The sequence below is a fragment of the Ciconia boyciana genome, chromosome 13, assembly GCF_034638445.1.
Source record: "Ciconia boyciana chromosome 13, ASM3463844v1, whole genome shotgun sequence".
In the NCBI taxonomy this organism is placed as follows: Eukaryota; Metazoa; Chordata; class Aves; order Ciconiiformes; family Ciconiidae; genus Ciconia; species Ciconia boyciana.
This window is the reverse complement of record NC_132946.1, coordinates 3,279,260-3,388,289: the sequence shown is the minus strand read 5'-3', so window position 1 is coordinate 3,388,289 and position 109,030 is coordinate 3,279,260. Positions and strand designations below refer to the sequence as shown.

At 55.2% G+C, this 109,030-nt stretch overlaps 9 protein-coding genes across 26 annotated transcripts; 6 read left to right on the top strand and 3 right to left on the bottom strand.

Moving 5' to 3' along the window:
• The first annotated feature begins 483 nt into the window (after positions 1-483).
• ALKBH5 (alkB homolog 5, RNA demethylase) lies at positions 484-19,426 on the top strand. Of its 2 annotated transcripts, none has more exons than XM_072877617.1 (5): positions 484-644; positions 902-1,724; positions 8,334-8,414; positions 12,823-12,978; positions 14,724-19,426. In XM_072877617.1, exons 2-5 carry the CDS (start codon positions 1,003-1,005, stop codon positions 14,905-14,907), a joined length of 1,143 nt encoding a protein of 380 aa, XP_072733718.1. In that variant the 5' UTR covers positions 484-644; positions 902-1,002; the 3' UTR covers positions 14,908-19,426. The 2 variants fall into 2 exon arrangements, with proteins under 2 accessions (XP_072733718.1, XP_072733719.1); XM_072877618.1 differs by having other exon boundaries at positions 486-644; positions 905-1,724.
• Positions 19,427-20,854: 1,428 nt separating this feature from the next.
• Positions 20,855-33,092, top strand: LLGL1 (LLGL scribble cell polarity complex component 1). Of its 2 annotated transcripts, none has more exons than XM_072878203.1 (23): positions 20,855-21,075; positions 23,898-23,995; positions 26,135-26,216; positions 26,298-26,413; positions 26,845-27,003; positions 27,084-27,246; positions 27,341-27,476; positions 27,557-27,611; positions 27,730-27,887; positions 27,964-28,181; positions 28,303-28,370; positions 28,695-28,848; positions 29,262-29,366; positions 29,580-29,872; positions 29,955-30,108; positions 30,188-30,341; positions 30,442-30,725; positions 31,021-31,285; positions 31,397-31,511; positions 31,618-31,712; positions 31,826-31,949; positions 32,055-32,134; positions 32,386-33,092. In XM_072878203.1, exons 1-22 carry the CDS (start codon positions 20,995-20,997, stop codon positions 32,131-32,133), a joined length of 3,156 nt encoding a protein of 1,051 aa, XP_072734304.1. In that variant the 5' UTR covers positions 20,855-20,994; the 3' UTR covers position 32,134; positions 32,386-33,092. The 2 variants fall into 2 exon arrangements, with proteins under 2 accessions (XP_072734304.1, XP_072734303.1); XM_072878202.1 differs by having other exon boundaries at positions 26,298-26,428.
• An 823-nt stretch (positions 33,093-33,915) lies between these two features.
• Positions 33,916-44,197, bottom strand: FLII (FLII actin remodeling protein). Its single transcript, XM_072878161.1, has 30 exons — positions 44,062-44,197; positions 43,165-43,275; positions 41,934-42,005; positions 41,681-41,761; positions 41,089-41,174; positions 40,786-40,947; positions 40,577-40,680; positions 40,295-40,470; positions 40,051-40,208; positions 39,828-39,912; positions 39,380-39,527; positions 39,116-39,249; positions 38,788-39,000; positions 38,527-38,706; positions 38,371-38,453; positions 38,217-38,291; positions 37,873-37,956; positions 37,635-37,806; positions 37,447-37,551; positions 37,036-37,227; positions 36,700-36,888; positions 36,459-36,598; positions 36,118-36,343; positions 35,774-35,928; positions 35,585-35,645; positions 35,367-35,495; positions 35,156-35,262; positions 34,749-34,854; positions 34,587-34,652; positions 33,916-34,405 (listed from the first exon to the last, which is right to left on the bottom strand). Exons 1-30 carry the CDS (start codon positions 44,122-44,124, stop codon positions 34,271-34,273), a joined length of 3,798 nt encoding a protein of 1,265 aa, XP_072734262.1. The 5' UTR covers positions 44,125-44,197; the 3' UTR covers positions 33,916-34,270.
• Positions 44,198-44,310: 113 nt separating this feature from the next.
• Positions 44,311-48,986, top strand: MIEF2 (mitochondrial elongation factor 2). 3 transcript variants are annotated; one of them, XM_072878405.1, is made up of 4 exons: positions 44,311-44,357; positions 44,826-44,979; positions 45,500-45,677; positions 46,532-48,986. In XM_072878405.1, the coding sequence occupies exons 2-4, from the start codon at positions 44,833-44,835 to the stop codon at positions 47,584-47,586; spliced, it is 1,380 nt and encodes a 459-aa protein (XP_072734506.1). In that variant the 5' UTR covers positions 44,311-44,357; positions 44,826-44,832; the 3' UTR covers positions 47,587-48,986. The 3 variants fall into 3 exon arrangements, with proteins under 3 accessions (XP_072734506.1, XP_072734508.1, XP_072734507.1); XM_072878407.1 differs by lacking the exon at positions 44,311-44,357 and adding an exon at positions 44,373-44,505; XM_072878406.1 differs by lacking the exon at positions 44,311-44,357 and adding an exon at positions 44,373-44,517.
• Positions 48,987-49,947: 961 nt separating this feature from the next.
• Positions 49,948-61,908, bottom strand: TOP3A (DNA topoisomerase III alpha). Of its 4 annotated transcripts, XM_072878685.1 has the most exons (20): positions 61,850-61,908; positions 61,203-61,456; positions 59,959-60,018; positions 59,468-59,541; positions 58,788-58,863; positions 58,140-58,248; positions 57,687-57,830; positions 56,966-57,136; positions 56,638-56,738; positions 56,426-56,500; positions 56,231-56,313; positions 55,904-56,111; positions 55,544-55,729; positions 54,980-55,109; positions 54,451-54,564; positions 54,205-54,370; positions 53,628-53,771; positions 53,214-53,336; positions 52,196-52,926; positions 49,948-51,171 (listed from the first exon to the last, which is right to left on the bottom strand). In XM_072878685.1, exons 2-20 carry the CDS (start codon positions 61,386-61,388, stop codon positions 50,993-50,995), a joined length of 3,060 nt encoding a protein of 1,019 aa, XP_072734786.1. In that variant the 5' UTR covers positions 61,389-61,456; positions 61,850-61,908; the 3' UTR covers positions 49,948-50,992. The 4 variants fall into 4 exon arrangements, 2 of the variants coding, with proteins under 2 accessions (XP_072734786.1, XP_072734787.1); XM_072878686.1 differs by lacking the exon at positions 61,850-61,908 and having other exon boundaries at positions 61,203-61,655; XR_012045060.1 differs by lacking the exons at positions 49,948-51,171; positions 52,196-52,926; positions 53,214-53,336; positions 54,980-55,109 and having other exon boundaries at positions 53,631-53,771.
• A 458-nt stretch (positions 61,909-62,366) lies between these two features.
• On the top strand, positions 62,367-71,385 carry SMCR8 (SMCR8-C9orf72 complex subunit). Its single transcript, XM_072878688.1, has 2 exons — positions 62,367-64,789; positions 67,030-71,385. The coding sequence occupies exons 1-2, from the start codon at positions 62,436-62,438 to the stop codon at positions 67,481-67,483; spliced, it is 2,808 nt and encodes a 935-aa protein (XP_072734789.1). The 5' UTR covers positions 62,367-62,435; the 3' UTR covers positions 67,484-71,385.
• Positions 71,386-71,992: 607 nt separating this feature from the next.
• Positions 71,993-78,674, bottom strand: SHMT1 (serine hydroxymethyltransferase 1). Its single transcript, XM_072878689.1, has 12 exons — positions 78,630-78,674; positions 77,070-77,194; positions 76,361-76,506; positions 75,942-76,057; positions 75,692-75,852; positions 75,447-75,528; positions 75,037-75,249; positions 74,655-74,771; positions 74,176-74,298; positions 73,782-73,898; positions 73,494-73,604; positions 71,993-72,952 (listed from the first exon to the last, which is right to left on the bottom strand). The coding sequence occupies exons 2-12, from the start codon at positions 77,169-77,171 to the stop codon at positions 72,783-72,785; spliced, it is 1,458 nt and encodes a 485-aa protein (XP_072734790.1). The 5' UTR covers positions 77,172-77,194; positions 78,630-78,674; the 3' UTR covers positions 71,993-72,782.
• Positions 78,675-80,729: 2,055 nt separating this feature from the next.
• On the top strand, positions 80,730-83,879 carry LOC140659261 (chemerin-like receptor 1). Of its 2 annotated transcripts, XM_072878691.1 has the most exons (2): positions 80,730-80,978; positions 81,576-83,879. In XM_072878691.1, the coding sequence occupies exon 2, from the start codon at positions 81,640-81,642 to the stop codon at positions 82,618-82,620; it is 981 nt and encodes a 326-aa protein (XP_072734792.1). In that variant the 5' UTR covers positions 80,730-80,978; positions 81,576-81,639; the 3' UTR covers positions 82,621-83,879. The 2 variants fall into 2 exon arrangements, with proteins under 2 accessions (XP_072734792.1, XP_072734791.1); XM_072878690.1 differs by lacking the exon at positions 80,730-80,978 and having other exon boundaries at positions 81,482-83,879.
• Positions 83,880-91,592: 7,713 nt separating this feature from the next.
• On the top strand, positions 91,593-107,667 carry PRPSAP2 (phosphoribosyl pyrophosphate synthetase associated protein 2). 10 transcript variants are annotated; one of them, XM_072878235.1, is made up of 13 exons: positions 91,601-91,727; positions 93,088-93,177; positions 94,194-94,256; positions 94,930-95,080; positions 96,233-96,285; positions 96,405-96,471; positions 97,507-97,679; positions 98,669-98,784; positions 102,317-102,372; positions 104,759-104,907; positions 105,643-105,713; positions 106,428-106,574; positions 106,986-107,667. In XM_072878235.1, the coding sequence occupies exons 4-13, from the start codon at positions 94,962-94,964 to the stop codon at positions 107,142-107,144; spliced, it is 1,110 nt and encodes a 369-aa protein (XP_072734336.1). In that variant the 5' UTR covers positions 91,601-91,727; positions 93,088-93,177; positions 94,194-94,256; positions 94,930-94,961; the 3' UTR covers positions 107,145-107,667. The 10 variants fall into 10 exon arrangements, with proteins under 10 accessions (XP_072734335.1, XP_072734328.1, XP_072734336.1 ...); XM_072878229.1 differs by having other exon boundaries at positions 94,194-94,313; XM_072878233.1 differs by lacking the exon at positions 93,088-93,177 and adding an exon at positions 92,852-92,933 and having other exon boundaries at positions 94,194-94,313.
• Positions 107,668-109,030: the final 1,363 nt, after the last annotated feature.

Here is a 109,030-nt window from a genome sequence, read left to right as displayed (position 1 = left end):
GGGGCGGTCGCGCCCCGCCGCCGCGCGCCCGCAGGCACCTCGGCGGACACCCCGACCCCTCGCCCCTCCCCCCCCGCCGCGCCCGCTAGGCCCCCGCGCCGCCCGCCAGCCGCCCAATCAGCCGCCGGCTCGGGCCGCTCGCGCCCGCCCCCCGGCCAATCAGCGCCGAGCCGGGAGGCGGGGCGGGGCGTCGCGGCGCTGCCGGTACCCGTTACGGCGCGAGGCGAGGGCGGAGGTGGCGGCGGCCGGGCGGGGCGGGGCCGCCGCGTCGCCGTACGTGCGTACGAGGGGGCGGGGCCGGGGGCCGGCGGCGGGGCGCGTGCGCGGCGGGGCGGGGCGGGCGCGGTGGGCGGCCCCGCGGCGATCCGGGATGTCGGGCTGGCTCCTGGTGACGTAGCGCGCCGCTCGCGCCGCGGGAAGGGCCGCGCGAGACCCCCGGCCGCCGCCGCCCCCCGGCCCGGCCCGGCCCGGCCCGGCTCCCCCCCCTCCGCGCCCCCCCCGCCATGGGCAGCAACGCGGCGGCGGGAGCGGGCAGGGCGCCGCGCCGCGCCGGGGCCGCCGCTGGGCATGTGCCAGGCCCGGCCGCCGCGTGAGCGCCGCCGCCGGCACCGGCAGCATTGTCCGCGCCCGCCCCGGGCGAAGCCGTGAGTGTGGCGTCCGCCGGGCCGCTCCCTTCCCCCCGGGAGGGGCGTCGCGGCGGGAAGGAGGGAGGGGGCGGCGGGAGCCGTGCTGCCCGCCGGGAGGGGGGGGTCCCATCTCCCCGGGGTGGGGGCGGGAGTGGGGGGCGGCGGGGAGGCGAGCCGGGCTCCCGCGGGCACGGGCCCGGCCGGTCGCGGTGCCGGGAGAGGGGTGTGTGGGGGGGTCCCGTCCTCACCTCCCCGTTCCTCCGGGGCTCTTCCAGCAGGGCGGCGGGTGCCATGAATAGCAGCTGCGCGTCCCCCGCCGCCGCCCGCCGCCGCCTGCAGCGCCGGGATCGATAGAGGCGGGGGCTGCGGACGCACTATGGCCGGCAGCGGCTACACGGACCTGCGGGAGAAGCTCAAGTCCATGATGCCCTACCGGGACGGCCACAAAGGCGGCGGCGGCGGCAGCCTCCCGCGGGAGCCCCCCGAACCCCCCTACGATCGCAAGCGCCGGCACCAGGAGGACTCCGGCTCCGAGCCCAGCGACTACGAGGAGCAGAAGGAGGAGGAAGAAGCTCGGAAAGTCAAAAGCGGCATCCGCCAGCTTCGCCTCTTCAGCGCCGAGGAGTGCGCCAAGATCGAAGCTCGGATCGAGGACGTCGTGTCCCGGGCGGAGAAGGGGCTCTACAAGGAGCACACGGTGGACCGGGCACCGCTGCGGAACAAGTATTTTTTCGGGGAGGGCTATACCTACGGGTCTCAGCTGCAGAGACGAGGCCCCGGCCAGGAGCGCCTGTACCCACGGGGGGAGGTGGACGCCATCCCCGAGTGGGTGCACGACCTGGTGATCAGGAAGCTGGTGGAGCACCGGGTGATTCCCGAGGGCTTTGTGAACAGTGCCGTCATCAACGACTACCAGCCGGGGGGCTGCATTGTCTCCCACGTGGACCCCATCCATATCTTTGAGAGGCCCATCGTCTCCGTCTCCTTCTTCAGCGACTCGGCGCTCTGCTTCGGGTGTAAATTCCAGTTCAAACCCATCAGGGTCTCGGAGCCCGTTCTCTTCCTGCCTGTGAAGAGGGGAAGCGTCACGGTGCTCAGGTAACTCGCCCGCATTGCCGAGGCCTCCGCTAACGTGCCGGGGCTCGGTTGTGTAACGCTAATCACGAGGCACGCGGATGCGCACCCCGACGGCGGCTCGGGCTTGATCTCGCCCGCCTGTAGGCGTGCAGGGTCTTGCTGCGGCAGAAGGGGTGAAGGAAGGATTTGGGGGGCGGGGGGGGGGGCATGCCGCCATGGTGGATGGGGGTTTGGGTGGGTGATTGATTTTGGGTGGGTGCCCTCTCCGCGGAGCTCGAGGCGAGTCCTGGTGGGAGCGCGGCCACTTGCGGAGCCAAGCTTCGCCGTAGTTCCCAGAAACGGTTAAAATAACACATCGAGACACAAAATGGATCCTCTGCCCAAGAGCAGTCGCAGCGGAGCAGCTGGTTGGGATGGGGCTCCTGGGTCTATTCTTAGCTCGGCCGGTGCCTCCCCGACCTGACCTTAAGCGTGGAGAGGAGGTGTGAACGGCCTCGTCTTCCCAGTCTGTTAACTGGGAATACTAAAACCCTCCCCTGCCCAACGCCGATGGGGAGACCGGAGTGCGGAGCCCCATGGGACTGTCACTCGGCGGCGCGGTGGGTCCGCGGGTGCAAGAAAGGACTTTACGTGTGTTTTTGCAAGCGGGGGAAGAGCTGTGGTGACGAAATGACCTGCCCAAGGTCACGCAGCCGGTCGGTAGTAAAGCTGGGATTGGCACTGGGAAACGCCTGCTTCCTAATCCCCGCTGCCTCCCGGTGCACGGTGGGTGGGCAGAATGGGCAGGTGAGGGGACAGGCAGGGTGCGTGCAGGCGGGTGCGTACGGACCCGCCGGCATCCAGGTCTTGGTGAGGGCGGCTCGAAGCCCGGCGCCGGGGCTGCCTGACTCGGTGAGCACCGGTCCCTCGTGTCCCTGAAGGTCAGAGTGCTCCCTGCCAGGAGCAGGGATTGCCCGGACTCTGCCAACACTGCTCCAAGCTACCAACTGTATCCTCGTTTGGGGTTTTATTTTTTGGACGGGTGAAGGTCTAGGCTGGTTTTCAGGGCTCCCGGGCCGTAACACAATCCCTTGCTTTGGCTTGTAAAGTGATCGCCGCAGGGTTCGGGAAGGAATTTTTCTCCCCGCATACACACAGCCTCGCACCGTTGACTAGTGCATCAATAATAAATGCTGAGATCTCGCGTAGCTTTTATCTCGGAAAAGCTGCACAAACATTAACTAATCCTTGCCGTACCCCCGGCGTTAGGTAACTTCTGTGGATTAGCGAGGGATGAGGGAGACTGCGGAGGGAAGCGGGAACGGCGCTGAGGAAATTTTCTTGTTCTCGGGTGGATTGGCCGGGGCGGGGAGGGTGCGGGGCAGGGGGCAGAGGTCAGGGTGATTTTTGTGAAACAGGACCAGGGGGGACCCATCCTGCTACATGTCCTCTTACCGCAGAGCAAGCTCTGTCTCCGGGGATGGAGACTGCCGGGTGCGAGGCAGCCGCTCCGCTCCCTGACTTCTCCTCTGAGACGTGAGGAGGGAAACTTTCTACCCTAATTTTCTTGCTGGTGGTGCAAACCCCTGTGCTGCCTTTCCCTGGGGAGCCTGGAGTAAATACTTGTCCTTCCTTTTGCAGCCAGAGGTCTTTTTTCTAAGGACAGTGAGAGTTTTTTCTTGCTTAGAAGCATGCCGGCAGAGCCGTTAATGCAGGGTCAGCCTGTAGTCTTGCAGTCAAAGCCACTAGGAAAAGTCTCGTGGCCTTATGGCCAAAGGAGGATCGGGACGTCGCAGTGGGGCATGGCGGGAGGAGGGAGAGGTGCTTTTCTCTGCTGCAGGACCAGAGAATGATGTTTTCTTGTCCCAGACTGTCACTCTTCTCCCAAAACTGCTGGGAAGAGGCAGCTGGCTCGGGGCTCCCAGAATTGGAGCGGGGTGTCTCCCTAGGCCTGTGCCTTTGGGCTGGTGGCCAGCGTCACCTGGGTGCCCTAATCAGTTTATTAACGTGGCTGAAGCAATCGTACAAATCAAATGAAGATGCCTTTTAACTCTGACTAGAAGGGTTGGTTTCCGACCGACCCGACCCACCGCTGGTGTTAGATGTTCTGCTTTCCAGCAAATAATAGGCTTTAAAAAGGGGGATTATTTCAATTTCGGTACAGCAGTTAGCAGATACTTAGCACTCACTTAAGAGAGATTCTGCCAAAGTGATTGTGCTGTGATGATATGATCCTGGCTGGATGCAAGTTCCTCGACTCCGGCAGATCTCCTTGCCTCCCCTCTAACCCCAGCAATTTGGGAGGAGTGGGGAGAGGTGCAGACCGTTGGTAGGCTCTCAGGGGTGTATCTCCAAAATCCAGCCCTTGGTCATGTTTAAGTCAACTCTCCAAACTTGGCTTTTTCTCCTCTCGGTAAACAGTTGCTGAAGGCAGTTGCCCTGGAGATAGGGAAACGGTGCAGATAGAAATGGCATGCTTGTAATGTCTGTGATTCAAATATTGCTGGGTCAGTGGCTGCTGCTGGCATGCCGCTTTTCCGGGGAAGCCGGGGTAGCCGCATGCGTTTGGTTACCGTGTGGAAATCGTGAGGATCTAAAGCAAGCTGTTGGATCTCTCTCTTTGCCCCCACATCGTTCTCAGGCTCTCCCCAGATCACGCCTGTCCTGTTCCTGCTCTCAGCAGCCTATTCCAAATTGTCCTCCCCATTTTGTAGCCGCCTACCCGTCGGGGATTTTGCAGAGGGGCCTTCCCCATATCCCTCCCTTGCCTTGATTTGCCTACCGTGAAGCAGGCTATGGTGCTTGCAAACACTGAGCCCACTTCAAACTCGCTGGAAAGTATTCAGATCTCAAACGACAGGTTAACATTTAAAAGGTGGAATGGAGATTCTCCTGGCTGGGCTGTGCACCTCTGCCAGCAGGAGAAAGGCTGAACCACCCCACGACCTGCTGACGAGTCCTTTGCTCTTCCAGCAAGGCACTTTTTCCTCTCCTTTTGCGGTAAAGATTTGCCCTTGTAGCCTTTGACATCTAGAAGACGACCTCCTCCAGTCCCCTCTTCTCCCGCAGCCCCAGGAAGCGGGTGCTCCTGCAGTTTGTCCTGCTGCCAGCCAGGCCGAGAGAAAGCGGCAGCGGCTGGATCTGCGCTTGCTCTTCTCGGGCAGTTGGAGTTAAGTTGGATTTCAGTCCTGTGGACCATCGGCTGTCTGTTGGGGGCTGCTGGCTAGACCGCATTTGTGGGTTTTCTTCTTTTTTTTTTTTTAAAAGAACTTGATCGAAGAAAAAGCATCAAACAATAGAAGCAGAGGGGAGGAGATGGAGGAATTTGCCCGTTCATCTGGGAACACGTGCTTTGACAAATGCTGAGCCTGGAAAAAAGGGAAGGGAGCTGGGGGGGGGGGTGCAGAGCCAGCCAGCGCGGATGGTTCCAGCCGGACCCCTGCGCTGCACCGTGCCCCGCAGCCGCTGTCGTAGGTAGCAAATCTCAGCACCGAGCCAGCTTTTGCTTAACTGACGGGTGTTGCGTCTCAGCACTGTGGTTGGAAATAGTGCAGTTGCAGTTAGCCAGAGGAACGAATGACCAAAGGTAGCATTTCCCAAGTTCTTGTACGCCGTACGGGCTTCCCTTCTGCAGCTGGTGAGCGCTCCAGGTTGTCTCCCCGCTGTTTGTAATAGCAGTGGAAACATCGTGATGTTTGTTTCTCCTGTCGTCTCAAGGCATGCCTGATGGTAGCGTAATTGGAGTTGGTTGGAGTCTCTGGAGGATGAACCTGCTTTCTTCCTAGCTGGAGGAATCTCTCCACAACTGCCTGGATTAGATGTTTTTCCAGAAAAGTCTGATCCCTCAGAACAGGCCGTTGCTGCAGAGGAAGTTCTGTGTGTGCCAGTGGTGATGAGGCAAATAGATTTGTTCAGGCTCTGCTTGAACTGGTCGGTGTCACATCCGTGGTTTGTGGCAGCAGCTTTCCTGAACCACAAGTAAAGCCTTGAGCTGCTCAAACCCTGCGATGGGCTAGCGTGTGAGGTCCTGCCTGAGAGCTGGCCTGGCTGTCGTCAACCCCTAGAAATATTTCTCGTTAGAGACTCTGCAGAACTTCATGATGTTTGTACATCATGATGATGATGTTTGTACAAAAAAATCTGCTTTCATCTCCGTGTGAATCAGTTATGTTGTGGCTTGGCAGCAGCTCTTCTGGACTGAAAAAGAGACTTGGGGAGGAGTTGGGGGTGTAAGATCTGACAGGTTAGTTAGGAGTTGGGGTGTTAGTTGGGGGAACGTGTGGATAGCATCCGCACCTCCCCGTGTTCTTCTGGAAGATGCTCTAGGCTGGAGACGTCATGCTTGGGTGTTCTCATGGGCAGCAGTTTAGGATTTTCCTTACCAAGTTATTTCTTACCTCGTGCTTTGGGTTTGTTCTCTGGGCAAGAAATCTCTGGGTAGACCTTCAGTATCATTACGGGTGTTTTGTTCCAGCGTCTGCCCCTTCAGCCATCGTCAGGATGTGGCAAGGCCGGGCGGTGGGTGAGAAGTTCATGCTGGCACGAAGCAGAACAGCTGTGACACAACCAAATAATCTTTTTCTTCCATTTCTCTGCCTGGTGCCTGTGCAAACCCCTTTGTTAGAGGGCCATACAGAGAGACACCATCACCGTGTCTGATACGGTGCAAGCTGAGTTTTCCCACACCAGCATGGCACTGGTGCAGACTGGTGGGTCCCTGTTAGGGCCTCAGACTGGAGTACCGGGGCTGTTGCTTTGGTGCTGCCCACGGGCATCTGGGACCACAAGCTCTGCCTGGTGCCGCTCTGAAAGTGAGCTGGAAAGCTGCTCGGGGAGTGAGAACGAGTGGCCAGGCTGACATCTCATGATGCAGAGCGCAGGTCTGGAAGCAGACCTTTTCCTGATGTTCACCGTGTCGCTGAGGATGTGCCGAGTTGAATGTTAACGTGGGTGATATTAATGAATTCGCTGGAGCTTGACGCAGAGATTCCTGGAACATAATAGAGCATCATTGTAAGCCCCTTCGCATAACGCTGTCTTGTTTTGCAATGCCCTGGAGGACGGGGGGGATGGACATCAGCCCCTGTTTTAACTGATGAGGCTTTAGGCTCTTAACTCTCTTCTCAAAGAGAGAGGTGTGCGTTTCTCGATGAGTGGGTGGGTTATCTAACCAGATAAAGGAAACCCAGTCCCATCCCCAGAGAAGACCTGCATGTGCGTGATCTGTTCTCTGCTCTGAGCATCCTGAATAACCCGCAAGCCGATGACCCAGGCCGTGTTCCTGGAGGGCCAGCTGACAGCTGGCGTGGCAGCAGCTTCATGATAAAGCCTCGTGGGGAGAGTGGGCTCGGTGATTTCTGCTTCAGGTTAAACTAGCACGGGGGTGTGCTAGCTTTGTGTGGCATGAGCAGCCTTCGCCCAAGTCCCTTCAAAGGTCTTCCTGTCCTTGCCAGCCGTTTCAGGAGGCTCTGAAGGCATTTACCTTGTCTTTTCCCCGTGTTAGACTCTAGAAGGCTCTTTTGTGAACAGACGCTCTCCAAACAGCAGGTGGAGGGCAGGCCCACCTCTTGGACCTGCTCGTTAGCACCCACGCGAGCGACGAGATGTACTCCTGGCAGGGTGGTTTGTGCGTCCGAGCAGATGCGATGGCCGCTTTCCGCAGACCCGCCGCGATCTCGCGTGCTGCGCTGGACCCCAGGAGTTGTGCTCAACAACAGAAGCAACCACAAGAAAAATGCTCCTGTGTGTTGTGGGTAGCTGGGGCCCTCGTCGGCCACGGCTTTTCTCCAGCCTGCTAGAAAGGTGGAGTAGGTGAAGTCATCTCAGACAGCGAAACACTCCTGCCGAGAACGGCTGCTGTGTGGCCGTGTAGCTGCTTGAGCCTGGTGTCATTTTCCTCGGCCCAGGTAGCTGTCTCGCCTTGCGAGTCCTGTGGCAGGGAGGTTTTAGGAGTGCAACTTGGTTTGCGGGTCTGAATTTGAAGGTTACCCCATGTGCGTTGTGTTGGGGCTGGGCTGGGCGGTGATGTTTGTACCGTGGCCGAAGATGTGCCACATGGGGGGTAGCGGGGAGGGTGAGGGTGCTGAGACAGCAGCGTCTGTGCCCAGGTGAGGGAGGTGAGACGCTTGACTCTTACCACCGCTGCACCCCCTCCTCAAATAATGAATCTTCTCCTCGACTCTGGTACGCGTTCACATCTGGGTATGCTGCACGTTTCGGGCGTGAGAGATGGCTTTTTCTCGGGGACATGTGTGAGAAGATGCTTTGGGAGCAATGTGCTGATTTTTTTTTTTCCATGTCGCTCTCTAATCTCTTGATAAATGAATTGGCTGAATTTACACTCCATAAACTTGTTTTCTACATGTCTTATTTCACAATGTTGTGGCAGGTGGTGGTTTCCTCTGGTGTATGATAAAAAATTGAATCAAAAAAAAAAAATTTGAGACAAAAAAACCAAAGCCCTGACTGCCCTCATTCTTTCCTGAAGTTTCTTCCTTCCTGTAAGTCTAGCTCCTGGGGAATGGTGTTTGGAGGAGGAATTCCTGGTGGAAGTTAGGAAATGGCTGGCCAAACTGAGTTGTTGAGGCTGGCAACCACTTTCTGCTTTTGCCTGTCATCTTTCTCACAGTGGCTTTTTGTTTTTGTTGTCAGTGGATATGCAGCTGATGAAATTACACACTGTATTCGACCACAGGACATCAAGGAGAGAAGAGCTGTCATCATCCTTCGAAAGTAAGTGTTGAAGCCCTCTGGACAGTAAGATAAACTTGGATGTGATGTTGTGATGTTTCCTAAGGTGCTTTGAAAGAAACACTTTAGAACTGCCTTGCTTGTTAATTTGCTGGCTTGATCTTACATCTTGAGTAGATGTCACTGATGCTCGCTTGTGTCTTGCTGTACCCATCGCTTGGCCGGTAGAAGTAGATGGAACTTGTTGCTGCAGAGTTAATCACTTCTTGGCTCTGTGCAGCAGTACTTCATTGTAACGTCTGGGTTTGCAAGTGCTGTTCATGTCCAAACACCTGGCTTTCATTGACTGCCTAACTCCAAACAGCTAGGATTTCAAACTCTTGTTTTGGGCTATGTATTCAGGTGTCTGATCATATGATACCCACATGCGTGAGTTACCTGGATGGTCCTTTGAAGCTGATGCTTACGATGAAGAATCTCCTATAAAGCAGATAAAGTTTTCTTGGTAGCGTGGCTTTCATTTCCTGGGGAGAGGGAGGAAGACCCTGGCTTCAAACTGAAACGGATGCGGTGAATTTAGTGATCACTTTACAGAGCTTGTCCTTCGAGTTGGTGTTGGCAAGCCAAGCTCTGTAAGCTGTATCGCACGCTTCCTGTTTTAGAAGATATGCTGTCCTGGTCAGCTGATGGCATTTCATCAGCCAGTATCTGTTCCTAAGCTCTTCAGAAAAGACAATGGAAAAAAAAAAAACAAACCAAATGAACCCCACCCCAAACTCCTCAGTATAACCTTTTTTTCTGCCCAGAAGTGTCCTCTCTCATCAGTTCCTTCTACTAAGACCAGAAGATGTGACTGCCATGTGTTCACCCATGTTGATTGTGCCTCAGAAGGTGTTAGCAGTAATTTCACTGTCAAGAAATCTTTTTGCAAGTGAAAACACACATGATTCGAGTACTGTAAACCCAGACGAAAGCGTGGGCATGAGGGCAAGGCTGCAGTTGTGGCCCAGGCTGGCATAAGGCTAGCAGGCAAGTGGTCTAGATTCAGACTTGTTGAGCCTTTGGACAGCTTGGTTGGTTTCAAAACAAGTCTGGCAACGTTGTGAAGGTATGGCACAAAGCCGGGGGAGTGGAGTTGGACATCTGGTTAGAGACCCCCATGAAATGAAGGCAGGAAAAACAGCAGCCCTGAGGTATTAGCAAGGCAAAATCAGCACAGACCCAAGGAGGCAGGATGAGATGTGGCAGGTGATAGAGTGGGATCAAAGAAGGAAAGATTAGAACCGAATCACCTGATAGTTGGTTATTGCCACGCGAGGTTTAAGGCGAGAGGGTTGCCATAAAAGGCTGTTACGTTCACGTTGTTGGTTACTGCAGGCAACGAAAAGCAGCGTGAGTGCTGACGAGCAGCAGTGGGAGGCATCTCCAAATCCTGTAGCTGCTTTAGTTGGGTTTTGGGATAGAGAAGCTGCCTGTCCTAGGCTGCGGAGCAGTTCCCTAGAAAAGAGAGACTTGGCTAAATAAGCTAAAGCTACCCAAGCTGGTGCAGATATCTAACATACATATTTAAACTGGCTCTACCTCTTGCTTTCGCCAGCCTCTGTAAGCTAAGGGTGTCGAGTTATTTCAGCCTAGCCTGACTGCCCTCAAAGTGCAACTGGGCAAGCAGCTATCTGGCTGCGATGTGCCCGGCTGACGTGGTGCCTCACTGCTGAACAGGCAAGGCCCATTAGCTCCTAGCAGAACCGTATTGGCTATATTTGCTTAGCCATCCTTCTGTAGCAGCGTGTCTTTCTGTCTTCCCCTGGTTTTAGGGGCCTGATTTGCTTAGCGTTAGAGCAGAAGTGTCTGCCTAGTCATATGCAGACAGCGATGGGCTGACTTGACTGGCAGGCTGAATGAAACCACAAAAGGATTTTTCTCTTGAGCAAAGTGGAAACCCCCTGGTAATTATTTTTGTGTAATCGCCGTAGAGCTTAGCAGCCCTGGTGAATACATGGCAATTGCCTGGTTGCCAAAGGGTGCACTCTGATTGCTGCCAAATAGAGCTTATTAATTGCTGCTTATCCCTTGTGATGGCGGCCGTCTCCTCGCTGAGTCCTGTGTGCACGCATGCATGCACAGCAGGGCTGCGGTGACCTTTGTCTGCGCTCGCATCCCCACGGCATGTATTGCTGCAGCGAATGCCATTCCCTAGTCCCGGATCATGCGACTTTGTGCAGTCTGAAATAGCGTGTTATGCAACCAGGAAAACAGCTACTTCCGCTGGTAGCCTGCTAGCACGAGAGGCTTGGGAGCAGCCAGCGGCCTCGTAAAACTCCTCTTCTTCATCTTGGTGGTAAGAATCAGCCCCGAGCTTTCCAGCAGGATCAGAACGGTTGGGCCGTAGAGCGGCATAAACTTTGCTGCAGCTTAGAGCTGGGATATTCGGCTCTGAATAGGCTGCCAGAGCCTGCTGGGTCCCAGACGTTTGAGTCTGGATCTGCTCTTGCCTCTACTTCGAGCGCGTGGTTCTAGGGAGGGTTTTTGCTGGCGGCGGCAGGAGAGCAAAGCTGCGCGAGCTGGAGAAGCAGCTGGGTTTTGCAGGATGCTTGAGAGCAGTGTGGTTACCAAGTAGGTCATAAACACTTCAGTGCTGTAGCGTGATGATATTTACAGTGTTTCCTGCGTATCGGAGTGCAGGACTGCGGGTAGCCGGCAAGGTTTGGAAGCGCTTTGAGGAAGAGGCTGGGGGGGAGGAACGGTGCTCTCAATTTCATGAGATGCGGAAGGAGGTAATGTGGGAGGTGGGGATAAAACGAGACCTATTCAAGCAGGTCTTGAAAGTCATTTTAGGGGGCTTATGCTGCCATTTGTAAGCACTTCTTTGTAAGCAGTTACATCAGGGAGTTACTCTCTTTAAATAGAACTTTGGTAGGTAATTTGTTCTCCATTTTAGTATAGCCTCTCCTCGTAGCTGCTCCTGCAGCTCATACCTGCATTGCTCTGTGGACAGAGAGCGTGGCTGGTATTCCCTTGCAGGATATTTGGTGGTTTGTTTGTTTTTTAATTGCAGGCCTGTAGTTGCTGTTGTATTTGAGAGGTATTTAAACCACCTAACTTGTCCGGGACAGGATCTGCAATGCCTTTGGTGTTCTAGCTGGACTGGGTCCAGTCCTGGAGCCGAGAACAGCTCAGGACGACAGCGCTGGGGACTAGCACAGGCTCCAGCCTGGCAGCTGCCTGTAGAAGTGTTCCTTGTTCCTGGCATGCTGGGCAGACTTGGGCTGCCGTGCCCAGCTTCACGTGTGCCAGCCTGGCATCGCCCTGGTTAACTGAAGAGGCTCTCGCCGATGGCGGAGAGGAAGCTTGGCAACTGGATGTGCTTCCTAACAGGAGCTGAGGTTGGGATTCTCCTGTGGAAACCTCCCTCGGGAGCTGAAGTTCAGCGCTAGAGAGCAAGTAGTGATTCTCCCCTTTCTTTCACCCAGACCCCTTCCGTCTTCACCCCTAATTCCAAGGAGGGAGACAGGCTGCAGCAACAATATCAGGGTGCCTTTCCTTCCGGGAAGTGGCTTGGATCCTCCTGAAATTGGCAGCTCTGGAGGACCAGTACCACCTTTTGGTGTGCTTTGCCCATTCTTAGACTTCAGTCTGTGTTTTGGAATAGACTTTAGCAGTGCTTATAAGTTGAAACTGGTAACTGCTGTGCTTGGAGACGGTGACAGCGCCATAATAAGATGCTGCGCCATCGAGTTTTCATTCCTGCTGCTCGGTCTGCTGCCTCCCTCCACGTGTGCATGGCTACAGTCGTGCCTGGGCCAGCGACAGTTCTGCTCTGGGACAAGCTGTGCTTGCTTTCCGGTGTAGCTTCAGCGTGTTTCTATCCCAGCACGAACAAGGCGGTGCTGCGCTGCTGGAAGGGATGTGGTGCAGCTTCTGTTTGCTAGACCTTCTCCTGACTCGTACTTCAACTCTTTAAACCTCTTAGTCAAGCTGAGAAACACCTGACCCCACGAGATCTTGAGACAGTGGGGAGTTTCCAGATAGAAGCAGTTATTACTGTTGTAGGTGATGATGAATTTTGCAGGGCATCTCCCAGGTGGCTTAACTGGAGCTGCAAGTTATTGACGAGTCACTGTGATTTCATAGGATTTTACAGGGGCTGTAACGCCTCTACTCTGTATCCTGTAACTGGGATCGCAGTGAGCCCAGCACCATTGGCGTTCACCGCGTGACTACATGTGTCCCTAAGCCTTCCTCTTCCCTCTAACCACGGTAGCAAAACTGCAAGTACCACAAAGCTGCAGCTTGTTTTGCTGTTGAGTGTAATAGTCCCGACCCTCTTCCTGACCTATGTGGCTGGGATTGAGGGTTCTGCGTCAGCGCATCTAGGGCAGGCGTCTGCTGCAGCGTGCTAGTGGTTCTGTAGAAACTCCTTGCAAATTCTCTTCTCTTTAAATATTTGCAGAACAAGACTAGATGCGCCTCGATTGGAAAAAAAATCGCTGAGTAGCTCTGTGTTGCCACCAGGTTATAACTCTGACCGTCTATCAGGAAGCAACCGGGACCAGATCCTGAAACCAAAGCGGTCCCATCGCAAAGCAGATCCTGATGCTGCTCACAGGTAGGATGATCTCTTCTAAGAGCAATGTTTTGGATGGTATCTCTAGGTGAGTGCATGTCTGAGGTTCCTGGCCTCAGACAAGAGAGGCTGCACAGCACTCTTAAAAACATCCTAGTTTGCACCTCCCAGGTGCTTTCTGTGGTGCACAGATCTGTTTTATCAGAATGAGGTTCTTTATATGTTCCTCCTAGGCTTGCGGAGGCTAAGCTCTGGCTGTAAGCAGCTTACATTGTTTATCCTCTGAGTGGCATAATGAAGAAGCAATAGATTTGGCTGGCTCTTGATAATGCAGTCATTCAGAACAATAGTTTCCCTGCAGCTAATTATTTTTGACCTCTATTGCCAAGCAACCTGTGCAGCTGCATTAAACAATATTATGAAAGCAGTCCTGGGAGAGAACGTGAGGTTTTGCTATCTGGGAAAGGTGAAGGCCTTCTTGGGAAGCTTCTTAGACCTGTTTTGGTTCCAGAGCTGCGTGTGTATATTTTTGTGTAGCCAAACTGTGTGAATGTGTAAGCCTGACCTTCAGAGGAGCTCCTTGCTGAGGTTTCAGGCAGCTTGAGCTCTGCAGCAAGGCTTCCCTCAAACACCACCTTGCTCTGCGTGAACGTACTGATAGCCATGAGTGATAGCCAGTCTGCCAGCTGTCGTGCAATATTTCTGCTATTCTCCAATCCCAAAGTTTCCCGAGGATCGAGACGGCATTCTCTGCAACGTGTAAAAAAAAAAAAAAAAAAAAAAAAAAAAAATTTGGCTTAGTCCCAGGGCTTGGCTGCTGTGGTCCCAGCCCGTGTTTCAACCTGTCCTGGAGGGAGGAGGGTGGGGATGGCTTCTTTATGAGCAGTGTTCATTCACCTGGACTCAGACTGACTGGGAAGATAGATCAAGAAGAGAAGCTAGCCTGCAAATGAAAGCTTACCTCTGAGCACGCAGTGGGCCAGTGTGTGATTAGAGAAGCGATGATGCAGAATAAATCTGCAGATCTGAGAGCTCTTTCTCAGCCTGATGTGACCTTATGGGGGTGGGAGGGCTTGCTTAGACTCTTGCAGCAGATGGGTATCAAAAACATATCTTTCTCTTCTTTTGGCCTCGAAGACTCCAGTGTAACATAGGTAAATAGCATGGATATCAGATAGTGGTATCTCTTAGAGGAACTCGGCAGTTGCCACCTAGGATATAAAATAAGTGGTCTGTGCAGCCCACCAGCCCAGTCCTACTATGAAATGATCACTGGTGAGAGGAGAGGCAGCTTTGCAGAAGTAACATTTGCACTGCGCTAGTGTTTGAGAGAAATAGCGAGAGGACGAAGGAGTTTGGAGCTGTGGTTTGATCCTGCACCACAAGCGCCCCAGCAGCTTAAAAAGGAGCTCAGCTCTGTGCTGCAAGTCCCGCTGTGGGAGAGGCCAGACCCCTCTACCGAAGGGATGTTTCTTGGGGCCACAAGCTGTGCTTAAAAAGAGGTGACTGGGCTGTTTGAAAGTGTTCCTGGTGGAGGTAAAGACCAAAACTTGCCCAGGGAAGGCGAAGGACTTGTACCATCAAAAGCAAAGTTCTCGGCCTCCCCATGGGAGATGCAACTTGGTGATCTGTTCCTGCTCTGCTGAGTGCCCAGTGCTGGGCAAGCAATGTGGAAAGAGTCGATCATATCACTCAAAGTATGCAAAACTGCAGATAGTGTCCGCACAACGGAATGCCTAAATCCTGTCGTGGATGTGCTCTCACTCCCTCTTTCTCTCTCTCTGTAGGCCACGGATTCTAGAAATGGATAAAGAGGAGAACAGGCGCTCAGTCCTCTTACCAAAACATAGGAGACGGAGCAACTTCAGCTCCGAGAACTATTGGCGAAGGTCTTACGAGTACACGGAGGACTGTGATGAGGAAGAGGAGGATGGCAGCCCAGCCAGGAAAGTTAAAATGCGGCGACACTGAGGATTGCACTTTGCAGGCTCGTGGAGCTGATGAGATTGGCCTCCAGTCTGTGAAAACTTTCTCCTCCCTCTGGCTATCTTCCATCTAGCTTCAGTTTTGGTTTTTCCTTTCAGGCTGAAGAGTAAACAGGAAGGATCTAGCGATTTGTTTTTATGAATGGAGGAATGCTGAGACATATGTAAGGATGGAACATGTCCAGTGCACATGGTGTCCTGAGTCATGGGTCAAACGGGCATCTCTCCCTTAGGAAGCAGATAAAGTTATGCCAGGCCGTCTGTTGGGATTTCTTTTGAAAACACCAAAAAGTTTAACTGTTTCATTGCGCAAGATTCAAGAATTGTATTTTTGTTTTTTGCTTTAACTTTCTTCCTTTCCAAATGTTCTAAATATGATGTTTGACCCCAGGAGCTGAAACTCTGTGTGGTGGCCTCATACTCCCTGCTTCACCAAAGGGCTCCTTGGTCTGCTCTTACCTAGTTGTTGTTGGGTTTGTTTTAAGGGTGCCCTGCAGTAACTGGAAGTTTGAAGCTTTGCAGACCCTTCTTACTGCAATTGATTTCAAAGGGTTTAGGACATTTTTGTTGCACTTTAGTACCAGTTTTAAATGCCGTAGGTTTCCTTTCCAGTCCCTTTTCCCAAGCCAGCGTGGGCTCACAGCCTTGTGTCCCTGTGCTGCCCTCTCCGAGAAGAATGTGCTTGAGCTCTGGTTTCTCAGTGCTGGTCGGACTAGGGGTATATTTTGGTTGAGGAGCAAGGAAAGGTGGCTGGCTTCGCTGAGGCTGGCCCAGCATTGACCCGAGGTCCATATTGGAGCCCCGGGGCTGCCGAGTGAGTGATCGCATTGCGTACATGCTGCTTCCCAGAGCTGGAGATAGCAAAGAGGAGTAGGAGAGACGTTGTGCTTGTGAGGATGCTTGCCTTGGGACTCCCTGAGAAGAGCTGTTCTCCACTGCCTGGGGGACTGGCTTTCAGCCCCCTGTCCCTTTTAGGTGGAGAGAGTTGAGATGGCACAGCATCCTATCTTGAGGGACCGGCTGCGCTCTGTCAGAGCAGGAACAGGCACTGCCGCAGCCTCGGGGGAGCCGGGCAGCTCGGCTGCGGTCCGTCCCCTCCGAGGCTGGCTCTGGGAGCGAGGATGCTGCAAGGGTCTAGTTTGTCCCCAGTTCAGTGCATTCAGCAGCTAGTGCTGCAGCAGTTGCCCGCCTCCTCCTTGTTCCTGCCTGTATTCCTGGGGTGTAGGGAGTTTTCTGGTTGCTACAGAAAATGCTAAGAAGAATTGGGCATTTGGCTCCATGGAGTTAGTGTTAGAAAGTCTGCCGCCTTCCTCCTCCCACCCAGTTTGCGTTAGCCTAGACCGAAGCCTCGGCATTTTCAAAGTTTGGGGCCCAACACCATATTTAGAACTGTACTTTTAAGAAATTTCCTCCGATTGATTCTTTGAACCCAAGTGTTGGCAGTTGTAAGGAGTAGTCTTATTTTTAAATTTTTACTGCTTTGCCCTCCCTCAAATTGTAGTTTTTCTTAGTGTTGTGTCCCCCACACACTTCATGGTCTGCACGCTTGGCAATAAAAAGATGTAATGTATTTTGAAACCGGTTTGCTGCTGTCTTGAGGGGCTCCCAGTCAAAAAAACAAACAACAAAACCCAGGCATTGTTCCCTGGAGCACCATTCCTTGGCGATCCAGCACGTTTGCTGACATCTGGGTCTCGGTGTCCTTTTCCTTCCCACTGACTTCTCCAGCTCCTGCCACTCACCCGTTGTTGGGATTACTGCTCAGACTGGATCTAGCGGTCACATTAGTGCAAAGGAAATTACCATCACCTTCAGCACCGCTGATCTGCGAGGGGTTCATAGGTGAGGTTCCCAGTGCCTGTCTCCGATTCTCTTTATCTGATGGTTTTCCTGGCGAGAGCCCCCGTTGGCTCGGTGCAGAGGTATGGGCACAGCCTCATGGCCAGCCTTCGAAGGAACCTGTCTTGTCTGCCCAGAGATCTGAAAGTTCATGCTTCTGCTGCTTCTGAAACCTTTAAAAAGCCTTTTTCAGTCCACACTTAGCATTTGAAGTGGTGTTCCTTGCCCTCCCAGCTTTCTGCAGAGAATCCCGGCCAGCTCTTGGCTACAAACCCCCTGTTTTGAAAAGCTTGGCATAACCCTGATAGCAAAACCGCATGCTGGGAGCAGCATCCCTTCTCCTCCTTATGGCTGGTGCAAACATCTCCAGCAAGCTAGAGACGTGCTAGCAGGATGCCTATAGCGATGGCCGTTTCTAATTGTCTTTCTGGATTCATCCTGGACGTGCCCTGTGGCCTCCTCGGTGTCAGGCTGTGCTCCGGGTGCTGCCGGAGGTCTCAGCTCCGCACAGCCTGCTCTCCTCCGCTGGCTCCCAATTTTACTCCTACCTCTGCCATACAGATACACAACCTTGGTGTCTCAACTCAAAATGAAGCTGGAGGCAACCTGCCTTTGCGAGGCTGCTTCCCAGAGCAGGACTTCCGTGGGATGAGGCATTGGCTCTATCTCTGCTGAAGACTGAATAAGACATCCTGAGGTCTTACCTCTAGCTCGGTACCAACCATCGCTTCATCCCAGTCCTTGTGCAGTCTGTACGTGTGCAAGTATCCTTCCTCTCCCGGTTTGTTTCGGTATTCCTGCATGCCATGGTAGGGAGCTCTCCCCTCCTTCCTTTCCCCCTGCCCCGCGTCTGTGCAGTGGGTCTGAGCTGGTAGCCGTGGCTGGAGGGACAGGAGGAGCTCCTCGCCGGAGCTGCTCTACAGCCGCCGTCTGTTCTTGTGTGCGCTTGGTTTTCAACCTGACTGGTTTGGGGCTTGACACCTTGGAGAGAGAGAGAGAGTGGGACACAACTGGTCTGACCCGTAGCATCTCTTGGGCGAGGAGTCCCCAGCGTATAGGCAGGCCATCTTCCCCACTTGTACAGACATTTTCTATAGACACGGATGTATATGTGTAGATAACATGGTTTTTTAACTCTTTTGCACTGAACATCATCAGAGTGAAACCTTGATTTGAAACCAGAAGACACATTTTTCACATGGATCCAGATGTCTAGATCCCTTACTGTAACCTGTCTGGTAAAACTGTCTCAAAAATACTGGTGATGCCCGTACCTCTTCTTTGTTGCCGGTTGTGTCGGGCTTCCTGTGGGCTTCGGGTCAGGCTGGTGGCATGAGCCTGCTGCGGAGGATGGAGGGTAGCGAGCTCCCGTTCGGAGGCAAAACTTCTCCCCGTCTGCTCCGCGGGACAGGCTCATGTACAGACCTGACCCCATCGGCTTTGTCGTGTCTGTCTTGGCCGGCTGTGCGGTCCGACCTCCTCTCCATCCACCCACAGCGGGTCGTTCATGAACCTGCTCAGCCCAAAATTGGGAATAAGGCTACATCCGGCGTGACGACCCCACGCACCCAGACCCACAGCCCAGACCATGAGCACTGCCTTTCCTGCGGAAGGGGGAGGAAGGTGGGGTTTGTCCCTGCTCCAGGGGGGGTTTGTCCCCGCTTTTCTGCAAAGGGCAGGAGGAATTGAGGTTTGTTACCCCTATCTCGAGAACACTCGTCGATCAAACTAAAGCTCTTGCAGCGGTCGCGCGGGCTCGATATGTCTGTAGGAAGAGAAGGAAGGGCTGTTTGCTGGTGATAAGAGGTGAGCTGGCCTAGGGAGGGGCTGTCGGGCTGCTGGCAGCAGCGGTGCCCGGGTTGCCACATGTGGCTCCACACCTGCTGAACTCTCATCCAGCCGTTAGTCAGGCGAGAGCGGTGACGCTCGGGAGCTGCGATCCCCATCCCAAGGCTTGGCTCATCCCGGAGGTCGGGGGGGTTGCTGGGGCGCGAGGTTGCCAACCCGCTCTCCAGGGTGGGCCGGCACCACCGTGAGCCGACGTCTGCCGGGACAAGAGCTCGGCACTCTGGGTTTCGGCAGCGCTTGCCGCTACGCGGTCTGAGCCCCGTGGGTCGAAATGGCTGCCATGCTTTGGGGGCTTGGGGAAGCGAAAGTCGGGGTCTGGACCCCCACCAGCAGCTAATACTCTTTTATCTGCCAAAAGTGTTCCCTTTCCCGGTCGGGAGAAGAAATGTTTGGCCGAGAAGCGTGTCTCTGCTCCTTCCCGCGCCCCTGCCCACACTTACAATTCTGGCTGACTTTAATTTTGTTTTTTAAAGTTTCTAATGTTTTTCTTTTGTTTTGTTACGAATAAAAATAAAAAAATAAAAAAGAAAGTGGCAATATTTTTTTCCGTAAGCTTTTCCAAGGAAAAAGCGTGGTTTGTAACAAAGTTGTACAGTTCTGAAGTTTGAGATACGAGAAGTACTGTGTGAAACGCTGTAAATGGGGCAGAGATTATTTTATGTACAGTCTGACGTGGGGGGAATCTTTTAATTCTGGTTGATTCTTAGGAAGAATTTGGTTCTTCACTGTCAGGGTTTGGAATTTCATGGTTTCATTATTATTATTTTTTTTTTCTTGTATAGATTGCTGCATTAATTGAATAAAAGCAGAAAGCATCACTCTGCCTGCCTGTGTGGTGGTGCCGGCGGCCGGGATGTGTGCCTCCCTTCCCCGCCAGCAGAAATGAGGTTGCGGGGAATGGGGAATCGCTTCTAAATAAAGGGAGTCTCCGGCTCCCTGGGGTTGGGGCGGCCAAACGCATCGTCTGTCCCTCCTGCGCTGCCCTAGAAAGCGAGGACGGGGCTTGCTGCCCTCCTCCTCCTCCCGCTCTCCATCCCTGGGGACCAGGGAGCAAACGTGGACGCTGTCCCCTTGCAGCTCCCACCCTGCCCCACTGCCCAGGCTTGCTGCAGCCGCTGCCTGCTCCTCAAATGGCCCCAGCACCCAGGGGGGGGGCTACACCCCGTGCTTCGGCCTCGCATGGAGCCCCTCGTCCTCCCTGCCCTGCGCCTTCCTCCTGCAAGAGGGAGATGGCGGTGGGCAGGTGGACGGGTGTGTGGTGCTGGAGGGGGGATGGCATGGCTGACTGGGGTCTGTTGGCCTCGCGTGGTGGCCTTCCTCCTCCTCTTCCTCTACCTAGCAGTGTCCTCTCCATCACCCACCCTCACGCCCCAGGGCTGCCCACGGGGTCAGACCCCTTCCCTCTGTCCATCCAGGAGCCCATTGCTGGGGCATCAGGGCCATGGTCCCCGCTCCCCCCCCCAGGGTGTTTTCCACCCCAAAGGCTGCATCACCTCCATGCGGCATCTCCCCGGGGCTGGCGTTAGTCAGCAGGGAGGGGAAGCCCTGCCCTGCCCGGGGTGACTCACCCCAGACCTGGGTGCAGGGCAGGGTGTCCCCCCCACCCTGGGCTGACGGCCGTGAGGGAGCGGGGCACGGCTGTGCCGGGTGCCATGGCGGGAACAATCGGTTGCTGGCCGGGGACGGGGCCCGAATACTAATGGCGGGAGCCGGCAGGGTGCTGAGCACGGCCCCGCTCGGCGCGGCTGCGCCGAGCGGGGCCGTGCTCAGCACCCTGCCGGCGCAAGGCCCAGTAGCTGGCGTGCCGCCATGTCATTGAAGCACCCCATGGCTGTGGGGCCCATGGGCCAGGATGAGGCCCTGAAGCCAGGACACCCCATGGTTGTGGGGGCCCTGTGGCCAGCATGAGCGGCCTGGAGGTGCCCTCGCTGTGTCGTCCCCTCCCGCCCCGGAGAGAAAAAGCGAAAGAAAGAGGTAAAACGCAATATAAATAAATAAAGTGCCTACAGAGGGCGCCTGCGCTGGGGAACTACAACTCCCGTCGTCCCCCGCGGCGGCGCCTGCGCAGCGCGGGTGGGAAGGGCTGCGCCGCGCGATGCGCGCGGTCGTGCGGTGATTGGCGGCGAGGGTTGTCCGTCAGGGCCGCGCCCCGCCCCGCCGCGGCGGTGCCTACCCGGGCTCGGCGCGCGGCGCTCGGCGCTCGGCGCGCGCACCGAGACCCGCAGCGGGACCGGGACCGGGACCCGCACCGGCACCGGCACCGCCCCCCGCCGGGACCGGCACCGCCCGCACCGGGAGCGGCACCGGCACCGCCCGCCCCGGTACCGGCCCCGGGATCGCCGGCCCCGCCCGCCCCGCCCGGTACCGCGCCGCCACCGGCCCCACCATGATGAAGTTTCGGTTCCGGCGGCAGGGTGCCGACCCGCACCGCGACCGCCTCCGGCACGACCTCTTCGCCTTCAGCAAGGTGCGTCCGGGGCCGGGGGCGCGGCGACGGACCCCGGGGGTGGGGGGGGACGCGACGACCACCGGGAGCCACCGGAGGTGTCGGGCAGGGCCCCGGGAGCGGGGTGCGGGGCGGCCCCCCGGTGGCGCAGGCTCCGGCACCCCCCGAGCGGGATGCCGTCCCCGGGGAGGGGAGCAGCGCACGGGGCACCGCCCCCCCGGGGACCGGGGTGCACCCCCGTGGGGGCGGCCGCGGTGGGGAGCCGCGCACCGGGACTCCCGGCTGCCCGGGGAGCGGGTCTGGGCCCGGGGAGGGGGCACGCCCGGAGGGGTAGAACCCCCGGCTGCGGGCGGACCCCGGGTGCAGGGAGGCGGGTGCCGTGGGGGGGGGTGCACCCCCCGCGGGTGGGTACCGGGCCCCCCAGGTGCAGGATGCGTCCCGGGGGGGCTGTCCCCCTCCCTGGGGTGCAGCGGACACCCCCGCCTCAGGGTGCACCCCCTCCCGCACCCGGGGGCACCCTGGGGCAGGATTTGACCCCCCACACCGGCGTGACATCCCCCTTCCCCAGCCCCACCGGGGCGGGGGCTCCCCCGAGCACCCCAGTTCCCGCGCTGCCTCTGCCCCTGGCTTCCCCCAGGCCTTGCTCACCGGCAACAGTGTTTTGGGGTGCCCCGCGGCCCCCCCACCCTGTCCGGCCTCGGAGCATCTCCAGCTGCAACCCCCATACCCCATGGAGGGGCTCAGCCCCCAGGGGTGGGATTTGGGGGGGGGCTGGACCCCCTATGTCAGCAGGAAGGGCCGTGGCGATGACCCCTGGGGCTGGGGGCTTGGGGTCCCCTTGCACCCCAAAGATGTGTCTCTGGGGGACCGGGAGTATCGGAGGCCCAGAGCTTGGCCCCCCCCTCGCCAGTACCGGGGAGATTTCCTGCTTGGTCCCCTCATGCGGAGTGGGGAGCCCCCCGGGCTCGTCAAACGACCAGGGGGGACCCTGCGAGCCCTCGGGTGCCGGACCCTTCCCTCGGCGCATCGGCAGGACGGGCTGTGCCGGTGGGTGCCCGCCTGGGGCTCGGTGCGCCCTGTCCCGGGAGCCCCGCGGTGTTGGGACCATCCTCCTGCCGTGGCCCTGGGGGCAGGAGAACGCCGGCAGCGTCTGTCCGTCCGTCCATCCTTCGGCAGCGTCCTGGCACCGGCGTCGGGCGCTTGCCCAAACTCACGGTGGGGACTGTGGCGTGTGCTGGGAGGACCCCCGGATCGCCCCACAGCGGGGCCAGGCTGGGAGGTGTTGGGGTGTGCCGGGGGCGGGGGGGGTCAGAGCCAGCACCCACCGCCCCGGCACATCCCTGTCCCCCCCAGACTCACCGCTGCGGGCGAGGGTCTGGCCGGGGCGCGAGGCTCAGCCCAGCCGGAGCCCCCCGGTTTTGGGGAGGGTGGTCCCGCAGCCGGATCCTGCCCCAGCAGCACCCTGGGGGGTCTGCGCCCGGCGGGGCATCCTGGGGGGCTGGGGAACAGCCCCGCTCCGGCCGGGCCCGGCGCTGGGGTTGCTGGCTGCCCACCTGCCTCCCATTAACGGTTGTTTTTCCTCCCGAGCTCCAGATCTGCCTGGGATTTGCTGTAATTTGGCCGGGAGCGCGCCTCGGCTGGGCCGGCACAGCCTGCCGGATGCGGCCCCGCTGCTGGGCGGGAGGAAGGGCTGTGCGTGGGGGGCTGCCGGCTGGGTCCCCCCCTTCGGGGCTGGGGGGGGGGGGGGGGGGCAGGGGAGCTGGGAGGGTGCTTTTGCGGGAGCACCGAGGGGGTCTTTGCCACCTTCGTCGTACCAGTCCCCAACCTAAAGCATCGCCGGGGCGTCCCCGCGGTGCTGCTGTCCCAGCTCCCGCTGCCATCCTCCAGTGCGGCGTGCATCCCGGGGGGATTCGGGGTGACCCTGTGTGGGGCTGCCACGGGGACCGGGACTCACAAGCATCCACTAACTCGTCCCCCAGCCAGGCTGAGACCCCCTGGCTGGCCTGGGGACATTGGCGTGCTCCTGGTGGCCCTTTGGAGTGGAGCGGGAGCCAGGAGGGTGACGGTGGCTGTGCCGGCGGGTGCAAAAAGCCACCCTGGTGCGCCTCTCGGCCGCCCCAGACAAAGGGAGCGGGTCAGGATCCGGCCAGTCTGGCTCCAGCGGCCTCCATATCATCTGATCGCGCCGCCGCTGCTCAGCTGAGCTGCCCCCGGGGCTGCTTCCCCGGGAGCCCTGTGGTCCCCTCGCTGTGGGCCGGGGTGGTGGGTGCCCCCCACGTCCCCCCGCTGCCAGGTGGGCAAGCCCCTCCCCAGCCGGCAAGCCCGGGCACGCCGTTGCCGGCCGGGACTTCCTTGGGAAGGTGCCCGCAGGCGGCACATGGCTCCAGCGGGGACGTCCCCGGTGCTGGTGGGTCCCGCTCGCCTGGTTCTGCTGCCCGGCACCGCGGACCCCCGGGGGCGTTGCGGTGGGGGTGAGCTGGACGCCGCTCGGCCCTCCCGGGGCATCCGCACCTCGGGCAGCGGGTTTAGGGTGGGGGGTCCCTTCCCCAAAGTGCCGGTGGGTGGTGGGGCGGCTTGTGCGAGCTCAGACCTACCCCGGCCCTTGGTGTGGCTGTGGGGTTTGGTCTGTTTCGGGGTGTCAGGTGGAAATTGGGTGAGGAGTGATGTCCCCCCCTCCCCAAGGACCCCCGTGGTGGCAGTGGGGGACAAAGCAGCATCCTCATGGTCTTCCATCGCAGGGGTGAAGCTCAGGCTGGTGCGGGATCGGAGCTGTGGCGGTGCGGGGGGTTCGGAGGGGTCAGGGGTGGGGGGTCCCGGCTCTGACCTGCCTGTCCCTGCGGCAGACGGTGGAGCACGGCTTCCCCAGCCAGCCCAGCGCCCTGGCCTACGACCCCACCCTGCGCGTGATGGCCATCGGCACCAAGGCGGGAGCCGTGAAGCTGTATCCTTTTCCCCCCCAGCCGAGGGCAGGAGGTAAGGGCCCCCCCCACCCCCCGGCTGTCCCCATCCCGGGGGATGCCGGGAGACGTGGCCGTGCCACTGCTGGCCCACCCGGCAGCGCCCCGTCCTCCCGCTCTGCAGGCGTCTGTCTGTCCAGCTGTGCTGCAGCTGGGCTGGCCGGGGAGGGGATGGCCGGAGGAAACCCCCGCCTTGCCCAAAGCGTCAGGGAGCAAAGGGGCTCGGCCATCCCCGGGGGCATCCCGGGCGGGGGGTGCTTCCCGGTGTCACCCCCTTATCCCCGCTGGCTCCCGTCCGTCCTGGCCTCGTCCACGCAGCCTTTCGGGGGGGGCAGCGGGGCCCCTGGCCGGCCCGGTGCTGGGCTGGGGGTGGGGGGGCGGTGGCTGTGGTGGGCGCTGAGCCCGGGTTGGGGGGCCGGGGAGACGAGGACGAGGACGACGCGGGGCCCGGCTGGGCTGTTGCCGGCGGCGTGCAGGGAGACTTCAGAGGGCTGCTGGCGGGCGGCCAGGGCTGGATGCGGCCCGCGCTCGGGGGGCCCCGTGCCGCAGGAATGCGGGGTGGGCGTGCGGGGGGGTGCGGGGGTGGCTGGGTCGGGGGGGGGGGGCCGCCATGCTCCCCCTCCCCCAGGCCAGCGGCTCGCTGCCTCCCGAGCACAAAGATGGCGTGGGTTTTTTTCTCTGCCAGGGCCGCCCGGCCGCGATGTCGCCGGCTGCTCCGCTCGGCCGCCTCGCCGCGGGGTGCTGGCTCCAGCCCCCCCCCCGGGTTAAACCTCCCCGAGCCGCGGTTGCGGGGGGCTGCGGTGTCCTGGGCGTCCTCTGAGGGGATGTTTTTGGGGTGGTACCCAGCTCGGGGCGGCTCGGTCCTGCCCGCGGCGCTGCAGCCGGTGCCCACCCGGTCCCACTCCAGCTGCCACCGAGAAGGTGCTTCTGGAGGTTCACGGTGTCAGGGAGGCCGGGGCCGGGTGAGGCGGCAGCCGGAGCTGGCCTGACTGGTGCTACTGGTTAGTGGGGGCACCCATGGGTGCTCCCCGACCAGGCTGGGTGGATCTGGCTGCAGACAGCCCGGCATCGAGGGGATGCCGCTGCCCTGGGGATCCCCCGGGGTGGCTGGGGGTCCCTGGGCTCGGACCCCCATCGCAGCGAGCCGGTGCCGCTGGTGTTCCCCGGCCACTTGCCACAAGGACCGCCTGTCTTTTGGCCAGCGGCACCATTTTGGGTGTGGAAAGACCCCAGGACGAGCGCGGATGGGTGGTGTCCCCTGTCCCCACAGCGCCCAGAGCCCCCTTGTGTGCTCCCCCCACTCCCCCTCGCACACCCCGTTGTCTGGTCTCCCCAAAGCCTCGGCAGCTCTGGCCTGGCTCTGCCGGCTCGGCTGTGCCTGGCGCTGCCAGACAGCTCCTGCCTGTCAGTCTGGGCAGAGCCGCTGGGCCGGTTCCCCACGCCGAGGGCACCCGGGGGGTGGCCGGGGGCGAGGACCACGGGGGCCGGAGGGTGGAAACCCCCGGCACGCAGCGTGCCGAGCCGTAGCTGCGCCGTGCACCGCTGACGCCGGGCTGGGGGAAGCAGCTCGCCGGGTCCCGGGGATGTCGGGGAGACGCCGGGTCGGGGTGCACCGCGCGGTGCTGGAGCTGCCACGCGGGTCCTGCCCCGGTTCCTGCTGAGCAGCGTCGCCGGCGGAGGAGCCGGGACCAGTCGGGTGAGTGAGGCCGTGCCGGCGCATGCCGAACCCCACCCTGTTGGCGGTACGTGCCGGGCTGGCCGGGGCTGCCGGGTGCCTCCGCTCGGCCATGGCCCTGCAGCTGAGGAAGAAGAGGGTGGCGGAGGGCAGGAGCTGGCCTGGCCCACGCACACCCAGCCCGGCCACATGCCGGCCGCATCCTGACCCCGGGGCATCCCGGTGGAGGTGCTCGGTGGATCCCAGCTGGCGCCAGGCATGGTGGTACCCTCCGGCTCCGGCATGGGGTGCTGCCAGGGATGCTCAGCCCTGGCTCTCCCCAGGGACACGGGGCTAAACTGGCTCCTGCTTGCAAAACTGTGACCTGGGGGGAATTTGAGGGGGGTCCAAGGGTTTGCCGGGGTGCTGGGGGCTCTACCCTCGTTGCTTCTTTGACGGCCCCCCCCAGATACGGCGCGCCGGGCGTGGAACTGACGGGCTTGCACAAGGAGACGGCCACCGTCACCCAGCTGCACTTTCTCCCTGGCCAGGTAGGTGGGTGTCCCCGGGGGGGCCTGGCAGCAGCCCCTCCAGCCCCCCACCCACCCCGCTGCTGTCTCCCCCCTCTCCAGGGCTGGCTCCTCTCCCTGCTGGATGACAACACGCTGCACCTCTGGGAGGTCTGCCAGAAGGAGGGCTGCTCCCACCTGGAGGAGACCCGCAGCTTTGGCCTCCCGGGACGCCCAGGGTCCGACAGCACTAAGTACTTGCCTTGGGGGGGGTGTGGGTCCCCAGCCGTCCCCCCGCTGTGGGGCTGCGGCCGGGAGCGATACCGCTGCCGGCTGGGAACGGCGCGTGGGAGCAGCCGTCCCCGCTCGGGCGGGATGGTGACCAAGGTCCCCTCGGTGGTGGTGGCTTCCCCTCCGGAATGCTCCTCCGATCCCGACTGGGATGCTGTGGCGGGGGGGGGAAGCGCAGCCCTGTGCTTTTTATAGGTGCTGGCAGGGCCCGGGGGGTGATTAATGGCTCTAATTGCTATTAGTGCTGACGCTGTCCCTGTCCCCGTCCTCCTGGGCCAGCGGGGATGGGGATGCAGCATCGGGGCGGGGGAGGTTTGGGGTTTCTCCGCCGCTCCCCCAGACCCAGCGCGGGGCTGACGCAGCCCCCCGCTCCCCCCAGCTGCTCCCCCGGCATCACGCGGGTGACGGTGGTCCTGCCGACATCCACCTGCGCGGTGGCCTGCCTGGGCACCGAGGGCGGTGCGGTGTACTTCCTCGCCCTGCCCGCCCTGGCACTGCTGGAGGACAAAACCCTCTTCCCGGATGAGATCCTGCAGAGGTGAGCCCTGCCGGCCCCGCGCCCCCTCCCCACCACCCCCAGTCTCCCCCTGATCCCCCCCGTGTGTCCCCCCCACGCAGCGTCCCCGATGACTACCGCTGCGGGAAGGCGCTGGGGCCGGTGGAATCCATCCAGGAGCACCCGCGCAACAGCAGCCAGCTCCTCATCGGGTACAGCCGGGGGCTGGTGGTCCTCTGGGAGCAGAGCACGCGCACCGTCCAGCACCTCTTCCTGGGGAACCAGGTACCGGGGATGGCGGGGGGCTGGCGGGGCCGCGGCCTCGTGTGCGTCCCCCCCACCCTGTCCCGGGTGTCGAGCTCCCCGTGTGCCCCCGCAGCAGCTGGAGAGCCTGGCGTGGGAGCAGAGCGGGAAGAGCATCATCAGCTCCCACAGCGACGGCGGGTACATGGTGTGGGCGGTGAGCGGTGCCAGCCAGAGGAGCCAGCAACCCGTCATGTCCACCATCCCCTACGGTAGGGGGTACGGGGTTGGGAGCTGATGGCCCCATCTCGGTGCCGGTGCCGCAACCGTGGGGTTGATATTTTTGTTTCAGGTCCGTTCCCTTGCAAAGCCATCAGCAAAATCCTCTGGCGGACCTGTGAGTCGGGGTACGTCCCTGCAGCACGGGGCCGGGCTGGTGATGGACACAGGGCGGGGGGGACCTGGGTTGCGGGGAAGATGCCCGGCGAGGTCTGGGGTCTGACGGAGGTTGTTTCATCCCCCCAGGAACCCCTTCATCATCTTCAACGGGGGAATGCCACGGGCCAGCTACGGCGACCGGCACTGTGTCAGCGTGCTGCAGGGCCAGACCCTGGCCACGCTCGACTTTACATCCCGCGTCATCGACTTCTTCACCGTGCACAGCACCGAGGCAGCCGAGGGAGGTACGAACCGCCCCGGGGAGGGAGGGGGTGGTGGTGGGGGTCTCTGCTAGCAGCAGCTGTGTCCCTGCCTCCCCAGGCTTTGAGAACCCCCGTGCCCTCGTGGTGCTGGTGGAGGAAGAGCTGGTGGCCATCGACCTCCAGACGCCGGGCTGGCCCACCATCCCTGCCCCCTACCTGGCACCGCTCCACTCCTCCGCCATCACTTGCTCCTGCCACGTCTCCAACGTGCCCCTCAAGCTCTGGGAGAGGATCATCAGTGCCGGCGAGCAGCAGAGCCCCCGGCTCTCCTCCGCGGTGAGCGATGGGGGTGGCGGGGAGGGGGGTGTCCCCGAGCCCCTCAGGACGAGCTGGCGGAGGGGTGACGCTTGCTCCCGCTCCTTTGCTCCTCCATCCCTCCCTCCATCCTTCCCTCAAGGCTTGGCCCATCGACGGGGGGAAGAACCTGGCCCAGGAGCCCACGCAGAGGGGGCTTCTCCTCACCGGGTGAGTGGCCTGGCAGCGGGGAGGGGGGCCTGGGAAACCCGAAACACGCCGGGGCGGGCTGGGGACGCGCATCCTCAGCCCCTTCCTGCCGTGGGGGATTGGGAATGGCTGGTGGTGGGGGGTCCAGCCGCTCTTGTTGGGTGGGCTTCCCCCCCTTCTCGTTCAGCTTGATGGCCGGGCAGGAGTGTGTCACCCGCTGCGTTGTCCCCCCTTGTGTCCCCCCCCTTCTGGCACGGTGGCCGCCAGCACACAGGCGGCTCTTGTTAGCCAGGCAGATGTCAGGGCCCTGCACTAACAGGGCCTCCCCGTCCCCCCCCCTCCCAGGCACGAGGATGGCACGGTGCGGTTCTGGGATGCCTCGGGGGTCTCCCTGAAGCCCCTCTACAAGCTGGGCACCGCCAGCATCTTCCAGACAGACTGCGAGCACAACGACAGCCTCAACCAGGCGGGCGAGGAGGAGTGGCCGCCTTTCCGCAAGGTGAGGTCCCCAGGGCAGGGGGGACGTCGCTGTGGACCCCAGCACCCCCCTGCCTCTGCCGGCACCGGGAGGGGGGCAAGCCCGGAGCTGGGCACGGAGGATGCACCCGCTGGAGCCGTCCCGGCTGTGCCCTGGGGACGTGTCCCCCGGCTCGGGGCACAGCTGCCGCGTGACGCCCCGTGGGGACAACAAGGGACGCTTGTTCTGCGTGCCCTGTCTCGCGTGTCTGCCCCAGCGCGGGGCGGGGGGGAGAGCCGGGGGACGCGTGGGGACAGACCTTTCCCGGGCGCGATGCCCGGAGCAGCCCGTGTGTGGCAGCCGGTACCTGCCAGCTGTTGTGGGGACGTGGGGGTGCACCGGGGGGCTGCCCCACAGCTGCATGAAGGCGGCCAGCCCCCCCCTCCCTCCTGCAGGTGGGCTGCTTTGATCCCTACAGTGACGACCCGCGCCTGGGCGTGCAGAAGATCGCTCTCTGCAAGTACACGGCCAAGATGGTGGTGGCCGGCACGGCGGGGCAGGTAGGGTGGTGGGGGGCAGAACGGGGGCTGCCGGGCACCTCTGGACTCCCCCCTCGAGGAGACACGGCACGGGGGCACTTCAGAGCCTGCAGACCCCCGTGCCTGCCCGTGAAGGGCTCCTACCCGCAAGGTTTAACCCCCAGCTTGCAGCAGGGCGGCTTTCCCAGGGGGGTCCAGCATGCGTCCCCCACCATCCGTGCTTGTCCCCTGCAGGTGCTGGTGATGGAGCTGAGTGACGAGAAGTCGGAGCACGTGGTCAGCGTGGCCACCGTGGACCTGCTGCAGGACCGTGAGGGCTTCACCTGGAAGGGCCACGACCGGCTGGCCCCCAGGAACGGGCCCCTGCCCTTCGCCCCCGGCTTCCAGCCCAGCGTGCTGGTGCAATGCGTGCCCCCCGCTGCCGTCACCGCCGTCACCCTCCACTCCGAGTGGAACCTCGTGGCCTTCGGCACCAGCCACGGCTTCGGACTCTTCGACTATTACCGGCGCAACCCCGTGCTGGCCAGGTACGGGGGGGATCTCGGTGCCGGGGACCCCCAAGAGCGACGTGGCGGGGGTCCGGGCGCTGAGCCACGTTGGTGCCCGCAGGTGTACGCTGCACCCCAACGACTCGCTGGCCATGGAGGGGCCCCTGTCCCGTGTGAAGTCCCTCAAGAAGTCCCTGCGGCAGTCCTTCCGCCGCATCCGCAAGAGCCGGGTGTCCGGCAAGAAGAGGCTCAATGCCAGCAGCCCCTCCAGCAAGGTGGGCAGGGAGCGGGGGCCACCACGGCTGCTTTTCGTCCCTGCCGGGCAGGGGCTGACCCCCGTGTCCCCCTCCCCAGGTGCAGGAGGCCAACGCGCAGCTGGCCGAGCAGGCGGGACCCCCCGAGGTGGAGATGACGCCCGTGCAGCGGCGGATCGAGCCCCGCTCGGCCGACGACTCGCTCTCAGGGGTGGTGCGGTGCCTCTACTTCGCTGACACCTTCCTCCGAGACGGTGAGACCCCCGCCCCCCTCCCTGGGAAAAGCCCCCGAGCTGGGTCTGGCTGGTGCTGTGCCATGGGGAGGGGGCTCTGACACTACTCCCACCCCCGCAGCCGCCCACCACGGCCCCACGATGTGGGCAGGGACCAACTCTGGCTCGGTGTTCGCCTACGCTCTGGAGGTGCCGTCACAGGAGAAGTTTTCGGAGCGGGCAGTGGAGGCGGTGCTGGGCAAGGAGATCCAGCTGATGCACCGGGCGCCGGTGGTGGCCATCGCGGTGCTGGACGGGCGGGGGAACCCCCTGCCCGAGCCCTACGAGGTCTCGCGGGACCTGGCCAAGGCCCCCGACATGCAGGGCAGCCACTCCATGCTCATCTCCTCCGAGGAGCAGTTCAAGGTGAGCGTGGCAGGGGCTCGGTGTCCACCTGCATCAGGGATGGGACCCGCCACCCACAACATGTCCCGTGTCCTCTCTGGGTGTCCCTGTTACCCCGGGTGCAGGGACGGGGCTGGCGGTGACCAGCCAGGTCCTGGGGCACTCCTGTGCCTGTCCCCAGGGTGGTGGCTCCGAGGGGAAGATGCCGCCCTTTGCGGCATCTCCCCGCGGTGGGAGGCTGCTCGGGTACCCCCCGAAACCCTGCAGGTTCCTGTTCCCCCGTGGCACCTGGCTCCTCTCACCCCCCCCACCCCAGGTCTTCACGCTGCCCAAAGTGAGTGCCAAGACCAAGTTCAAGCTGACGGCGCATGAGGGCTGCCGGGTGCGGAAGGTGGCCTTGGTGAGCCTGGCCAGCGCCAGCTCCGAGGAGCGGCTGGAGAATTGCCTGGCCTGTCTCACCAACCTGGGCGACATCCACATCTTCACCGTGCCCGGCCTGCGGCCTCAGGTCCACTACAGCTGCATCCGCAAGGAGGACATCAGCGGCATCGCCTCCTGCGTCTTCACCAAGCACGGCCAGGGTGAGGGCACGGGACCTGGACTGGGGGTGATGTCCCTTGTAGATGGGACATTGTCTCTGGCTGCAGCCCTGCTGGGGGTCCCTGAGGCTCTTTGTTGTCTCCCCACTCCAGGTTTCTACCTAATTTCACCGTCCGAATTCGAGCGCTTCTCGCTGAGCGCCAGGAACGTGACGGAGCCACTGTGCCGGCTGGAGGTCGCCCGGCTCCAGGACACCTCCTGCCTCAGGTGGGACGTGCCCCGGGGACGCGGGGGCTTTGCGACAGCAGCACCCCTGTACCCCCGCCCCACGGCACCGGCTCCGGCAGTAACTTCTTCCCGCGTTTCCTTCCAGCAACAGCTCGATGGCAACGCCGAAGCTGCCGCAGGCAAACGGCACCCACGTTCCGTGCAGCCCCGAGGGCCAACACTCCCCCACCGACAGTGACCGTGAGTGACCACCCTGTCCCCGCCATGCACGCCACGTCCCTGTGGGCCCTGCTCCGGGGCTGGCCCCGCGCCGTGGCTGCCCCCCCATCCCTCCCGTCCCCGTGGCTCCCCAGGGTCCCCCGAGGAGCATCCGGCCGCCTTCTCGCCCGGCCCCATCGACTCCCCCAACAGCAGCATGGAGAACCCGCTGGACACCACCGGGGACATCACCGTGGAGGAAGTGAAGGATTTCCTGGCGTGAGTGGCAGGGGGAACGGTGTAACCAGTGCCCACGGCCGCTGCCACCAGCACCGAGGGGCCGTGGCGGTGCCCCCAGCTGCCTCTCACCCCGCTCTGCCCCAGGTCCTCGGAGGAAGCGGAGAGGAACCTGAGGAACACCAGCGAGGACGAGGCCCGGCCCGCGGGGATCCTCATCAAGTGAGGTGCGGTGGTCCCCAGGGCGGGCATGGGGATGGGTGAGCCCCGCACTGCGGTGGGGACACAGCTCCGGCCGCAAACCCCGGGGTGCCGCGGGGTTCAGAGCTGGGACCCCAAAACCCCGGCATCCCCGTCCGTCTTGGGGAGGATGGGGCTGTGGTCCCTGGGGCTTGTGGAGGAGGGGGGAGCGGGGAGGCAGCGTGTCCTGGGCCTCCCCCCGCCCAGGTCCCCTGCTCAGGGGCTGCGTCACCCGCAGGCATCACCGGCCTCCCCGGCCCGTCTCAGTGCTCGGATTCCCGGGACGCACGACTCGACTGGACCCCCCCACGCCCCCTCCCCGTGTAACGTAGACTCGCCTCTTCTCTAACATCTGTGCCGGCGTGCCCCGGCTCCGGCACGCTCCCCCCACGCATCCCTGCCTGGCCGCCGGCCCCGGCCCCCCCTGCTGACCCCGAGCCGGGGGCTGTGGTGCACAAACTCTTCCCGGGGAAGATAATTTTCTTTTTTTATACACGGTCGAGTGTCACTGTCCCCTGCTCCAGAGCCCCCTTCCCAGGGGATGCTGCTGCTTCCCCGGCTCTACGGGGAGGGCTGGGGCTCGTGGACCCCCCTCGTCCCCCGGTTTTGGTCTCGGGGAGGCGGGGGGCCGGGAGCCCCCGGGCACGGCCCCTCCGTACCCTGGTCTGTGTTTACATGCCCGGCTCCCTGCAGTTTACAGCCCTGTCCCCTGCTCCGGCCGCCACACAGGGACTGTCCCCTTCCCGGGGGAGCCCAGCGTGGACCCCCTGGCTCCCAGGTGGGCACCGGCAGGCTTGAGCAGCCCGGGGAGGGCTACCGGAGGGGGGTCACAGGTGGCCTTTTTCTCTTAGTGACTTCTCCAAGGGCTATTCTCCAGGTTGGGCTCCGTGCCTGCTGCTCTTTTCTGACACTAATTCCTGCCACGGGTGGGTTTGGGATGGGATTGCGTGGGAAAGGCGGGGGGGGAACGGACACACTGGCTCCTGGCCCTGGTCCGTGCTGGTGCTGGCGGGGGGTGGGGGTGGAGGGGGCATGGGGCTGCCCCAGCCCCCTCTGCCCCATCCCGGGGGTCTCACTGTGCCAAATCCCTCCTGGGCTCCCCAGCCCAGCCTCATCCTCACAGGGGGCTGCGGTGGTGCTGGCTCTGTGTGTCCCCCCCCCCGTGGCTGTCCCTGCGTGGCTCCGGGGCTCAGCCTGGTACCTGCCCCTCTCCTTTTGGGGACTGGGGGCCGTTTTTGGACCCCCTGGGCTCTCTTGCGGTACGTGTGTGGCTGGGGGGGGGCCGGGCAAGGCAGCGCTGCCCTGGGCTCTGTCGCTGCCTGCCGGGGCTGGGGCTGTAGTGTCCCTGGTAGAAACCCCCCCACCTCATCCTTTTTTTTTTTTTTTTTGGTAAGATGAATTTAGCATTGTTTAGTTATTAAAAATACTGGTTTTTAATATTGAAAATAAAGCATTTAATATCAATTGCCTCAACTGCAGATGTTTAGGGAGCCTTGGGGCTGCGGGGTCCTGGCCTCCGCCACCCCTCCAGGAGAGCCGGGTGGGTGCCAGAGCCCCCCAAGCTGCGGTGGGGCAGGATGAGGGCTGGGGGGACCCCACTTGGGAGCAAGATGGGTGCAGTCAGAGCCTGGCACGGCCTTGGGGTGAGAAGTGCAGCCTTTATTGATATGATACCGATGGCCAGCCCCTGCTGGGGGTCTGTCCCCCCAGGACAGCGGGGCTGTCTGTAAGGCCCAGGGTTGAGAGCCCCTCACCCCACCCACCCCCCCCCGCAGTGCTCTTTAGCAAAGCATCCTCCCACCCAAACTGGGAAACACCCCCGGCCCCCAGTTGCAGGGGGAGCTCGGCACTGGTTTGGGGCAGCAGCATCCCCAAGCAGGGTGTAACAGGGGCCCACGCCGCCCCGTATGCCCCCCAGGAAGGAAAGGGGCTGAGCTGGGCCCCATGCCGGGAGAAGGGGGGACAGAGGACAGCCCCAGCGTTCCCCACTGGCCCCGGCTTGGGGAGAAGTGGCTCCAAGGGTCGAGCTTGGCTGGGAGCAGGCGTGTGCGGCAGCACAGGGTGCCAGGGGGTCTGGCCGTGCCACGGGGGTCTGTAACCAGAGTGCTGGGTGCCCCTGGCCCTTAGGCGGGCGGCTTGCGGAAGACGCTCCAGGCGTGGAAGCAGCGGGTGAAGGGCCAGGGCTCGTTGCCTTTCCGCACCAGCCGGAGCTTGCGGGGACGCGTGGGGTCCTTGGAGCGCATGTGCTGGATGTAGACCTGGGGCAGAGCGTAGTCGTGGGAGTCCCCGGCCCTTGCCCACCTCCAGGGCTGGCATGCCCCAGCCCGGGGGGGGCTGCTGCAAGCTCTGCACCACCATGCACGGGGCAGGATCAGGGCCCCAAGGGCAGATGAAGCCCAAATCCTCCCCCCTCAGCAGCAAGCAGGAGGGAGGCCCTACCTGGCACGCCTTGAGGCTCAGCTTGATCTCCACCTGGCTGGTCTGGGTGCCCACCCACATGTAGACCTGCGGGAAGGACGTGCAGCCGGGCTCAGCCCATAGAGCCACTGGCAGATCTGGCCCCTGCCCCGGACGCAGGACGGCCTCACGCCCCCGGCTCACCTCCCGCCCGTTGTCCAGCAGCATGATGTCATCATCAGCCAGGTCATCCTGGCAGAAATCAGAGCACTTCTCTGACACGGAGAAATAGCCCTTCTCATTGGAGCACCTGCGGGGACAGTACCAGGGACATGAGTTGGTTAGGACTCAGCTCACGCAGAAGGAAGGGATGGGATGGAGAAGCTCTGTTTCAGCCGGTTGATGCCCAGGGATGGACAGAGAGTTGGAGAGGAGCTTTTCCTGCTGTGGAAAAGGAACTTTTGGAAGAGGAACTTTTCCCTCTGTGTGCTTTTCCTCGCTAGCCTGGGAGGACTGAGCCCCTGGCAAAGGCTGGCGTGGCCTGGGGGCACTGTGGGAGGAGGAAGGGGATCAGCACAGACTTGAGCAGCCCCACCTGGGCCAGGACCCACCTGAAGAGCCGGGAGTGCTTCATGTAGTCGGCGTCTTCATCGTAGGGCTTCTGGCTCCCAATGCCCACCCAGAAGAAGTTTTCGGGCTCCTCTCCCTCATTGATCACCTGCGAGGGCAGGGACAGGGCTGAGCGTGGCCGTCCCCTGCCCTGGTGGTCACTGCCACCCAGGTAAGCTGCCACCAAGCCCCGCTGTGCCCCCACCCGCTCACCTGCTTGCTGTAGGAGTCATCAAACATGTGGTTCATGATGTCCTCGGCCAGCTTGGCCTCATCAGGGTCGGCTGCCCGGCCCACCCAGGTGTAGACGATGCCCTGGTTGTCCGTGCTCTCAAAAGGCACCTGGGGGAGCACAAAGAGTCAGGGCTACCCAAGCCGGGAGGGGGGCAAGTGGCCAAGCATCCCCGAGGGTGCTCAGCCATGAGCAGTACCTTGAGGATGAAGCAAAACTCTGAGTTGAGCAGACCAGCGTCCGTGTTGATCTGGATGCACCTAGAAAAGAAGCCCACGAGGTACAGTCAGCAAGAGATCAGGCAGCCATGCCCACTGGCACGTGCCCTGCCAGGAGGCTGGCACCCATGGGTGCTGCCCGGCCCGGAGCAACCTGCGGGAGGGCTGACCTGGTGCAGAGGGCCCCGCCGTTGGTGCGGATGTGGTAGAGGCTGGGCTGGGGCGGGCTGGCCCTGTCCTTCCGCTTGCCCCGGTGGATGACAAACCTCCTCTTGAAGTGCGAGAGGAACTTGGGATTCTCCTGCTGCTGGGTCATGCGCACGACCTGGCCAGGGGTGGGTGTCAGCAGGGCCAGGGGCACCCCCCAGACACAACCCCAAGCCCCAGCTGCACCCCCTGCCAGCCCCCATCTCCGCTGCCATCCCCTGCCTGGGGGTCAGAGAGGGGAGGGGGGAGAAGCGAGGCAAAGCTGGGGGACCCTGTGTCACCCCCCAGGAGTAGGCAGCGGGGTCACCTCCAGTTTGCCAGGGAAGAGACTCTCGAACTTCTTCTGGAGGCTGAAGGTGAAGGTGAGCCAGCCCATGTTGGAGGCCTCCCGGCCCTGCCAGAAGTAGACGATGCACTGGAAGTCTTCCTCGGCCTGCTTCTCCTCCTCCTCTTCCTCACCCTCCTCCTCTCCTTTGCCTTCACCCTTCTTCTTCTTCTCCTCCTCCTCCTCGTACTCCACCGGCACCCAGTACCTGAGGGGAGGAACAGGGGGTGATGTGGGAGATGGGGCAGGTTGAGGCTCTGGGCAGGGAGATGGGTGGTCAAGGGGGTCCAGCAGCCCCGCAGAGGGGACGAGCCGGGTGTCACCTGCAGAGGAAGACATAGCAGTCGTGGGTGTGGAAGTGGCCGAACTCCTCCTCAGGCAGGCGAGCGAATTTCTTGCCCTCCAGCACGAAGCCCTCCATGCCGTCCAGGTCCTCGTTCCACTCCTCCATCAGCTGCTCCGCCTGCAGCCCCACGCACTCCGTCAGCCAGCGGCCACCCAGCCCCTCCGTCAGCACCCGGCCCAACGCTGCAGGGGGACACACGGGTCGGTCCCCAGCCCTACCTCGCTCAGGGGCATGGGGGGCTGGCGGGGCAGGAAGAGCGCCGTAAGGTCGGCCTTCATCTGGTCCTTCTTCTCGGCATCCTTGCGGACCTTGCCGGCGAGGCCGCCCTCCTGCAGCACCGTCTCGGCGTTGCGGGTGTAATCCACGCGGAGGACGTCGTCCCAGTTCTTGAACTTGGACTTGAACACCTAAATCGGGGAGCAGGTAACGCACTCCGGACCACAGCACCCTCCCTAGCACCCAGCACCCCATCCAAGGGGTCTGTGCCCCCGTCTCCCTCCCCAGCACCGCTGCCCAGGGGTCTGTGCCCATTCGCGGCATGTGGGCTGCCCTACCTGGCACTCGGTGCCCTCCAGGTTCCTGGTGACCATGGCGTGCTTGGGCCGGTGCAGCATGCCGCACAGCTCCTGGCTCAGCTTCAGCGCCGCCGCCCGCACCAGCCGCGGCGACTTCCTCCCGATCCAGATGAAGACGTCGGACCAGCAGTCCAGGATGTACACGCTCTTGGTGTCCAGCAGGCTCTGCAGCTGCGGGCACCCCAGGGAAAAAAGGGGGTCAGGCACCCGTGGGCTCTCCTGGCTGGAAAACACCCTGCCCGCTCCCGAAAGATGGCCAGGAAGAGCTGGCTATCCCCCACCCGGGCCCCACTGGCCGAACCTGCCTCTCCCAGGGCACAGCTGCAGGCAGAGGGGGCATGAAACCAGTCTTACTGGTCAGGCTGGGAGAACCTCCCTGCTCCATCCTACCAGGCGCATCTCCGGCACCAGATCAGCCTTCAGCCTCTTCTTGTGCTCCACCGAGAGCTTGTAGTTGATCTGGGGCAGCTCCAGGTAGCCCAGGCCCAGGCCAACCTGCGGAGGGGACAGGGACACGGGTGAGGAGGGGCTGCAGGGCCCCGGCAGCGCCAACGGCCCCCCGCATGGCAGCTGCCCACCTTGTACAGCTTGGGCTTGTGGGGCTGGAAGTCATCGGGGACGCAGGGCCGGATCTCCTCGGGCTGTCCCCCCAGCACCTCCCAGAAGTCGGGGGTCTCCTGGCCCTGGGCGAGCAGCGTGATCTCCGCCTTGCCCTTCCGCTCGTTCTTGTTGATCTTCTCGGCGAAGAGCCTGCAGCGGGAGCGGGTGAGGTGGCAGGTGGGCTCCCTGCACCCCCAGCCCCCCGACCAGCCCTACCTGGCCTTGGTGGTGCCGCTCAGCGTGGCCTGGCTCCCGCGCCACACAAAAAGGTTGAGGCCGTGGTCCAGGAGGAAGACGAACCTGGTGGATACAGAGGTGAGAGGACAGTCAGGAGAGAGCGGGGTGTGCCAAGTGTCCTCCCCACCCTGGGGGTCCTTGTGGAGCAGGGCACTGCAGCCGCTGGGGCTGCTAAGCGGGGTTTGGACCCACATCCTTGTAGAAAGGTGCTGGCACAACTGATTTTCACCCCAGCGCTGCAGCTACGGCGTCTTGGGTGGACCCTGCCAGCACCCTGTCCCTCCGCAGGGACCTTGTGTCCCCTCACCGCTCCCCCTGCTCACCGGGGGTCCAGCGATGTCCCTTTCAGTGCCACCGGCTCCAGCTTGACGTTCTTCTTCCCATAGACACGGTACAACCTGGGGGAGAGACAGCCACGGTGGGACATGGGGCACCGCCTGCCCCACGCGTCCCCCCAGCCCCTGGCCCCAGCGGTACCTGGTGACGTATTGCGTGTCCTCGACGGTGAAGAAGCCGCTGGCCGTGCCACCCTCGATGTAGGAGATGTCGTTGTCAAAGACCTGGGGGCAGGGAGGGGGTGAGGGTGGGAGAGGCAGGGCTGGGGGCTATGGGGGGGCCGGGAGTCGGCCTCACCTGGAGGAACTCGTCGCTCTCATCCCCCATCTCCTCCCGGATGCTGCGGCACTCAGCCCCCAGGTAGTTGCGGAGGTTGACGGCATGGATGGCAGAGCAGGCTTTCTTGTCCAGTGTGGCCTCCTGCCCGATCCAGTAGTAGATCTCCCAGTTGAGGGAGCCGTTCTCATCCAGGAAGGTCTGGGGAGGGACGGGGTGTGAGATGGTACGGCCATAGCCCTGGGTTGGGGACATGGGGGACCCTCGGTCCTCCCCGGGTACCTTGAGCACGATGTAGCAGTCGGCCTCGTAGAACTTGCCGTGGAAAGCCTCATCCACCAGCGTGGGCACGAAGTTCTCGATCTGCCAGACACACAGGCCGGGCAGCTGCCCCACGTCCTCGCTGAAGAACTCCGAGTAGTCCAGCTGCGGCTTCTCCAGGCCCTGGTCCCAGCGGCGCGTCTTCAGGTCCGGCGCCTTCGCCTCCCCACTCTCCTGCGGGGACGGGGATGGGTCACCGAGCTGGCGGCAACTGGGCCCCAGCCAGCACCCGGGTGGGCCAGAGGCACCGTGCTGCTGCTCGGGGACCCTCTCCCACCCCAGACCCTACCTCTATCTTCTTGTTCTTCTCCTGGGCCACGTCCGACATCCCCTTCAGCACCTGCTTGGCCTGGTCGTCCTGGGCAGAGTCCTTGCGCCGCCGGAGCCGCATCTTGCGGGCCAGCGGGTCCTTGGTGCTGCTCCCTGGGGACACGGGGACGGGGTGAGAGGCAGCCAGGACACCCATGCCTCGTGTGGGGCACGGCTCGTTTCCCAGCCTCTCCCAGCGTGCTGCCCGAGGCAGGGGCTGTCCCTCAGGTCCCTGCAGGCTCACCTGCTGCGGCGGCCGCGACGGTGGCCGGGGAGGCTCCGGCCAGGCGGAGCTGGTTCTGCAGGGAGAAGTCGATGTTGTACCACTCCGACGTCCGATCCACTGGCTTTGGGGGCATCACCAGGTTGGGGTTCTCGCGCACGTCCAGGATCTGCCCAGGAGGGGACAGGAGACCTCACTGCTCTGAAGCACGGGCTCACGGGGACACTGAGGATGTGGGGTGGGACAGGAGACCTCCGGAGCACCCTGGGCTTTGGTGAGGTGAGGGGATGTGGAGGGAGCTCTGAGTCCACCGCCTGCCTGGGCGGAACTGTGTGCCAGGCTGCATGGATTGGCCCCAAGACCCCCTGTCCTCACCTCACCCCATCCCATCCTACAGCCCTGGGATCCCAGGGACACGCTGGGGCTGTGGTGGACCCAGCCCGAGGTGGAGGGGGTGTTGGGCTCTCACCTCCACATCCGTCAGGAAGTGGATGGCCTCCGGCAGCGTCACCAGGCGGTTCTTGTTCAGCACCAGCTTCCTCAGCTTGGAGCACCTGTGGGTCACAGAGATGCTGGTGGAGGGCCAGGCCAGGGGCACGTCCTTCGGGGACACTCGGAGACCTCGTATCACCACACAGCCTCCACGTCTCCTCTGGGGGACAGAGCAGATCCGGCTGCGGGCTGTCCCCTACCTGCACAGGCTCTCGGGGATGAGCTCCAGGTTGTTGTTGGCCGCCATGAACTCCTCGAGATTGGCGAGCTTGCCGATGCCTGAGGGGATCCCGTCAAAGTCGAGCTTGTTGGAGTTCAGGTACATCTTCTTCAGCTTGGTCAGCTTGCAGATGGCCGACTGGGGAAGGAGGAGATGGCGGGGTGAGGGAGAACCCAGCGGCATGGAGGCACGGGCAGGGATGCCACGCACGGGCAGGGACGTACAGGCAAGGAGGTGAGCTGGTTGCGGGACAGGTTGAGGGTCTCCAGCTGGGTCCACTGGTCAATGCAGAGGGACAGCTCCGCGATCTGGTTGCTGCTGAGGTTGAGGCGCCGCAGGCTGCCCAGGGTGTAGAGGCACTCGGGGACGCGGCTGAGGTCATTGCAGGACAGGTCCACATCTGGGGGAAGACAACGGGGTGAACGCCGCCAGCTGGACCCACGCCAGGGCCGAGAGAGCCCCTGGATGTGCCCCGTGCGCCGTGGGGCTGGGTGTCCCGGTCCTACCTGCCAGGTTCACCAGCCCCTCGAGGCTGGTGGGCAGGTTGCTCTGCGTGCGCTGGGTGTTCCTGAGGTGGAGGGTCTGCAGGGCTGTCATCGCCGGGAGCTGCCTGCGGGCCGTGGAGAACCACGGGGCAGGGAAGGCGTCAGGGCTGGGGCAGGCACCCGGCACAGCCCCGGCATTGTGGGATCCAGCCCGGAAAATGGGGTCTTACCGGAGCTGCGCGTGCAGGAGGGGGTTGTTGTTGAGGATGAGGGTCTGGAGGTGGACCAGGCGTCTCATCTGTGGTGGGAGGCTCTCCAGCTTGTTGTTGCTCAGGTCGAGGTAGAGCAGGTCCGTCAGGTTGATGAAGAGCTGGTTGGGGATGGTCTCGATACTGCGGGGATATGGGGATCTTCAGGGCTACGCAGAACCTCTCCCTCCCGGAGCGGGGCAGAGAGCGAGACCCAGAGTGAAGGAGGTGACGGATGGAGGTGGCCGTGGCCAGGGGGAGACGGCTGGCCTGGCCCAGACCCACCTGTTGTGGCCAAGGTTGAGGACCAGCATGTTCTTGGCGTTCTCCAGCTCCCGCGGACACTCCGTGAGCTGGTTGTAGCTCAGGTCCTGGGGCAAACGGGAGAGCAAAGCAGGCATCACCCTCTGGCCTGCATCCAGCAACCACCACCCAAACCGGAGGTCCGAGGGGCATCTTCGGGGGCACGGCCTGCCTACAGCCACACCAGATCTTGCCCCACGGATCGGCGCCCAGCAGCAGGAGCTGGACGAGCATGCGGGGAACCCAGCCATGGCACCAGCCTTTAAAGAAGGCATTGCCACAGGGTTATCCTGCCCGCAGCCAGCTTCCTCGGTGACCAGACACGGGGTCAGAAGGACCGTCACTGAAAGGCCATGGGAGTTCTTCTTGCAAGGAAGCCAGTTATGGCCTGGGCACCCGAAAGTCAAAGGGAGCTGGGCAGCGCTGAGTCCCGATTTCCTCCCTGCACCTTTCCCCTGGACGCTCCTCAGCCCCGCCATGCTCCCCAAGGGGCATGAGGGGCCACCGAGGCGTGGGAGCGGGACCCAGGAGTCTGAGCTGGCTCTCGCATTAGCCAAGGAGACTCTGCACCTACCAGCACTGAGAGGTCATCCAGCTGGAAGATATCGTCGGGGACTCCCGAGTTCTTCAGGCTGTTTGCACGAGCCACAATCGCCTTGAAAGGGGAGAGAGAGGCACGAGTGCAGCCACCTGCCGGCTCTACGCCTGCTGAGCCCCCCAGGGTGGCCAGCGACGATCCTTGTGTACCCCCAAAGCCAGGGGCCAGCCAAGAGGTGCCTGGAGACACCAGCCCTGATGCGGGTGGGACACGCGAGGGGGACACTTACCCGGAGGCAGGGCAGGCCGGAGAGCTCGCCGTGCAGCGTGGTGAGGCTGTTGTGACTCACGGAGAGGTGTTCCTGCAGGGAAGCCCCAGTGAGCAGAGAGAGGAGCCGGGGCTGCGTGGGGCAGCGGTCGGGCCCCTGCACCGACGTGGGCGCTCCTCGATCCCAGGAGAGTAGGGGGCTTGTGGATGTATGGGGTGAGCTCGGCCCTGACCCACACAAGGCTGCTGGGAGGCTCCCAGTCTCAAACTGGTTGGTTGGCCCCAGCGTGCCCACGCTGCTTCTGCACCCTTGGGGCGGACCTGGCTGAGACACCCCAGCCCTGCTGCAGGGTTCGGGGTGCTCTGGGCTGCTACCGAGTTGGCTCGCGGCAGTCCCACACAGTCCCCGAGCAAACAGACCCCAGTCCTTGGAAATGCTTCTCACTGGGTGATCTGGAAACGGGCAGACACGTGGGGACCGGCAAGGTTGGAGCAGGGCCCAGGGGAAATTTTGTATTTCCTCTGGGTATCACCAGCCCAGCTGTTACCTGCTCAGGAAAATGAGGAATTGGCAGACTGTGGGCGAGACGCCAGGTTTTAAATCTAGCCGTGGCCCCCCAGCATCTGGCGGGACTGGCGGGAACGGAGCTCCGAGCAGCACGGAGGGCTTCCCCGCTTGCTGTGCCTGAGCAGGGCACACCCGGCACGGTGACGAGGACTTTTGGCAGCGTGTTGTGTTTGGCTGACACCGATTTAACGATGTCCGTAATGTGCTGCAGGACACCGCCAAAGCAAAGCTTAGCCACGGACTCTGCCAAGGGCCTGGTCGCGCACAAAACTCGAGCCACCCAAAAAACAAAGCCAGGCAGCTGTCAGCTACTGCTCTTTATAGCTTTTAGCAAAGGAGGGGGGAAAAAAAAGCCCCAAAGCCTTAATCCTCCCCATACTAAACCTTCACCCTTCCCTTCTATTAAAGGGCAGAGGATATAAGCATGGTTTTTAGTCTGGTTTGCTAGGAAAACAAGGTGAAACTGAGTACAAGTCTGTCTCAACCCCACTCCTAACAGCTCCTGCATCCAATTTCAACCGCACGTTGTAGCTCAGCCCTATTATTAGACACCAGAGCATCCGCCGATGAGCCACGAGGCTGGCAGGCACCAGGCTCTCGGCACCGCTGCGCAGGGCCCTGTCTGACCCCACAGCCCCAGTGGGAGCCGTCGAGCCCCATTCCCTCCCCAAAACGTGCCGCTCACCAGCTTCTGGAGGGCGGCGAGCTCCTCGGGCAGGTAGCAGAGCCCCGTGCGGTTCAGCTTCAGCCAGCGCAGGCTGGTCATCGCCTTCACGTGCTCCGGGAAGTAGCCGCCCTGCGAGGAGGAGGAGGGTGAGAAAACCGCCTGCCCCACAGGGTGAGGATCTGGGGACCTCAGCCTGACCAGCCCGATGAGGTTGGGGGGAGGCCTGAGATCACCCAGTCCCATGGGATTGGGAGCTGGGGGGCTGGGATTGCCCAGTCCCATGGGATTGGGAGCTGGGGGGGGGCTGAGATCACCCAGTCCTATGGGATTGGGAGCTGGGGGTCCAGGATCGCCTAGTCCTATGGGACTGGGAGCTGGGGGCTGAGATCGCCCAGTCCTATGGGACTGGGAGCTGGGGGGAGCGGGATCACCCAGTTCTATGGGACTGGGAGCTGGGGGTCCAGGATCGCCTAGCCCTATGGGACTGGGAGCTGGGGGGGCTGAGATCACCCAGTCCTATGGGACTGGGAGCTGGGGGGGCTGAGACCGCCCAGTTCTATGGGATTGGGAGCTGGGGGGGCTGAAATCGCTCAGTCCTACGGGACTGGGAGCTGGGGGGCCACCATCACCTGGCTCTCTGGGGCCCCATGGGCCGGGGGCTCAGGGATCGCCAGGCCCTGTAGTGCCTATGGGGGCGGGCACCAAGGCTCCCCTAGACGAGCAGCCCCGGTCTGGGGCCACCAGCAGGGCCAGGGGGGCGAGATCGCCCAGCCCCGGGGTGGCCGAGCTGAGCCTGCGGGGCCGGGCCGGGCCTGACGGGGCCCTGCGGGGCCCGGGCCCGCGCTCGCCCGGCGCTCGGGGCCAGGGGCCGGGGCTGCCCTCCCGTACCCCGGTGCCCCCCGTTCCCCCCCGCACCTTGAAGTCGTTGCCGCTGAGGTCGACGCCGCGGACGAAGGGCAGGACCCCGGTGGCCGCCATGGCGGTGCTGGCGGCGGAAGGGCGGGGGGACCCGGCGGCCGCGCGCCCCGCCCTGCCCCGCCCCGCCGACCACGCCCCCTTCACCGCCCGGCCCCGCCCCGGCGGTGACGCTGCGTCGGGGGGAGGGTGGAGCCGGGTTCTGCTTCCGAGCCCGGGTGGGCGGGGCCGCGCTGCGCCGCGCCCCTATTGGCTGGGGCCGCGCCGGGGGCTGCGGGGCGCGCCGGCACGCGCGGGTGAGTGCGGGCGGGGGCGCGGCGCGTCCGGTGCGAGTCCGGTCCTGCCCTTGAGCGGGTCGGGGCTCGGAGGCGGCTCCGGGCGGTGCCCGCGGCCCGGCCGCCTCCCCTGGGCAGCGCGGGGGTCTCCGTCCCGGCCCCCCCGGAGGCACGGGCCGCGGTATCCTCCTCCCCCCCCCCTTCCTCCGCGCTGCCGGTTCCCCCCGAGGCGGTTGCGCCAGGGCCGGGCGAGGAGCGGGTGACCCTTCTCCGGGGTGACCCTTGCTCCTCCGCCGCACCCAGGAGTCCCGGCGGCGGCGGCGGCGGAAGCCTTTGCCCCGGAGGTGGAGGGGAGCGGCGGAGAGGGCTCGGCGAGGCCGGCAGAAACCCCTGTTCCCCAAAAACTCCCATCCTGCCGGCCCGGCGTCCCCCGGGGAGGCAGGTCCCCCACCCAGGGTGACACCCCGCTGCTCCTCTCCCCCTCCGCAGGGCGACCATGGCCGAGTTCACACGCCAGCGGGGCAAGCGGCAGGAGGACAGTGGGCTGGGCAGCGTCCTCGACCTCCTGTTGGCCAACGCCAGGCTGGTGCTGGGCGTCAGCGGTGCGGCCGTGCTCGCCATCGCCACGCTGGCCGTCAAGCGGGTAAGGCCGGCGCGGCCGCTGTCGGGGCTCGGAGGATGGGAGCGGCCGGCCGACCCGTGGAGGAGAGCCGCTTTGCTCCCCGGCTGTGGCGAGGGAACCTCGCTGGCTGCTCCCGAGCTGTGGAGCTGGTCCCTCGAGTCTGGCAGAAATGCCGCCGGTGCTGGCGGCAGCGCCGTGGGCATGGAGCTTCCCGCTCCTTCCTTCTGGGGGCACGTGCAGCCCCGCACCCCGTTTGCCCAGAACAGCACGCATTCGGGATACAGCATCCCATCCAGAAATTCACCTTGGGCTTAATTCACATTGGGACACCCGACTGTTTTCCACTTAAAATCTGCAGGAAGAAAGCGTGCACCTTTGTGGCCCCCTGAACTGCATATTTTTGCTAGTAGAAGCGCTGCGTGGGGCTGCATCTCCCTGTGTGTGTACCAGAGGGGCTGTTGTCCCCCTTAGTTCAGGATGTGACCACAGCGAAATGGTACCGAGATAATAACTTGTCCACGCTGGTTTTCCTTCCCTCCAGCTGATAGACCGAGCCACCAGCCCTCGTGATGAAGGCGATCCCAAAGCTGAGCAGAAGACCCTGGAGGAGAGCTGGCAGGACTTGGCCTTGATCAAGGCGACACCAAAGCCGCCCAAGAAGCAGAGAAGGGAAGACCTCAGCGAGCCTCTGCTCTCTCCGGCTCGGCCGCCGGCCCCAGGTGAGGCTCACAGTGTACGTGCCGGCTCCTGCCGTGGCCGGGAAGATCACCTTGGTGTGCTCCGGGCCGGCTGCACCGTTTTTCCCGGCAGTCTGGGAGCTCCGCGTTATTTTTAGCTCGGTGACCGGAAAGCCGACCCAATTGAGCCTGCCCTCCTGGGAGGCTCCCGAGCCACGGCCCCTTTTTAGGCAATGCCTGCTGTAACAGCACCTTCGATACAGGCCTGGATGCCTTGGCCACCGCGGCATGGTGGAGGCTGTCGGGGCTTTGTTTCCTCTGCAGAGGTGTCTGCTGTGCTCGTTTTCTGGGTCAGCTCTGTCTAGAGGAAGGTGCGCTCGGGAGCTGCCGCAGACAAAGGCTGCCTTGTCCAGCTGCCTACAAAGACAGCGTTTTTCGAAGCGGGAAAGCAGCCCAGCTCGGTGCAGGGCAGGTTCTGAGATACCGGACCCGGAGCAGGACTGTTTGCAGGACTCGAGTGATCGGGCAGGCTGGATCTGCCCGAGCAGTCTCAGTGGGGCTGAGACTTGTAGGGACCCTGGCAGTGAGTCCCTTGCCCGGCTGCCAGTGCTTAGCCTGCTTTACCCATCTCTAGCTGGGGGGTAAGGCCAGGCGCTGTTGGGTTTTGAGGTTAGTTTGAGCTCTGCCTTGGCTGAGAAGCACTGTGAACGTCACAGGAGTTGGTGGTGGCCCTCTTGGCAAGGTCAGCCTCGCGTCCAGAGAGGTGGGCTGAGAGCTGGGCACCCAGCTCGCGCCTCCCCCTCGGCTGCGGCAGGAGAAGCTGCCGCTGTAGATTGCGGATGATCTGCTCAGAGCTGTGACTTCTCCCTTCCCTCTGCCCCATCCCCTTCTCACAGAGCCCAGGGTCTGCTCTGCCCCTCCGGAGACTCCTCGGGTTGAATCCAGCCCTCCGCGCTGCCTCACACTGCAGGAGAAGCTCCTCTCGCACTACAGCAGCCAGCTGGCCGTGCCTGAGGCGCAAGCGTCCCTCGCCCCGCAGCTGGCCAGGAGCATCTGCGCCCAACTGCAGAACTTCCTGCGGAGCAAGTGCCCGGAACTGCCCTTCGGCAGCCTCTTCCTCAGCGGTCCCCTGCTTGACGGCCTCGGGGCTCTGGCAGCTGACCATGTCCACCTCATGCTGCCGGTGGTCCTTGATGCCACGCTCTGGAGCCTCATCCCGGGAGAGGACACCGTGGTGAGGAACCCCCGGTACTGGATGATCAAGAGGACTGATCTGGAGTATTTCCCTCGTGGGTGCAGCTCCTGGGACAGGTTCATCGTGGGCCGGTACCTCTCTTCCAATGCGCTCAATGAGACCCTCCACAAGATGCTGGTGGCCTCCATCAACTGGCCTGCCATAGGCAGCCTGCTGGGGAGCGTCATCCACCCGGTCGTGGCCTCCCAGGAGCTGAAGCTGGAAGTCAAACACAGTCAGGTCGAGCTGAGCATCACCCTCTTCCCGGTGGTGGAAATGGAGCACAAGGTTCTTCTGGCTGCTCCTCCTGAAGGACTGGTGGAAAACCTCTGGCTTGAGAGCTTTTACAGGGCAGAGGTCTCGAAGGTGAAGGAGCTGGATGCTGGCGACTCCGGGGCTCGGCAGCACTGCCTCCGCATCCTGAACGGCGTCTGCAAGAGCCATCCTGCCCTGCACAAACTGAGCGGCAGCCCCTTGACCCACGTTGTCCTTCACCTCAGTGCCACCAGTTCGGACTGGGCAGAAGAAAGCCTTGCTGACAGGTTCCAGCAGGTGCTTGAGGAGCTGGTAGGCTACCTGGAGAAAGGGGTCCTGCCTTCCTATTTCAACCACAAAATCAACCTCTTCTGCGAGCTGTTGGAAGAGGAAATCGATGAGATGGGCTTCATGCTCTACAGAGCCATATCTGAGCCGGAGCTCCTGCTGAAGGAGAAATGACCGGTGCATCAGGAGCTCCCAAATGTAGGGTGTTCCTCACCCATCTGCTGCTCCTCGCTGTGAGGGTTGCGATGCTTCTAGTTGACTAGTCAGTAAGAGGCAAAGTTCTTGCACTTTATGAGAAAAAAAAAAAATTTCCTATCTGAATAAAACGTGCCTGAGAAGAGGTGGGTGTTGGGGTGAGGAGCCTTTGTCTGGGAGGCTCTGCCGAACCTGGGGTGAGTGCAGCCCACACCTCCAGTACCTACAGGTGAGTCCCATCTGCTGGGCACTGGGAGCCGATGTGAAGCATGTTTGGTCTCTGGTTCCCAGTGTCCTCTGCCTGTCCCAGCCTGCTGTCACAGCTCTTGGGCTTCCCTTGTGCTCCGAGACCAGCTGGAGCTGGAGGGGAGCAGTTCCTTGCTGCTGCTGTGTCCTGCAGACCCCACGGGGTGCAGTGGACACTTGGACACTTGGTCTTACTGTGCCATGCCCTCAGCCAGCTTTTGGGACAGGGTAGGAGCCTCATCCGTCTGCAGGATGTTGCCCAAATGACGACCTGCGTGGTTGTCTGGGCACTTCAAGGTACAGCCATAGCAAACAGGGCTGTGGGTTTATTCTTTGGAAACCCTTTCAGCTGCCAAAAGGGGCGAGCTCAGCCTTACCTCTTCATTCTCCAGTATTGGCTCTGCCCGGAGGAAGTATCAGCGCCGGGGCTGCGTGGCCCTTGTCCCCCGCGGTGTTTTGCTGGAAGGTGTCCTGAAAAAGGCAGTGGCAGGAAGAGAGCTGCTGACTCCTGGGAGGCTCCTGCTATCGGTCCCTCGGTGGAGGCTGCAGCAGGGCTGTGCGTCCCCTCCCTGATGGGTGGGTCGCTGCCAGCATCCATCTGCGGGTACTCGCTGCTCTGCAGCGAACCACGGCGTCCCCTTCCAGTCTGTCCAGTGACCTTTTCACATGTGTTGCTGCTGTCTTGAGGTCCTGTTCCCCCCCTGAGCCCCATGGTACAGGGCAGGAAAGTAGGACAGTAATGATGCTCTGAGCAGAGTGCTTGCAAGAACTGAAGTGGTTTATGCTTTTTATTAAGAAGGTATGTTTTGTTTGGGTGTGTGTTTTTTTTTTTTCCTTTGAGTGGCTGCTAGTAGGCTTTGGTTCTGGCTGTAGTCCCAGGGCAAAGGAATATATTCTTATATTTAATGGAAAGAGCTGTTTTTGCACACTGGTGGAGATGGAGAAATCCTGTGGACTTCAATGTGAGCAGCTGTTGTGGTTTAGTTTTCTTTACAGCTCTCATCTTCTTTATGGGAGGGGAAAAAAAAAAAACCCCTGTGCTTTTCCTCCCAGTCTGAAGATTACTTAAGTTTGTTCCTCTAAACCACTTCCCAGGTGTCAGTGATGAGAATAAACCTTCCCTGTGTATACTGGTTCTCTTGTGTCAGCTCTGTTTTGTCTCCTTTCCTGTGATAAGGGCTGAAGCGACCCTGCAGCTGTGGTGGCATGCCCAAGGATCACCCAGTGCTGCCCAGGGCATCCCCCCCTGCGCGGAGAGCTTGGTGGTGGTCAGAGCCCATCCTGCAAGGCCTTTCTCCTCCTCTTCCAAACCCCTACGCCTGCAGAGTGCCTGGCCGCGGTACGTGAGCCGTCTGGACGCTGAGCTTGTGCTGTTTCCCCAGTGGCTCTTAACTGCTCAGCTGCCTGAACACTGACCAGGGTTAGACCAGTAAAGCTGGTAACGGCTGATGCCATCAGCAACGCTTAACCTACTGCCTGCGTGCTACACAAATGCTTTCCGCTGCTGTTGCCATTCAGAGGCTGCTGCTAGGGCTTCTGCTGTGCTTTTGCCAGCTCAGTGATTGCATTACAAAGCCTCGTAATCCTGTTATTTTAGCTGGCAGGTCTGTATTTTTAGGCCACAGCTGTTAATCGTGGGAGTGGGGGGTACAGGGAAATGCAACCTGAGTTCTCCTGACCTTACTCCATAGATTTAGGCCCGACAGCGACGGACTGCTGCAGAGTTAAAGGCTCTCTTCTCTCTCATGCAGACCTTAAAGCAACCCTGTGCTGCTGTGGTCTCCTCTGCTTCAAGCTATGCTCTATAGGAAGCGCTTCAGCCTCCTGCCCACCCTGGCTGCTCTGTCTGCTGCATGTCACCTCAGTACTGACCCTGGGGAACTGCTCCGTGTCCAGGAGCACGGTACGGAGCAGCGTCAGAGGCCCAGGGGGAAAAACTGAACACTGTCCTGTGGCAGAAGAGGACACAGGAATCTTCTGGATCTACTTTATTTGATGTACAGAGGAAGTCCCAACAGAGAGGGAAGAGGTAGCCTGGCTTCCCAGGGAGTTCAGTCTTAACTAAGTGCAGGAAAACAGACCCTCCCTTCAGTTCAGCCAGCTGTCTGTCTGTCCCTGGGCAGCAACACTACAGCAGATGCAGCTGATGAGATGATAAAACCACTTTCCCTACCCCTCTGCAGCTCACTTCTAAATAACTGTGGGGAGTTTCTGCCAAGAAAGCTTTTGTATTGTTCTGATGAGCAAGTGGAAAGAGCAAGATTTGGGTGGATGCTTTTACAGTAATAGCTTAACTATTTTAAGTCGGAAGAAATAATAAGGCAAAGTTAAGATGTCACTGTATCAAATTTAAAAATTAAATAATCTTTTAATAAGAAACTTATTAGTTTGACAAAAATAACTTCCGTTAGCTAGCAGCATCACAGAGGCATGTCTCAAGGTTTGAGGAAGAACTCAGTTTCAAATTCAGGAACTGTCTAAAATGAAGGCTTTTCCTCAGCACTGCAGCTGAGCTTCCCTTTCAGGGCAAGCACCAGATCCAGCTTCTCTGCACCTGGCCCTCCTTCATTGGCAGGGACAACCAAGGTAAGGGGTATGGCTCTGTGACAAAAAAGAAAAGGGAATGTTGCTCAGGTAACGGCAGCTTAGAAGGGAACCTAAAATAAAATTCCACACTGTGGAAAGCCAGGAAAGAAGAGGTAAGCAGCCCTGGTGTCTGTCCTAGTGGCTACGATCCAGCTCTTCCTCGTGTAGAAACGCTGCATACAGCCACCACCACAGCAGGAGCTGTAGGTGGACTAGATCCAGTACTGTTTTCTCTGCAGATTCAGTTTCTAAATGCTTCCTTGAAATGTTTAGACTATCCCAATCTGCCCAGCAGAAGAGCAGCTGAAAACAAAGGCTGACACCAGTAGCGGAGCCACCTTTCAAAGCTGGGTGAACCCTTGCTGCCCAGGCATGTAGCGCATGCGTGAGGATGGTATCTCTTGGCAGGAGCAGCCTGCAACCAGCCCTTCCAGAAAGCACTCAACAGACTCGTTTCTAGACTCCAGCTCCTTTCAGCAGCAGTTGCTCCTGTGCTCCCATAGCAGCTTGCAACCCTGGACCTTTCAGGCTCTCAAGAGATGTCCATCCAGGCTCAGTGGTTTTGAGGGCAGGTTTTCCTAGTGTGGCCAGGCTGTTGGCAAATGCTACAGGTCCGTGGTTTCTTGGCAGTGGCTCCTGAGGAGAGACTGCTTGGCCTCTTGGCTTTACTTCCCAACCCTCTTGAGCATCCACTGCTCCCAACGTGGTTCAAAGAGACATCTCCAGAAGGCCCTAGAGAGAAACAACTTGCATTTAAGTACCTTTGAAAATATACGTAGGTGAGAAACAGAAAAGTTCAAAATGGCAGATCAAGGATTTTACTATCCCAGACACTCAGATTATCGCTGAAACTGCACTTGCTTCAGATTTGTCTAAACAGTTAAATGTTACCCATTTGTCTTGCAGCATTAGAGAAATGTGGGAACAGAACAGGGGAAACTGATCTGCCTGGTTGCATGCTCTGGTCTACAGCTGAAGCAGAAACAACAAAACATGCCAGAGGAAAACCTGGTTTTTAAGTAGTTTTGAAAACTTGATTCTACCCCTTTAGGCCCAAATGCCTAAGGAGGAGGTGGCCAGTGTTGAAAATCTCTCTCAGACCACATCTCCACCTCTGTACTTTGCTTACTGTCCCTTTGTATCAGTACTCTTTCTTTTGCATCCTTATTTTGTGATTTTTTTTTTTAATGGGTACTTGTTTTCAGCATCTTTCCACAGCTGCCACACTCAGTTCCTCAGCTCTGATCAAAGCTTCAGACAGACTTGGCCTTTCACTGCACTCCTAAACTACAGCAGAGGGAGTAGCACAGTTTCCCTGGCATGACAGAATGGGGTTTAAGATCTCCAAAAGTGGTGTCACTGCTTCAACTCTGTACCGAGTCAGTAACAGCTCTCACAAAGCTGAGCACTGTAATTTGGGAGGACAAAGTCCCCACCAGACTGTTGGAAAGAGTGCTGGGCTTTATCCGACGAGTCACAGGCAGACAGATGCTCAAGCACACACAGATGTGTGCTACGAAGATATATCTTGCTAGCACTTGGAAAGGTAAGCCAGACTCAGTTGTTACAAGCAACATTTGAAGTGCTATAATGCTGCTGACAGATGTTCTAAAGACAAACCTGAAGTCTGTTAAATGTATGAGTTGCTACAAGAGCTGTCACGCTGTGGTAGCATTACAGGTGTGTGAGAAGTGTGTTCAGTTTAGCTTCAAGAACAGCCTCCAACCTTCACATCTCACTCCAAGCCCAGCCTTACCTGGTGCCACGTTTTCATCTACCCACTGGAAGAAGCCACACTGCTGCTCTCGGGGTTTAGAGCAGGTGTGGAACTGCCGCCCTTTGTTGGGCCCGTCCTTTTGGACGGTGCGCGTGACGGCTGGCTGGTTGCACTTGCAGACTGTGCCGCCTCCTGAATCGGAGATGTTGCTTCCAAAAAACTCTGGGCCTCTCCCTCTTCCTGGGCGCTGAAGTCCTGCTGGGCCCCTTCCTGCAAAGGGCTGGGGCAGCGCAGAGCCCCGCAGAGCCGTATTGCTTCTGTCCTCTGACTGCTGATCGGCCCAGAGAAAAAAGTTGCAGGTACTGGCACTGCATTTGTAAAACTGCCTGCCTTGATTGGGCCCTTCTTTGCGCACGGTTAACAGCAGGGCTTCGTTCCCGCAGTTGCACACCACTGCGTTGTTCCCGTCATCTGGAGCAGCCGAAGGAGCAGGCCTGGGTGTCCTCGTTGAGCTCAAGGAGGGTAGATGTCCTGGTGCCAGGTTTGTGGTCCCCCTCACGTGCCTGTTTTCACCACTAGCTCTGTTACAGGAGTTGTTGACCTGCAAGTGATTAGCTTGCTGGCTGGCTGACGATGCGGGTTGGGACGACCTGTGTAAATACTTCAGGTCCAAGAGCTCGTTTAGCATCTCATCACAGCCTCCGACGCAGCCAACAAACTCCAGGGGCACTATGGGTGGAACACTTCCTCTCTTGAATTTAAACTTCAGTCTAAAAGAAAAGGAAGAATGAAAGTTTCCCAGTTCATATAACTCCTCATCAACAGATCTCGATTTGGACTTGATTTTTTTTTTTTTTTGTAAATTCTGCTATGCTTACACTGGTTTCCCCAAACCCTCTTCTTTCTATCCCCAAGCCATGTGAGTGCTGCTCCAGCTTTCCAAGACTGGAATGGAAAATGGTTGCCCAGCCTAGCCCATGGAAGTCTCTGGCCCTGATGGCTAACACGTAATGTCTGAGGGGCTGCATTTTCCCAAGGGATAACTGGTATGACCTACCTGTGAACTGGATGCGGCTTACACACAGCACAGACGCTCTCGTCCCTGGCCACATCCAGCACGAAATCAGGAAACCAGACTGCGGTTTTACAAGCTGGATAGCCCATGCAGCTGAGATAGAACCTGTCGTGGGACAAAGGCACCAGATGAGGAAGAGACAAAGTCAAGACAGTCAGTGATCTGTTCTCCTGTCTTCTCAGCCGTCAGAAATTGAGAAAACAACAAACTTTAAAGGCAAATACGTACTTGAAAGAGAGGTTCAGCTGAGTCCACACAGCTTTACGTAGCTGGTGGAGTTAGCTAGCTGCAGCCCAAGTTTTCACGCTTGCTGCAGAGGTGAGGACAACAAACAATGCCTAGAAAAACACAAACCAACACAGAAGGCTACTTTCTACAACAGGGAAGATCACCAACCCGCCGTTCTTCCTGGTCTTCAGGACCATGTCGTTGTTGCACTGAGGACACTTCCGAACTGAAACAGGCATTGCTGGGTAGACCTCCTCTTGCTCTGCAATTTCTGTGGCTTCTCCAAAATACTGAGCCAGGGCCTGGTCCAACCTATAGGAAACAAGCAGAGCATCCCGTGTGTCTCCTCCGCAAAGAGCAATCGGGCACTGCAGTAAATCAGTGCCTGCTGCCCTCCACACAGCCCCTCTGAGCTTCTCCATGAGTATGTTGATTCAGCACCACGCCTCTGGAACAGGCTAGGTGTGGGTACAACATGAAAGAGGTCAGTGCATATTGCCATGTCCTTCAGCCAGCTCTGAATTTCATCTTGAGGGTTTAAACCAAGATGAGCAGTTAGTTGGCACCAACTCACGACAGCGTGCCAGGCTGCGAGTCATCCCTTCCCATGCAAATGCCTACGCGCACTGGGCAGAGCTCCAGGGAAACAGTGTGACAGGATCCTGCTCCAGGCTGAGCCCCACATGGGAAGGCAGCACCTCCCAGAACAGCAAAGCAAACAGAAGAGGGCAAAGACAGGACTCACTTGTTGGCTCTGGCCACAGCTTCGATGAAGACTTGCTTGTACTTTTGGACCTGCTGCTGCAACACTGCAGATTTGTCTTTCTTCCCCTCACAGATCAGTTTCAGATCAGCCTCCAGCTCAGCTCGAAGGTCAGGCTTGGACATCTCGTAGCCCATGGAATCATAGCCTGAGGAAGATACCGCATGGTAAGCGAAAGGAAGGAGCAAGTAAGGAACCCACCATCTTCCTAACGGGCACTGCCCTTACCTTCAACCAGCCCCATGCCCAGGTGGCCTGGGAGGAACCGCTGATCTGCTGTAAGGCCCACGTACATCCGCGTCTTAATCGTCTCGATGTGCTCGGCGTGAGTGGCGTCAGTCCCTGAAAGCAGACAGGTTGTTAGTCAAATTAGGTGCCAAGAAGTGATTTCCCCTGTGCCTAGTGCAGAGTGCAAGGTGCTAAAGGGACAAGGAGACAACTTATGGTCAGGAGCAGCACAGCCCTCATGTCTGACTGGCACTGAGGCCAACAAGGTGCTAGCAGGCACACCCTGGACCCTAAATTGCACATCTCCCTCGGTATTGGAGGCACTCTGCAGACTCTTTAGGATCTTTGGACTTTGCCCGCAGGTCTCTGCTATCCCTTTGTTCTGTAAATCTAAGTGATTTCTTATCTGAAGTGACATTTAGAGAATTCCCTATTCTGAGGGTGGGACAGAACTGGTGTTAGAGAAGTTGAGAAGAAGCTTATGAACAAAGCTCTCCCGAGAGCAAGAGGCCACGCTGCCAATACTGACCAATGCCATGTTTCTCCATAAGAGCAATGAGATCCGCTTCTGTGAGGAGCAATGGAGGGCTGGTTTCCCCATCCACCATCTCCACTGTAGTGGGCTGAAAGCGAGACCCTTTCTGATACAGTGGGATAACCTAAAGGGAAGGAGAATCTCTTTGAAACTGCCTTCTGGTCCATTCACTGAAGACAAAATGTCACACTAACAGCAGGCCAGTGCAGTAATAGAGCAGCGCCCTGTTCTGGAAGAGATCCAGTCTCAGGGTCCTCAGGATTAGCCAGTAATGAGCTGCCAGAGAGACCACGGAATAGCAATTGCAGCTCCTCTTGGTGAGTAAAGCCAACCCCACAGCCCTGTATGGTCTCTACTGTGGCGTCAGAAGGGGAAGAATCTATCCAAAGCACAATAAAGCTGCACAGGTTTTCAGCAGAGATGGCTCTGAGTGAAACAGCCAGTGGGCCAGAAATTGTCAAAGGACATTCTGTAGAGGGGTCTGAAGTTGGCAGTGAAGTGCTATTTTAAACTCCAGCTACTTTAGCCTCTCCCGTCTATGTTATTCAAGGGTATTACCTTATCACTCCACTTCTCGTAAGGATAGACTTCCAGATAATTTTGGGCCAGGATCATTAGTCCTTGAGCAATGAATCGCTCATTAGCAATGTCAATCTCCACAATTGTTTCCTGTCCCTTGGCATCTTGAGAGCAGCAAGCCAAAAAGTGGCGCACGATGAATTCATATAGTCTCTGCTCATTGCCCTAATATCAAACAGTAAAAAAGGGTCAGTGTCCTCCTGTGTTAATGGGATGTCAAGAAATATTAGTGAGATCTCAGGTGAGGACACTGTGCTAATGACCATATTATTAAGATTTCTATCTTTACTTATCAAGCAATACAAACCATCCAGTTACCTCTGCCTTTGTTAAACTCACCTGCAGGTTAGCAGTGTATTTTGTGGGGTGAATGGGAGGGTGAGCCTGATCTGATTTGGTTCCACTCCGAGGGGTTGGCCCACCCTGATCCAAAATCCTCTGTGCAAACGCTCCCCAGTTTGGGTCCTGTGTCTGCTGTTGTACTAAGGCAGAGAGGTTCAGCTCCTTGGGGAAAATGTTGGTCTCAGTTCGGGGGTAGCTAATGAACCTTAGGAAAAAGGACAGAAAAGCACTTTAAAAAGTGCTCCGAGATGCTTCCCATTTTGGACTAAAGGCCATTTATTTTGGAAAGAATTAGGTTTACCAAGCCAAGTCTTGCTTTCTTACCCTTGAGTATAGAGTTTTTCTGCTATTCTCATGGTTTCCTTTGCGTTTATTTTCAGTTTGCGGGAAGCCAACTTCTCAAGTTCCTGCGTTGGGAGGAGCCAGAAAAAAAAAAATTGTACATAATTCAGAGTGGTGAGTAAAATATCTGTGCAAAGCTTCTTTCAGATAAGTCCTTTCAGCATAGATCAAACATACCACAGTGTCCAGGGGCAGGGGCCTCCATTTGCTCTTTGGCTTGCTCCCAACCTCAACAACAGTTGCTACCGGATCCTAAACACAGAGTAAGCAAAATGCAAAATCTCCTTTAAGAGTTTACACAAACTGTTCTAAAGAACATCTTGAGTGAGACAGACGCAGGAAATGTTTGGCTGATACGGGATTATACAACTATTTACAAGCTTTCCTACCTCCATACACATCTGGTAAAGGACCAGGCATGCTGTGTGATTAAAGAGCCGGTTCCTCTTCCAGTTGAAGACCACGCTGCCATCCTCATGATCATGTGTCACTGTGTTGAACAACAGATCTGAGTGATATGGTAGTAATACCGTGGAAATACGGCGGAGGCAGTGGGGCCACGCTATTGGGAAACCTTTCAGTTCTGCTTAGTGGTCATGGCAAAGGAAGAGGAAACCACCTCTGCAGCATTGCTTGTTTGTTGCCCTGACGTTTTCCCTTTCTAAGCACGTCAAGCCCTTTAAGATGGAGCCCAGGACTTGCTTTCCCCAAGCATACCTTTTATTTTATAGAAGGCTTCAGGAACAAAGGCCTGGATGGCTTTAAAGCGTTCAACTACAAACCCCAGCGTTGGGAACTGGCAGCTACCATAGCTGATCAGCTGATCTGCTAAAATATCAGGGAAGATCTTCCGGAGCCTCAGTGTCTGGAATCTGGTGAAGGCAGCACCTGACAAAATAAAACGGACAGCAGAATTGGATGATACAACATTGGAGGATAATCACAACACTTCAGATGGTTCTTTTTAATACTCTGAGTATTAATTTTACTCTAATTTTAATACTAAAAGTTGCAGAAGCCTGTCACTGCTGCACAAGCTATAAACCTAACATTTGCTTCAAAGAGCATGTTTCCAGTAAAACGCAAGATTTGATTTAGTTGCATCTGATCTAGAAATCCAATTTACGACACTATAGAGGGCGTTTCTGTCTTGTGTTGAGGCTACAGTAACAGATCATTTCTAAACACCCCTTGCTGGGCTTTAACAATGTGCATTCAATGTGGTTAGACAAGAAGTCAGGAAGAGCCCGATGGACAGCTACCTCGTTTGTACAGCAGTCTAAGGGAATTTAAGTATTTATAGACAATAAGCTATACCCTGATAACAAAGCTGTCCCCTGCCTACCTACCACGCTCTTGCTCGCTTCCCTTTAGTAGAGGTGTAGGCAGCAGCTCAGGCCTAGCAGGCTGCTTTCACCTCCAGCACGTGTTTACATACCTATCCTGAGGTCCAGCTCCTGCCTGACGTCAACCGCATCACTCGTTTTTTGATCTGGTTGGGTGAGGTTCTCGCAGGCTGTTCTGACAGCATGAAGCGTAATCTCTGAAAAACGGGCTCGGAAAACCTGGAGGTTAGGCTTTACTGTCAGACACATACACAAAAAAAGAAAAAGAAATCAAAGAGTGACTCAAACACCAACGGAAAGGAGCAACTAATGAACAGCTATCTTCGAAAGAGTATGCTGTCAATCTATGCCATAGCTTTCCAATAGCTGAACATATTTCTGGTGTATCAGAGCCACATATTTATCAGAACTACGGTCAACATATTTAACCTGGACACAGTAAGACTGAGAATACGCCTCTGTTACAAGATCTCTGAGCAGCGATGATACCTGTTAAATCAGCACTTTATCGGAACTCAGATTGATGCAGAAGATGCTCTACGCACCAGCTTTGCAAACGTGAATTATCTCAAAGCCAATGTTCTCTCCTTCTCGATCGCAGTCAGTCCAGATCACGAGCGCTTGGCACTGCTGGACTTCTCGTTCAAGGGTTCTCTGAGATGAGAAAACAACACAGAGTGAGATGTACAAGGCCACTTGCTTTGTCATTTAACTTTAGAATGACTCACTAACTGAACACGAAATGCAAAGTGTATCCATAGAGATAGATTGTTGCAATAACATTTTGTAATTGTGTCTCTCATGAGATTAGGCAGCTTTCAAAAGAACTGAGTCATTTATTTACATCTAACTCTGTTAAAAAGCATGGCTTGGATCGGATTGTACCATAGTGTGTTTTCTGAAAATGTCATTTTTTGTAAAATTGGGACGCAATTATCAATTCCACCTTGTTGGAAAAAACATTTCTACTTTTAGCAAAGTAGCTGTTTCTTTACTGCACTAATTGTACATGAGCAGGAAACTTTCAATGTCACAAATGAACAGCATATATAGTCCTAGGAAATGCAGGAGGAATTTGCTAAACTCTAGAACTTGGACGTTAAGGACAAAGGTACAATCCTCCTTCTGAGACAATATTTGTAGAACTAACCTCTGAACGCAGAGTTTCAGGGAAACTCTTAAAAACAACTTACCTTGATAGCCATGTAATTTTCAGGGCAATACTTCTCGATTTCAGCATCAAAAAGAGCTAGAGGGTTGCAGCTATGCCTGGTAAACAGAGGATAAACAGTGTGCATAACAAAAACTAAAACATATGTTGTGAGACACTCACTGGTGCTGTCTTGTGAGGAAGTCCTGTTCGAGTACTGTAATTAATAATGTATTTTATTATGGGCCTCATCTTAGACAACTTAAGAGTTCACATAAAATGCTGCGTTAAGCTGAAAAGCAACAGAACCAGAAAGCAACCAGAGAAAACAGCCCTAAACAAGCAACTTCTCTTATTTCAAGCACAGAGAACAAAGGGAAAGGAAGACAGAGAAAGCACCTCACTTCCCAGAACAACTCCTAGTTGAACTAAGAACACGAAAATGTCAATCAAGTTTTGGAATTGCTTTAATTCCTTGGGTCTGCCTTAATGTATTTTAACCAGTATTATGACTTCAGGGTTTTTTAGCGCTCTGAAGACAGTAATTTGAAACAATATTTTAGCTATTCTACATAAAATTTGGTACTCGTCACCCTGCTCTGCACGCGGTGTCAGAGTCCCTCCCTGCTCCCTAATCTTCGAACTCGCTGCGCCCCGCTCAGCTCAGGGTTGAAAGCAGAAGATGACAGCCCCCCTTCCTGCGAGGGGGTACGAGGTACTAACCATTTGCGAAACGGCAGCTTAAAATCATGAGCCAGTAAGTGTCCCGACACGGATGTCATCACCATAGTAACATTCTGCAAGAGACAGAGCAAGGTAATTAGTGCCCATCGTTTGCTAAAAACTGCCCACAGCCCCCAGATCTCGATGCAGTTCTCAATTTACACAGTGACACCTCCCTCCTGCTGATACATAATAACAAGCTTTTCTCTCTACTGACAGCTAAATCTATGGCCTTATCCTCAATTTTTGTAGGAAGCTCCCAATTCTAGATAGCAACATATTTTTCACCGATATAAAACCAGAAAGTTGAAAGACTTAAAGCAACAAAACAAGTCAGTGGCCGAGCCAAGAAAAGAACATCTGACTTTTCCTCATTTTTGGACAAAATGTCCCCATCACTGATATGTGTTTCGTAACATCTGACAAATGGCTTTTAGTAATTAGTATTTCGTACTTCTCTAATCCAGCAGTAGAATGAAAGAAAACGCTACCTGGCCAAACATCTGGTAGTCGTATTCGTAGATCTTGTTGAACTTGGAAAACCCTTCTCGCTAGAAGGAAAAGAAAAGTTGCTGAGTTTCTGGCTCCTAACAGAAACCAAGCGCATTCCGCCTCGCTTTATACACGCTGTATGGCAAAGCACAGAGAAGCACGGGGCAAGTGAAAACCAGGTACTGTAGCCAAAACAGAAAGGCAAGGTAGGGTGAATGGAAATTGCCTGCATCATTTATGGAGACATTGAAATGGTGCTTTCCAACGTAAGAGTATTTTAAACCATGCCTGAAGGGGATGCCAGGGTTATCTCCTCACAGATAGCGAAAACAAACAGTGAAGAACAGGTTTGTTTAATGGGGCTGGCCAATTATATTCCTGCCAAACAACTGCCCTGCTCCAGATGGCAGAGTGTCAGCTCCGGGTCCCCAAAAGTACTCTCCACCTAACTGAGACTCGTGGAAGTTTCTAGATTGGGTATTTGCTGCTTTTTCTACAGAAGCAGGACGATATCTTCCTTGATTGGGGCTGTCAGCGCTCAGGTTCTCAATAACACCTTTCATTCAAATATAATTCTGGTCTAGAAGCACCTTCTAGTTCCTTAGCTTGGAAATAACAAGTAATTATGCAAACTGTTAAAGGTCACAAGACAAAGCAGCAGAGAGGAGAAGTCTTTGAACTCCTCTCCTCCAAACCACAGACCATCTTTGCTTTATTATGTGAACTTCAGTAAACCCCTGATCCTTGCTGATGCTGCAGAAGCGGCGCTTTTTGACAGGGAAATGCATGCCAACAGATGGCTTCAGTTCCTGAAGCCTTGCGCATACACTGCGAAGCTAGCAACAACACAGGGAGCCCTCACCGCGGAGCTCAGTGCCTGGAGAAGGCAGTCCGGACAGAGGGAGCTAAATTCCAACAGGACTTAAGTCACAGGGAAAAGGGATCCAAGCCTCCCAAATACATTTGGGCAAGTGGCGTTTGTCCTCAAAAGAAAGCCGTTCTTGTACTCTCGCGCGGTCAGAAGCGGCCAGAGACAAAAACAGTGCAAGGTGTTGCTCGTGGTGATGCGAACTGCCCGTGCCGAGCTCTGCAGAGCGGGCTGGGGCTACCACACAAGACACAGAGTACACCCGAGACCAGGACAGTGCTGCACAGCGGCCCTGGTGAGCTGACCCTCTCCAGCCAGCTAAGCCAGACCTGCACGCAAATCAGGAAGCGGTAAGGAGATGTGGTGTATTCCTACCCGTCGCATTCTGCTGTTGGAGAGCAGATCCGCAATCCCTCGGGCAGCATCGTTCTTCTCAGCCACGCACAGAACCTTCCGGATCCTCTGCAATGCCATATCCTCCGCAGCCCGGGAGAAGAGACGCCAGGGCTGCGGCAGCATCCCGACCCCGCAGCGAGCGAAGAGCCTCGCTTGGAAGTTCATTACAAGAGACGGCGGCAGCTCCCGCGGGGCCAAGGCATGCTGCTGTGTCCTTGCCCTGTGGCCGGAGCCTGCCGAGGACGGAGAGCGATCGCTGAATCTCCCCCGCACGGCCCCGGTCAGCCCTTAACCGGCGATCCCGGCAGGGCCCGGGGCATCCTCTGCCCGGCTGCCCCGGCGCCATTCGCGGCGCAGTCCCCTCAGAGCTGCACGCAGCTGGAGGAGGCTTCTCCCCCCCAACAGAAACGGCTGCCCGGCGGGTCCTGCCCGCCCCCCGCCCTCAGGCAGGGCCCCGGCCCCCGCCGCCCTGCCAAGGCCTTCCCTCAGGCCGGGGCTGGCCCCCTCCCACCGCAGCCGGGGCAGGCCCCGGCCCCGGCCCCGGCCCCGGCCGGGCTCTCCCTCACCCAGGACAACCCCCTCCCCTCCCCGAGTCCCCGGTTCCCCCCCGGCCGGGCTCTCCTCACCCCACCGCCCTCACTCCCGCGCTCGCTCTGTCGCAAAGAGCGGCGGGACGCGGCACGCTTTCCCTCACCGTTACGCCCTGCCGTAAAGCACCACCGTGGCGGGAGAGAACTACAGCTCCCAAGATGCCCCGCGGCGCCCCTCAGTCGTATCCCTGCGCCGTCCCGCCTCGGTTTGCTGCTTCCTCCCGTCGCCGGGCTCGTCCCGGGTTAAGGAAGGCCAGGGGACGGCGGAGGATTAAAAAAAAAAAAAAAAAGCAACAACCGCAAAAGGTGAGGGGGAGGTGGCGGCTTCGCTTCCGGGTGCCGGGGTGAGAGGTTGCGGCGTCATGTGACCCCAAGATGGCTGCGGGGCTGCGGTGTCCGTGAGGGGAGCGGCGGCTGAGCGGGGCCCGGCGGGGCAGCGGGGCCGGCGACTCCCGGCCATGGCGGAGGCGTGAGGCAGCGGCGGCGGGAGAAGGGGCTGCGGCGGGGGCCCGGCTGCGGGCGGGCCGGGGCCGGGGCTGCGGCGGGGCCTCCCGCAGGGCCCGGTGGCGGGAGGGAGAGGGGGGGCTTCGCTGCTCCATGTCGGTCCCCTCCTGCGGGAAATATGATCAGCGCCCCTGACGTGGTGGCCTTCACCAGAGAGGAGGAGCTGGAGGATGAGCTGTGCAGCGAGCCGCCCCTGCCCGAGGAGTACTCGGTGCCGCTCTTCCCCTTCGCCAGCCACGGTGCCAACCCCTGGGCCAAGGTCGCCAGCTCCAAGTTCACCCGGGACTTCATCCTCATCTCCGAGTTTTCGGAGCAAGTGGGGCCCCAGCCCCTCCTGACCATCCCCGATGACGCCAAGGTGTCGGGCACTTTCGATCTCAATTATTTTTCCCTTCGGATCATGTCTGTGGATTACCAGGCTTCCTTCGTGGGGCACCCTCCCGGCTCTGCCTACCCGAAGCTGAACTTCGTGGAGGACTCCAAAGTGGTGCTGGGGGACTCGAAGGAAGGGGCCTTCGCGTACGTCCACCACCTGACTCTCTATGACCTCGAAGCCAGGGGTTTCGTGAGGCCCTTCTGCATGGCCTACATTTCTGCTGACGAGCACAAAATCATGCAGCAGTTTCAGGAACTCTCCGCTGAGTTCTCCAAAGCCTCCGAATGCCTAAAGACGGGGAACCGGAAAGCTTTTGCTAATGAACTGGAAAAGAAACTGAAAGATCTTGACTACACCAGGACTGTCCTGCACAACGAAACCGAGATACAGAAGAAAGCCAACGACAAAGGGTATTACACAACCCAAGCCATCGAGAAGGCCAACGAGCTGGCCAGCGTGGAAAAGTCTATCATCGAGCACCAAGATCTGCTGAAACAAATCAGGTCGTATCGCTATAGGAAGTTGAAGGAGTCCGACTTCCACCCCTACGAGCCGGAGTGCGAGCTGGATCAGGCCAACGCGGGCTGCGATCGGGACCTGACTACCTCCGACTTTGCCAAGCCTGGTGAAACGCACCTTTACGCCCACGTGCCATCCTATACCCCCAAGCTCATCAAAGCGAAGTCTGCCAAATGCTTTGACAAGAAGCTGAAGACGCTGGAGGAACTCTGTGATATTTATTTTTTCACCCAAACCCTTGAGCAGTTGCATCAGATCGAGAGGACTTTCAGAGGTGACGTGTGCTACCTCCTGACAGACCAGATCAGTAGGGCGCTCTTAAAGCAGCAAAGCGTAACTAACTTCCTCTTTGAGGATGTATCTTTTCTGGATGAAAAACCACCTGAAAAACAGTACGGAGGCTGCCAGGGGCTCAGTCAAGATGCCATCGACAGAAAGTGTTTGGAAGAGTCCCCTGCTCCTAAAGTGGTCATCAGCCTGGGATCCTACAAGTCCAGCGTGGAGTGCGTGCCCATCAAGATGGAGCAAGAAATCGAGGACCCCCAAGAACCCAAAATGACTGAGTCCGTGACATTCGAACACCAGGAGAACCTGGACTATCTCGATGCAGATATTAAAGGCAGCATCAGTAGCGGTGAGAGCATCGAGGTTCTTGGAACGGAGAAATCTCCATCTGGTTTGACAAAATCGGAGAGCCAGGCCAGCCTACCCATCAGCCCCAGCCCTCAGGCGGGCAGGAGCAAGGTGGGCAGCCGGAGGACCGTCAGCGAGGACAGCATCGAGGTTCTCAGCACGTGTCCCTCTGAGTCGCTCATCCCGGAAGATTTCAAAGCGAGCTACCCAAGTGCCATTAATGAGGAACCTTACGTGGATGATGAAGAGGGAGGCCTTCGTTTCACCCCCAAACTAAACCCGGACAACGCCGATGAGCAGGAAGACGTTTCAAAACAGGAAAACTTAGTGCAGGTTGACTCTGCCTGTTGTATCGGGAAGGAGAGTCCCAACTTCCTCGAGCCTCTGCCTGACCTGGGACAGAAGCACTGCGACGAGGACGGGGTGGTCAGGATTCCCCCGCAGCCGTACCGGCAGGCCGAGCAGGGGCTGCGCGGGAGCTTTGGGGGCTTCCTCTCCCACGACGGCATCTCGGGGGGGCTCCTTCCCTACGAGCTTGACTCACGCTACCTGACGGGCAGCAGGGAGGTCAGTAAGAGCAGCCTGGATGAGTGCTCGGACTCCACGAGCTATATCAGCAGCGCCGCCTCCACATGCTCCGACAGGACCCCTTCTCCTGCTCACCCCGCCCGTCAGGCGAGTGAAAGGCACAAAAAAAAGGCTGGCCAGAACGCGCTGTGGTTCATCAGGCACTACCCCTTCGCTCACCCCGCCATCTACTCCCTGCTCAGCGGGAGGACCCTGATCGTGCTGGGGGAAGAGGAAGCGATAGTCAAGAAGCTGGTGACGGCGCTCTCCATCTTCGTGCCAAACTGCGGCGTTTACACCAAGCCCGTGAAGCACTGGGTCACTTCCCCTCTGCACGTTGTGGATTTCCAGAAGTGGAAGCTGATCGGACTCCAGAGGTAAATCGAGGATCTGTTTGCTTTATTGGTGCTGAGGTGTATGATAGAAACTTTATCTCCTAAGCGGGAATTTCAGAGGGGAATTGCTGCGCAGGGGAGGTCTCTGTCTGGTTACCTACACAGCTGCTTATGGGATATATTTTGAAGGGGGGTAGGTTTGTCTGTCTCTTTATATCCAGCCTCACTTGAGAGTTAATATTTAAAACATCTGCTGGCCGCTTGCTGCCTGGCTCATACGAGTTATTTGGCCAGGAGGTTTCCTTCCGGTTCAGGTCTTAGCCTGGCAAAGCAGAGGACAAACACACGAGTCCTTCTGGTTTCCTGGATGATCTGATAAGAGTGCTCCTGGAGTCCCTCGTGTGCTCTGCTTTCCCCCGTCTCCTGCCAAAACTCCTCTGACATTTTCAGCTAGAATTTTGTTTTTTAAATGGATGCTTTGATATGGGGAGGGTTTTTCCTTGTGGACCCTGATGAAGAGATGATGCCCTGTCCATGAGATCAGTAGGTCAGAAATCGGAGTACCAGCACCTTGGGCTGTGTTGGCGAAGGTGTTGCCGGCTGGGTGTTGTGGGCGAGGGTGGAGGCACGGAGCCTGCGGAGCTGCTGGGCTCCCTTCAAGGGGGTGCAGATGGACAGAGACTTATTTATAATGTGCCTTAGTGCAGGAAAAAAGGCTCACAGGGCTGTGTGGGCCGCAGCATTGGAATTGCAGTCCAGATGCAAAGGAAACTTGTGCTCAGGGTGAGAACCATCACAAAAGCAAGCACCCCTTCCCTGATGCCCAATCCTGAAATGGGGCTTTGTAGTTTATATTAGCAAATGAGCGATTGCTCAGCGCTCAAGATTTTGGCCTTGCCTTTGTTGCTGTTATGAAAAGGATTTTCTTTGTGTGTTACCAGGATATGTTCAGCGCTTCAGGTGCAGGTATGACAGGGAATGGCCATTGCTGTCACCAACATGGAAAACATAAGTCAGAGTGGCAGCCCATTGCTCAGAGCCAGGCTGGAATAGCTCCTGAAAGGGTGTTTCTGAGCAGCTTGAAAATCAAAATACAGAAATCTGCTTTCTGGGCTGCTGAGTATTGCGTTGCTGGGGGTTGTGGGTGATGAAATTATCCTAAGCTGCGAGTTTACCCTCATTTCTGTGCTCGTGAGGCAGGATGACAGCCCTGCCAACAGCTGCTCCCAAACTTCCCTGTCTGTCGGTGAGGTTTTTAAAAGCGCCGAGTGTTTACTCATTGCTCAATGTTTGTGGTTAGATGCAATTTTTATAAACAAAAGTCATCTTTTTTTTTTTCTTTTTTTAAGAACTGCTTGTAACATGTGTCAGTCATTTAAACTCTCCTCCGTGGAATGTTAATTAAGTGTTGAGTTTAACGTGGGTGCTCTCAGCAAACCATTTGTACAAGGGCTTTGGGAAGGTGCTTAGAGGCTAGATTTATTATTCTGGTAAGGGTGCTGTGCCTCGTAAGGCCAGACGCTGCCTGGGCACGGGGGCAGCCCTTACACCAGCAGCTGGGGCTCCTAGCTTGAGGCTGGGAGCTGTATCTCAACCGAGTGACTTGAACCATGCAGAATTGAGGAGCAGAAGGCAGAGTTTGTGTAGGCTTGTAATTTGCATTTAAATAACATTAATTTAGGCTTGGTGGATAATTGTGTGTTGTGAATGTGCTGGGGGTTGCACCTGACTGAAAAATGCCCAGGCTCAGCCAGGGAATATTCTGGTTTAAGGATGGTTCCTTTCTTAAAGGAAGGGCAGAAGGTTTTGTTCTGCTCAGGGCTTCAGCCACCTCAGAGCAGCTGCCTCCCAAAACAGCGATATGAGGGGAAAGCGGAGGTCTTGGCAAGGGGGGGCTGGTTTGTCTTTCTGAGTTCTTGTCACATCCAGAAGCTACCAGCTGCTGCAAGATTTGCTTCTGTTCACCAGGGACGTCCTCTCACTCCCTCTCCGTGTCACGGAGGGAGGAAGCTGCCCCGACGCGCAGTGGTTTATGAAGTAGCACGCACACGGTGCATATCAGTGCACGTGGGGATCCAGGGGATCAAGGCTTCTTTGGGATCTGGCAGGATGGAGAGACTATTTGGCCATTCTCTTCCGTGTTAGGCTTTATTTGCCCACAGAGGCTCTTGCACCAGCTCATGAGCTAGAGGGAAAGTATGTGTGGTATAGGGGCACAGACACAGTCTTCTGCTTAACTGTCTGGTCGCCTCCAGCCGTGACCTCTCTCCTTGCTGTTTCAGGGTGGTGTCGCCTGCCGGGGTGAACGTGCTGCACGCCCTGAGCCGATACAGCCGGTACGTCAGCATTCTGGACGCCGACAGTAAGACTCTCCGTTGCCCGCTTTACAAAGGCACCTTGGTGTCCCGGCTGGCAGACCACCGCACGCAGATCAAACGAGGAAGCACCTACTATATGCACGTCCAAAGTATCCTCACCCAGCTGTGTTCAAAAGCCTTCCTCTTCACCTTCTGCCATCATTTGCACCTTCCCATCAGTGAAAGAGAACCAGAGGAATCCGTTGTGAATCGCAGGATGAACTTTCTGAAGCTTCAACTGGGCCTTGCCAATGAAGATATCAAAATTGTACAGTATTTAGCTGAGCTGCTGAAGCTGCAGTACATTCAGGAACCCGGCCAGGGGGTGAACCCTCTCCTCAGATTTGACTATGTTCCCAGCTTTTTGTACAAAATCTAGCCTCGTGCAGGCTGTCTGCCTGCGTACTCGGGGTCTGACAAAGCTCATCCGTGCTTGACATTGACGCTGTCTGCAGTAGCTCTCATACGTCAGGAAGGGGCGAAGAAGCCGATGCGTTTGCAAGCATCTCTGCTCCACAGAAATCGGTGTCTGAGGGACCAGATTTCTGTGTGGTTCCCCATAGCCAAGAACGTAGATGTTCCATCGCGTAAAACAACAGGCACTCTGGTTTTTAAATGTTAGAAGGGGCACTATTACTTTTAAAGCATATCATGGCAGCATCCCGGGGGGATTATGGCATGGAGAGAGAGGTGGGCTGTCTTGGGGATCAATACTTACTAGTGTGCAGTCCCCAAAATAACGCAGTGCTCCACACGCTTCTGCCAGAGCCCTAAATGCTGTTGGTCCCTTCCTTGGAGCGAGGGCGGAGACCAGAGGGAAGATGTAAAGGCCACATGAAGTTTTTTAATTCACCATTGTCTCTCGTGAGTGTAGCTCGGAAGCTCCCTGGCAGGGTGGCAGCTTGCAGTTACCTGTCTGTGCGCAGCGGTAGCGGCTGGTGTCCCTTCCTGCATTTTTCTGAATTTCCTGGCGCTTCCCAGGACGGGTTGTCCCTGGGAGGATGGGAGAAGCACACATGCTTCTCTCCAGAAAGTGTTTGCCAGCTTCTCTCAGCTTTGTTAAAATCTGGAACGTGGAAGAACTCCTTAATGCTGGCGAGCACCGAGGTGCCCGCTGCTGTGAATGTAGAGCACTGTGCCTTGTTAATTTGTCATGTCCTATTTGCTGGGCGACCTCCGAGAAGGGTGGGAGGGAGACCGGGAAGCCTCAAAGCGTGTGAAGTCGAGGGTGGCCTTTTAAGGAGGGAGAGGAACTGACAGAGTGGGGTGGACCCTCATTTTTAGGTGCTTTTTGTGATGGGGAAACGAACAGTGCAATTCAGCTGAAGCTATGCCGTGAGACAGCAGGCTGTTAGAGCAGGCTGCCTGGCTGGTGAGACGCTAGCGCTCAGGAGAGATCGGGGATGAATGTACTGGATTCTACATTGTATCCGTAATAGTTTCTTTCTTTTTTTTTTTTTTTTTTTTGTTGGGGAGTTGACTTTTGTGCTTTGCGGTAAAGCAGGGTCAGCGTCGCTGCATGCTGCTTCTGGCCGAGCCTTTGTCGTGTTTCGACTACCTCTCCCGGGGCGGTCCTGGGTAGCTCTGGACGGGGCAGAACTGCTGCTCTCTGAGCCTGGATGCTGAGGACTTTCCTTTCAAAGCTTCTGCGCCACTGCCTGTACCATAAAGGTTGTGCCACCGGTGTGGTGACGCTCCCAGATTGTTCCTGTCAGTGCCGAAAACTTTGTGCCCAGGCATGGCGCTTCCTTGTGGAGTCTCATAGGAGATGCCGCTCCTTGGCCGCCGGTCCCGCTCTGTGCTCTGCTCTGTCCGGTGCCGTGTGGTGGTATCAGCAGCCGTGGTACTTCTAAGCAAGAAAAGCCTTGCTAGGAAAGATAGCCTTGGTTTTATTTCTTGTTATCGTTCTTCTGATCATGGGTGTGAGAACAGCTGAGATCGTACAGGATTAGCTGATCCGTTATTTGGTTAGGGTTTTTTTATAAACCTCTGTTTATTGTGCTGGTGTGATGCAGTGCTGCAGATGAATGTGATGTTCCTTCCATGCCCCGGGAAAGTTTCTGTGTAGGGACGGGGGTTCATCAGTGTGGCTTAGACCCCACTGAAACTTGCTGTGAGAACCGCACTGCTCCGAAACCTGTGTCCCGAAGGCAAGGAGGCTCCTTGGCGAGGCCGTTGTCTGGCACCAGCATCTGCGCTTCAGTACCGCTGCCGCCTCTTTCTCTCTCCTGGAAAGGTCTCTGGGGTAGCGCAGGAGGTATAAACCAACAGGGCAGAAAGACTCTTTTAAATGTTAGTGTTGTTTCTGGTGGCTTACACTGAGGCCAACTCAGGGGGGCAAGTTGAGCTGTGGTGCTCCGGAGGGATTTCCAAGGTCAGAGGTTGCTTGTGATGGTGTTCTTAGGTCGTGGTTGGGAAGCAGCGTGGCATTGCCTTCACTGAAGGTGAGCGGTGTGCCTGTGCGCAGGGCTGCATGCCTTTAAAGCATCTTTAAAGGCCTTTTCCTTTCCTAACTGGGCCCTCCTGTCGCATGTGAACTGGGTCTGCTGGTGAAAGACTTCTGTGTCCATCGAAAACGCCTGCTTTCTGAAGTGACTTGAGGTGTCCCCTTGTCGATTTGTCTGCACCCGAACTGCTTCTACACTAAAGCTGAGGCGAGATTCCCCTGGGGAAGAGGCATCTCAGTAAATGAGTAATGCAGGTGACACCGGGCAGCTGAAAGCTCCCTATGTCCTGCCTGACCCGCAGCTCTGGAGAAGCGCTCAGCACGGGAGCTTGTTTCCTGCTTGAAAATGACCTGATGCTATGTGGGTTTGAGGAGGGAGGGACGAACTTTTTTCCTGCTGACTCACTTATGTCTTCCTCCAGGCTGACAGCGCAGAGTGGTGGAGCAGGATCGATGATTAGTGTTGGCTGATCTCTTAGTCACGGTGGTCTCTACCTGTGGTGTTCAGCTGCACTCATAAATTGATAAATAACTCCTTGTTGCTCCCTCTATCAAACCTGTAGTGTCTGATATTCAAGGCTGTGTTGAGCAATACTTGCACTACCACCTGTCTGACCTGCTTCATCTCTCTGTCACAAAGCAGCTCTGACCTGGAGGATGCCCTGGGGGCTTTGCTGGGACGGTTCCCCAAAACGGGAGCTCTGCGCTATCTGCAACTTGGCTCTTAAGCGGGAGCTGCAGGGAAACACGCCTTGGAGTGCTTGTCCTCCTAAGGCTGGCTCACGGCAGGGCACCCTCTGAGCTGGGACTCCGGGAAAGGGGGAGTTACCTCGGGCTGTGGCACCTTGGTGCAGCTGGAGCCCAGCCTGCCCTCACTGCTTGTGGTGCCCAGAACAGTGGCAGAAATCGGGGGGAGTCCGAGTGCAGCTGGTGGTTCGGGAGCTGAATTCCTCTGCTCAGTAATTTCTCTGTCTGACCTTCTGCTCCTGTACAGTAAAGATCCCGATATCGGCACTTTAAGACTTTTTCCTCATCTTCACTGTGTTACCTCACTACTTTCAGATATTAGCAGACTTATAACAAGTTACGATCTTCGCACTAACAGCTCCCGCAATGAATCTTGGCATGTGTGTTCGTCAGCTTGCACCGCGCCGTCTGAGTGCCGCGCGCTGCCGTCCAGCCATCCTTCCACCACGAGCAGGGCAGGTTCCTCGCAGTCGCAGTGCAATACTCACCAGCCCTCCCGCACCGACCCTCCAGCCGCCAGAGCCAGCGGTGCCGTGCACGGCCGTTGCCTGCTTCCGTGAGTGCTGCCAGCATGCCCCCGCCTCCCGCACGGCCGGCTCTGGCTCCTGCTCCCTCCTCTCTCTCTGCTGGCTGTCAGGGAGAGGAGGCTTTAAGCCTGACCGAGAATTCATCAGAGCAAAAGGTCTCCCCTGGCCATCTGCTGCCTGGCCGGGAGGGCAGGGCTCCCTTTTCTCGCTCCTCCGCTTTCCTTCGTTGGGAGACGGACTGCCAGCTCCTGCTCTACGCTACACTAGCCCGCTGCTTTCAGATCCCACCCCGAGGAGGGTCAGCCATAGGAGTAGGCAATATTAACCCTACACAGGTTTCATTTCTCAGAGAATAGTGCTCGGATTTACTTTCATCCAGTAGCAATCACTTCTAAGCAGCTCCAAAGCTGTCTTGCCTTGACTAGGGAAGTACTGCCTATACTCTAGCAATATTCACCATTTTGTAAGGGGTGGGAGAGGAGGTTGAGGGGCGAGAGCTGATGGCTCCATGCCCCCAGGCCAGTTCTTTGGTTTTCATTGAGCGTGGGGGGGGCCCTGAGCCCCCGCTCTGGTGGTGGGTGACAGCCCATGCTGCGGATTCAGCATCTCGGAGAGCCGGGCAGGACCCAGGGCTTGTAGCAGCGCTTTGAAAAGGCTCCCGTAATAAGGTGCGATGGGAAATTCAGCGAGCTGCCCAGGCTGAGGGAAGGTGCCTGCTCCGCGCAGTGCCCCGGTGGCACAACGTCAGAGCAACAGACCGTACCCCCCTATTGCAGGGGTCACAAACCCACCGCACGCTGGTCCCCGAGACGTGTTTTAACTGGAAGGCAGAAACACAGGGTACCCAGTCCTGCTGGCCACTTCGCTGCTGGCACGGGGATGGGGCTGGGCTAAGAGCTGCCTCTGAGGGCTGCAAGGAGGCTGTGATGAATTCTCATCTTATTTTAAAGCACTGTATCCTATTACTGCATGTTGAGTTACGTGTGTGTGCCTGTGCGTGCCGAATGCTTGCGTCAGTAGTTAGAGCGAGTGTGACCGGGAGAAATCCAAGAAGCATGTCTTAGTGTCGTGCTGTAAGTGTTACTGCACAAGAGTTTAACAGATGTTAACACCAAATGACTAGTCTGAGAAATGTACTTTTAAAAAAAAAAAATTATTTATTTGGGTTCAGATATTTTTGAAATACAAAAAAAAAAAATTGGTTGTATTTTTTAAAGCTTATAATTCTTGTCATACATTGTGGTTAAATTCTTAATTTTACCGTGCTTATTAAAAAATGGTTCTACCTAAGCTTTGTGCTCAGAGGTCTCAGAAAATACCGGAGACGCTGACTAGGATGGGATGGCGATCCCGGGAAGGCTGTTCTCGGTGGGTTTGGGACAAGGCTTGGCCTTCTCAAAGCCTGCCGAGGCTGGAAGGCACAAGAGGAGAGTGGGCTTGTGTGCAGGAAGGGGAATCCTCGAGGCAGAAACCAGGGGGGGTTGTTAGCGGCTGTGAAGTCTCTTGTGCAGCTGAGCACAGCGCCTGGCTGCGGGCGGGTGGCTCCCGCAGAGGCTGGATCCCCGTGTCCTTCCTGGCCGCTGTGGGCAGGGGTGTCTGGGTGAACGCGGGCAGGCCTGCCTAAACCTCGTCTGCCGCTCCCACAGCCAGCGAGAGCTGGATCAAACCCAGGCCTGGCTGTGAGGCTGAGTTGCTTGGTGCTCGGTCCCAATTGTAACACTGAGCGGTGAAAGAGCTGGTTTCCCCGTGGCAGGGGCATGCTCAGGGGGGTCTGGTGCCCCAAATGGGAGGGGAAAGGTGAGTAAGAGCCGAACAAGGAGCTGCTGCTGCACCACAGCCAGTGCCAGCAGGGAGGTGCTGGGAGAAGGCACTGGGGCGTTGGTCTCGGGCTAGGGGTGCGAGTGTGCCGCGGTCCCGGGTACTTCCATGGCTCCGGGAGCGGGCACGGGTGCCTCCCCTTACAGGACAGGCAGCCCTGGGAGCGGGAAGGTCGCTGCGAAGGTCTCCACCTCTTCCTTCAGTGCCTTCAGCTCCCCCCGGTATTTCTCCTCCTCCAGTTTCTCCTTGAATTCCTTCAGCGTGGCCTTGGGGCTCATGTCCTTCTGCACGCGCAGCGTCAGCTCGATCCCTGCCAGGATGGGAGACGCGTCGGTCAGCCCTCGCGGCTGCAACGCCTCTGTCTGCGCCCACAGCGGGCAGCTGCCGCATCCCGCACCTCTCCCAGCCCTGCTGCAGGGAACCTGCGAGGCTGGGGTGTAGGCTTAGCCCTGCACACCCCACAGCAGCGCTGGGGCTGCTCCCCGAGACGCATGGGAGGGAAGGAGCAGGGCTGCGAAGGACTTGCTGCCCCAGGAAACCAGCGTGGGACCCCTGAGGACAACTGGAACAAGACTGCAAAAGGTACAGTTTTAATCCAGGCTTTCGGCCCGCTGCCTGTGCAGTGGGGAGGGTTTGGCCGGTCCCAGCTGTGGCCAGATGTCCTCTCCCACATCCAGATGTGGAGGTGGGACAGTTACTCCTCAGTTGTGTGTGCGCTCCCTCGCCAGCTGCTGGGGAAGCTGCCCAGCTTGTGCCTCCTCGCCTGGAGGAGCTGCCCTGGCCCCGGGCTGCTGCTGGAGCTGAGACTCGGCCCCGCACGCTCCCGCCTGTGAGCCTGGCCCCGGCCTCACCTCTGTGGATGTACTGAGCCACCATGCGGAAGTCATCCTGCCGGAAGCCGCGGGAGGTGAGAGCCGGCGTCCCAAACCGCAGGCCGCTGGGGCGCAGGGCGCTGACATCGCCTGCACCAGAACAAGTCACACGTGACCAAACCCAGTACCAAAACTGCCACGTGTGGGATTTCAGCCTGGTTCCCAGTGCCCAGGGTGGACCGGGAGCCCTGTGGGAAGCTCTGCACGGGCCACGGGAGATCCCCAGCATGCGGGGCAGGACACGGCAGAGCTTGTGGGATCCCTCACCAGGGCACGTGTTCTTGTTGCAGGCGATGGAACACATCTCCAGCACCCGCTCGGCCCGGCCGCCATCCGTGCCTCTGCTGCGCAGGTCCAGCAGAATCAGGTGGTTGTCGGAGCCCCCTGCAAAGAGAGGGGTTCGGTCGGGGACGTGGGATCAGGGTAAATGCTGCTCCTGCGTGAGACTTCAGCAAAAAAGGCTTAGGATTGCACCGGGGCCTGCCCCTGGTTTTGGGGACAGAATGGGGGCTGCTTTGAAACAGTTTTGCGAATGTCCTGAGGAATTGCGACAGCAGAGCTCTGCCTGTCGTGTCCGTGCACGCGCTGCCCTCGTGGCCTGGCTCGGACCTGGGCCACACGCAGGGGTCAGCCCCATCCCGCTGCCGAGACCTGTCCTCACCCGTGACGATGTCGTAGCCCAGCTCCATCAGTGCCGCCGAGAGCGCCTTGCAGTTCGCGACCACCTGCTGCTGGTAGGCCTTGAACTCGGGCGTCATGGCCTGCCGCAGCGCCACGGCGATCCCTGGGGAGGAAGGCAGACCGTGAGTTTTTGGGGGCTCCCACTGGGAGAGCCGGCGGGGAATGTGTGGCACCGCCAGCAGAAGTCATCCTGGAAGGTGAGCAAACTGATGGACAGTCCCTTCCCCTAACCAGGTTGGCGGCGTTGCCGTGAGTCAAAAAGCAGGATGGGACAAGCCTGGTCGCTCCTCGGGCAATGCTGGACCGAGCTGGCTGCTCCTTGCCGCATCCTCTCCAGGCTGCAAGCCCCTCGGGGCAGCTGGAGCCCCCTTCACCGCTGCTGGGGGCCAGAGCCCGGCCAGGACACCTTTGTCATCTCCCTTTGCCCTCCCGGAGCTCGCGGCCAGCCCGGATGCGTACCTGCGATGGCGTGGTTGTGTGGGCCTCCCTGCAGGCCGGGGAAGACCGCCTGGTTGATGAGGCTCTCCAGGTTGTAGAGTGTTTCCTTGCCCGTCTTGGGGTCCACACTGCGGGTGCCTGCGGGAGGGGAGGGCAGGGTCGCTCACGAGGCAGCGCGGCCGCCCTTCTCCCACGAGCTGCTTTCACCCCCTGGCCTCTCAGGGCAGGGATGATCATTGTTCCTCTTCAAATCTGGGCCACGGTTGGCCCTGGGAAGCTCCCCAGATGCTCCCAGGAGGCCCCAGACCTTCCTGCCCTCCCTCCTTCCCAGCTAGAGCAGGAAGGAGCTTTAACTTGCAGCCCCCCCGGGCTGGGGGGAGCGTTTCTCCCGGCTCCCTGGCACCTTTGCGGTAGAAGATCATGCCGGCCCTGCAGCCCCGCAAGGTCTTGTGGGTGGTGGTGGAGACAACGTCGCAGTGGTCGAAGGGGGAGGGCACCACGCCGGCAGCCACCAGCCCACTGATGTGGGCCATGTCGGCCATGAGGTAGGCACCGTTGGCGTCGGCGATCTTCCGCATGCAGGCATAGTCCAGGTTGCGCGAGTAGCAGCTGACACCTGCAGGGGACAGGAGCAGATGCTCGAGGACCCTGGGGCAGCCCTGTGTCCAGCACACAAGCTCCTGCCAGTGCGGATGTGTTGGAGGTCTCCTGGCACTGCAGCATCCGTGGGCTTACCGGGGTGCTACTGGCTTCAGGGAGCCACCCCCACCCAGCGTGTGTCACCAGGGAGGTCGGTAAGGGTTTGATCCTTACCTGCTATGATCAGCTTGGGGTGGAAGAGGCGAGCATTCTCCTCCAGCCGGTCATAGTCGATGTAACCGGTCTTGGGATTGACCTGGGAGAGGAAGAGGAGGGTTCAGCCACCTCGGTATGGGTGAAGATCAGCTGCAGCGCTGTCCTGCAGGAGAGGGTGCCGGGAGCCTGACACCGGTACTTTTAAGAGGCACCAACAGTTATGACGACCGCATCCTGGCTCCGGCTGGAGCAGCGCTCTGTACCTTGTAGGGCATGGACTCGAAGAAGACAGAGGTGGCAGAAATCTTCTTCTTGTCCGTCATGAACCCATGGGTGAGGTGACCCCCATCAGGCAGGTCCAGCCCCATGATCCTGCCGTGGGGCTCCACCAGGGCCGTGTACACCGCAAAGTTAGCGGGTGACCCTGCAGCGAGAGCACACCGGGCCGGTTACAGATCCCGGGGTGTGTGGAGGCCGGTGCAGCTGGTCTGGCTCTCCTGAGCACCCCGTTACCTGAGTAGGGCTGGACGTTGACGCCCCACTTCTGGGGGTCGAGCCGGTACGCCTGCAGGGCTCGCTTCTGGCACAGCCTTTCCAGCTCATCTACGAACTCTGTCCCACCGTAGTACCTGCCAGTAAAGGGCAGAGCAGGGGTTAAACCAAACCCTGTGACCAAGCTGTGGAGAACCCGGTGATGCCATGGTTGTGGCAGCCCCTGGGACAGCAGCTGCAGCAGACGTGACCCTGCTGAGATTGTCCCATGAGTGGCCAAGGACAGAAGCCAAGAGGGTCAGATTCTGCCCTGGAGGAGCTTGGCTGCCAGCGCCAGGTCATCGCTTCCTCTGCAGAGGTGAGGTCTGGCAGCATGGGTGGTTCCTCTCCTCTCCCTGCGAGGGTTTGGGTTGCGTGGGGCTCAGCCCCAGCCCCCGTACCTCTGTCCTGGGTAACCCTCCGAGTATTTGTTGTTCATGCAGGATCCCAGGGCCTCCAGGACCGCTCGGCTTGCAAAGTTCTCCGATGCGATTAACTCCAGCCCCAGCCTCTGCCGTTGCTTCTCCTTCTTGATGATGCTGTGCACCTTTGGGAGGGGAGAGAAACAGCTTCACCCACGCCAGCTCTGCATGGAGATGTGGATGCTCTGCAGTGGGGGATGCACCCTCAGAGGGGACAGGGGCGATGGAGAGGGGCCTGGAAAGGTGCTGGAGAAGGGAGATGAGATCCCTTCTTGGTACAGCCGATCCCAAACAGTTCATATGTCTGGTCACAGGCCACATTTTGGGTTTCTACCTGCCAGGAAGCTGCCAGATAATTCAGCTGTCATTTGGGCTAGAGAGTCAAGCAAGGGCAAATGCCACATGGCCTGGTGGGCCAGCTGCTCTGGTGTGGACGTCAGAGCTTCAAGCAGAGGGCTATGAGCAATAGATGCCAAGTTACGACCGTGTTATCTACAGATGGTCAGAGGATGCCCTCCCTCCCCCTCTCACTGCAGGCAGAGGGGGCATGGAGGATGGATGGGTCCCACCAGCTCAGCCTTGGACCATTTCCCTGCCACATCCCTGGCTCAAGGAGGTCAGCATCCCCACGGCTGTCTGGGGGATGAACGAAGCGGCTGCTGGGCAGGGGCCGGGAAGGGGCTCTCACCTCTGGGTCGTTGCTGTCGAGCGGCTCCATGACCATCCTGTTATGGGAGGCCCAGAGCTCCGCGCTGGGGAGGCCCCCGTCGCCCTGCGTTGAGTTTGCCATCCTCCTGCTGGGTCCAAGGTCACCTGCCGGCGGAGAGGGGAGTTTGTGGGATGGGCTGGGATGGCTGCGGGGCTGGGTGCCTCTGTGCCACGTCCCTGCGTCCTGCCTGCTCCTATCTCATGTCTTCCCTGGAAACAGAGAGGGACCAGCCATGGGCTGGGGCCCACTGGGTGAGGAAAACACCAACAACTCTCAGGGCCCCCCCACTGATTTAAGACCAGTTCATTAATTATAGCGCTTTGATCAATTCTGATTGATACTCTCTCATCACCACCCTGCCTGGGTTCCCACCACCCAGCTCTGCAGCACCTGGCCAGACACTTCGGGACATGGTGAACCCACGCATGGACCAAACCGGATCAGCAACACGAGCAATGCCTTTCCCTCTTGCTCCTGTATCTCCGTGAGTCTTAGGTCTTCTGGGAAACGCTAGCAAATGCCCTCATGGACGCAAGGGTATCTTATTAAAATTGCTCTTTAATTTCAAGGGCAGTGAAGTCCTCATACCCACAGACCTCAATTTTAACGTGCGTTGCATTCCCTAGCACGCTTAAACCTCCTGGCTGCTTTCCCTTGTGCGTAGCCATGAGGGCAAACCCCCAGCAGGTCTGAGTCCTGCCCCAAACCCCAACTGAAGCAAGCCCGACTCATGGAGCTGGGCCCCGAGAGGCAGCAGCTCTGCCTCAGCTTGACTCCATGGCACGCGTGACGCCCAGGCCTGGCAGCAGCCCTCCGGCCCCGTCGGTGCCACCGCTGTGGGCGTGAAAGCCCAGCTTCTGCCTTGGCTGAAAACAATGCATCTTTTTACCCATTAACCCTGCAAGGCCAGCGAAGGGCCGTGAGCAGGTTATTAAGCAATCGCACTTTGTTTGCTTGTGCCAGGCTGCTGAAGTCCGTTCACTGGGCAGGGATGCCCGGCCGCCCTCCTCCCCGAGCACAGGGCCTTGTTGGCAGGGAGGGAATCCCCACTGTCGGAAAAGCTGGGCTGGGATGGGGAAAGGGCTGCGAGGGAAAGGGCAGGGCGCAGCGCTCTGGCTTCGAGGGGGATGGCTGGGTCCAGCGTGTCCCTCCAGCACAGGCTGCAGCGGCACTCGCACCCATGGCTTTTGGCAGACCTGCAGAAGGCCCCGGGGGGGGGACGGAGCTCCCCGTTCCCCACCCAGGGTGAGACCCCTGTTTCCACCCTCGTGGCGGGGCACCGGTCCGGCCCTGGCAGTTCACCTGCTGCAGGGGTGAACCTCGGCCCTGATGCTCCATCCCCACCTGGCTCTGCAGCCCCGTATCCGGGCTCCATCACCTCCCGCATCCCCGAGAGGCTCCCGCTGACGCCCTCCCCTTGCCCTGACACCGGGGGTGGGGAACAGCGCTGCCTGCCCGCCTCTCACCCGCAGCGGCGTGCCCTGCCCCTGCACGGCCCTTCCCCGCCCCGCAGCCGCGGTCCCGGTCCCCGGTCCCTACCCGCCCGCCGCACCGAAGCCCGGTCCCGCTCCGCCACCGCGCGGGAGCCCGCGCGCCTAGCATAGACCGCTCAGACACGCCCCTCCGCTCCTCGGCCAATCAACGCCTCGCTCCACCCCGGTAGGCCGGCGGTGGGCAACACGCTCCGGAAGTATCTGGGCCAATCAGCGCCGCGTCCTTCTACCTTCCCGCGTCCTATTGGCCCGCGCCGAGGCGGGGCTGGCGGCGCTACCAGCACGTGGCGGCCGGGGCGCGGGTGACCTTGGCCGGGGCGGGTGGCGGGCGGGGGCTCCGCTGCCGTCACCCCTCTGCCGTCACCCCTCCACTGTCGTCACCCCTCTGCCATCACCCCTCTACCGTCACCGCTCTGCCGCCGTCACCCCTCTGCTGCCGTCACCCCTCCGCTGCCGTCACCCCTCTGCCGTCACCCCTCCACTGTTGTCACCCCTCTGCCATCACCCCTCTACCGTCACCGCTCTGCCGTCACCCCTCTGCTGCCGTCACCCTCTGCCGTCACCCCTCCACTGTTGTCACCCCTCTGCCATCACCCCTCTACCGTCACCGCTCTGCCGTCACCCCTCCGCTGCCATCACCCCTCCGCTGCCATCACCCCTCCGCTGCTGTCACCCCTCCGCTGCCGTCACCCCTCCACTGCCATCACCCCTCTGCCGTTTCCCCTCTGCCATCACCCTCTGCTGCCGTCACCCCTCTGCCGTCACCCCTCCGCTGCTGTCACCCCTCTGCCGTCACCCCTCCACTGTTGTCACCCCTCTGCCATCACCCCTCTACCGTCACCGCTCTGCCGTCACCCCTCTGCCATCACCCCTCCGCTGCCATCACCCCTCCGCTGCTGTCACCCCTCCGCTGCCATCACCCCTCCACTGCCATCACCCCTCTGCCGTTTCCCCTCTGCCATCACCCCTCCGCTGCCATCACCCCTCTGCCGTCACCCTCCGCTGCTGTCACCCTCTGCCGTCACCCCTCCACTGTTGTCACCCCTCTGCCATCACCCCTCTACCGTCACCGCTCTGCCATCACCCCTCTGCTGCCGCCACCCCTCTGCCGTCACCCCTCCACTGTTGTCACCCTCTGCCATCACCCCTCTACCGTCACCGCTCTGCCGTCACCCTCTGCTGCCGTCACCCCTCTGCCGTCACCCCTCCACTGGTGTCACCCCTCTGCCATCACCCCTCTACCGTCACCGTTCTGCCGTCACCCCTCTGCTGCCGTCACCCCTCTGCTGTCACCCCTCCACTGTTGTCACCCCTCTGCCATCACCCTCTACCGTCACCGCTCTGCCGTCACCCCTCTGCTGCCGTCACCCCTCTGCTGCCATCACCCCTCCGCTGCCATCACCCCTCCGCTGCTGTCACCCGTCCGCTGCCGTCACCCCTCCACTGCCATCACCCCTCTGCCGTTTCCCCTCTGCCATCACCCCTCCGCTGCCATCACCCCTCTGCCGTCACCCCTCTGCCGTCACCCCTCCGCTGTCGTCACCCCTCTGCCGTCACCCCTCTACCATCACCGCTCTGCCGTCACCCCTCTGCTGCCATCACCCCTCTGCTGCCATCACCCCTCTGCCGTCACCCCTCCGCTGCCATCACCCCACTGCCGTCACCCCTCTACTGTCACCCCTCTGCCGTCACCCCTCCGTCACCCACCCCGCTGCGGTCACGCCACTGCCGTCACCCTGCAGCCCCGGCCCCACCTGCCGTGCGCCCCGGCGGGGCCTCTCCCCCGGCCCTGGGCTGTTCCCAGCGCCCGCCATCCAGGCGATGCCTCTCGCCTCCGCCCCCGCCACCCTGCACCCCCGCCGGGCAGGGAGCGCTGCCAGCCTCCCCTGAGGCTCCCGCTCCGGGCTGCTGGCCGAAGCCACATCTCAAGGCGAGCAGGCGTGTCCAGGCCGTGGCATGGCCTGGCAGCACTGGCGTGGCACCGCTGCCGTGGGGAGCAGAGCCTGCCCCATCCCCCGCCACGGCAGGGCAGCCCCGGTGCCCGGTGGGGTGTCCGGGTGCTCGGAGGAAGGAGGCTGCCTCGGGGGGCAAGTGGCGCAGGCAGGAGAGAGGCCGTGTTGTCTTCGTGCTTCAAGTTAGCGGATGGGCTTGGCCAAGCGGCCCGAGGGAGCCTGCGGCCACCGGGACTCCAGGGGTTAAATCAATGCACCACAAATTGAGGAACAAGATTAGGGAATAAGGGATCCTACTAAATTCCTCGTGATCCCAAGCCATGGGAAAACGGAACGAGGCAGCCTGAGTCACGCTCCGGAGAGGAGCAGCGTCTCAAAGGGGAGTCAGCCAGGAGGCGAGACCACCCGCTGCGGGCAGAGCGGCGAAGGAGCGCGGCGCGGCGGTGAGTCCTGCCGGGACGTGCCGAGGCGGGGTGCTGGGGGGAGCAGGGTGGGCGAGGAGGGCCGTGGGCTCGCCGGGAGGTGGTAAAGGGCTGACGGTTCCACCAGAATACACCTCGGGTGCCGTTTCGCCTACTAGAATGCACCTCCCTAGAAGGTGCTTGTTGAACAGCCTTCGAACTTTATCAGTCTAGATGGTTTTTGCTATCTTAATTTGCCGTCGGTGATCCGAAGAGGACCCGTCACAGCCGTGGGATTTGGGTTTCCATGGTTGTGCCACCGGCCCATGTCGTCAGCCGTTTATGGAGGTGTTGTTCTGACAGCGCCGACACCAACAGCAAAACCTGGGTTGGTTTCTCTGGTCACGGTGGTTTCTGTGACATGCAGATGCTATAGAGAAGGACTTAATGTTAATTATAGATTAAACTATATAATCTGGCTGTGCATATACATTTTGCGTACAGCTGCTAGCAAAGATTTCCACCTCTCTTGAGCCATAGGAGCCGCAGATAACAGCGGTGCGTGCTGTTATGATTTCAGGACTCTGGCTTGCTGGTGATGGAGAGCGTCTCTTCTTCCCCTTCACCCTTCTCTGCCAGTTCCCCCACCGTGCAGTCTGAGAACGCCACTGCCCATGACTACTACTCTGGCCTCCAGAAGAGCATGCACGTCCTCTCCATGGTGGTGTACAGCATCGCCTGTTTGCTGGGGGTGACAGGGAACGGCCTCGTCATCTGGATTGCAGGCTTCAAGATGAAGAAGACGGTGAACTCTGTCTGGTTCCTCAACCTGGCCATTGCTGACTTCATCTTCACCTTTTTCCTGCCCCTCAGCATCGCCTACACCGCCCTGGGCTTCCACTGGCCGTTTGGGAAGCTCCTGTGCAAGCTGAACAGCACCATCGCGTTCCTCAACATGTTCGCCAGCGTCTTCCTCCTGACGGTCATCAGCATGGACCGCTGCGTTTCTGTGGCCTTTCCCGTCTGGTCTCACAACCGCAGGAGTCCGGAGCTGGCGGCCAGGATCGCACTGGGGACGTGGGTCCTGGCTCTCCTCCTCAGCTCCCCGTACCTCGTCTTTCGGGACACTGTGGTCAATTCCAGGAACGTCACCAGCTGCTATAATAATTTTGCACTGTCTGATGACTACACATCGGAGGCAACGCGGAGGCTGTGGAGGATGCGGCATAAAGCGATGATCATAACGCGATTCTTATGTGGGTTCCTCATCCCTTTCACGGTGATTCTCATCTGCTACAGCATCGTCGCTGTCAAACTGAAAAGAAGGCAGTTAGCCAACTCTGCGAAGCCCTACAGAATTATCATTGCTGTCACAGTCTCGTTTTTCCTCTGCTATTTCCCCTATCACGTCTTCTCCTTGCTGGAAATATCCAAAAACTCTTCCAGTCATGAGATGAAAATGGCCCTTTACATAGGGATCCCCTTGGTTTCCAGCCTTGCTTTCTTCAACAGCTGCATCAACCCCATCCTCTACGTATTTGTGGGGCCGGATTTCAAGGAGAAATTTCGCCAGTCCATCCTGTCGACTTTCGAAGGGGCCTTCAGCGAGGAGTCGGTCCTGGGCAGCCTGACCAGCAGGCGAAAGTCCAGGTCTGCTTCGGAAGCGGAGGTCCCGAGGGTCTGAGCGGGCGCTGGTGTGCTGCACTGCCGGCACCGTTGGGGAGGGCAGTTCTCGTCTCTGCAGTTTCCCCTCATTTCAGAGCTATAACCGCAGGACTGGGGGCTGCGAAGGGCTGTGCACGCTAACAAAGTGTGATTTGATGCTTTGGAGGTATCTCAAACCTACTGTGACTTAATATACTACGGAAATTAAACAACTCTCTGGAGCTGCAGCAGGGTGGGAAAGTCAAAGTACGTTTTGCTCCTTGTGCCGCTTCCTTGGCTGCCTTGTTTCCCTGTACCTTTTCCATCCCCAATGGTCCATCATACCTGGCAAAATATCTCCCTGGCTGGATGTGCTGAGAGGGCAACCTGGGTGGTGGCTACCAGTTGTCAGACTTGGTTGCCTCGGCGCTGCTGATCTGTTACAGCTTCCAGTTTTTAACAGGCAACCCTTTATAAAATTTGCCAAGTTTGTGACTCTGCTGGCAGAGCTCCTACTTTCCTCTCCTCTGGGGCTCCCAAGGAGGGAGCTCTCAGGTGCTCTCCACGCTGCCGCCCAGCCCAGCCCAGGGTCACCCCGTACACGCCCGGGGGAGGCAGTCGGGGACAAGTCCTGTTTGCATCTCCGTTGGGTTCACCTGCCCGCAGTGCATTTGCACATGGCGAGCCGAGGGGAGAGTTTGTTCCCTGCCCTTGCCAGACTTTCCTGGCAACTCATCTTTGCTGGGGTTCCACCAGGGGGCAAAATCGGGTGCAGCTGCACCGGAGGTGTACGGCTGTGCCAGAGGTGTACGGCTGCGCTGGAGGTGTACGGCTGTGCCAGAGGTGTACGGCTGTGCCAGAGGTGTACGGCTGCACTGGCGTTTCGGCTGTCCAGAGGAGAAGAGGAGGGAGGGGAGAGCTATTCTATAAGTCCCTCGTAATTACATCAGTAAAGAAAATACAAAGATCCTTTCCCATGTATCATTCCAGTCTGGTGCATGGGCTGCTAAAGTGTAAGGAGAAAATAATTTTTAAAAAAGCAGCTTGAATGTGCAGTGAGATCCATCTGCAGGCGCTCTCACAAATGCGTCTTTTAAAGAAATAGGGTTAAATGAAATGGCTATATGTATTTTTGTAGGGTCTGGACTACCCAGTGAGACACTCATCTTTTCTCTCCCCAGATGTGTGGCAGGACAAATTATTGGTTGTGCTCCAGTTACTCAGGTTTGATGTACAGCATAACTATTTCTGAGCAAAGCTTGTCTCTGTGTGTGTGTGATGTGTTTCTGGCCCTTAAACAGCAGAGATCTGACATTTTCTACTGTTGGTGAATGAATATTAAACCCCATTAAACTTATTTAAAATGTACCCAGCCTGTTGTGTTGCCTGTGTGATAAAACACTTGGTGATCGAACCTGACTGAGCGTGCTCATCTTTGGTACTAGAACAACTAGATAAAAAGATGAAATGCCCAGAATTTGGAAACAAACCACTGGCATTAGCAGCAACTCTCAGGACTGAAGTAGACAGAACTCAAGCTGGGTGTGAGGACTTGCCTGGGGCACTCTGTCCATGTGGACCTGATTGCTCGACTGCAGTTCTGGCTTATCGGTGGATTTCAGACCTTTTGGTACATTTGAAAACTGGTGGTTTGGAGAAGAAAGAAGAGCTGGCTGGCTGAGCTGGGTCTGCTCAAGTTTCCCATTTGCAAACTGCTCAGGATGAAGATGGTGGGGGTTCTCTTCCCAGGCTTGATCAGCCTCTGAACCGCTTTAATTTTCATAAGTAGAAAATGTTGGTCACGTAAAAGGGAACAGCAGTGTTGAGGTGCTGTCATTCCCAGCCCATCCGAGGCAGCTGAACGAGCAGGTGACTGTATCGCACCTCCCTCTCCTGGCCTGCCCAATCTGCCTGTAAAACAGCCCAAACTACCGTTTGTCCCGTTCATCCTGCCAGAAACCTGCCTTGGAGCCTCATTGCTCTGATGGCTGGAAAATCTCTGACTCCCGGCCTGAACATATGAATTTACACGTACCTCACTATTCTGCGTGGATGACATTACCGAGTGAGTGCTGTCACTTGAACATGTTGGGGATTACTTATGGGTCTGCTGGGCCATGCAATATTAAATGAAGGTCGTGATCCTACAGGCATACATGTACTTAACCTTAAATTCATGCATAAACCCGCTGAGAACAGGGAATGTAACAAGACCATCCATATGTCAAGCATGAGTGAACAGAGAGATTTACCCTTTGCCACAAATTGCTGCCTGTCATCCAGATAAAACTGCAATGTTTGCTATGCAGCATGCAACTCCGGGGCTATTTACTTGCTCCTGGTGGTAAACTACAGCATCGATTGCAGTGTCAAGGTTGTGCAGACCAGCGTTTGCTCTTTCTGGTTTTCCTTATCTGTTTGCAGAGCCCACGTAATTCCTTGTGACAAGAGATTCTGCGAGGGTTGGACCAAGGCCTCAGACTCCTGTCATGCCTCTCTCCTCACCCCAGCACCCTTGAAGGTCAGGACTTGAAGTACTGACCTGGTTTGCGGTAGGAAAGAAAGCAATTTTCTGGGTCATTTGGACATTCAAGGTGGGTACAGGATTCCCATGGGACAACACGGTTTAAATGAAGCAGAGTGTCTGGATGATCTAAGGAATTACCACTGGAATACCAGTAGGTAACTAACCTACGGAGCACCATCTCCTCCCTGGCATCCCAGCCAAGCCCAGCATGCCTTTCGCGCAGCAGCTCTGTTTCATTAGCTAACCCCGTTCAACTCCAGACCTGAAACCAAGCTGGTCTTTCTCTCTCTTGCAATATCCCTCCCAGAAGTTGCTTCCACTCTAAGCGGCATGTTATTACGCCTAAGCAAAATAGCATGTCTCTACAAAGCTGAATGTCTCCCTGCATGACGGGGAAGGGGCTGAGAAAGCTTTCAGACAGCCATCCCTGAGAACACTTGCCAAAATACTGTTGGGAGAAAAGAGGGGGAAGCGAATTTTTTATCGACGGTAACAGCTATTGCTGTGTTACAGGATGCACTTGAGATGATAGAGATGGGTCTGTCATGCCGGGTCTGATCCCTAGCCTTTGTGCAACGAGAAGCCGTGCTGACATCAATACGGGGTCAGGCTGCCAAGGGACTGGTTCCAAGATAAATCTCCCATTGTATCGAGTTCCCTCGTGTTCAGACTATCTCATTATCACAGTGATAATTGTGATAGTCCCTCATTCCCAACTAGGAGGCAGGATGTTCATTCTCTCTGATACTTGTGTTTGTCATGCGCTTATCTAGAAAAGCTTGAATGGAAAAAAAAAAAAAAGGGAAACATTTTTTCCAAAGGCATGCAAAGAATCCAAAGAGGTTGAACGACTCTTTTGGCAGCTGTGCCCCCCTCTGACGCAGCTTTGCTCTCAAGGCTCTTTCAGAGGCGATGGGATGGGTGGAACAGCCTGAACCCCCCAGTATTTGCAGTAATTGAGAAAGGCGCTGAACCCGCTGCCCCGCTGGCGTGAGGCCCTCATTGGTCCCGCGGAGGGGCCGATCCGACAGCCCCACTCATACAAACAGCGGGCTGGGACGGGCAGAGCCATTGGGGCGTGCGGGGTTCAGGCTGTGCGTGGGGGAGCCTCAGCTGAGAGAATAAGCAAGTTTTGATAGTCGGTATTTGGTATGAATTAGCAGACCAGGGTGAGCAGCCTGATGAGGTCATTAATACTTTGGTGTTGGGCAAGGTAAATACGGAATCACCAAAACATCTTGGTGAAGAGCTCAGAAAGACTTGGCAGGTGATTTTTGGTTAGAGGTTTTGTCACAGGCTGTGCCTTCTGAGTGCAGAAACTGCGCTGGCCAGAGCTGTGGTCCAGAGCTGCCCTCCAAGGAAGGTAGCAAGGGATGGTGATACTTTACTAGCCGGTGTAGATGGGAAGAATTATGTCATGGGGCCAGTTCAGGTGAGGGATGACAGACCTCTGAATGCTGAAAAGAGAACTGGCAGAATCCCATTACGGCCTGGTTGTGTCCTGCTCTGATTCAGTCACAGCCCTACGTGGCACTGGATCAGCGTTACAGGTTTGGTCAGACTAGGGTCTAGCAGGATGGTAAGATGTTCTTGCATCTTTAGTGCAAGAGACAATAACTGTGGTATTTTAATTATGCTGAGGGACAACCATAGTGTAACTGAATCTCGTGACACAGCTACTTCTGTAACGAAGACAGGATCTTAGATGAAGACCTATCAAGAATCTCAAGGAGGTAAAGCCTGGGGTGAATTGCAGCATGCAGTAGGTCCTCGACAGCCGTGAATTATTCCTGTGCCCGGCAGTTCTACACTGTTTTAGCAAGCACGTAGGTCAGGGATCTCAACAAGAGCTGTCTCTGCCTTGCTTTGGAGGAGAGAGTATAGCAGGTAACTGGAGATGTGCGAAGCTGCAGAGATATCAGGGAGGAAACCAGCCAAGGAGGATGTGGCAAGCGGTAGCTCAAGAGGAGAAGGTATTTTCTCCTTGGGACCTGGATGAGAGCATGGAAATAGAAACTGGGCTCAGAATAGTTAAGAGGAAAGAGGGAGGAAAGAGTGGGAGCTAAAACAGCCTTGAAAGTACCAGCAGCATGATGGTAGGTTCAAATGAATGGGAGGGAGGCTGCAGCAGGTGAGGAAGTTCTCACTAAGGAGAACTTAATGAGACAATAAAAGCCTCTGTGAAACCTAGCAGTCCCTATGCCTTTCCTCTGGTGAAACTTTCCTGGTGAGTAACATTTTTCAGTGTCCCACTCTTGAGCTTGGGGAATGGACTTGTTAGATAAGGTCAAGTAAAAGCGCATGGAGGTCTGACAGCAGAACCTCTTCTAGAGCTTGCTGAAATCAGGGAGGAAACAATATGGCAGGTTAGAGGACTGGTATTGGTAAAAAGTTTCTCTGGGAAGGGGAGATACTGGTAATCGTGTTAGTAAGTGGTGCAGGCCAAGCCTCACCCAGGTCTCCTCAGCCTTTCTTGGCGTAGCAGCTGGGTGAGGGTCCCACCCAGCATGGGAGTTAACCTGCTATCGCTGATCTAGGGTCGATCCTGATCAGCACCAAACTGGGAAGGGAACAGGGTGCTCTTTGCTGGTTGTGCTTTGGTCCTTCCCTGCACCTCTCCCAGCTTCTGCTTAGCTGTACGGGGCAGGGTTGGTACCAAATCTCTCTTTACACCCCCCAGTCTATCTCTGTGCAGCTCTGTATGCAAAGCACAGGATCTTTTCTTCTCTACCGAATTCTGCTTTAATTTGCAAGTACAGTGACCAGTGACTAACTCGAGCCCTTCCTGTATGTTCACTAAATGCCTGTACAGGGCATGAGGCGCGTGTGCTCTCTATAGAAGAGCTGTAGCTTAGTGCAATAAATGGCAAGTCACGCTAGGACCCAGTAGGTAGGACAGAGAGGAATGGGGTGTTTGGCACTAACTATGTAGCTGTTCACATTCCCTAAAATGACATGACTTCACTGTCCCATTACAACTGCTTTTGTCTAAAGGCAAATTGAAGGGCAAACCACATCTATAAACAGAAGGTGATGGATGTTAACTGGCTGTTACACAGACTTTTCAGGACAGAACTGCACACAAACACAGCAAAGCAAAGAGAATCTGCGAACAAAGCAAAAGGCGCTACTGCTGGTTCTTGTTTCAGGGTAATGTTTGTTCAAACCCTCGCCCTCTCATCCAGCTTGAGACACTTGTCTGTGCAGTGACCTGTTAAACGCTGGGTATTCCAACAAGCCTCTCATCTCTTTGTTTGAAGGCTGGTTGGAGATAACCCCGTGCTGAAGCTGATGCGGCAGATCTGTTAGTCATTGCAGACTGACCTGGAACTGACAGAGCGGTTAGAAACAGGAAAACAAACTGAACTCGGCGAGTCTTTCAGTCAAAGCTTCATGACTCAGGAGGAACAGGACTGTAATAAAATGAGTTGGTGCCTATTTCCTGCAGACGGCCAAGCCATGGCTCGGCAGTAATATTTGATAAAACAAGAAGAGAGGGCTATCTACTAACATAGCCCTTCACATAGATAAGTCGTGTTCTCTGCTCTGGGGCCTTTTTTAAGGCACTTTGGTTCCCAGATGTGGGGAATGCTGTTTTCCAGATCACTCCCAAGAAATGATAAAATTGCTCCTCCCTCCCTTGATTCAGAAATGCATTTATAGTTGCTTTGAGTTCTGCCTCCCTAGCTGGGTAATATCCAAGCCAGCCTCTTCTGGAAATCAGACACAGCCTCTCCCAAGGCAGTCAAGCTGAAGGCAGGGGAGGAGGGAGGTGGTGGCCTTGAGGCTGTGCTCAGTGCGGAGGTGCCTGTGCGCTGCAGAACCTCCCAGTGGGCTCAGCGGGGCTGGGTAGGGTAGAGGATGCTTTTGGGATGCCTCGTAGGACCAACCATTCACAGACCAAACCTATTCACAGGGCTCCATTAGGATCAAGTCAAAATGCTTCTTTGGTGTACCATGTCTGATAATTCTCGCTGTCAGGTAGTTTGGTAGGGGAGTTTTAACATCCACCTTTTTAAAAAAAAAAAAAAAAAACAACACCAAAAAAACCCCCAAAACAAACAAACAAAGCCAACCTGGCTGAGCAGTGATGGATGGAGCTCAGGAGACTGGATGACAGTAGCATTTGTCTTCTCTCAGGTGATGGATACAGGCTGTCGTCCAGCCAAGCACTGGATGAGCAGTGCCCTTCACCTTGGCTGGACTAGGTGTGGGGGTTTCTTTGCACATCTCTGCTTGCCAAGGGTTGCATCTGGATTAAGAACAACAAATCTCTGTGAGCCAGTATATTCACACCCAGCAGTTTTTCAGAATTCCTTAGGTGGCTGCTAATTGAATCGTCGTAAATGAAATAATACCCGGGTGCTCATTTTGGAGCAACTATTTGTTAAACTCTTAGCATTTGGATAGCATATTGTAAAATTAACAAATCCCTCTCCCCTGGGAGCTGAGATTTAAACTTACATTCCTCTGACCAGGAAAACAGAGGCGGGAAAGAAATTTATTTGCTCTAAGAAAACAAAGGCAGTAGCCTTATAAAAAGGATCAGAAGACAGAATCTTTCAGTTCCTGGTCCTGTGGTTTGCTCAAGCAATGTCAGGAATTTGGGGCAGCACGAATCAAATAGTCAGCAAATTCTGGGTGCCCTAGGGTATTGAAAAATGCTTCTGGGGAAGGCAGCTAATTGCATTATGGGTCACTGCTTCACCATGTGTTCTTTCTTGCTGTTCTGCCTTAAACTGCTCTGCCATACCAGCCTGGAGTGAAATCTTGCCATGAACACTGATGCTAAGAGAGAAATCTCTGCTGTCCTGCAAAGAGGCTAACAAAAAGCTCAAACTCCACTTCCCCTTTGTCCTAAAAGCCCCAAAAGAAAACAAAAAAAGAACCTACTAGGCTCAATGACCCTGAATCAACTGTGGAAGCACCAGCCTGTAAGCAGAAAAATACAGACTGAGAACGGTGGGGGTGGCGAGGTGTTAGGAGAGGGCTATTCTCTTACACCTAAGTGTAATTCGGAAGAGACTCTAGGAAAGGCAGAGGATCATTGCTGCATCTCTGTGAGGGTACAAACAGGTTAATGGCCTCTCTGCTCACATATTTCAAACAGATGTCTTTGCTTTGTGCGAGGACTGCAAGTGCTCTACATCTGGCAGCTGCTCAGCGGCTCCAGGTTAAATTGCTCTCCTTCCCCAACTCCGAGTCTGTTAAAAAAGCGAAAAAGGAGACAATTGATGAAGTCTTGGAATGCAAGAAGCGATAAGCAAATGTTGTGAAATACGGGGAAACACTGGCCCGTGAATATTTAAAATGGAAAATGCAGTTTGTAACGGCAGAAACAGCAGTTTCAAAATATGAATCTAAATGTTGTCCCTTTGCAGGCATGTTTGCTGAGCAGTCCTGGCAGCTGTGGCTTTTCTTCCTCCTTCATGGTAAGGCCAGTGCAGACAGAAGTATCTGCTGGGGTGCTCCACGCCTTGCTCCAATGCACCCCGCAGTCTAGAAATAATTAAAATTAATGTCTTTTTGTGAGAAAAGCCGTAGCAGAAAGTACCTGATTTGTACCTTTATGCTAAATGCTAAAATTCTGATCCATAAAGTGCTGCTGATCTTGGGCATACTGAAAAGCATAACTTAAAACAGCTTCTACCTACCCAGTTAGTGGGAAAACATGGTGCTTGTTTATTAACTTAGGAGGGGGGGGCCCTGGCAAGAGCTTTACCCTCTGGAGTCTGTGCAGGATGACTGTAAGTTTGTCGAAGCAGTGAAAGGACACAACTTTTGCATAGGTGCTATCCTGTGATAAAGCTGGGCTTTAAAGAGCCCAGCTAAAACCATGCCAAAATGATAAAGCTACAATCAGCGCCTTGCTGCAGATGTCAAATGCATCTTCATCCAGTTTAACCTATGTATGGTGCAAGGAGGGCCCTGAGTGGGGACTGTGGACAAATCACCAACAGTCTTGACAGTATAAAAGGAACTGAGAGTCCACTAATTGTCTGGGTTTTTTTCTCTCTTTCCAGAATAACTTATTTCTCTACAAACACTGCTGGTCTGATGGCGAAGGCCAGCCAGTACCCTGGCGCCCGGCGGGCATGGGGAGGACCCATCTGGGTCCCAGAGCAGCGCGGTGGCCGACCGTCCCTCTGACAGAGACGCAGGTGTGGAAGCTCTGAAACCTGTCACCTTGCGGACATCCGCTGGGTTATGCCGTACGGACTTTGCATCGGGGCTCTCGCAACCCTGGTGGGGACGTTACCCACCCATCGTGCTCTTTCTTTTTTTGGGGGAAAAGCTGAAATCCGGCGTTGGTACTGGGGTCCCCACAGTATCTCCCCGCTCCGGGTCCCTCCCAACATCGCGGGGGCGAGGGGGGGAAGATGGCGCCGGCGGCGGCTCCCCTCAGCGGCGTCGCGAGGCCGTGGCGGGAAAGGGGGCCGGGGGGGGCGTCGCCTCGCGCCCGCCCCTCGCGCGCCCTCCCTCCCCCTCCCTCCCTCGCGCGGCGCCGCCATCTTGCAAGCGGACAACCGGAGGGGCTGAGCTCCGCCGCTGCCCCTGCCTCTCCCCCTCCCCTCCGGCCGGGCTGCCTTCTCCCGGGGCCGGGGGGCCGGAGCCGGCAGGTAAGGCCTTCAGAAAGGGGCACGCCCGCCCGCTCAGCCCACTTCAGCCGGCTGTGTGAGGGCAGGACATCCCCTTCCCCAGTGTTCTCTCCCCTTCCCCACACAGGGTTCCGTCGCCCGAGGAAGGGGCTTCGTCGCCCTCCCCTCAGGGGCCCTGTGAGAGGGGGGCCCCTCTCCTGGGCCGCCCCTCTCCTCTGCGACCGGGGGCTCCTCGCCGTCCGCCAGCCCTGCAGGTGAAGGGGAGCGGCGTGTTCGCTCCCACGCTGGGAGCTGCGGCGTGCCCAGGCCTCTCCCCTGAGAGGCGGGAAGCGATCCTCAGGTACCCTGCGGTGCCTGGGTGGGCTTCCCCTCCCCGGGCGTGTGTAACCCACCTGGAGTAGCTGAAGGACTTGTAGGGAGGTGTGGGGTGAAAGGGTCGACCCTCTGCCGTTTAACCCAGGGGGATAGGTTAGTGTGGAGGGCCCTTCTGGGGCCGGGGAAATTGCCCGTGGGGAGATGGGTGAGAGGGTTCAGTTCCCGTCCAGCCCGTGGGAATCAATTCTCCAGTACCGTCGTTATCCCACACAGTTATTCCTGTCTCTGTTGCTTTCTGTGTGGACATGCTCAATTCGTGGTGTAAAGCCAGTGGGAGTAGAGTGTCATGTGTACCCACTCCATTAATGTTTGTGTTCATCATGATATGTCTGTGTAATTGTGTGCAGCCCAAAAGAAAGGGTCCGACTTTGTGGGCTGCAGCCTACTTTATGGTGTGTGTGTTCTCCCAAGTCTGGTGCAGGCTTGGAAGATTTGTCCACCTCAAGCCAGAGGGTTATGGTCCCACATACCCTTGTGGAGTCATGTCTTTACACATCTAATAAAGTTCTGTGAGCTTGTTGTCATCCCAGCATCTGTTTCAAGGTTGATACATCAATATTACTCTACAAATGCAACTCCCCCCCCTCCCCCGCCACACACACACTGTAGCCCACTTGTTGCTGCTGAAGTACATCCACAAGAAAGTCGTTGACCTATGGTTATGTGAAGAGCTATGTTCAGTGTTGCTTGTGAATATGTCAGTATCTTATTGTGGTGTAAAATGCACCCTGAACAATAATCAGGAACCAACAACTCTTGTCTTTCAGCAGATCTCTTAACTTCCATTTCCCTAACCCATGGAGTGAAGAAGGTAACACAATTGGAAAGAAACCCGTGTCTTCAAAACACTATGTGAATATTTTTAGTAACATTGAAAATTGTCTCTACCTTGTTCCCATCTAATCACACAAGCAGGGTGCTTTCAGGTGGTGTTCTGAGACCTAAAACTATTTCTAGTACATGCTCGCTTTGTTGGATTTAAGATGTGTCTTTAACACTGTTACAGATATTTGACGGATGATGGCCATTAGTTAACAGCTGGGAGTTACAGAGACTGTGCAGCAGAACAAAGGAAGAAACACTGGCTTAGAAATAGGTTTTTAATTCTCCTTAAATTGTTGGGTACTTAGTTTGGGAGGGATATAGTCAAGCTTTCGACTGGATGTCTGTAACCGTACTGCTTTCTAGGATTTTTTTTTTTATCTTCTTGTCTGAAAGCAAAGGCTGAAAGGGATGGGGTCTTGCTTTAGCAGTATAGGGGGGCATGCCAGGTTCTAGTAGAGTTGAAACATATAGGTGTTCAAATTCTGTTGCTGAAGTTGTTGCTACTTCTGCTCTCTTTTTGCACATCTTGAAAGTTTTGATGACAGGCAGGTTTTCATTCACAGCAGCTGAGCATAGCACAGCCTCTTCATGAAGAGATTTGTTGTTAGGAAGTTCCTGACTTCAGTTTGGCTCTTAACTGAGAATGAATCAGGTACAGTTTCTGTGACGAGGTCAGACTGAGCAAGAGTATGTCTAGTTGCAAAGGTGGGCTGAGTGAGTTTCTTCATAGAGCTAGCCAGCTGTTCCTGTAAGTATGAAAACTGTTGCTTTTCTTTTAGATGCTGTTTTGGAGTACTTAATAGTTGATATACCATCAGTTTTTTGTAACAGATTAGGTGTGACTATGTGATAATTACATTTCTCAGCAGGGAGATATTTACCAGGGAAGAAGTTATTGATTTATCCTAACTTCTGTTTACTTTGTTCTGAATTATGCCACTCGTATTTGATATTTTCAGTCTCCTACGTAATGCTGAAATGGATGACGAAGGATTGGACTATTTATACAGCAGAAGGGAAGCGCTGTAGCCTAGAATTTTTTGAGTTGAATGCTACTTACGATCTTTCAGTGGCTGCTGGTCGATGTGATTTTTTTTTTAATTTTTATTTTTATTTGAACAAAATGTTGTAGTAGAAGAAGTCATGAAAATGTGATGTTACAAAGAAGAATAAAAAGTGTCAAGATGGAATCCCATCAAATCCTTGGCAGGATTAGTAGTTTGTGCCTTTATTTGGGGAAAAAAATTGTATAGATTTCCTCTTGATATTTTTCTCCTGTTTTCACAGGAGAAATATTAGTATCAAAGAATGACAACAACTGCTTCACCAAGTGGATGCATTGTGCAAGAGGTCATTATTTACAGCTACCAACTTTATTGAACTCTTCCTTACCTTTCATCCTTATTTGTAAGTTTATAATTTGTTGCAAAGTGATGGAAAGATACGCAGCTATGGAAATAGACTCTTCTAGGCATTTTAGCAGAGCCAGGATCCAGGAGCTCTGTTTAGCTCAGTTTTATCTCTGACTGGCTTTGTGATCTTGAAGAAGTCAGTAAACGTTGCTCATTTCTGGAAAATGAACCAGACAAGCTGATGGAAAAGAGAATCTGTGTTACTAGATGATAGCCTGAGGAAAACATTTAAAAAAAGAAAAAAAAAAACAAGAAAAAACCTGTTGAAGTTAGGAGGTTGTCTAGGGGGATCTTTGAAGGCCTCCAGAGAAGCATTCTGGTGGAGGGTATGTAAAGCTTGGGGGCAGGAGAAGGAAGGCAAGGCCGGCTGAAGCCCTGTTCTTTGTGCCATCGTGTTAGGTATGCTGAGCGAGGTTGGTAAACGGTATGGCTTGTGGGTCACAACGTACCGTAAGGATATATTCCTGGTACTATTAAAGTGGTGATAACAAATATTAAGGATGCTGGAAAATACAGGCTTATGGGAAACTCTTCACTTTCTAAACAGAGAAAGTTTGGGGGTTTTTTTGTTCTTAACATTGTGGTTTTAACAGACCTTTGATCTCTTGCAGTCTTTTAGAAGTGAAAAAACAACTTAGGTTTGATGTTTTGTGTGCCATCAACTGAAATTGGGGCCATCATGAATATAACCAAGGGTGGACTGGTGCTGTTTTCAGCTAATTCCAATTCATCATGCATGGAACTATCAAAGAGAATTGCTGAGTAAGTAAAATCCTGCAGGGCAGCTTAGGGTCTTGGTGTTACTATGATGGGACTTATTTTACTGAAGACGGATCTCTCTGTTTAAGCAAAGTTATGTAGGAAAGTTGCCACGCTTTGCAAGAATGTCTAGTGTACTGTATTGCACAGGGTATTTCAACAGATCAATAACAAAGAAAACAACTTGTGTTTAAATTGTTCGGTGGCAGGTTGTGATTGGCTGCAGTATGTTGTAGAGAACATGTGGGAAAATTAATGTTTGGATAGTGTTAAATAATCGTGGCGGAAGTTTTTATCATTTTCTCATTCTCCTTGTAGCAGGGTTTTCTTAGATGGCAAAGGTGCATCCATCCTGCTCACTGTATATTTTAGATGGGGACATTTGTTTAGCTTTAAACGCGTGAATAGCTTCAGCAGAACTTTTATGACTTAAGGAAATTTTTACCATGCTACTATAGCAGCATTAAGATGCATAACTTTACCAGGAGTATTGCACATGATGGTTTTCTTCCTGAGGCTTATGTACCCAAAGTTAGACTGAGATAGGAGGAGAAAGGAGAGTGCAAAGGAACTGAAGGTATGCATTGCAAAGACTTGGGCATAAGTGCATAGCATACCCGGTTGTCTCATCTTTTTTTTTTTAGTGATGGGGATTTGTGCTGATACTGAAGTGGAATAGACATAGCAGACGTTAGTCTTCCATTATTCATCGAATAGAGCTCGCTAGTATTTCCAATTCACCCTAGATTGACATTTTTTCTATAGGGAAGAATGCTTTAAAAGTAGTCTTTTAAACATTGTGCATATTTATGTTGCCATGTGTATATACATATATAATGTATATAGAATTATATATTAAAAATTAGAAATTGTTACCTAATTTAGTAATCGAGCATTATTTTTTTCTGTTGTTCGTTCTTCTGAGCTTGACTTGAAAATGAGTTCAGCTTAGCCTGCAGTGCAGCTTCTGGAAATTGTAGATGCTTTGTTAAGAGATTTTCACCATAATTACTGGTTTCATGGCTTGGAGTTTTCTTGGTTTTCTCCTGTGAAATACAGCTTTTTCAGTAACTGTTGCATTGTATGGGCTTTGCATTTGTTTTGTCCTTCATTTTCCCATACTGACTTCTGTTTTTCTTTTTTCTGCTCCTGCAGGCGCTTAGGAGTTGAGATGGGGAAGGTTCAGGTTTATCAAGAGCCAAACAGAGGTGAGCATTTAATTGGCAAAACTGGAATCTTACCTATGACGTGTGTGTGTTGGCTACCCTTTTCTTAGACTCTGTTGAGTTTTGCTATTGCAAATATTACATATTTCTCTTCTTGGCAGAAACAAGAGTGCAGATTCAGGAGTCTGTGAGAGGAAAGGATGTATTTATCATCCAAACAGTTTCAAAGTGAGTAACTCTTTAAAGACACTCTCCTAGCGCTTTGACGTGGACTGTCCATAAGAATGCTTCTGTTTTAATTTTTCTTTGCATTTTATGTCTATGATACATTATAATAAGCTTACATTAACTAGATAGAGGCTTCTCTTTGTGGATTTTTTGTTGCTACTGTTTTGGGGGTTTTTTTGATATGTGCACAAAGAAGACTTCACCATAAGCTAACCTCTGTTACTTTCATTTTCAGTGAATATGTCAATGAAACGTTCCCCTCGGTCTCTACATTCTTTTGCAAGTGCATTCTTTTGCTTATGTCATTCTCTTTAAATTCTTCCCTTTTCAGCTACCCCATCTCCAGCACTGTTACAAAGCTCTAAATGTAGGAGGAGCATTTCCTAGGCAATGTATACCGTGATTCAGAAAACAACTTTTTTTTTTTTTAAATGTGAAAAGAAGTTTACAGATCCTAAGACGTTTTTTCTAATGGTAACAGAAACAGAAAGTCTCTGAGTTCATGACCAGTTCTCATCTAAAAAAAAATCTTCTCAATGTTTTCATTTATGACAGAAAATAGATGGCAATTGTTAAATATTTAGCCTGCTGTTGGCTTGAATGATAAAGGAATCTGTTATAAAGTCTGAAACTTTTTTTAAAAACAAGAAAAGCTTATCTGTGTTGGAAAAATATATCTATTTTGTTTTGTGCACAGTAGAAGGAGATGTTGGAGATAAATTATGGACTACTTTGTTATCGCAATATGCTGTGTTACTAAAAGCCTGAAAGTGGTATAACAAAAACTGCTGAATTGCCCAAAATAGCCAAGTCAAAAAAAGAAAAAAAAAAAAAAGTGTAGTTCTAGTGAAGAATTAAAATGCTGGGTCCAGGGCACTTGCTGTCCTGAGGTGCACAGCTGGATTCTTAGTGAAGATCGCTCAGTCACCATACTCTCTTTTACCCCGGAGTGAAATCCCTGGAGAGGGTATAGATATTGTGTTGAATACAGAATTTTTATGCACGAGATACAGAACTAGATGCTTCTTGTTCCAGGGATGTGAATACTACGATCATGGAACTCCTAATCATGGTGTATGCCTGTAAAACCTCCTGTGCCAAAAGCATTATTGGAGTGATTCCTTACTTCCCATACAGCAAACAGTGCAAGATGAGGAAAAGGGGCTCCATTGTCTCTAAATTACTGGCTTCAATGATGTGCAAAGCTGGTAAGAATGCAGGTTATTATGAAATAATCAGGGCAATGGGGGCTCCTGCTGTCAGCTTTCAGGTTTGGAGAGGTCTGTGCACAAGTTGGGATTCTGTTTAAAAATAACTGCCAGGTTTTTTGTGAGTTTAAAACCCACATAGAAAGGAGAATGTAATTAGAAATGTTTCCAAATGATGAGTTCATAAAAAAACCAAACTTGTAACAGCCATTTTACATTGTGTCCTACTGAGCTGGCAAAATGAGTCTGCTGGACTCCGCTGCTTTGGGCCATGGTGTCTGTCTCATAATGCTGTTCTTTGCCTTTCCAACACTCTTGAACAGTTGTGCTTTGTCATTTCTGTCTTGTTTTTTACCTGTTGGATGAATGCGCTTTGTATCTGTCCTTTACATTTGAGATGATGTGGGAGATTGAGATTATTCATTTTCACAGCCTTCAACACGTTTTCTTTCCTGCTCCTTTCCTTTTGCTCCTGTCCCTGGGAAAAACAGGCAGCTACAGTGAACACAATGTGATCTGGTTTCTTATTTTGAGAGAAGTGTTTTGATGATAAGGATTTGGGCCCATTTTTCAGGAGTTCAGAACTCTAATGTTAGCTGTGCTGGGGTCTTGCTATGTGGCATAGCGCAATTTATCTTATTAGTGCTTCCATGTTGTCACATGTCAAATGGAGAAGGATCTTACCTGCCTCAGTGTGGCACTACTGAGTCAGTTATGTAGTGTGTTCTGAGGTTCTTTTAAAAAAAAAAAAAAAGGACACTAGAAATCTCGAAACATGATAATGGCAGTGTACTTAGGAGGGACATAGTTAATATGCTGCATACTTTCACTAAGTATAGTAGCATTGTTCTAATGCAGCTTAGAGATTTTGTTCTGGACAAACTTAAGTGAAACTTCCTAGAGAAATAAAGAGTGTGTCTGTTGTTGTCTCTTACTTTTCTTGATGTGCTTCTCCGTATGTCTTTTTTTTTTTTTTTTTTTTTTTAAAGGACTAACTCATCTTATTACCATGGATTTACATCAGAAGGAAATACAGGGCTTCTTCAATATTCCAGTTGATAACTTGAGAGCATCTCCATTTTTACTACAGTACATCCAAGAAGAGGTGAGAAAGGCCTGCTATTACAGTTGCTTTTTAAAGTTATTTTTTGTCATGTCTTGAGGCTTCTGAAACCAATTCCTCTGAAAAGACTAACTCTTCAAACAGAGTTTTAAAGGGGGAAAGGTCATGTTGGGGCATTTGGTTCTTTTCTTCCCCACAGGCTTAAGTTTTTTGCTTTTATGAAGAGCTGGCATTTTCTTATCCGTGCAGTGATGCTGTTCTGTCTTCTTTAATATATTCCCTGAACTAATATTACAAAAAATGAGGATTTTCTTGCTCTTGGTATCCTCTTCCTTTCCTGCTTCCAGTTTCCTTCACATTTATAGGATGGACTGCTTGCGTAGGTGTAATTTATATTGCATTATGAAAACACTTTGGAAGTTAAGTTGTAAACTGAGAGAGCCTGTCGACCATAGTCTGAAAGTAAGAACAGATGACCTCTTGTGTGGAAATCTTCACGTGCTGTTTGTTCAGCATGTCTTGACTTGAGGAGCTTAACTTCTGATGTTCTGTGCGTCCATTTCTCCATCTTATTTTTATAAGTGCTTTGAGAAGTGCTGCTGGTAGATTCATATATACAAATTGTGCAAATGATAATTGTAGGTATGAGATGCATATTATGCCTCTGAGTAATGATAATTTGGAATAAAGCAAATGCTTTCTTCCTGGCGAGAGAAAAGGTTGAGCTCACTCTTACTTTTGAATCTGAGCTATTTCTTTTTATAGAGATATGAATGCCTCAAAAAAAAAACAACCCCAAAACCAACACAAACCCAAAATCAAACCAACATGATTTTGTCATGACAGTGTTAAAATCTGTTTGGGGAATCAGTTACCATTTGAATTTATCATTATAATTTCATTTGGTAATAGAGTCAAAGAGGATGACAGAACAAAACTCCAGGCTCTGGCTTTGCCACAGTCATTCCTCTTGTATACCAGGAGAGAAGTATTGCACATTGTAAGCACTTCAAAAGTTAAAAAAAGAAAAAAAGTGGAAAACCAAACATGCAGATACAAGACAGGTTGTGCCTTTTATATGTTGCTTGAACATATGGATTATGGTTGATAACAAGATCAGGTTCCTGGTTTAGTCTTGAAGCACATTTTCACACCTGAGCTCTTAATGGTTTACAAAGAATTGTTGAGTCTGGCGCTGCTGTGCTGTCTAACAAATGAACGTTTGTAAAGATCTGCTGAAATATGTGTCAAGAGGTCTTGAAAGATACTTTCAGTTTTTCATTTCTTCACTACTCTACTTGTCCATGAGATGACTTGCTAAAACTGAGGTTGACTGAATGTATCTGATCACGTGGGATCCGTATTGGCAGCTATCTTCACCAGCCAGGTCATACACAGTATCTTTTCTTCAAAGTTTCATCCAGTGCTGCTCAGGAAGAATTTAGTATTCGTCTCAAGTTCACGGTGGCAGCAGCTTGCTGCATATCCTGCACTGTGAATGCCAAAGCATGAAAAATACTTCAAATGGGAGTTGTGATAGGATATGTTGAATAGCATGAAATAGAGTCCAGCTTGATAAGAATGGAGGTCACTTAAAAAGCATTTAACTGAAAGTTAAGAGGGTGAGGGCTTGTAGTTGTTCCCTGTCAGGAATTGATGCATAGGTGTGAAGAGAATTACATGGTATTCTGGGATGAAGACAGCCCAATCCGTGAAATTTATGTGGTATGAAAATAATCTGGTGATTTTCCTTTGTATGCTTAGCAAATGTTCAATACTTAGTGTCTTCTCTCTTTCCTGTGCGTACATGTTAATCTTAGAGTGACGTAGCTCTTTGTTTCAAGGAGTTGTTGATGTCTTCCTATCTTTTGGAGGACATTTCTGGCTTTCTGACTTCCTTTTTAAAGAGCTGAGAACAAATTTGATAATTTGGCAGGGGAAAAATGAGGCAATGATGTCTGAACCAGATCAAAGCCTTTATTATGTCAAGTGACAGGCCCTGCCTTGTCCATACCTTCCATCATGTTAATCTTTGTAGCCTGTTGTATAACTAATTGTTTGTAAAAGGAAAGAACATGCTAAATTCCCAGTATTATAGGTGGAGTTAGTAGCACTGCGGATTATTAACGTTGCCTGACACGTCCTCAGAAAAGCTCTTGTTTTCAGTTGGTTAGGCCTATGCCCATATTCAGAACTTTTTTTTTTTCTTTCCCATGCCTATTTCAAGTAGAGTGCTTTTCAAAATATTCAGCCAGTGTGGTTTGTATGTTTGAGGATAAGATTGTGGAAGAACTTACCTTGCTTGTGTTTGAAAAAACCTGAGTATTTCTATGCTCTGGAAATGGTAATTGACATCTGACAGCCAGGCGATGAACTGCATGTCAGGGTATCGTCCCCCCAAATTTGTGAAATTACAACTGTAATAGATCAGTTTGCAGGTATTTAGTAAAGAGTCTTCTGTCCCTTAACACTGGGATTCTGAGGATTGGATCTGCTCTCTAGGATTTTGCTTGCTATTGCAGCTGAGAGTGGCTGTGGACTATCGTTGTGGCAACTGATAGAAGGACAGACAGGTTCTCTGTATGCTGCGCTCTGTGGCAGACAGATCGTCCCAGGGCAGCACAGTGAAGGAAAATGCTGAGTTTGCAAGGAAGGGGGTAAGATGAGATATTAGAGGGAGTGCAGATTGCTGTTGGAAAGGAGGACTGGAAGTGCGAATGGTGGAATGCTCGAGAAGTTATGGACAAGGAAAGACTAGTCTGATCTGGAGTCACTGTTTGCAGGGAAAATGGAGACTAGGATAAGAAACTTCTGAGAGATGGGGACTAAAATGCTGGCTAAATAGAGGGAAGGAGTCTGGAGTGAAAAGCCAGTATGAGAATGGGGCAGGGCAGGGGCAGCAAACTTTGGAGTAGATTGTGCTTGTGAAGACTGACTGAAGTACCCATGGCCTCAAAATGAAAACCAGACTTCTTGGCCTTGCCACTTTGCTGCTGTCGGCGTTTGCAGCAGCATCCTCTAGTGCTGACCTGCGTAGCAGACAGTTTGCAGCAATATCAGATCAGTGCAGTGAATGTGGAATTTTTATCCCTTTTGATGGTCTGTATAAAGAATCAGAATGGTGTGATGGAGAGGCGTTACTTTTTTTGATATACTCTGAAAAACAATAGGAAATAGATGAAATGCTGTGTTTTCAAGTGATTAAAGACTGCCATGTGCACACACAGGACAAGTTAACAGGAAACTTTAATTTTGATGGTTTCCTGTTTCTTTTAACACTTGTCCTTGTAGCCCTGATGTTCTTCTGAAGCAGTTACTTTTGTGTAATCTGTAATACAACATGGTGTTTATGAAAGGTACAGTTTTAAGTTAATATCTGAATTTTCTAAATACCTGTTTTTACTGAGCTGTGAACTCTGATCATGTACCATGGATTCTTGAGGTTGCTTTCTTATGTTAGGTAAAATGTTCGATGCTTAAAATTCTTCTGGCAAAATAAAGTTCTCTGATTCTTACTGAGTTTAAATTTGTCTAAAGATATGAAGTAGACATTGCTATCTGTTATTTACTACAGATACCAGACTACAGGAATGCTGTAATTGTGGCCAAATCACCTGCGTCTGCAAAGAGGTGGGTAAGATCTGCTCTCTTGTGTTAGAGCAGGAAATCTCTATTGTGATTTTGTTCGTAGGATCAAGTGAAGGACAGATACCCAATAATTAGAAGATGCAGCCTTCAAATCCCTCCCAGTTCTACTTTGTCAGATGTGTAGTTTTTACATCATTGCTATAATCATAATAAATCTAAGGAGAGTAAAAAGCAAACAAACAAAAGGATGAGGTAAATCAATACAGTGCTTAGGACAAAGAAGGTATTTAATCATATTATATTTGTGCATTTACATTATACATTTCCTGCTGTAAATGAAGAAAAATGGCTCAAGTATAACGCCATTAATCCAAAGTGATTGCTTAACATGGTCATAACTTAGAACATGGTTGATCAGATCCTAAATACAGATGGCTTACCATCCAGTATGGTGAAACAGGATTTGACATTTGAGATGATTTTGATTGTGAAGTCCTTGTTGGCTGAACGACTGTTCTTAATCCATGAAGCTTTTTGGTTGACTATTCCTAAACTCTTTGGAATTATGCTGCTCTCAGCAGGTGGTGTAAGAGTTGGACAATGGTTTAAGAGATACTGTATTTGCTGTGGTGACAAACTAATAATTTGTTGAAAAGTTACCTAGACTTTCATGCCAAGGAATCATGATACTCTTTATAAGAAAGGTTTTTTGTTATTTTATATAGCAAATCAGAAATGCTTTAATTTGTAGAAGTACAGCGAAGGAAACAACTTTTGTCATCTTTGTTTTCCAGCAGTACTTTTTATGTGATTTCTTTTGTTTTGGCCAGTTATGTTACATTTGCTTGTCTTGGACCGTCCCTTTTACTTGGTGTCAGTATTGCCTCTTGGGAGTAGGCAGACATTTGTTGAAGCATTTTCATGCTCATCAAGTAATTGTGCGTGCCAGCAAGTAGTCTACACATACCTTTAACTGATCGGACAGATAAGTTGCACACGTAACCGATTTGTGTAGGAGAGGATCCCGGAGCTGTATTGTTTAGCTTCTTCATATATACATGTGAGCATTTAAGAGCAGTATTTGAGGAGGTACATTGTATTTGGAAAAGGGTGATTGAATGCTTCAGCCTAATCAAGGAGAACACTTTTCAGATGAATGTCTACTTGTGGAAGAGAACCTTTGCTTGATGAAGTTCAGAATGTCTCTGTGGTTTCTGAGCTCACTGGAAAATTAATAAATCATTTTACTGTTACTTTGAACTTTATTCAGTTTAATATTGCATTTTAAAGTAATTACGGTTTCGTTGATAGGATTATGCCTTCTAAGTCATAACTCTTAACGTTTGGAATAATAATTTATCTGTAGTTAACTACTTGAAAAAATATCCTAACTGTATGATAACCACAGGGCAGAAGATTTTTCATTTTTAATTAACTGAGCATCACGATGGGAAAATTATTCTCTGGACTTTGCGTTGTTTGGATAGTGAAACAAGGCTTAAGCGTAAAGGAGGTGATTCAGGCCACAGGTCTTAAATGCTAATGTTAGAACAAAGTGACTCACTCTGGACGTGCCAGTCTCACTTTGACCAGAAGGAGACTAGATCACTGGCTTAGGCTAGATACCGCACTCTTGGGTGTGCAAGGTAAGGTGGGGTGAATCTGCTAATTTTTACTTGCTGCTTCCAGCATCTGGGGTACAAGTGCTGTGTGAGAAATTCCTATTTTCCTGACTCTCTGCTTTCCTCACTCCCCCAGCTAACCTTACACTTCTTTACATAACTGTCTCATTGTAGTTGCAGAAATACTGCATGGTGAAGGAACTTCTTGTAATCTTGTAAAAATCCAGGCTGTTTAACTTTGAGGAGTGGTTTGTCAGGCAAAATGATCGTCTGGATTCTTTTTTCTCTAGGATGTCTAAGGTTATGTGTCAGAAGGTCAGGGATATTGTCTTTATTTAGTGCACATCTTGCTAAAAATAAATAGGTGAACACTTGTTTTCTGTTTTCATGTGAATATTCTTTTTCCTATTAAGTGTAGACAATCCAGACATCTAGGCTGTTCTCGATTACTGTTGGATGAGACCTGCTAAAGCATGGGATCTCAAGAATGCTGAAGGCTAGGAAATGTGTTTTTGACTGTTGGGCAAAACAGAAGGCAGTTGTCAGAATTGCGTGACTTGCAGCATTTATCCTGCTGCTTCAAGGCCAGTGTGGGTGCTTTCAAGGATGTTCTGACTCTCACAAGCCTGGTGAAAACAAGACACTAAGGGGCAAGTGGTTTCTTCTATGTGTTTTCCTAAAATGTTAGGATCATTCAGTTTTTTCCTCTGAAACGTTAGAAATAAAATGGAAATAGATTAGGATTGTGTGTAAGTGAATTATTTTAAATGTAACGTATTTCTATTTTTTTAACCCTTTCCCTACAGGGCACAGTCATTTGCTGAGCGCTTACGGTTGGGAATTGCTGTGATTCATGGGGAAGCTCAAGATGCTGAGTCTGACATGGTGGATGGTCGACACTCACCTCCTACAGCCAAAAATGTAGCTGCTATTCATCCCAGTTTGGAGATACCCAGTAAGTAAGTTTGTGTGTGAAAGTGTTCACCTATTGTTTTTTGTGGGTTTGGGGGATGGGGCTGGCAGCGATGAACCATCAGGAAGGAGTGGTTCTTATAAAAACAGTAGGGGGGGAAAAGATTCCTTTTTGATGCTCTTTGTCCATGGTATTAGTGCCAGGCTGTACATCAGGTCTGTCCCCTGTGTAGGAGGGGCTGTGTCATTACAGGTAGTCAGAAGAGCCCCTGGCAGAGGTGCCCCAGTTTTTTGCCATTTACCTTTTCTGTTGGAATGTTTCTGGGGGACAGAGCTAATAAGCTGAGCTGATGCTGGGTTTGAGCGTAGCTTTATGTCATGGGCCTTGACAGAGTAACCTTGCTGAATGTGGATTTGATCTATAGCTGCACCAGCAAAACTTCATTGTGTAAACCTGGGCTTGGATCTCAGTAGGGTGATTGAACTGGTTGTGTCTGCAAGCCACTCTATTCTCTGTACTAAAATTAAGAATTAATTGAACGGGTTAAGAATTTGGGTGTAAATGAATGTAGTTAATACTTTGGCTAAACTTAAAAAAAATCATTTATGTATTAAAGTCCTGCTGTTTTTTCCCAGTAATGCTGTGATGGTTGAAATAGTTCTCTCTGTAACAATGGTGACCCACGCAAAGCAGGCATTTCCACACTTGAAGTAAATTATATAAACTTTCTCTTTTTTTCTCCTTTCTACCCCTCTGAAAAAATTTGCCATTAATCAGTGCTGATTCCCAAGGAAAAACCACCCATCACAGTTGTTGGAGATGTAGGAGGAAGAATAGCTATCATTGTGGTAAGTAAGATGCCATAGCTTTTGAGAAATTGTATTAAATATGTTAAAGTTGCAGCAATCAAGTAGATTTTCTGCTGTATCAGCAACTAAACTTTGGTTGATGGTGGGCTTTTGCTACTGCACTTCTTATACTGCGAGGCAGTATTCTGCACACTTACTGAAGGTGACGGTGTGAACTATGAAGTGATCCGTGCTGAAAAGCAGCATTTGGACCTTGTTTCTATGAACAGGCCAGAAATTTCTGTTTAAGTGCTTGCCTCTGAAGGTGAGGAGTTTCAGGTGGTGCTTATACATCAGATGAGGGCAAAATCACCACAGTTCTATTCCGTGAGTTTAGAAATGCCGGTGAAGTATATATGAAGTCTTACGGTTTCTCTAAAGCCGAGTGTAATCTCTGGGCTTTTAATGAAAAAGGTCAATTTTCTGTTAGTTTGGTTTTTGAATGAGTGTCAGTTGTCTCGGCTTTTCCCCTCTTTCCCTCATGGAGCGATCCCTCTGCCCCTTGATGCTGCAGTAGTTTTAGACGCTGCTTTTCCGCTCTTTTGCACTTACCATCTAGCTCAGGTGTCTGAAGAACAGCATCAATAAAAACGTCCATTTTGCGTTGGCTGTAAACTGTTACACTTGAAAAAGACGTAAGGTCAGTCTGGGCGTGCTGTGTTGATCTGCCTGAGGACATGGTGAATCTTCACTGACTTGATCGTATTTTGACAGGATGACATTATAGATGACGTTGACAGCTTTCTTGCTGCAGCCGAGACCCTCAAGGAAAGGGGGGCTTACAAGATCTTTGTAATGGCCACTCATGGCCTGCTGTCTTCAGATGCTCCCAGGCTGATAGAAGAATCTGCAATTGATGAAGTAAGTGTGGATTCTGAATTTCTGATCAAATGGTTTTGGGATTTTTAAGCAAGCCATTTTCTCCTGACTTGATTATTAAAATATACTGGCGTTAAGAATTTATCTGGGAGGTTCTTGGGTTCAGTCTTTCTTACCATGGAATTGTATACTGGAATATTAGCATCTACGCGTGCTTACACTATCGCAGTGGGAAATGAGGGAAGTAGTGCGAAGAGGGACTGCCAGTATTAGCAGACTCTTCCCTTCAGTGTGGGGGATATTTTTGTACCTTCCTTTGGACCTGTGTGGCAGAATGAAAGGGAGGAAGGACAGTGCCATTAGTATCCATGGACATTGCCTTTTGTAGTTCTAATATGGGAGGTGGAAAACATAAGGGAGCTACATCTTTCTGATCGTTTTTTCTTTCTGTAGGTGGTTGTTACAAACACAATTCCACATGAAATCCAAAAACTCCAGTGCCCTAAAATCAAGACTGTGGATATCAGCATGATCCTCTCGGAAGCCATTCGCAGGATCCATAATGGGGAGTCCATGTCGTACCTTTTCAGAAATATAGGACTGGATGATTAATGCTTTTTACTGTAAAGGAAAACCCCGGGCCAAACTGGAAGCGAACAGATAATGAGCTGTGAAGCATCATGCTTACCTTAATATTTCTATTGAGCCACTTTTTGTTTTCTCTTGGTTTAAGTATCAAGGTAGAACAGTTTTTAAGAGCTATTTTTTTCTTTGCAGGGGTTTTTTTTTTGGGGGGGGGGCAGGTGGGGAATAAACATTTTACAAAAAAACTGTTCTAGTTGCTTTTAGGTTAGTTGCACTATATACATGATGGAAAAAACCCACAAAACACTTGAGGCAAGCATTTGGCTTCTAAATTAAGCATTCCTTTTCCAAAGCTGCTTGCTACAAGTGCTTTAAAAGATAATAAAATGAAGTGACTGTATAATATTTGCATTTTAAAAGCCAAAAAGGTTGTACTGTTGTATGCAGTTAAGTGATTTTGTAGGAGTGCTTTTATAGAAAAGCATATGAAATATGCACCTGTATTTATTTTCTGCAACAAAGAATAAAGACTTGTTTTGTGTGAGCTTTCTAAAAATGTTCAAGTACTAGTCACTTGTCTCCTAAAGTGTGTCCCCCTAAAAATGATTTGCAGGTATTACGTGACTGAGAGAAATCAAGAAGTGAATTGATTCTTTTGTGCTAATGTGTGACTTTGGAATATGAACAGGATTCAGGCTTCTTGGCAGTAAGGAGAATAACATGCATTTTGCTTTTTGTTACAGTGAAACACCTGCAGCCGAGGCGAGAGGCTGCTTTTCCCTCCTGTTGATAACTCATTGTCATTTTTCAGCCTGTGTTCTGCTGAGCAGTCTTGTAAGATGCAAAATACAACCTTTCACCATCCGCTTGCAGGTGCTATCACAAACGTTTTTAGATTGGTTGTAATTTGGCGGTCACAGTGCACTTCCAGTGTGCTGCTTTGCTTCAGGGAACGTGGGAGGGAGTGAAATCTACGGCTGGATGTCAAGGAACAACAGGGACATGGGAATATTGTGGGAGGCAGAGGTTCCAGCTGGTAAAATCCGAATTGGCTCATCACAGGTCAGAGGTCTGTAGCCTGGCCTGAATGTATGGATGAGCTAAAAAATATGGCCATAGCGCAGAGCTTAACTTGTTCAGGTTGGTTTTTCCATCCTTAGGTACACGTGTGTGGAATGGCTGGCTAGCTGCCATGCTGGGAGCTTCCAGTCTTGGAGACTTGAAGTTCCTGGCCTGTTGCAGAGAAAACGGTGGTGGAATTAATGAGCATTTAGGGATTGTTTGGTCTAATCTCTCTCAATCAGAATGTCCTGCAAATGAGTATAAAACTTTTGGCATGTCAAAAACCAGAAGTGAAAATTAACCTTTGTTGACACCTTTTCTCTCTACTCGAGACAAACTTCCAAGGGCTTTGGAAGGTTGATTTGCTTTTAAGGATAAAACCCGTTTTTTTTTCCTTCCCTTGTCTGTCTTGGCACAGCGCTGGGAATGATGGAGGCCTGGACTGTGGCTAGAAGGCCTAGATATTGCTAAAAGATCTACAGTACTTAATCTTGTTGGTGTGTTCAGCAAGTCAGATGGCGATTTTATTTAAGCAGCTGCCCATTGCGGTTCAGATAATGCTGTTCTTCACTCTGTGAGCTTATTTTGCACAAGATTATTCTGTTTGATTTTTGCAGTCCTGTCCAGAGAGGTACGTTCTGTCTCTATGAAACGACAAAATGCAAGGCTGTACCTGGTTGTTCTTTAATGACAGTAGGTTATTAAACAGTTCAGCGATGTTAATAGATACACAGAGCTGACGTATTAACGCGTACATGTACTTTGAATGTGTTAATGCAGGTTAAATTCCAGTTGCGCTTGGGTGCCTCAGCGGCTATTTCAAAGAGAGGAGAAATAGTCTGACCTGTCTC

Bases quoted from the DNA above. Each gene is read 5' to 3' on its own strand.
- MIEF2 (XM_072878405.1), top strand. From the start codon at position 44,833: ATGGCCGAGTTCACACGCCAGCGGGGCAAGCGGCAGGAGGACAGTGGG. The intron at 44,980-45,499 runs GTAAGGCCGGCG...CCTTCCCTCCAG, and splicing joins CCACGCTGGCCGTCAAGCGG to CTGATAGACCGAGCCACCAG. The intron at 45,678-46,531 runs GTGAGGCTCACA...CCCTTCTCACAG, and splicing joins GGCTCGGCCGCCGGCCCCAG to AGCCCAGGGTCTGCTCTGCC.
- PRPSAP2 (XM_072878234.1), top strand. From the start codon at position 94,962: ATGTTTTGTGTGCCATCAACTGAAATTGGGGCCATCATGAATATAACC. The intron at 96,286-96,404 runs GTGAGCATTTAA...TCTTCTTGGCAG, and splicing joins TTATCAAGAGCCAAACAGAG to AAACAAGAGTGCAGATTCAG. The intron at 97,680-98,668 runs GTAAGAATGCAG...TTTTTTTTAAAG, and splicing joins TTCAATGATGTGCAAAGCTG to GACTAACTCATCTTATTACC.
- ALKBH5 (XM_072877617.1), top strand. From the start codon at position 1,003: ATGGCCGGCAGCGGCTACACGGACCTGCGGGAGAAGCTCAAGTCCATG. The intron at 1,725-8,333 runs GTAACTCGCCCG...TTTTGTTGTCAG, and splicing joins GGAAGCGTCACGGTGCTCAG to TGGATATGCAGCTGATGAAA. The intron at 12,979-14,723 runs GTAGGATGATCT...CTCTCTCTGTAG, and splicing joins GATCCTGATGCTGCTCACAG to GCCACGGATTCTAGAAATGG.
- LOC140659261 (XM_072878690.1), top strand. From the start codon at position 81,535: ATGGAGAGCGTCTCTTCTTCCCCTTCACCCTTCTCTGCCAGTTCCCCC.
- TOP3A (XM_072878685.1), bottom strand. From the start codon at position 61,388: ATGAACTTCCAAGCGAGGCTCTTCGCTCGCTGCGGGGTCGGGATGCTG. The intron at 57,831-58,139 runs GTGCGTAGAGCA...TGTGTCTGACAG, and splicing joins AATTCACGTTTGCAAAGCTG to TAAAGCCTAACCTCCAGGTT. The intron at 56,314-56,425 runs GTATGTTTGATC...CTCCCAACGCAG, and splicing joins CCCTGCCCCTGGACACTGTG to GAACTTGAGAAGTTGGCTTC.
- FLII (XM_072878161.1), bottom strand. From the start codon at position 44,124: ATGGCGGCCACCGGGGTCCTGCCCTTCGTCCGCGGCGTCGACCTCAGC. The intron at 38,292-38,370 runs GTACCGCTGGGG...TCTCTCCCCCAG, and splicing joins GACACGCAATACGTCACCAG to GTTGTACCGTGTCTATGGGA. The intron at 37,228-37,446 runs GTAGGATGGAGC...GGGTGCCCGCAG, and splicing joins TGGTGCCGGAGATGCGCCTG to CTGCAGAGCCTGCTGGACAC.
- LLGL1 (XM_072878202.1), top strand. From the start codon at position 20,995: ATGATGAAGTTTCGGTTCCGGCGGCAGGGTGCCGACCCGCACCGCGAC. The intron at 27,888-27,963 runs GTACGAACCGCC...CTGCCTCCCCAG, and splicing joins CACCGAGGCAGCCGAGGGAG to GCTTTGAGAACCCCCGTGCC. The intron at 31,512-31,617 runs GTGGGACGTGCC...GTTTCCTTCCAG, and splicing joins CAGGACACCTCCTGCCTCAG to CAACAGCTCGATGGCAACGC.
- SHMT1 (XM_072878689.1), bottom strand. From the start codon at position 77,171: ATGGCAAACTCAACGCAGGGCGACGGGGGCCTCCCCAGCGCGGAGCTC. The intron at 75,529-75,691 runs GTACAGAGCGCT...TTCCTCTCCCAG, and splicing joins TCGAGTCCATGCCCTACAAG to GTCAATCCCAAGACCGGTTA. The intron at 73,899-74,175 runs GTGAGGACAGGT...CTCTCTTTGCAG, and splicing joins GGGCTACGACATCGTCACGG to GGGGCTCCGACAACCACCTG.
- SMCR8 (XM_072878688.1), top strand. From the start codon at position 62,436: ATGATCAGCGCCCCTGACGTGGTGGCCTTCACCAGAGAGGAGGAGCTG. The intron at 64,790-67,029 runs GTAAATCGAGGA...TTGCTGTTTCAG, and splicing joins AAGCTGATCGGACTCCAGAG to GGTGGTGTCGCCTGCCGGGG.